At 40.9% G+C, this 142,437-nt stretch overlaps 14 protein-coding genes and 1 long non-coding RNA gene across 20 annotated transcripts in view; 8 read left to right on the top strand and 7 right to left on the bottom strand.

Moving 5' to 3' along the window:
* The window catches only part of LOC122322848, a 142,404-nt gene extending 136,316 nt beyond the window's left edge, over positions 1-6,088 (top strand). Inside the window, exon 3 of the long non-coding RNA XR_006246886.1 lies at positions 5,957-6,088. This is a non-coding gene — a long non-coding RNA (uncharacterized LOC122322848). The remainder of the gene's footprint in view (positions 1-5,956) is intronic.
* Positions 6,089-6,611: 523 nt separating this feature from the next.
* Positions 6,612-11,319, bottom strand: LOC6569396 (nucleolar protein 58). Its single transcript, XM_001995617.2, has 2 exons — positions 10,395-11,319; positions 6,612-7,216 (listed from the first exon to the last, which is right to left on the bottom strand). The coding sequence occupies exon 1, from the start codon at positions 11,196-11,198 to the stop codon at positions 10,410-10,412; it is 789 nt and encodes a 262-aa protein (XP_001995653.1). The 5' UTR covers positions 11,199-11,319; the 3' UTR covers positions 6,612-7,216; positions 10,395-10,409.
* Positions 11,320-40,097: 28,778 nt separating this feature from the next.
* Positions 40,098-46,537, top strand: LOC6569395. Its single transcript, XM_001995616.2, has 2 exons — positions 40,098-42,062; positions 44,277-46,537. The coding sequence occupies exons 1-2, from the start codon at positions 40,484-40,486 to the stop codon at positions 45,584-45,586; spliced, it is 2,889 nt and encodes a 962-aa protein (XP_001995652.1). The 5' UTR covers positions 40,098-40,483; the 3' UTR covers positions 45,587-46,537.
* A 10,071-nt stretch (positions 46,538-56,608) lies between these two features.
* On the bottom strand, positions 56,609-61,734 carry LOC6569394 (N-alpha-acetyltransferase 16, NatA auxiliary subunit). Of its 2 annotated transcripts, XM_032741359.2 has the most exons (7): positions 61,601-61,734; positions 61,127-61,266; positions 59,786-60,274; positions 58,916-59,703; positions 58,405-58,832; positions 57,660-58,315; positions 56,752-57,597 (listed from the first exon to the last, which is right to left on the bottom strand). In XM_032741359.2, the coding sequence occupies exons 2-7, from the start codon at positions 61,181-61,183 to the stop codon at positions 57,334-57,336; spliced, it is 2,682 nt and encodes an 893-aa protein (XP_032597250.1). In that variant the 5' UTR covers positions 61,184-61,266; positions 61,601-61,734; the 3' UTR covers positions 56,752-57,333. The 2 variants fall into 2 exon arrangements, with proteins under 2 accessions (XP_001995651.1, XP_032597250.1); XM_001995615.2 differs by lacking the exon at positions 61,601-61,734 and having other exon boundaries at positions 56,609-57,597; positions 61,127-61,454.
* Positions 61,735-61,869: 135 nt separating this feature from the next.
* LOC6569393 (28S ribosomal protein S14, mitochondrial) lies at positions 61,870-62,550 on the top strand. The gene is made up of 2 exons (XM_001995614.2): positions 61,870-62,081; positions 62,149-62,550. The coding sequence occupies exons 1-2, from the start codon at positions 62,019-62,021 to the stop codon at positions 62,470-62,472; spliced, it is 387 nt and encodes a 128-aa protein (XP_001995650.1). The 5' UTR covers positions 61,870-62,018; the 3' UTR covers positions 62,473-62,550.
* Positions 62,551-62,613: 63 nt separating this feature from the next.
* On the top strand, positions 62,614-67,314 carry LOC6569383 (probable ATP-dependent RNA helicase DHX34). Its single transcript, XM_001995613.2, has 7 exons — positions 62,614-63,232; positions 63,472-64,011; positions 64,085-64,455; positions 64,973-65,170; positions 65,230-66,158; positions 66,279-66,511; positions 66,629-67,314. Exons 1-7 carry the CDS (start codon positions 62,650-62,652, stop codon positions 67,219-67,221), a joined length of 3,447 nt encoding a protein of 1,148 aa, XP_001995649.1. The 5' UTR covers positions 62,614-62,649; the 3' UTR covers positions 67,222-67,314.
* A 1,450-nt stretch (positions 67,315-68,764) lies between these two features.
* On the bottom strand, positions 68,765-77,327 carry LOC6569382 (5'-3' exoribonuclease 1). The gene is made up of 13 exons (XM_032741427.1): positions 77,091-77,327; positions 75,574-76,659; positions 74,292-74,600; positions 73,767-74,231; positions 73,436-73,707; positions 73,052-73,371; positions 71,965-72,861; positions 71,446-71,900; positions 71,014-71,340; positions 70,166-70,828; positions 69,396-69,536; positions 69,251-69,328; positions 68,765-69,174 (listed from the first exon to the last, which is right to left on the bottom strand). The coding sequence occupies exons 1-13, from the start codon at positions 77,163-77,165 to the stop codon at positions 69,103-69,105; spliced, it is 5,160 nt and encodes a 1,719-aa protein (XP_032597318.1). The 5' UTR covers positions 77,166-77,327; the 3' UTR covers positions 68,765-69,102.
* Positions 77,328-77,640: 313 nt separating this feature from the next.
* On the top strand, positions 77,641-78,997 carry LOC6569381 (NADH dehydrogenase [ubiquinone] iron-sulfur protein 4, mitochondrial). The gene is made up of 3 exons (XM_001995611.2): positions 77,641-77,826; positions 77,902-78,198; positions 78,673-78,997. The coding sequence occupies exons 1-3, from the start codon at positions 77,777-77,779 to the stop codon at positions 78,851-78,853; spliced, it is 528 nt and encodes a 175-aa protein (XP_001995647.1). The 5' UTR covers positions 77,641-77,776; the 3' UTR covers positions 78,854-78,997.
* On the bottom strand, positions 78,928-80,023 carry LOC6569380. Its single transcript, XM_032741358.1, has 2 exons — positions 79,904-80,023; positions 78,928-79,850 (listed from the first exon to the last, which is right to left on the bottom strand). Exons 1-2 carry the CDS (start codon positions 80,006-80,008, stop codon positions 79,149-79,151), a joined length of 807 nt encoding a protein of 268 aa, XP_032597249.1. The 5' UTR covers positions 80,009-80,023; the 3' UTR covers positions 78,928-79,148.
* Positions 80,024-80,066: 43 nt separating this feature from the next.
* LOC6569379 (protein kish) lies at positions 80,067-80,701 on the bottom strand. The gene is made up of 3 exons (XM_001995609.2): positions 80,619-80,701; positions 80,428-80,537; positions 80,067-80,364 (listed from the first exon to the last, which is right to left on the bottom strand). The coding sequence occupies exons 1-3, from the start codon at positions 80,619-80,621 to the stop codon at positions 80,259-80,261; spliced, it is 219 nt and encodes a 72-aa protein (XP_001995645.1). The 5' UTR covers positions 80,622-80,701; the 3' UTR covers positions 80,067-80,258.
* A 3,445-nt stretch (positions 80,702-84,146) lies between these two features.
* Positions 84,147-107,259, top strand: LOC6569497. Its single transcript, XM_043215973.1, is given in 9 exon segments — positions 84,147-84,537; positions 84,953-85,382; positions 99,016-99,305; positions 99,372-99,448; positions 100,703-100,932; positions 101,564-104,416; positions 104,447-105,256; positions 105,374-106,774; positions 106,866-107,259. Coding segments are annotated over 7 exon segments (5,886 nt in total). The 5' UTR covers positions 84,147-84,537; positions 84,953-85,382; positions 99,016-99,120; the 3' UTR covers positions 107,196-107,259.
* On the top strand, positions 87,616-98,203 carry LOC6569378 (6-phosphofructo-2-kinase/fructose-2,6-bisphosphatase 1). Its single transcript, XM_032741356.1, has 2 exons — positions 87,616-88,036; positions 94,528-98,203. Exons 1-2 carry the CDS (start codon positions 87,946-87,948, stop codon positions 96,894-96,896), a joined length of 2,460 nt encoding a protein of 819 aa, XP_032597247.1. The 5' UTR covers positions 87,616-87,945; the 3' UTR covers positions 96,897-98,203.
* A 1,733-nt stretch (positions 107,260-108,992) lies between the features above and the next one.
* On the bottom strand, positions 108,993-112,720 carry LOC6569496 (probable isocitrate dehydrogenase [NAD] subunit alpha, mitochondrial). Its single transcript, XM_001995604.3, has 5 exons — positions 112,547-112,720; positions 111,363-111,530; positions 110,660-111,054; positions 110,441-110,576; positions 108,993-110,348 (listed from the first exon to the last, which is right to left on the bottom strand). Exons 1-5 carry the CDS (start codon positions 112,571-112,573, stop codon positions 110,010-110,012), a joined length of 1,065 nt encoding a protein of 354 aa, XP_001995640.1. The 5' UTR covers positions 112,574-112,720; the 3' UTR covers positions 108,993-110,009.
* A 406-nt stretch (positions 112,721-113,126) lies between these two features.
* LOC6569495 (REST corepressor) lies at positions 113,127-122,959 on the top strand. 5 transcript variants are annotated; one of them, XM_032741345.2, is made up of 9 exons: positions 113,127-113,611; positions 114,082-114,433; positions 114,514-114,573; positions 114,652-114,786; positions 114,846-115,060; positions 115,145-115,318; positions 121,293-121,535; positions 121,594-122,517; positions 122,596-122,959. In XM_032741345.2, the coding sequence occupies exons 2-9, from the start codon at positions 114,145-114,147 to the stop codon at positions 122,665-122,667; spliced, it is 2,112 nt and encodes a 703-aa protein (XP_032597236.1). In that variant the 5' UTR covers positions 113,127-113,611; positions 114,082-114,144; the 3' UTR covers positions 122,668-122,959. The 5 variants fall into 5 exon arrangements, with proteins under 5 accessions (XP_032597236.1, XP_032597239.1, XP_032597237.1 ...); XM_032741346.2 differs by having other exon boundaries at positions 113,128-113,611; positions 114,526-114,573; XM_032741348.2 differs by lacking the exons at positions 121,293-121,535; positions 121,594-122,517; positions 122,596-122,959 and adding an exon at positions 116,637-116,843.
* Positions 122,960-127,951: 4,992 nt separating this feature from the next.
* LOC6569494 (homeobox protein unc-42) lies at positions 127,952-141,742 on the bottom strand. The gene is made up of 6 exons (XM_032741383.1): positions 141,322-141,742; positions 137,853-138,031; positions 136,246-136,353; positions 129,817-129,993; positions 129,628-129,733; positions 127,952-128,149 (listed from the first exon to the last, which is right to left on the bottom strand). The coding sequence occupies exons 1-6, from the start codon at positions 141,713-141,715 to the stop codon at positions 128,043-128,045; spliced, it is 1,071 nt and encodes a 356-aa protein (XP_032597274.1). The 5' UTR covers positions 141,716-141,742; the 3' UTR covers positions 127,952-128,042.
* Positions 141,743-142,437: the final 695 nt, after the last annotated feature.

Here is a 142,437-nt window from a genome sequence, read left to right as displayed (position 1 = left end):
CATTGCGGGTGCCACTCGAGTCGGCAGGAGGGAGGGGTTTGGCTTAACCCCTTGACCCCTTGAGCACAGGGCAGGCTCTGTGACGATAGCCGTTTGTGGCGTGTCTGGCCGCTTGTTAATATGCAACATTGTTTAACTCATTGCAATATGCCACACAAACTGAGAGGCAGAACTCCCAGCTGAAACCTAACCGTACCCTAAACGCATGTGTGTCGACAATATTTGGCTAATTTCATATGCAAGCCAATCTGCCTAACTCCTGACCCTTATCCCCATCGCCATCACCACTTGACTGCCTATTCAAATGATGTCAATCCCCTTTTGGGCTTTCATGTTGCCAACAGCTGCCACACTGGACACTGAAAACAACTCCAGACATACCCCGCCTCCCTCTTTTAACAGGCCCCAATTCTAGAGAGGCATGCATTGCCGAGGCTATTGCACAAATTATGAACTGGCAATTGGCTGGCTTCAGTCCCAAAATTGTTGTGGATAGTTAACTATCCAGCTACGCCCCTCTTCTGCTGCTCCCCTTAAGACCCAAACACCCATGGAAATTTATGAACTAGATTGGGTTGTGAGCCTTCATCTAGCCATTAAACTAACGTGTTTATAAAGTAGCATTTAGCCTGACAACGATTCGAATTTTCTAGTAGATGATTATAAACAATGTATAATAAATTGAGATATAAAGGAAATAAATGTATATGATATATGATATAAATATATATATATATATGGTATGGCTTACATTGATTCACATAGATAAAGATAGAAGAGATATTCTGAAAGCATATCGTAAAAAAAGAGAAACTTACGAAGCTTACCAATAGGGATAGTTGTATATAGCAAGCAGTTTTTATTACTCATAACAATAGATTTCAGATTGTATTTAAGTTAAAACTATCACTATTTGAATATGTAGATTTATTATTACAAATATTTTGTGGCAGAGATTACTTACAAGTTGTACTTATTAAGTTAATCTGCACATTTTATAATACATTATTTTGGAAGTTTTATATATGAATGAATAATATAAACATTTTATTTTATTCGTCTAATTTTGTGCATTCATTTCTAGCTCGTTGTTCCCTGTCCAACTTCAACTGTTCGGTAATGGAATTTAATGCGAGTCCTTATCGTGTTGTTGTGCTGTCAACTTGCTTAAAAGTATTGTCAACATTTTAAATTGTATACATAAAAGGTTCCAGATGCTTTCGTCAAGTTCTCTATCTTGTTCAAAACCCTGAACCCATTCAAAATGGGTCAAAGAGGTATACTGGTCCTATGGAAATGTAATTAACAGGTTGTAAAGAGCATCTCCCACTAAGTATATATATATATATATGTATATATAGATCTCGCAGATCATATTTATTTCATCCTATCGATAACTGTCTCAATATCGCAATTATCGATACATATCGTGTTTCGATAGCCGCAAAAACCACAATTTCAAAGGCTGATCAATTGCCAAATTCCATAAAGATCGTCTGAGAAACTCATATTGCGCATTTGAGTTAGACTAGAATACTTTGAACAACTGGATACAGGGTATATCGTGGTCGAGCTCACTCGGCCGCATGATTCTTACTTGCTTAGACTTTTTTTTGCTGGCAAGTTAACAAATGATATTTTGCATGCAAGTCACCAGCGCTTTCTCCTTCTTGCTGTCTTCTTCTGTCTCTCTCTCTCGCTCTCTCTCTCTCTCGCTCTCTCTGTATCTTTTTCTTGAACTGACACTTAAACTGTGCAACTGATAACCAAAAGCTAGCCATGTTGTCGCTTCACGTTGCACTATACTACTGAGACTCTCAGTGCTGCCTCCGCCCAACCCCAGCCTTTTCCCATCAAACTGATGACCATGAAGTAACAGTGAGTGTGAGAGAGACAGCGGGAGAGGGAGAGAGAAAGAGAGAAGGCGAGAGACAGAGTGAAATGCGCTGTTGGTCATAAATCAAGCGCAGCTGCGCTGCCCACGCTGTCCTTCAGAAGTCCTTCCTCCATTTGTCCACACACATGTATATAAAAATGGCGTTAGGCGTAACTTGAACTTGCAACATTTTGTTGCAATATGCATACGTACGTGTGTCTGTTTTTTTAAGACAGCTGCAAAGCTCCAACTTAAAACAGTTGAAAATGAAGCTGACCACACAGCAAATTGCCAGTGCCACACAAACTGTACAGTTTTGAGGCCAGTTCTGCTGCTGATGGCAGGCACAAAGCTAACAGGACACTGACAAATGAATGGCAGAATATAAAAGGGGGTATGCTCGACTAACAGTTCCCCCAATAGATGAATGATTACTCTCAGCTATTATCTATAATCGTTTATCATAAATGCAAATGCAATTGAATTCTGTTTGAGAATTATTTTATTATTTATGTTGTACACTGACAGAAAGAAGGCATTGACAAATTGAATGTCACTCCTAAAATATTCACATATTCAGAAAGTTATTCGCCCAACCTGTGGAATTTAATTTCCTCGCAAACATTCATTCTCAAAAAGTCTGCAACTTTTCAACTTTGTTTTTGTGGCTTATCAAGACTTTGAATTGTTTTATGCCACAAGAGCGACATACCACCAATGTAGCCAACGAGTGCATTAAATAGAATTGCAATGCTCGCACATACACAAACACACACAGCCAACACACACATGCCCAGGCAAACACATTTTATTATGCAAATTTTCATGTAGGTGATATTTGCCTGGCAGTCGTCGCCAAAGAAGCTGCTTCCTTATGTCACACACTAACATCACCCACACCCAACCACGCCCCCATTCTCTCTATATATCTCTTTTATGTTTTGTGTCCCTGCTCTCTCCAAAAATTGCAAGTTGGAATTTATTTTAATTTTTAGCCCAAGCGCGCGAAGCTTTTATTTACATTGCTTTAATTTGTATTTGTTTTGCACATTAAAATTACAGCTGCTTCAAGTGCAGACGGACTACGGAACGGATAGAGGGTGTATGTGTGTATGTGTGTGTGTGTGTGTGTGTGTGTGTGTGTGTGCGTGTCAGAAGTTGGGGTGCTTTCTGCAAATGCATTTCGTCCCTATGCAAATGCTTGCAACGCCCAACGTTGACGCTCACAATGAAAATGGTGGCAAAATGTGAAGGGATGGAGTGGTGCAGGTGTGCAGGGGTTGCTGCCGGAAGAGAATACGTAAGTGTGTGTGTGTGTGTGTGTGTGTGTGCGAGGCAACAAGGTAAGCTTTTGCTTGCCAACAAAACTCACAGCCAAAAAGATGCAGTCAGAGACAAATAGCACACAAAAGGAATAAAAATGGAATCGAGCAGAATGTGGAGAGTTGATTTGGGGAAAGAGATTTTTTGTGTGTGTTTTTTGTTTTAGGGGGGAGTGGAGCTAAGTGACAAGGTTGTGCTAAGTGTTTGGTGGGAATAGCTTCTGGTTGCTACTCGCTACTCGCTGCTCGCTACTCGACTGCCGACTAACAAGTACTTGCAACAGTGAAATTTGCATAAGCAATTACGAGAGAAGCACAGAGAGCGAAAGGGGTGTAAGATGAGCGGGAGGGGGAGGGGGAGGGGAAGTGGGAAGTGGGAGGAGTAGGAAATAAGGTAAGGTAAGACAGAGTCAACAATGTCGCCAGAGTTGAGTCTAGTCTGCTGTGCTCCGGGCTGGTCTGGTTTAGTCTGGTCTGGTCGGGTCCGATTTGGTCTGTTGACGATTGCAGCTGCCAAATGGGGTTGAGGTTGAGGTCGGTTTTAGAGGCAGTCGCTGGATAAGTGCGTTGCACGAATTTGCAATGCATCAACAACAGCAACAACAATAACAATAACAACAACAACAACAACAACAACAACAACAATAACAATAACAACAACAGCAATTTCGAGTGCAACAGCATCGTGAAGAGCCGCTCAACGACTCTGTTGCACCTGAGCTCAAAACGATATGCATGCAACACAGCAACAAAGAAGAAGAAGAACAAGAAGAAAAAGGAGAAGAGGTTGCTCAAGTTGCACATGTCAAGCTCAGATAAGTTATGTGCATGCTAAGAATGCAATTCCAGGCAAATATGTATTTGTATTCACCTTCATACCTTCAACAAATACAGCAACTGGCTGACTGAGATGACTGATCTTAAATCAAAACTTAAAGCTTGGCTAATCAATTATTGAGCTGTGTCCACAAACCGAACTTAAGATCAAAGAAAAACTTATTTCATAATGCTGTTAAGCTGAAAATAATTATGCAAATCGTTTCAAATAAAATATGCTTTTGGCCACTTCATAAAGGCAGCTTTGCATTATGACACAAAATATATATAAAAAAATAGAACTTAAAGAGCACATTTTACAGATTACATTTCCAATGAAATCAGCGTAAATTGAGTCCATACAAAAGAAGTAATAAGTTGAACAATAGCAGTGTAATTACAAATAATAATGGAAGAAATACATCAGCAGGTCTAAATATGCACATAGGTTATTAGAATGAAACAGCAATAGAAGGAAATTATATATATATATATATATATATATATAATGGCCTAGCATTACGTAATGTTGAAAGTAGCAGAAGAAGAGAGTGACAGAGAGAGACAGAGAGAGGGAGAGGGAGCGATGTTAATTTCGAGCGTTGTACATGCGATTTGCCGCACAATCGTTAAGTTGATATCTTGATTGTCAAATCTTAACTGCCATCCGTTTCGATTTCTAATGGTTCTCATTTAATTGTGCTTGTTGTTGTTGTTGCTGTTGTTGCTGTGGCTGTAAATGCTGGTCTGTCGCTCATTTAAGAGTCAACAGCAAGATAAAAACCGCAAAAGCCAGCTAAATAAATGCTGGCTAGCAACTTGGACAGTGGTGTGTGGTGTGTGTTGTGTGTGGGGAGTTCAGCAGTTTAGGACATTGCCAGCTCGAACGCTGACCATAGTCAAAAACTCTGGTTACTGTTGTTATTGCTGTTGTTGTTGTCCAATGGGGTGGTTAGGTTCGTTGTTGCCCGGGCAGCTGCTGACGTTGCATATTTATAGCATGGCAAAACTCAATTTTTGTTGAGCAAAAGAAATGCAGCAGCAGCTGTCAAAGAGGGTGGACTCAAATGTCCTGCATTCCCCGTGTAGCCCTGTAGCCCTGTATCCCCTATGACTTTGCCTATGGCTTTGCCTATGCTTTCCCTCTAACAGAGGCAGCTGCAATATGTTAACCATTGCATTGCATTTGCACACATGCATACACACGCATACACATGCACATGCAGACGCTGCGGTGAGTGCAGGCACTCATCAACTCACACACTGTCTCTCTCTCTCTCTCTCTCACTCACTCACTACTCGAGGCGAATTTGCCGTCGCAACGCACTCAGTGAACGTTTAATTGGCTGCGGCCGACAATCAACACGAATCGTTGACGCGTTCGCTTCGTTTCTTCTCACTGTGTTTGTGTGCGCGCGTGTGTGTGTGCTGCTGGCGTCGTTTCGCTTAACAGAGTTCTTTAGCAGTGCATTCACTCTCCGCTCGCTCAGTCGCTCATTCGCTCATTGAGTCGATTAGGCGCCTAATGAGCGAGCACTAACAGTTGCACTTAAGTGCTATCAACAAGTTTGAAGCGGCTCAGCGCTCAAAACTCAACAAGTTTGCAAATTAATTTTTATTTCGCCGCAAAGCGCCTAAAAGTGCTGATTATTTTTTATTATTATTTTTTTAATATTTCTTTTGCTTGAATTGCTTTACTCTGTTAATGTAATGTAATCGAATAATGCAGCATTATAGCAGTATAATTAAAATATATAAATTGTAAACTGCATTTAAAGCAGAAACTCTGATTTTATATAAATTCGTAGCTGTTTCGCTGAAATTGCATTCATGTTGCCAATCATCAGCCAATCATCAGCCATCAATGAGCGAATTTAATTAATTTTTTCTCATATTCCATTTTTTTAAATATATATTTTCTTTTTTTTCACACGCTTTCCAGATCGCCATCAGCAAAACCGCCAACGCCAACGTCATCGCCATTGTTGCTACTATCAGCAGCCAACGGTAAAAGTTCAAAGTGAATAACAACAACTACAAGAACAACAACAGCAACTTTTGCAGTAGAAGCAGCAACAACAAATTAAAATAAACTTTAAACCTGCCGCCATTGAAGCAGCAGCAACAGCAGAAGCAGCAGCAGCAGCTACCCATTACAACCCCCACCCCAGAAGCAGCTTTTTGGGGCGGGCGTTGTTTTGTAATTCTCATTCACTTGGCCACAATCGACGGCAACTGAACGTCGGCGTCAACGTCAGCGTCAGCGTCAACGTCAGCGCCTGCGTTAGCATCAACGTCATTGCTGAATTCGCTGCATCAGCAACAAAACCAGCTGGTAAGTTTTTGCGCCCCCCCTGCAAAAAACTTTAACAATACATTACTTGCAAACAATTTATATATATATATATATATATATATATATATATTTCTATCTATATATTATATGTATATATATATATGTACATATTTATTTATTTATTTATTTTTGGCAGCACTTTCCTTTTAATTGCGCCCCCCCCGAAAAACTTTGACTGTCAGTTCGCGAAACAGAAAAAAATAACAACTTGTAAATGTTGCTTTGTTCGTTTGGCGCACTTTGCGCGTAAATACCCTTTCCAAAGTGTTGATTAGTTGGTTGGCTCAGCTTGTTGCCTGCCCATATAGTAAATCGTTGCTTCTGATTGATATTGATTGACTAGGTCTTTATTAATATGACTTCCAATTGCATATTCTTTTTTTATTTTCAATAAAGTGTATTTTAAACAATTACTTCGAGCAGATTTGGTTAGTTGTGTTATTTGTGTGTGTGTGTGTGTGTGTGTCTTTTTTCTGTTTTAAGTTGCGAGTTCGTTTTTAGCGTGTTTTTTTTTTGTTTTTTGTTTTGTTCGATTTATTTTGTTCGTTTGTTATGCACTCTGTAAAGTTCTCCAATCAAATTGGAAATATCAGCCAATTGTCCATCACATCCTTTCACCCACACACACCTCCCCGCACAGTGTCCATTGTTTGTTGTTGCTTTGCTGTGTTTCCGCTGTTGGCCAAAAGATTTGCCCAATTTATTTTAATGCTCGTGTTTCTGCTCGTAAGTTTAAGTTTAAATTAATTCATGCCCCCAAGTATTTTTCATAGTTTTGTGCTGCACCCTCCACCCTTCAGCTTCCGGTTCCTGTATTTAATGTTAAAGTCTATGCGTCTGTAAAGTCTGAAAGAGAGAGAAAGAGAGAGTGAGAGGGCGAAATTAAATTAAAATGAAATAAATATATGCATTAATATGTCACACACACCACGACTGCAACTTAGTAACGAGGAAAAACGGAGGCGACAACGGAACTGTGCACAGACACCAGGACTCCGACAAGCCAGATATCTTTTCGGTGGCTATAATCATAATATTCACTAGTCTACTGAGAGGACATGGTAGACTAAGAAGTCAACCAACCTAACTAAGTTCTGTGAAAGCGAGAAAGAATCTTTAAGGCACATCCTAGTAGAGTGTGTCGCCTTCACTAAATGAAGATACAGCATCCTTGGGATGCATGCTATGAGCGAGGAGGAGCTGGGTTTGATGGTTGATGAGCTATAGGCTCAGTAGGAGGCACAACAGATCTAGTAAGTCACAGTGCAGGCATCCCAATTATAATAATAATAACAATAATAATAATAATAATAATAATAATAATAATAATAGTAATAATAATAACAAATGCATTAATATTGGCAACCATTTATTGAACACTTATTGTGTCAATGATGATTGACTGATTGAGTGGATATCAGCAACTAGAAGATGCTTGATTACCGTCTCTCAAAGTGTCAGCTCGAGCTTTTCTTAAATTCTGAACGAGATTCAAGTCTTTCTGTGCTTCATTAGAGCTCAGAGTATTCCCTTTTCCCATTTCCCTTTTCCCATTTCCCTTTTCCCATTTCCCATTTCGCTTTTCCCTTAGCACCTCGTTGCTGTTGTTGTTTATTGTTATTATTGTTATCGTATCGATTGCTTTGATCTTTTGCCAACGCGCGCTTGTCTCTGCTGCCATTCATATCACAGTTGGCATCGCACGTCGCAGCTGAATGAATGTCCGGTTCCGGTTTTGGTTTTGCTTATGCTTTTGGTTTGGGTTTGGGTTTTATTTTGCCCAATGACCTTGAGCCTGTTGCCTGTTGCCGCATACCCAATCCATGTTCCATGGGTTGCCAGTTGAAATTATTCGCACAGCAACAGACAACCAAATGTTTTATGGCTCCCCCCACACCCGACTGCACGAATGCACCCCACCCGCTACTCTGCCACCACTCTGCTTGGGGGGTTAAAGTTTGTCAAGGTCAAGCCCAAATTACGCTCATTTTCAGATTCATTTAAACACCAAAAATCGTTATCGATGTTGTTGTTATTGTTGTTGTGATTGTTGCTGCTCGGGTGCGTGGCATGCATTTAAAATATGTTCATTTCAAAATGTTTGCCCCTTTACACACTCACACACACACACACACACACACACACACACACACAGACACAAGTCGACCTTTTTCTAGGGCTTGTCAGCTTTGGGTTCGTTTTGGGCCAGCGAAACATTTTTGGCATTTTATTAGTAAATTTATTTTGCAGTCACTCACCAGCAGCAAGCCCTACCAATTGCACACCCACCACCCCGCACTCCTATTCTTTGGAACTACCCCTAGCCATAGGTCACCCCTTATTGTAGGCTTGCTTGTATAGCTTGCGAAAAACTATTTCCGGCATTAAATTGTCTCTCAGATCCCACGACATTAACCAATACAAGTAACCCTTCCCCCAACCCCACTCCACTCCACTCCACTCCACTTACAAGACAAGACTTTACACGCGCTGTTGTCCGCCTTTTTGGAACCATTTAAATACTCTTTGCATTTTCACACACACACATGATATACATACATATATATATATTATATATATATATATGCCAGGGCAGCTGCCTGTGTGTGTATGTGTGAGCGTGTGTGTGTGTGCTTATATCAATTGAATGCTCAGATTTCTGTAGCTGATTTTGTTTCAACTTCAAATTGAAATTTCAACAGTTTTTCGTGCGAAAGTTGCTCGTTGTGCTCTTTTCATCAGTTCGATTACCAAACGCACAAATACAAATACACATACCTACACCTACACACACACACACAGGCACACACACACACACAAAGTGCCAGCTTATTTGTTGTTGTGTGCTTTGTATACTCTATAAAAATAAAGGGATGGATTTATTGCCATGGAAGAGTTAATTCCATTGCATGTTGAGTTGTTGTTCTTGTTGCTGTTGTTTTTGCTCCTGTTGCACAACTCTCTTAGCACAGCAATAGTGTTATGTAATCTTATAAATACCCTACAATTTTATTCTGCTTGTACTTCGCTAAGTTACATGTATACAGATAAATTGATGTGATAATCAGCCGACTAAATGTTTCTGCATATGAATAGAACTTGTTGGCTGGTAAGGAAAACATTGTTTTACAGGGTATGTGGCTAGTCGGTTAGCCGCACAACAGATGGCGCTTTGTTATTTGTTTATTGCCGTTACTCGATTTTCGACCTTTTGGATATTTTCTTATCGCACAACCAAAATCGGAAACGAACCCTTTTGATAAAGTTCATGAAAAATGCGTCAAGCTATAGAAAAAGCATAATTTATTCTCGCTCCTCTCTCTCTCTCGCCCTGTCTCTCACTCTCTCTCTCGCTTGCTATATGTGTGTGTGTTTGTCTATATTGTGTATTGGTTAAATCGTGAAATTGTAATTGACTATTTTTATGGCCAGCTTGTCAGATAATTGCCTCTGGTTTTAGGTGCGTTTGCTTGAATTGCTTTCTCTGCTGCTCTTCTCTCTGCTGCTCTTCTCTCTGCTGCTCTTCTCTCTGCTGCTCTCCTGTTTTGTTCTTAATTTGCTTGCCACGCACGTGCCGAGCACATTGCTCATGGGATTTCCTAAAGAATAATGGTCTGCTGCTGCTGCTGCTGCTACTGCTACAAACTTTGCTTTTTCAGTTCAATTCAAATGCTTTGCTTTTTCTTAATTTATGAACCAACTAATTAATAATAATAATAATACTTTAGCTCAATGCTTATAAGAAATTAATCATAAATGTTGCACAGCAAAGTTTTTGGCTTAAGAACTCATGTTTGTGCAAAATATCGCATGATGTCATCATCTTTTCCGATAAATAATTGACTAGCAGTCTAGCAGCTTATAGAAATACTATCGATTACACTCGATTAGTTTGTCAATACAGCTCGAAAATGGCAAATATATTATGAATTACATATTCAATTATCGGAGACTAATCTAAACCTAAAACTCATCCAGATATCTTCTGTCTTTCTCTGCTGCTATTGTGAACTTTAAAACTTACCTAGTTTAGTTGCTATTAATCGTCCTGCAGCTTAAAATCCACATTGATGTTCATGCTGATGGATTTGTTTAAGGTGAACAAATGCGAGAGGCATTTGGCGATGGCTTCACCAGTTGCTGCTGCTAATTTTTCATCATCATCTTCACACTCTGCTTCCTCTCCTTCTTTCTGTCCATTAGCTGTCTCTCGCTTGCTACTCTTCTGCATTAGCTCTGCTTGTTCCTCCTTTTTGCTGTGCTTGGATTTCTTTTTCTTCTTCTTATCCGTTTTCTTCTCCTTCTCTTCCTCCTTCTCATTCTCTTTCTCCTTCTCCTTCTCTTCCTCCTTCTCATTCTCTTCCTCCATCTCCGGCTTGGATTTGGATTTCGTTTTCTTCTTCTTATCCGTTTTCTTCTCCTTCTCTTCCTCCTTCTCATTCTCCTTCTCCTTTTCTTCCTCCTTCTTCTCCATCACCATCTCCGGCTTGGATTTGGATTTCTTTTTCTTCTTTTTATCCATTTTATTCTCCTTCTCTTCCTCCTTCTCCTTCTCTTCCTCCTTCTCCTTCTCTTTTTCCTTCTCCATCTCCTCCATCTTCATCTCCGGCTTGGATTTGGAGTTGCGTTTAAATTTTTTCTCTTTGGATGCACAAATGATGGGCTCATCTTCGTTTAGTTGCAGTTGCTCATTGTTATCCAATTGCATTTGCAGATGCAAGCGCTGATCACGTTTATTTGCGCGCTCGCCAGCAACTTGGGCCAATTCTATGCCAGCCACTGACCAAATTGCCTCAGCTGCCTTTCGCTTCAAATTGGATTTTTCCATTTTGTTGTCGAACAGCGTATCTCTCGAGGTTGTGTCGTTGAGGCTAAACGTTCTAAACGGGACGGAACTGATTTCACGAACTGATACAAGTTAGCAGCGGAGAGAAAAAACACTGACAACTGACTACTTACAGTTGTCAACTGACAACTAACAGCTGACAACTCACAAGTGGCAGCTGACTAGTTGCAAATCGATTATCGGCTCTCGATTCCCAATTATCGATTATTGCTTTAACTGACTCGTGTGCAAACACTTCGCAAAAAAGGCGCCAAACTCTTATTTTAAAAATGTTTTCTTTGTTTTGGCATTAGCAAGTTGCGTGCTTAAGATCATTCCACATAATTCTTATAGCTAGATATTATTTTAAAAATATATTTCAATTGCTTAGATTAATTAAAGTTAAAAAAAACAGGATTGAAACAACAATTTCAGCGCATAAATTTAATTTAAAAAAAAAATGTGCGCTTCTTTTTATGATTTAGAGATCAAAAATGATTTCTACAACATTTTTCTGACTGTGCAGCTCTTTGCTGGCTGAATAATGACACCCTATGCCTCTCCCTCTCTCTCCCTCTCACTCTCTCTCTCTCTCTCAGTCTCTGTCTCGAAAAACATTTGTTTAATACTCGCCCAGTTGTTGTCATTGTTTGCATTAAACAGAATCGGCTAAAATCAAGCAAGCTATGAAAAATTATGCTTTAATCGTTTGTAACTTGTCAACGTGTCATCAACTTAAAAATGTACACATTGACTGGGGATGAGGATAAGCATTCATCAATTTAGATTCAATACGGGAGCTGCACGGTCCCAAATGGCATTTAATAATGTTTAAATATAAACTGACTTCGTATGCTGCTGGCGGACCTGTTGAAATAGGAATACAAATAAAAAACAACAAAATAGTTTCCCGGAGGAGCGATTTACTTTTTGAAAGTGACCCTGAAGTGAAAACCAATGGATTGGCGCAACTCAGTTAAGTAGCGAGTGGAATCAGCTCAAATTGAAATATGTGAATGCCTTAATGCGCATGGAGAGCATAAAATAAAATATAAAACATAAAAAAAAAAACAAAAAGGAAAACCCCATTTTCGAATCAGACAAATGGGCGAAATTTGGCGTATCCCTCAAAGAACTAAGTTGGAAATTAATATACCGACTACTTTTGCTCGAGGCGGTTTATCAAGTTCTGCAACAATTAAAACTTTCTGCTGCTCTGAGAACTGAGAACTGAGAACTGCAGCAGGGGGCCAGTGGAGGTCGTTTTTGTTTAACACTCAAGTTGAGCTTCAGTTTCGACAAAGGGGCATTCAACTGACGCGCAGCTCTCGAAGCAACTTACCTCAAAACAGCTCAACAGCAAAAAATTAACAAAAAAAAAAAAAAAAAACAAGAAGAAAAAGAAGAAAAGAGGCTATGCATACGCAAATATGTCTAGGGGGTATTTTATTATCGTATCTGAATACATCTGAGTACGTACTTATCACACTCACACATTCACGCACACACGCACACACGCACAATGGAAGCAGCAACACACACTGTCTGCAAGTTGTTTATTGAATTCTTGTTGATAAAAAATGCCGACGGCATTTGATTCTATTACTCTACCCTGTAACCATAAGATCGGCTAAGGCAGCTTATTTTTGTGCCAAATATATACAAATATATCTGGCAATCATTTTGATCCCAGCAAAAAATGTATTTATATTCCTTTAAATACGTTTGCATAAAAAGTTAGAAAAGGGCAGCAAACAGATTTAATTATTTTCAATATATATCATATTTATGCATGTACACAGACCTGATATTCAATGCATCAAAATTGATATCCATCTTGTATATAAATCGTTTAGCTATATGTCTTTCCCAGTTTGCTCAGAAACAGGTACAGGGAACATTCTTGATTTTCCTTTCGATTTGACATCGTTGCGGCTACAGAGTAACTGCTAGTCGATCACTCACGCATCGCCTCGCCACTCCTCTATTCATGTCTGTTTCATTGCTGGTTTAAGATGAAACATAGACACAGTCGCAACAGATACAGGCAAAGGTACAAAAGCCAATCCGGGAATCGGGTAGTGGGTAGTTCTGGGGTTCTGGGATTCTGGGGTTCTGGGATCTGTTTTTAAGCATAATACAATTATGGCCATGAGTGCGCTCAAATCCAGCTGAAACTCAAAATATAGCTGCAGCTGCAGCTGCTGAGCTGCTGAGCTGAGCCGGCAAACAAGTGTTAAAGCTGCTGTTTAAAACACCAACAATCCGCAAGACTTTTCATTTTTCACTTAAAATTATTAAATTCCAGCATGGCAAGGCACAGCAGTGGTTGGGGCAGGGCGGGGTGGCAGACTGACAAAGGCGGTGGCGTTTTTTTTTTTTTTGATGATGAGTGAAATGTGCGTAAAAACAAATATTATTTAAGAGCTGCGAAAAAGTGAAAATGAAATTTGACAGGAACCGACGCGAGGCACACGCTTCCTTGGGGGCCCTCGAACGTAATCGCGTCCCCAAACTTGACATGTGCCGGGCGGAGGCAGCACCAAAGTGGAGTACGAGTGGTGTGGAGTGGAGTGAAGTCACTCCACAGCACCAAGCAAAAGCACAGGCGTCGGAATCCAACTGGGAATCAGTGGCTGTCACCAGGTGGCATCATTTGTATTGCCCTTTGCCTTGCCCCGCGGCAACAGCCACCCCAGCAACTTGATGAGTTTTTCAAGGTGCCAGGGGAGCATGGAGCGTGGAGCAATGGAATTGGGCACACACCAAATGTATGAATATATCCAGCTAAAGTATTTAAGAATAAACACACACACACACACACGCGCACACACGCGCACACACACACACACACTAAAATGGTCAGCTTAATGCTCCAAATAATATTGATAATTTGACCAAGATGAATATGCTGATGGCAAATGGAAAACACATTTTTAATTTGAATTTGAAAACATTCCCAATTATAAATCACTCTATATTTATTCATAATCGTAAAGGAAATATTTTGAGAACAGGAATATCAAAAGAGATCAATATAAAAGTGTAATTTTGAAGTTGAGGAACGGAATAAAAATTCAACTATTTTGCTACAATTTTAACTTAAATCTATTATAATATAGTCTGAATACGCATTGAGTGTCGCTTTCTCTAGGGTATACGAGGCAAACATAACGAAAAATGGAAGTTGAGAGAGAAACAAACAACTTAATTTGCCCTACTTCAGCAATGGAGGACACTCCCCACGTGGAGTCAGTTCCAAGGCTAGGGTATAAAACAACACTTAGCATTTTTTCATTACGCTGCCTTCTTTTTGTGTGTATGTGTGTGTGGGGTGGGGAGGGGAGGGGTGTTACCCCTGGGGGGAAATGTTTGTTGAGTATGTGAGGTCCGTTGAGTGGCTGAGCTTGGAAATGTCACAAGTGATTCAAGGCGCGAGAACCAGAGGATTGAGCATTGTGGATTGTGGATTGTGGATTGAGAGACGGGACCCGATTAGTTGTGTGGCAGTTGTTGGCCGTTCATTGCCTCTCATGGGAAAACAACAACAACAACAACAACAATAATAATAATAAGTCGCCTCCCCTCCAAGGAATTAAAAAAAAGCACAAAAAACACAAAAACAAATAAACAAAGAAAATGACAATTTGGCGAATTGGAATGCTTTGGTTTTGTTTGCAGGACAATGTGAAAGTGGGTCAAATGGGGTGATGGGTGGGGCGGGCAGTTGTGTTAATCGTATAGTGACCATATCTGCAAATGTCGCCAATGCCATCTGACAACTGTCAACGGGGGCAGCAGCGAGGAGTGAGCAGCTTAGAGCTACAAGCTTAAAGCCCCCGGCCTAATGCTCTAACCTGGCTTTGCGTGTGCCCCTCTTTGCGATTCTCAAGCTCCCAGCCTCGAAAGCAACTTATAAACAAAATTTATCACTGTCACTTTTTCTTCCGCTCTTTTTGTTTTTCTGTTGTTTTTTTTTGTTTTTCTGTTGTTTTTTTTTTGTGCAAAATAAATAAGCAAACGACAGGCGACAAAAGCGACAGCTGTTTTCAAGTGGATTAGAGAGCAGCAGGCAGCGGAGAGGATGGAAAAGTGGGAGGTGGGGTTAATTGGCAGGTGCAGGTTTAGGTGTTAGCAGGTAGATTTTGAGCTCTTAACTAATTAGCGAGCATTTGCTTTTCATTTATCAGTGAGCATTAGGTCTTAGAATCCTCTCTGTCCTCCTCCTGTCCTGCGGTCATTTAACAAAATGCGACCAGCACTCTAAAATAATTCCTCGCTCACGTTGACAAAACAAAACCAATAAAAAAAATCGAACAAAAAATGTGGAATGTCAGTTGTGTGTTTATTAAATACTCCCTTGGATACCCTGTGTATAAATAAACATATATTGAACGAAACAAGCCCAAAAATATACAACAAATACAAAAGAAACAAAATCGATGAACAGCTGATGTCAAATACTTTGGCTGACAGCGAATCATCGATGAATGAATGTTGGCAATATATATATATCTATATATATATGTACATGTGGATATGGGGTATATACCAAACGAACCTGTACCTTGTGGCACGCAAAAATATTGCATTCCTGCCACGGGGGGTAACATGAACAACAACAGCAACAACAAGAACACTATTCAGATTCAATACTGTCAGTTGGACAACAGCACTGGCAAGCAGCGTCTAACACAATCAAACTGCATTGAATCAAAATACACACACAGAACTACACACATGCCTGGGGTGTCTGGGGAGCTTTGGCAGTGAGTGTATTTATTGGATATGGCCAACAATCGATAAACGGATCGAAATGCAGTCAGCAATAGTCATTGAATAGTTGATGTACTCCAAAATCAGCAAGTCATTTCAATATAGAAACAATTTTTCGAAAAGAGCGAGAGAGAGAGAGAGAGAGAGAGAGAGAGAGAGAGAGAGAGATTGTTAACTTATGATATATGATCCGATCTATAGAGTTTGAGCGATATGAAAAGAAGTAAGAGTGCTTTAGCTGTTGATCTTGTCTAAGAATATTATTTACGTTATGGGAACGGAGATGCTGCCTTCTGCCTGTGTTGCATAAGTTAGCACAAACCGATTATTTTATTCGATCTTACCCATTTTTAATGGCTTCAGGATTGAAGAGATGCAGGAAGAGTAACTGTGGTAGAGCAAGATATATAAAGAACAAGTACATCTAAATGAATTATTTTGAATTGAATGCATACAACAATATGCTCAATTCGATAAAGAATCAGATGATTAACATACAAATCTTACAAATATAACTTCTTAAATATGCCTTCCTTTCTACTTCAAGCTATTCAACATTTACTCCAGCTAACTGTCGTGTTGCTACTTGTGTGTGTCGTAGATAAACATATGCAGCTATATATATATATATATATATAGACATATAGACATGTATGTATGTATATGTATATGGATATATTCATAACATGGCGTAATTGACAGGGCGCGTCCAATCATCAAACTTTGACCTGTGCACACAGCCATTTTAGAGTTGTTGCTGTTCACAACCAGCACGGTCATCATTACCACTAGAAAGAAACTCCCGAGCATAACTTATACACACACACGCAGGTGTATATAACTTTGTGGGTGTGTGTGTGTTTGCCATTAGCTTCGATATCAGTTTTCTATATTTGTTTCGCATTGTATCGTTTGGCATTTGCACACATTTATAGTATTGTTACTACTATGCACCGCAGACAAGCAAGCAAACACCCTTTTCAACCCGCAACCCACAACCCACAACTCTAACACCCCTATAAATTTCCTATAACTCTAGAAACTCCCCTTTTATACCCCTATTCCGCAGTGCGTTTGTTGTTGTTGTTGTCTGTCTGTCTATTTCTGTCTCTGTTTCTGTAGCTTCTCGCGTATTTATGTCTGCATTTCAAGAAAAATAAACCAAAGAAAAATAAACCGAGAATCCATTGACATTCAACTGAAAGATATCCTGTATAAAATGAGTCGCTTGATCATAATTATTATTTTCCCAAATGTATAACATCAAAATCAACTGCTGTATTTATTTACGAGTATAGCATAGAAAAGTAAAAGTAAATAAAAATAGAATTAAATGAAAATAATCATATTGATGTGATGCTGTTGCCGCCTAATAAGCAAACACACACATATGATTTACAGAGACAGAGAATAAATATACGCTTCATAGCCACTTTAAAATGTTTGCAGAGTATTCAAAATCGAAAGGGGAAGAAAACTAAAAATAATAGAAAAGCGAATAACGAGAAATCGCTGATATTGCGCAAATAAATGGGCACGATATGGTGGATGGTAACATCTACCTGACAATAAGTATTAACCCCAAGTTCGACAACACGCCAGGATTGAGGGTGCTGAGTGGGAGAGGGGTAGAGGGCTGCCAAGTTCTGTCAGCTTTATTCAACTACAGGCAACGAAAAGCAATTGCAAAGCTGCATTGCATTTTGCGTGTAATATTCGATATTCAATGGATTTTCAGCTTTAGATTTCTATTGTTCCTTGTTGTTTGTCCTTTTGCTGCTGTTGTCGTTGTTATTGTTGCTCGTTATTGGTTTATCTGTTATGCGTGTCGCCGTTGTTGTCCTCCACATTTTTATGCATTGCTGCGCTGCTCTTTTGCACTTGCATTTCACATTCATTCACATTCACATTCACATTCAGCTCCAGCTTCAGCTTCGGGACTCGCAATCGAACTCGAACTCGAACTCGGATCCGTATTTGTATTGGGAATCTCATTTGTTTTGCACAATGAATGCGAACCGGTCTTTGTCTGTGTTTGTTCTTTATTTGTTTAGGAACTTTTCGATAATTTGTCACCATGAATTATAACGAGAGTTTTGCATTCCCCTCCAATCCACCCACCCACCATCTAACATCCACCAGACCTCTCCCATAATGCTTTGGCGACTTCAATTTTGCAATTGTTTTATCTTTGAAGTTGCGAATGCAAACAATCAAATGATACATGTGAGTTTGTATAAAATATCGATATTATAAATTTGCTTAAACCTAGTTTCTATTCGTATATTTCCACTAATTTTTCAGCTTTTGTTAGTTGAAGTTCGATAGTCGCTGGTTCTTTCAAAATGTCTTACATATGATACCCATAATAAAATCATTGATTTACTTATCGATGACAAATGGATATATATATTTATTATCGTTATATAGTGCAACCTGCCTGCCGAGTTTCAAGCAATTAGGTTAGCATCATATGTCCAAATATATGGAACTTAACAATCGCTTACGGTTAACGATTATATATATATATATATATATGTATATTGTACATTGTGAAAGCGGCCACATTTTTGTCGATTTCTATCGGAATCGTTGGCATAATTTATGACTACTGCCTAAACACATTAGGCGTATGCCGAGCATATCGACAAATTGCCCAAGCCAATGGAACACTTGAACTTCTCGATGCATTATCTGAGGCATAGCCTAATCGCCATGCTCCCCCTCCCCGTTCCCCGTTCCCCGTTCAGGGAGTACAAAATATATACATCCATAGATACACACACACACACACACACACACACACACGCACACACCCGAAAACTTTGCACATCCTCCATCTCCAGTGAGACATACGCGCAGTCAAATAATGTGCAGAGCGTTAAATCGAAAATAAACTTTACAGCAACAAATAACAATGTACAAATATATACACATATAACATATATATATATATATATGTATAGCAAAAAAAATAAATAAAAAAACGTGAATAATTTTTCAAATCACTTCGAGTGCAAATATACTTGCTGTACAAAAAAAAACGAAAAGAAGAATTGGAAACCAAAGCGGAACTGATAATAAAAAATAAGCATAAAAAACGAAAGTTAAATGCAAAAAAAAAAGAGCAAAAGTTTTCAAATACAAATGGAATTCCCCGAACAGTAGGCTGTGCTGTGCTGTGCTGTGCTGTGATGGTCTGGGTGGGGTGGGGTGGGGTGTGGTGTGGTGTGGTGTGCTGTGCGTGGTTGTGCGGGTTGTGTGTGCTTGTAGTGGGTGTAATATAAATCTAAATGAGCTTAGTCTGTGTAACGTGGCATTGCCAAAAAGCGACCAGAAAAATACAAAAAAAAAAAAAAAGAACCAACACCAGCAAAGATTTATTGTTTGATTCGGCATGTGGCAAGTGGCAAGTGGCAATGGTCGTGCCACAGGCAGAAAACGCGCAAATTCCTGTCGATTTTATGAATTTTATTTCGGTTTTGAAAACCATAAAACATTCAAAATACCCAAAGCGAAAGCCGTGTTACAAATTTGCGTGTGATTTCGCTGAGGATTGAATTCGCTTTTTTTTTGCCTACCCTGCCAAATGCAATTGCCTCGGGTATAATGGGCAATGAGTATGTGCCAGTAGGCAGAAGTCAAGTGTCTCCAGCCTAAATATATAGCTGATATCCCCATTATGTTTGTGGACTGCCATAATTTCTACAAATATTCTCGTCAGAGGTGTAGGGTATGTGCTAGTCGCGCTCTCTTCAGCTTCACTTGGCTGCTTTTTTCATTGTTTATGATTATAAGGCCAACATAAATTTACCCACGAGAATCCGCTTAATACATCTCTCCCCCCTCCCCCCACCCCCACCCCCTCCACAATTGCTCACATTTTTATTGCGTTTGTTTTTTTCTTTCTGTGTACAATTGTTAAAAATGCGAGTAAATTGGAAAGGGTACAAAAGACGGACTGGAGTCGTGCACAATGAAATGATTCTCTCGATATACTTGCCTATCTCACAAGTCTCTCTCTCTCTCTCTCTCTTTCACTCTTTATTTGCAGATTAACATGTTGTTCATGCCAAATGGGTAAGTTGACCACATTCAACAAACAACACTCGACTAGCCGCCCTCTCCAACTCTCACTTACTCTGTCTCTCTCTCTCTCTCTCTGTCAATTGGGTGGGGGCGGGGCAGGCGTTAAACCTTTGGTCAGCCATTGTTGTTTGGTTAATGTGCCGCATTGTTGTTGTCGTTGTTGTCGTAATTGTATCCATTGAATGGCTCAAAGATGCTCGTTAATCGTGCATTTAGCATTATGCTTAACCCATTGTATTGTTGGGCTATTGTTGATGTTGCCACAGCGTGCGAGTGAGATAGCAATACAATGATTTATACTCCAAAGTACCCTCAAGACTGACCTCAACTGAGCGCAACTGTAACTGAAAGTACTTGCCACAACTTGGCAATGTTTAACAATTGAAATTGATTGCCCTGCAAACTGAGAACTCAAAGGTTTTCAAGTTTACAGCGCGGAGACTTACTTACTGTCATATTTGACTGATAACTGCTAACAATAGATGTGGTTGCACGTGGAATCATTGCTCAAGTGTTGGATTTGTGATTGTGCTTGTGCTTGTGCTTGTGCTGTGCTTGCCACAATGCCACAACTGTGTGTTGAAGTGATTCTGGCGCATAGTTCTGTAAGTAAGTTGAAGCTAATTAAGCTATTTACAAATAATTATAGTACAACTTGAAAAATACTTCAATACTTTTCCAAGTTCCAAGTTCCAAGTTCACTTCTAAAGGATTTTAAAACAGAACTTTGAACTTTTGCAGCTGCATCAAAATGTGCAATTTCGTAACTTGAATTCGGACACTCAAACTAAGTTTATCGTTGCCACTATAAAAGTCTCTCGAATGTTTTCATTGCGTAACATTTTAATGCTTTTAGTTGCAAGCGCGAAGTACGAGAAGTAATTAAAATATCAATTTCTACGTTGGCCCAGTACCAACCAACAACAACAACAACAACAACAAAACATACACGAACTATTTACATTCATTTCTTTATTCATGCCACGCACAATGTGTAAAATCTAAAGTCTATTTGTAATTTGGCTTCGAGTTGCGGCATCTCGAGTGAAATTCCATGAAAACATTCTCCAAAAAAACAACCAAAATGTTTTGGAACGCCAAAATATGTAGAAAATCTCAAAAATAAGAAAAGAAAAAAAAAACAACAGCCAATCTATTTTTTTTTTTTTTTTTTTTTGCTTAAAGCAGCAACAACAAGAAAACAAACTCTAAAATAAAAATAGTAGAATCATTAAATTTATGATAAAGACTGAATACGCTAGGATGATATACATATGTATATTGAGTTAATGGAAGTTTTAAGAACTTAGTCTTAACATAATATACACAAAAATGAATATGCATAGATTATAAAGGTATTTAATATACTCTGCTAAGCAAAAAATAGCAATGGGGAAGAATAGGCTTAGGATACTCTCTCATTCTAGACTAAGAAGTCACCTGTTGTGAAAGCGAGGAAGAATCCTCAAGGCACATTCTAGCAAAAAAAGATGCAGCATCCCAAAGGCATAGAAACCCTCAACAAAGATTCTCGCATTCGTGCAGCAGCTGAGGTTGATGGAGGCGTTGATAGGAGGCAAAATATATCTAGTAGGTTGCAGTGCCAGTATCTCAATCATAATAATAATAATAATAGTAATAATAATAATAATAATACAATGCTCAAGTTCAAATAAAATGCCAATCGTTATACCCTGTTCCTGGCCAAGGGTATTCGCAATTGAAAAACATGTTCCAAATCACAGAGCGTTGGCTAACTAACCACAGTGCAGTGGCATATTCACATATTTTTCAACTTCTGGTTACTGGCATGGCTAATGAGCTGCGCCTGCTACTGCCACTTGCAAAAATACCCGCCTCCCCCACAACAACTACCCCTTATGAGACTGCTGCTGCTGCTCCTGCTGCTGGGTTGCTGCTGGGTTGCTGCTCCAGTTTGGCTGGATGCGGCTCTCTTGGTGCCACTTTGCATGCAAATTGCACTCGATTTGCATACTGTTCGCATGCACTGTGTGTCTTGCATATATATAGCATACATACACATATTTATATATATATGCACACATATATATACATACATACATACATACATACATTGGTATGCATGTATTTATTTGAGTGGCTCACATTATGTGCAGCCATGAGCTGTATTGTGCCATTGGCCACTGAAGTCACTTTATTAAGTGCTCCACAGAGAGACTCTCGAGTGCGAGAGCTGAACAGACATCAGAGTGCAAAAACTACAACACAACAGCAGCATCCTCAAATCGTATAAATTTTGCCCGCCTATCCAATCCAAGTCACCTCGCTGCAAACGAATCAAATCATATCAAATCAAATCAAGTCTACTGTGAATGAATGCCACAAACCAACAAACAAACACAAAAATCAGTCATTCATTTCACTATTATTGATATTTCATATATCAACCATAAGAAATGCAACGTTTTCCTTGACTCCTTCTGACTTCCCCAACTATTCAAATATTTTATATAACTTCTACAGTCAGCAACCCTCTGACATAAGACGTCTTTGTACTTCGTATTCATTTCTTCTTTTTGTGTTGGGTCTGCTTGATTTAATTTTAATATATAATATATATATTAAAATATAGTCTTCTTATATGAAGCCTAAAATATGCATTTTGTATGTCAATAGCAAACTAGACTACACTTTTTCGTTAAGTGCATTTCTAATATTCAAAATGCAGTTGATTGCAGTTGTTTGCACTTGAAATCATATTCCAACAGTTCCGTCCGTTTACTGAACAAATACGGAAATTGTTTAGTTGAACCCGGCGAAATTTGAAGAAAGTTTTAAATTGTATCAAACTCGACTCGTTTGCCATTTGCAAACATTAATGCTTCCAAGTCAAATAACAGACTTTAAATAGCTTTAAAACCAAAATGATTAAAAAAGTAGAAAAAGTGTCTTTGATGTTGGCTTCAAACCTATTTGCAAAAAATTAAAATAAGATATGAGACGACTTGTGCTAAAAGCTTTCGATTCAATTCATCTATTGCCATATAATCGTATCGTGCACATTTTAGCTCCTTGCGTATATTAATAGGTGTCTTGAAAGGGATCACTTGTGATAGTTACAGAACATTGGGTCTCAGTTCGGCTATTGTCACTGGCACTTTAGTCGATTAATAAAAATGTGTTGCCTACTTTTCAGCTGATTGAATTGACTTTTGGCCCGTTAACAATTTGATGGTCTGCACCACTCAGCCCCCTCCTCGCTGCCAGCCGAAAAGAGAACTGCCAACTCATTACAGGCTTGGCTGTGGCAGGTGCGTGGCCTCGCCTCGTGCGTGAATCTCATGCATATTAAACAAGATTCGTGTAAACAAAGCCTAAGCATTTGTTGCGCCCACATACGGCAAAACTGCCACGCCCCCACACATACACACACATATACTCACACGCCCACTTAAATTGTGTGTTGACTATAACGCAAAGATACGCAACCGAACAGGATACCACACTTGTAGGCAGACAAAGACACAGACACACAGATGCACACACATAGATACAGTTATACATATATATATATATATGTATATGTGTATATGTGTACATGTATCGCGATTTGATGTCTCGCTCGTTACAACTTGGCAAACTGTTGGTTCCACATGCTGCATGCCACTTACATTAGACTCAGCGACAACAACTAACAACAACCAAGCAACAGATGCCATTCAAACACACAACTTGATTAAGCGGATATTAAATATTCAGAATGCGCTTATCGAATATTTAGACTATATCCCAAACGCCGATTAATCAAATATTGTATAGAGACCTCAACTATATATAATATATAGCTATTTGTTGGTTATTGATTGCTGTTGATTGCTATGAAATATTTAGTATAAATAGGTGTATCTATGAAGTCTCACTAATCTGTTGCATTATCTTTCTTTAGTCGAAGAATTAATTAAATAAAACTTCATTTGCTTAAGATATATGATATATATATTGACGGAATCAAACTGAGCTGGCTGTTAAATGCTGAGACAATTTATGCCTATCAATATTATATATAAACATCAAACCTATTACATTTCTAATGGGCATGGGATATAACCAGGAATTGGAAGCGTCACAACTGTTGTGGCTTTTCACATTACAACATTCAACATTCAACATTCAATGCTCAATGTTCAATGTTCACTGGTCAGTCTTCACTGCTCGGTGGTCACTGGCTAATGGTCATTTTGTCATTGGCCTATGCATCGTGGGTTCGTGGGTCATGGGTCATGGTGGGCGGTGGGCGGTGGGCGGTCATCGCCATTGGTCATCGAGCATCGAGCATCGGTCAATGGTCATTTGGTCATTGGAGAAGAGAGGAATCCACCAACTAATTGCATCGCTTGTCACCGTCAATCTGCGGCCCCGCACACTTGACGCAACTTATGAGCGGCGCTGTGCAGCCAGTTGCTGCACCACTTGACGCATTGAATTTATGCGTTGCCACTTGCCACTTGCCACTTGCCAAGGATATTTACGAGGCGTACCCTGCTCGATGTATTTTACAGCTGAGTGCTTTGTTTTGTCACATGCCGGAGGTGACAGCAACTACGACAAAACTGAAGACTGAAAACAGAAAACAGAAAACTGACAACTGAATACTGAAAACGGTTGACTCTTATCAATGACAGTTGCATGCAATTCCAGAAAATATGAATTTATTGATTGTCAGTCGAGCCAGAAATGTTTGAATCAGTATCTATGGAATGCAATTCTGTTTGTGTATAAAATATCTATGAGGTTGTACCTCTTAATTGAAATATTTCCACAGTGCTACAAGCTTCATCTTATCATTGTATTTATTAATATTATTTTATTTCTACAATAAACACAAGTTGAAGAGTCTCCGATTTGTTGCGTGACACGAGTCTTAGTCATGCAGCCCCATCCTCAGATCTGTTTGTTTTTCCCGCTGTCTGCTGCCCAGTTAGAAGAAACGTGTCTATTCCATTATAATCTATGACTGTCTAAAAAAGCGACGCCTACATGCCGCTCAACACTCCAACACTCGAACACGGAGATGAGGCCACAGGCTAACCAAACTCATATATTTCCCGGACAGTTAGATCTCTGCTCTTCTGTCAATGGAGTTGGGCACATTAAGAATACGATGACAAACAACAAACAAGAGAGTGGGTAAAGGGGGAGGAGTTGGTTGGCGAGGGGAAGAGGGGAAGTAAATGCAGTCACATTGTTTGGTGCTTTGACTTTGGCCGTAGCCAGGCTTTAGACAATGTTGTTTGGCAAATGAACTCTTCGCGACTGCTGCCGCCTGCTCCTCTCCACAAATGTTTTCTAACTAGCCTGGCTGCTGTATTGAATACAAAAGGAGAGTGGAGTGGGGAGTGGGGAGAGAGGGGCAGATGGAGGCTACATTTTAGAATAGCTGCTTTAGCAACAGAAGTTTTTGTAGTGCCTGCCACATTTGTTATACTCATGCGCTGAGGCAACTTTTTCTGTGTCTCGTTTTGTTTTCCATTTGTTTGGTTTAGTTGAATTCTTCTTTTGCTTTTTATGCTTGGTTTTCTTTCTACTTTTTTCCTTTTTTGGCGCCAGCATTTACTTTGCTTTGAAATTTATTTGTGGCATGATGAGGAGTCGCCGCCCATCCCTCTCTGTCTATCGCTGACTGGCACTCATTTGTTAAGTTTGCTGGCACTCGGAAGAGTGCCTGCGCTTCTTCTTCTCTTTCTAGTTGTTGTTGTTGGTGTTGTTGTTGTGTTTGCTGTTGCTGTTGCTGCTCATGTTTCTACAATATACCAGATGTTAATGCATATGCACATAAATTTCCAGCGAACTCGTTGGGCTAACACAACCCAATGCAGGAGGCAGCATTGTCAAGTTCTTTCAACTTGTTCCCAAAGTGCAATTCCATGTATATTACACAGCAAGAGAGGGCGAAGGAGAGAGCGAAAGAGAGAGCGAAAGAGAGAGCGACAGACAATGAGAGAAAGAGAGAGTCACACCTGAGATTTTCTATGAATTACACTGCCAAAATGCCTACCTTTAGCCTTCGCTCTCTCTCTCCCTCTCCCTCTCCGTCTCCCTCTCTCCTTCTTTTTGTTTGGTTGTCATGGAAATTCTTAGAGTTTTGACCTTAAATTTGCAAACTTCTTCCAATTTACTACAGTTAATTCGTTATCGTTTTAAGCATAATTTGTATAACATATTATCATTATTATATTTTTTTTTCTTTTATTATAAATAGAATTTTTCAATCGATAAATGCTGAAAAGTTCAATTTTAATTAACTGAACTAACTAAGTTATTTCCGACAATACAATTAGGGATGGCAAGCTGTGTAAAACCATCCTTGACATCAGCTGGATCTAAAAATATGCAGCTGTAGTTAAATGTCATCGATGCTTCTTCTTACTTGTCACTTGTTGCTGTTGTTGTCTGCACCACATTCGCCGAGGGCTATCAAAATAAACATGAAACACGCAGAGTTTGTTGTTATCCTGGCAACTGTTTTTTAATCGAAAAAAATCCAATCAAATAAATTTTAAAAAATTTGAACACCGCCACCGCTTCCCTTCCCCTTTTGTCTTCCTCGTCCAGCAGTGACAGCAACAACTAAAGTTATCCGTGTGCAAATGTAAACCAAAAAAAAAAAAAAACAAAAACAAAGTAACGCAATCAAACTTTTTTTGTGGCTCAAAACATGTTTTGAAAACTACAACAAAAGTTGATAGCTGAAAAAATAAAAGAAAAAAAACCATATCGGGGAGCAACAGGATGCTTCTATCTAATAGATATGCCTGAAGTTTATGGCTGCTGTCCTGGTGGCTGCTTCTGGCTGTTGCTCCAGGCTGCTGATCCTGATTGCTTCACCTGGCTGGTACACATCGCTGCTGCCTCTGATTGCTGCTCCCGGCTACTACACCTGTATGGTACTGGCTTTTGCTGCTGGCTAGTTGTAAGTGTAATGGCTTAAAAAATACACTAATTTCAATTTTATAGGTAGACTTATGCCAACTTCTTTACAGTTGCTACTTACGCAGCAGCAAAGAATACTCTGATGCTTTAGCTGGAATCCGTTTCCAGTAGATATCTCATTACCCAACTAACTAAATCCAACTCTTGCTTGCACATGTTGCACAGAACTTGCAAATTGCTAGACCTTTTTTTTAATTGGAGATCTAATTGCGTATCCAACTATCCAATGGCTCGACACTCTTGAGTTGAAATCCTTTTAGTTTTTTTTTGATGGGAGCAACAAGCCGCAGACCAAAGGTGAGCAGCAATTTGGGCAGTTTGTCGCCGAAGTCGTCTGGTGGCTTGTTGGCTTGGTCAATGCAATTACCGGTACCCAAGACCCGTGACTCGTGACTCGTAACCCGTGACCCGTGACTCCCACAGTCTGTGGTTATACCGTCTACCGTCTGCGGCTACAACTTTTTGTCTGCTCGCCCAATAACTTATTTAAGCCATTCAACGAAATTATTTTGATGAAACGTTTAACTTACTTGGCCAAACCATCAGCAGCCAGTATTCGACTCGTTCCACATCCCGCTTCGTTTTCCGCAAGGCATATAAATTACTTGAACGGTTTCTTCTTTAGCGTCTCGACAACGACTCAATTGCCGGCCCTTGACTTGGCCAACGGCTCCTCTCCAGAGTTGGGTGGTGGTGCAATGGCGAGCTTCATATTTACGCTCTGCTGCTCTGTTGCTCGGCTGCTCGGCACCTCTGCTGGTCTTTGCTTCACATTTGGCGCTGTGGCACGCAGTCCACGCAATTCCACACAGTCCTCTACAACTCCATATAGTTCTTAGTCTAGGCATCCTTTTTTTCTTTGCCCTCCTTAAGCCCTCGTCTCTCAACCCTTTTTGCCTAGCACAAATCTCGAGACAATAATTTGTATGGCATAAAATTTAAGCTCTACTTTTTATAGTATTTCCGTGCTATGCCTTTGCCTCTGCCTGTGCCTCTCCCCTTGCGTTTGCCGTCCTACACCGTGCTGGAACTTCGGCTCCTGCCATGTAAAACAAAAGTAAATTGCCATTTTTCTAAGCACTTCTGTTTTACAGCTGCTCGGGGCGGGGCAGCGGCACACAAGCCTATATAACCAGCAAATACACATACTTATATATACATATATACATACATATATATATACATATATATAAATATATATGTATTAAGTCAGCTTGCAGGCGGGCACAGACAACAGTCATTTGTCGCGTCTCGGCGGCGCTACTTTGATGTGGACTCATCCACCAAAGCTGCACAGAAAGCAACGCACACACTCACATACACTCACACATACACACTCACACACACAGACACTCACACACAATATCGAAAGATACACCTAGCTTGAATTGCATGAATGAGACTAGCCAACACCCTCTCTCAATTAACTCTGACTCAGCTCAAGCCCAAAATAAAGCTTCCTTTTCTTTTTTATTTCCATAAATTATAATTTTCATCAATCATGTTTCACGCTGAGCAAACTTTTGATAGTCAAGTTATAGATTGTTAAGCTTATGTCAAAACTTAAACAGTTTTTCAAAAGCTCTTGGCTTATCCTCAATATTAATGCAGCAGCAACACAAGAAAAAGTTGTAGCAACTCATGTCTGGAATATTCCCATACAAACTTTAGAGGGTATAGGGTATAGAGTATATTGCATTTGATTATACGATTCTGGTGCGGGTATTAATAGAGCTCTGGCGGTTGCATTAATTGTGGCCGCAACGACAATGGCCAAAACTGTGTGGCAAAGCAACAATAAAGGCGGCAACTCTGGCAGCAACAGCAACAGCAACAGCAGGCACAGTTGTTGTGTGTGTGCGTATTTGAAGCTGTTGCTGTAATTGGTAGCTGGTTGGTGGTAACTTTACCCGACTTACTCTGGCTTAGACACAAACACAAAGACATTTGAGAGCCACGCCCACCGCCCATTGGCAGCTATGACGTTAAATGCCTGTCTTAATTTCACGCAAAAGTCTTTCTAGCGCCGCAGACAAGCACAATTTCAATTGAATTGTTTATTGGCGCCAAGTTGCAAGCGATGAAAAACAAAAAACACAAAACGGGAAAAATGAGAAAACTAAAATCCAACAAGAACAAACAAATAATACAAAAGACAGTGTCAGACGAAGCGAAAACAAAGCGATTTGCTAAAAGCGAAACAAAGCTATACACACATATAGATGTATACATATATATATATATATATAAAGCTATAGCTATCTTCGGATAAATAGCTATTGTACAGCTATAGAATACTTTCAAACACCGTCATGGATGAATGAATGAACGACTGAATGAATGAATGAATGAATGAATGACACGCGACTGCAATTGAAATTGAGACACTCGAATGTTTCCTCATTACGATCGCAATTTATTCGAAAGCTTACTGTAAACATAGGTATGAGTATATAATTGGGTGCTTGAACGTTTAAGTATGGCGCCTTATTGCGCAATTGACAATATCTAATGCTCTCTCTTAAAACAAAAAAGACCATTTAAGAATACAGAGAGAGAAGGGCAGATTAGACGCTAAATATAGAGCAACAAGAAAGAAAGAAAGAGAGAGAGAGAAGGAGAGGGAGAGAGATAGTAAGCTGAGACTATTTTTATGCTAAATGCACGTTTTTTTTTGTTAACTTCTCGCTTCAACTCTTGAAACCCACCATAAAGTGTAATTTTCATATAAAATGGAATTAACAGCAGTCTTCTCGCTGCAGCGTTGCACAAAATCGTAATAGCAAATCTGTTGCAATCTGATATTAATATCAATTAACTTGGCAAACGAAAGCAGGCAAGCCTGAAAACCAGCCGCCTTCTTTTTATACCCTCAACCCATTAAAAATGGCTAAAAAAAGGTATAATGATTTTGTGCAAATGTATGTAAGAGGCAGAAGTAGAAGGAGGCATCTCCGAATCCATAAAATGTATATATTCTTGATCAGGATCAAAAGTCGAGTCGTCCGTTTGCATAAACAAGCGGATCTCTGAGACTATACGAGCTAGAGCCCCGGCGCAGTTAAAGTTTGCTTTATTTGATCGATAACTGCCTCCGTTTCTGGAATATCGATACGTTTCGATTTCCGATAGCAATAAATGCCACAATTTTAAAGGCAGAATCTTCTAACCAATACATAATATGCATATGTATATTATTGATCAACTGCCCAAATCAAGATCATCAAGATCGCATAAGAAAGACCCAAGTTTTAGTCGAAAATATATATGTCAATATGTTTGTATGTGTTTAGTCTACAGAGCACCGTTAACTACGATTGCATCTACGTATGTATGTATCTATATATGTACATATTCACATGCTTGTCGGCACAGCGCACTTTGAGAGGGAAATTTGGCAATAAAACTAGAATATATTTAACAGCTGGGAACAGGGTAAATCGTAGTCGAGCTTACTCAACGACAACACTCTGTCTTGTTTTTTGCCATCCCTCACGAATGAATTTTTGGGGCACTCTTTTTTTGTGCTTGGCGCACGAATGCTAACGAAATGCGGAAATTACAAGATACAAAGATAAAACGTGGCACACTAATTTATATCTATGGCAAGTGGCGCCACAGCTTTCGGCTTACGGCTTACGGCTTACGAACTGTGGCTTATGGCGTACACCTTATGGCTTGAGCTGAATGCAGATGCCTGCATATTGCATTAGTTGTCGTCCTCCCTCCTTCCCCCCCTGCACGAGGTGTAGCAACAACTCGGCTCGAACAGACTGCCCAATTTGTTGCACGTCAGAATGCAACCAGAAAATAAATAAATTCGAAATGTAGACAGCAATTTGTTAAAATTTGTACCATCGAAAAAGAAAGACGGAGACTGAGATAACGATAAAGAGAGAGAGAGGCAGAGGCAGAAAGGAAGAGAGGAAGAGAGTCCTAATTTACAGAGATAAGCAAATGCCTATTTAAGAACCAGTTGCAATTCGAGTTAATTATAGTTTATATTTTCTAATTGTTAGAATAATCTAAATATATCAATGTGCTCGCACGAGACCAAATTCACAAGAGAGAGAGCGAGAGAGAGAGAGAGAGAGGGACAGAGCGAGAGTGATATTGTATATCATTGCGAATTTCAACACCATCCCAGCCAACCCGGTTATTCCCCGGTTCCCAGAACACGCGACCCATTTGCTTAACAAGCAAACAAATACGATTAACATGTCCCGAGACAAATTATGGAAAATGACAGTGGAATTTATTAATTTTATTTCGCGTGCTCTCCCATAATGTTAAGCACTTAGCGAACGTGCAGTCGTTTCGCTGCTGATGGTGGTCAGTATTGGGATGGGAGAGAGGGGGTGATTGGGGGGTGACAAGGGGAGTAGGGGCTGCATTTTTGGGCACACACATGCATAAATATCATAAAAATTGGCCACTCGCACATACAACGCACAGAACACAAATGATTAATAAATAAATTCATAGGGCATGTGCGGCATACATATGTGCCATGTGGCATGTGGCATGAAATTATGCTGTCCATTTCCAATATGATATGATTGATGAACCTTTTGTGGACGACCAAAGGACCGGACAACGGGACGATTGGACGATGGGACGATTGAATATATGCGTCGAACGTGAGCAGCTTCAACGCAAACCGATCAACTTCAATGGGAGGCTTCAGTGGTACGGCATGGTAGGGGATGGGATTTGGGGTGTCGGGTGTGGGGTGTGGGGTGTGGCAGTGCTCCATCACTTTCAGCAGCACTTTTTATTATTATGCATATTAAGCGCGTGTCATGACATGTTACCTCACTCCACCCGACTTATTTCCTCCTCCTCCTCCTCCTCCTCCTCCTCCTGCTCCTGCTCCTCAGCTCTTTCTATAGGCACTGCGGCGCACATGACGTATACGCAATATGAAGTATACGCCATAAAGGCCACCCCGGATTCCGGATGCGAAAAAAAAAAATATAACAAATTAAACTGTAGTACACAAAACAGTTCAGAGTGCATCCGACTAGCAGATACTCATTAAAATTATTGCTAGAATCAACACTTTTGCCTGCAACAAACAAACAACCAACCAAACTCCGCTTTAGCCACGATCCATGGTTACAGGGTATACAAAATTGGTCAGCGCGTTTGGGCCAAGTGCGCCAAAAGGCAACGCAATAGCGTGTAACAGCCAACAAGCAAGGGGAGAGCAGTCAGTGGTCAGTGGTCAGTAAATGCAACATCATAAATATGAGGCAAAGCGCAAAAATGATGGCCAAATGCTTGTTGACAGGTTAAGCACACAGCAGACGAGAGAAGGACAGAGATGGCTGAACGAAAAAAAAGTTGGCAGCTGGAGTAGGCAGCCTGCCTGGCAGGTGCGGCAGGCTGGAGTTGCACGTTGAGGTTAATGATAATAACTTCATGTGTGGCAGTTTGTGTACTCGACTCTGTCCGCCTTCAGTCTGCCAATCTTACTATCTCACACATCCACTCTGGTGCCGTCGTAGGTCCCTTCCTACCAATCAATCAATGCGAGGCACCCGCAGAAAGATCTCAGCTCGTATTCCCACCTGACCAAAAGCGAGTATTTCACCTACTTAAACTGATTGCTTTCACAAATAAGTAGACTACTCGAAAAACAGTTACTTTTATTTGGATATATTATCGGATTTTGTGCATACACTGAATTTCCTACCAAGTTAACAACTGTTATTCAACTTATGTACATAATTAAAACAACTGTGTTATGGCTTGCTTACAATTTATATAGCGATCATCTGTGCAGATAACTAAATATATCTAAAGGTATTTTGAGTTGATCCTGTGAATTTGTAAGGAAATGAAAATGCTGTGGCTCTCTTTGGTGTGACTGCATTGCTGTTATGCAACTGTTAATCATAACAGGCTCTGTTAACATTACTCATTCATATTAACATCCTCTCGCTCTTTCTCAATGTTAATGGACTCTTGGATAGCTAGATTTCAATAGTAGCTAAATTATGTTGATGCTTAGTTGATGGGCCAGTTTGGTATTCAATTTCGTATTTTCGCTAACTTGGCTGAAAGCAATCTTCGGATAAAATTGCCGGAAAAGAAAACAATAATCATCAATGCAGCCCGCCATCATTTTACAATGGTTTTCTCACCTTTTGTGGCATTTACTCCGGGGACGTGTCCTTAGCGTCGACTAGCATCATAAAGAGCAGCAATCAATGTGGAGGGCAGCGTCTGATATAAAACACGTGACGTGTTCACCCTCTTGACCAACAGTTGAACTGACAGAACAGAACAGGACAGGACTGGACAGGACACAATTCCAATCAATTCGAACCACGTAGTTGAGTTAAAACATAAAGCAAACTCACAGCTCGCAGTTCACAGAGTTGTCTAGACAAGCGCCAAATTAAATTCAAAGTTTTCACGGCACCTGCCTGCCCTGTCTTCCCCCGCCCATGCATCCCTCTCTCTACCTCCTCAACAGCAGCATCATCTTCATCTTCATCGTCATCTTCATCTTGTCGCTGATCCTTGCCACCCTGCGGCGGCCACTTCAATCACTGGACACACTGCATGAGGGCGCGAACTTAACTCAAATGAAATTTACGCAAAAATAAGTTCGAAGCCCCCCCCCCCTTCCCCCTTCCCCTTCCCCATGCCTAGCACACACTTAGCAATCTCCCCACCCCTCCTTAATGTGTCCAACCCCTAGCAAGAAGTGCTTAAGTGCGTTTCGGTTGGGGGCGATTCCTCGAAGCGACGAACCTTGGCGAAAGTGAAAGTTTTGTCTGCTCCGTTGCAGTGAATTGCCCCTGCCTTTCTTGTGGATACCCCTTGAAAAGGGGATTGGCATACAGGAGCATGCACAATTATTGCTTGAATATGTTAACACAATTTAATGTGTTCTACTTTATCCCCTACTTTCCAATAGCTATCATCTTGTTACAGGTATAGTAAAGATATAGTCTTTGATTTTGTTTTGTTGACATCTCAGTTCATTTTACTTAGAGGGTATCTTAAGGTAAGCATTGTCCCTATCTTTTTCCTCTTGTACTTTTTCGATTACTTTTCGCCAGAGTTGCCAGCGCCCCACATGCAATGGCACACGCAAATTGAAAAGGGCGTGTCCAGCGCCCACTTTAGTTGCTCGCCATTCGTTTTCTCTCCTTGCAGGACAATTCAAGACTCGAGGCTGAGCTTGTGTTGGCAACCCTGCCAGTGGCAGTACTTGAAATTGAATATTTGATTTGGAATAGTCGGTATGCCAAGCGCGCCACATAAACAATTGGTCGGACGGGAACAGCAGCCAGAAGTTGCTGCCAAGTTGCAATCAGTTGCAAGCAAGTCATCAAAATACAGCCAACGGTCATTCTGTGGTGCATGCAGCAATGGGGTGGTGAACGAACAAAGAACGGGGTGACAAAGATTGCAGCGACATGGCCGATCTGATGCGCCAATGATTGCAATATGCATATAAGATAAAGATGAAGATGAAATTTGAGGTGGAAGTGGAAGTGGAAGTGAAGGTACAATAGGTAAAAAAGGTGCAAACATGGGACAGGGCCACTAGATGCAGATTCCGTTTCAAAACTCTTTCTCTCTCTCTCTCTCTCTCTCTCTCTCTCTCTCTGCTACTGACTGATTGGTCGAAGTTGGTCAAAGTTTTGTTGTTGTTATAGTTCTTGTTGTAGGTTTCTAATTTCCGGCATGGATATTCGAGCGAGTTAGATTTTGTGCAGATTCTTGGCCCGGCTTGAACTTACCTATTTATTTTTCTTTGCTGCTTCCGCTGCTTACTATGGCCAGCCAGAAATCTATTCAGGCAGATAGCTTTCTAAGAACTACAGCACATCGTTTATCTCAAGCTGATTTCTGCTACAATTCAAAATTGATTTAAAAACACGCCTTGATTTGAATTTATGCAGTTCTTAGGTTAAAAACTTCAACTTAACTTTTGAAGTTTGATACTCTGCAACGGATCTGCCAGATTTTTCTATAGCAATGAATATTCGTCTTCGATATTGCAAGAATTGAATTGAATTAAATTGCTTATGTCGCCTTGCGATAACTGATCCTTGGCTGTCCAATTACAAGTGGTGTAAAAGTTGAAACCCTTTCGTAGATTGTCTCAGCTCATTAGCTTATAGATATCAAATGGCCGCAACTTGAGCTGCCACTCGCCGCGCTCTTTCTCGCTCCTTGCATTGACCATTGGCCATCTGATTTAGCCAAGCGAAACAGAGGGGAAGAGTGAGAGAGGGAGAGGGAGGGCATATGTAATGTAATATGAAACAATTTGCAAATAGGCTTTTAGCTTACAGTTATGAGTTTTTCTCTTTTGTTCTTCTTCATCTGCTTGCCCTCTTTCCTTCCTCTTTCTCTGTCTCCAGTTACGCTTGGGGTTACGAGTTTTGCAGTTTTCGGGTGCTTTATAAAAAGCAATAACCATATTCTACGCATTGTTAAATATTTATGCTGGGCAGCCATAAAAAAAGTATTAAAAACAAGTCGAAAACAAAAAACAAAAATAAAAGAAACACGGAAAAAACTGTGAAAAGAAATTCGCTTCATTTGGCAACAAATTGTTGCGACGGCTTCGGTCAATGGGAAAAATTTAATGTTGTTGTTGTTTGCCTTCATTTTTTGACGGTTCAACAACTTTTGACACACACACCCATAGAGAAAGAGGGCGGGAGGGAGGAAGAGAAAGGCGAGAGGAAGCGGAGAAAAACGACACTTAAAAAGCAATTGCCAATTGGCATAGGACAAAAACATTAAAAAAAAAAAAAAAAAAAAAAAAAAAAAACCAACAACAAATACAAAATGCAAATAATAAAAACAAACAAAATATACCAAACAGAAAGCCAAAAACAAAAAAAAAAGACGACAAAAAAAGAAAACTGAAACCAAAACCAATGCAATTAAATTTGTTCAAATCGATTTAAGCTGGCAATAGACAGCAGTAACAGCAGCAACAGACCTATGCAAAGCAACAGTAAAAGTGGCGGTGGTGGTGGTGTAGTGGAGGAAGGGGGTGGGGAGAGGGGTCTACAGAATAGGCGTTTGGGCGTGACACTCTATATAGCAATTACAACCGCAAATGGCAATAAAATGACAGAGTAAAATGTAACAATCGTTACACTGAATTGCTTGAAATGGAGAAACACAGAGACGAAGAAATCAAGTGGGCGAGCTGGGAGCAGGGAGGGGGTGGCTGTCGGGGGCGTGTCGAACCGTGGCACATGGCAAAAGTGTGTGAGAGATTTGGAGAGACTGGTCGCTAGAGGGCGCCACAAACAATACACAAATTGGGACATTAGCAACTGGCAACCCCAAAAATCGTTATCGCAAATTGTCGCCACAATTAGGAGTGGTGGATTTTGGGGTTGGCGTTTTGGTGCGATACGAGTGCAAATACCCAGGTCGAATGGCGATATAAACTGTGCACAGGATAAGACACATATAGAGGGTGTGAGAGAGAGAGAGACAGACAGAGAGAGACAGAGAGAGAAGGACACAGCAAAGCCCCTTTAATGTGTTGCCACTGCTGCCAGACAATTTTTATGCCATTTAATAAACATATTAACCGACAAGAAACACTTGAATTAAGTAAATATTTAAGCAAAGAAAGCGCGAGGGAGAGAGAGAGAGAAAGAGAGAGAGAGGAGGAGAATGTGAAAGGGAAGCGGAAAACTGAGTGCTTTGAGAACGCTTTTCAGAGATATAATTTGGTCGTCGCTTTTGCTATAATGTGGATAGAGTGCAACACGAAAGAAACGTGGGCAATGGGGAAGGGTGCAAGGGCCAAGGGAACTGCAAACAATGCAACACCCATAACCAAATGAAAAAATGCGAAAAGAAAAGAGCGGGGCAACAACAACGACAACAACGACAACAACAAATAAATGTGATGAGAGACGGCAAAAAAAACCATTGAGGAAATATTTAACAAAGCGCAAAATTGCAGCATTTCTCTTTTATTTGCATATTTAATTTGTTTTGAGGTTCTTCCTTTCTCTACTCCAGCTGTCCATCTGTCCATCTGTCGGTTTCGCAGTCCGTAACCGAAAGCAAACAAAAAAAATACCAGCAATAAAACAATGCAAATCGGAAATATTTTCACTGTGAAATTATCCAACTTTATGTTAAAAAAATATATATATTCTCATAAATATGCGGCAGTTTTGTGAAAACCTTAAGATGAACAGAGCTGATCAAAATGTATATATTACTGTAGCAGTAGTACTGGTTTCCAAGTTGTTATCACAATATATACATGTGAATATGCCATATCTGCGAATAATTTATCAAGGAGTATGCATATATGGTAATAATACGCAATATGCAAATGCTTGCGCGTCTGGCATGAATAGAGCTGACCAGTGGAATGCAGATAGAGAGAAGGAGGGAACTGAATGAAAGACAGAGAGAGAGAGAGAGAGAGAGAGAGAGAGAGAGAGAGAGAGAGAGAGAGAGCAAATTGGTTGTGCAAATGGTGGAAAAAAATATTATTAAAATGTTCGCACGCTGCATTTACTGTAGTTGCTATACACTGATATCGAAGCTATTAAGAGTATATCCGTGCTGTCTGTCAAAAAAGGAGGCTAGGAAATCGAACAAATCGATAAATGCAAATTGAGAACGCCACATATCTCCCACAATTTGAAAGCTACATTCATCAAATTTGGCTAGTAGAGTGTTGGTGATGTCCTTCAAAGATCAGCATTGGCATCGCCTACCGGAAATGGCCATATCTTGCGCAGGTTTTGAGTTAGACCACTTAAATATTGATGAATTTAATAGGATTCGATAAATTTGATTGCCATCGCCAAAAGCGAAATTTCCGAAAGTGTAAATCAATAAAAACGCACATTTGCCACAACTTAATGTCGTCCACAATTTGTCAGCTAGAGTCACCCTGTTCTGTTGCAACTGTAATTAGCTTGTATTACTCATTGGTATCAGAGTATTTGGCAGTAGTTTACGCCCGACTGCAACGTTCTCATTTGTTTTCTGTTATTGTTTTTTGCTGGTTGCTGGTTGCTGTTTCCGTTGCGGCTTTTCATGCATTTTCCAACACTTATTTGCAATTTTTCGTGTTTTGCTGCTACTGTAATTTTTTAATTAATTATTCATACATAATTTGCCCAGCTATTTGTGCACTTTAATTTTTAAATACTTTGTTTCTTTTGTCTCATGTCAAAGGGGTGGCACCCATTCTGAAATCTTTGTGGCAACAATAGCAGCGCGTTTAATTAAGGCCAACAAAAAAAAAGAAGAAAAAAGAAGCATATATATATATGTATATATATATATATTTATTTTTTTCTGTAGTGCTCAGTGTTGAGTGTTGAAGTGGGTCGACGGGTCACAGATTGTTTGCTGTCTTGTTTTGTTGTGTGTCTCTTGTCTTGTTCACACTTTAGCGCCAGAGAGAAAAAAGCGTCATAGAACACAAAAGGTGGCCGCCCACTCAATTTGAAGGTTGAAGTACGCCCAGCAGGTGGGCGTGGCCAAGACAGTTAGGCTCCGCAAAGTGTCACATTTTAACGGCATTTTCATTAATCAAGTCGCTAACACGCCCCCTCTCCCTGCCCCACCTGAGCAGAGCTGAACTAACAACTTGAGTTCACAGCCCAAACTGAGCGTAATCCAAACAGAAGCGAACTTTCATCCTTTTGTCTCTCACATTTTGCTATGGGGTCCTGCGGTCCTTTGTTTCATCCTCTTCCTCTTCTTCGTCTTCGTCTTCGTCTTCTTGTTCTTGTTCTTCTTTATCTGGTTGCTTGTAGTTGTCGCTTTGCGGTTTTGCACCATTTGCCTTTGCCTTGAACCGCATGATGTGCGCTGTGTCTGTGGCTCGAATGTTGCCAGATCATTCACTGCTCGGCATGTGACATTAATTGAATAACGTAATGAATAACGTAATGAAGCACGTAAACTGTCTTAATGACAATCGTCACAATTAATCAAGTGAAAAGGTGCCAAGTACTCCACTTGCTTCTCCATTTCCATTTCCATTTCAATTATGTTCGTGTGATGTAATCAAAAATTCACAGCTTAATTAACACACAATGATACGGGAACGCCACTTACAACAAGTGCACTATTTATGCACACTACGTAAGCAATGGCAGAACGCGTTGCGTTACGCAACGTAACATAGAACGTTATGTAAATCACAAACGCAAAAAAAAAACAGCGTTTGCAACTTTAGCACTAACATATCAAATTAGAAACTTTACGAAGAAATACAACTTTCACATACGTATGCAAATTTAGATAGATTAAAGCGATGTTTTGCCAACAGACTTTGTCACTTTAGTCACAAGTTTTTAATCATTCTTTGGCGCTCGCTCTCGTCACTGGAGAGAAATGATTTCAATATGGCTGCCATTTTAATTGCATGCTTTTCACGTTCACTTTTCAGCTACTTAACATGGAACATGCGTATCACTATTAATTAATTGGGTTACGCAGCATCGCAATTTGGGGGATATGCTGTATATAAAATGCTTGTTGAACTATGCACATTTTCTGTGTAACACAAGCTCTAATTGCTGCTACAGCTCCATTTTGCGAATAGCCCGAAAAACGATGGCAACGTAAGCGCTAACACACATTTTACGTAATGCGGCGACCTCATTACGTTGTAATGCACATTAATTGAGCGCTAAGCGCTTTGTCCATCTCTCTCTCTCTCTCTCTCTCTCTCTCGCTCTATCGTCACTGTATGTGAATGATATGAAACTTTTGTCTTTGCCGGGATAAATCCTTTTTTCGATTCTTTTTTTTTGTTTATGGCGTTTATTGAATTGTTTAACTGTTCACCTTTCAGGCAGTCCCCGCTGCGAGCTTTATGTATGTATATATAAATATAATTATATTTATTTATATATATATATAGGTATATAAATGTGTATGTTTTTTTTGTATTTTAATATTAGCATTTCACTCTGACGCAGACCTTTACTAATTCCCATTATTTCTGTTACTTTTGTTGCGCATTTCTTTTCAGGTGGAAACTGCACTGCTAATTGAAAATTTAAATTCACCGCACAACAACAAAAAACAACAGCAATAAGGAGAAGCAAAAGAAAAAGTCGAAAGAGAAGCCACATTGAATATAAGAACAAGAGCTGTCCAAAAAAGAACGAAAGGCAGGCAGGGAAGAAAGAAGAAGAAAAAGGAACGCATACATTAATCAGAATCGTGTCTGTCGCAAGCAGCAACCACAAAAACAACAACAACCACAATCAGTGCACAAAGGAAAGCTAAAACGGAACACGAATCAAATTAACAGCGTGTCGAAAGGATTAACAGCAGCAGCTAGCTGGCTGAAGAACAGCTCTTGTGGCTGTGACAGCCAGAGCTAAACAACAGAGACAGAGAGAGAGAGAGAGAGAGAGGCAAAAGCACAAGTAGTGAGTTGAGTGAGTTTAACAGTTGTCATGGACTCAACAGAGGAGCTTAACAGACCGAGGCAGAGAGCGAGGCGATCAATGCTGTTGCCGCTGATGTTAACAGGGCTAATGTTAATGCTGCTGATGCAGGAAACGGTGGCTCATCGGGATTGGATGCAGAACTGCAGCAATTGTCATTGCCATTGGAATTCAGGGAAGAAGAGTGCCGACTGTAAGGGCAAGAAGTTGTCTAAAATACCGCAGGACATGAGCAATGAGATGCAAGTGGTGGATTTCTCACAGAATCAAATACCGGAGCTGCGACGTGAGGAGTTTCTGGTGGCGGGCCTACAGAATCTGCACAAGATTTATTTGCGCAACTGCACCATCCAGGAGGTCAATCGGGATGCGTTCAAGGGCCTACCCATACTGATCGAGCTGGACATGTCCAGCAATCGCATCCGCCAGCTGCACCCCAGCACCTTCGAGGGCCTCGAGAAGCTACGCAATGTGATCATCAACAACAATGAAATCGAGGTGCTCGAGAGTCGTCTGTTCGTCGATCTGCCCTTTCTATCACGCGTCGAGTTCAACAACAATCGATTAAAGCAGGTGCAACTGAATGTCTTTGCCGGACCACTCAGCGCCATCTCTCTGGAGCAGAATCAACTGACCCATCTGCACAAGGAGACGTTCGCCAATCTGCCCAAGCTGAATTATCTATCGCTGCAGGGCAACGCCTGGAACTGTAGCTGCGAACTGCAGGAATTCCGTGACTTTGCCATTGCCAAGCGACTCTACACTCCGCCGACTGACTGCCAGGAGCCACGCCAGCTGCGTGGCAAGCTGTGGAGCGAAGTGCCTTCAGAGAACTTTGCGTGTCAGCCACGCATCCTCGGCTCTGTGCGCTCCTTTGTCGAGGCAAATCATGACAACATTACGCTACCCTGCCGCATTGTCGGCACCCCACGGCCCAATGTCACTTGGATCTACAATAAGCGACAGCTAAATCCGGGACCCAATGATCTCCACATACGCATCCTCAACTCCGTGGAACAGGTGAGCGGGCATCAGCAGACGGCTCAGGTGATGACTTCCGAGCTGCGCATCTATGGAGTGCGTAACTCCGACAAGGGCGTCTACATTTGTGTCGCCGACAATCGCGGCGGCAAAGCAGAAGCCGAATTCCAGCTCCTGGTCAGTGGCGTCTATATGGGTGGAGCATCTGGCTCGGATGGTCTCGGTGGCTTGGGCATCAGTGGCGCCATTGGCGCCTCCACAAGTGATCCGCAATCGAGCATATTTCTTGTCATTTGCGTTATTGTGACGACATTTCTCGTACTGCTCATTTTTCTGGTGCTGACGCTCTTCTGGTACTGCCGTCGCGTCAAGACCTACCAGAAGGACAACACCATGATGAGTGGTGATGGCCTGATCTCGTGCAAGCTCGATAAGACGCACAACAGCTCCATGCTGGAGGGATCCGTCATTATGGAGATGCAAAAGAGCCTCCTCAACGAAGTGAACCCGGTCGAGAAGCCCCCACGTCGCACCGACATCGAGAGCGTCGACGGTGGCGACGATGGACACGAGATCAAGAAAACCCTACTGGATGAAACTGCCTACGGTAAGTGAGAGCAACTTGCAGTCGAGTGCAAGCAATAAGTGATTAAGGTTCACCAAAATAGGGGCATCCCTAATAAATATCAGCTTTTCAATTCAATGCGGTTCATTAGCACAAGTTCCTCTAAACTATGCTCGTATTGCAAATAAAATACCTCTGTGCAGTTCTTGGAAACAACTCTGAATTAGATCTGAATTAGATTGCACATAAAAAATACAAAAAACTGCATTAATTGTTTCAACACCGATTAGAATACCCTTTATTAGAAGAGCGCAGAAACCCCATTTTAAGATTGAGAATTATGTGAGTTTTTTAGTTGAAGCTTAGTTATAGAGTTGAGTATTCCTGTCGTAATGCAATAAAACACTCAATAAGTTGATGAACAGGTGCCCAGAATATCTATATCTATATCGATATCGATATCAATGGCACATTCTCGCCCAGCAGGCAACATCATAGTCATTTGTCTTACTCGAAGTCAACTTACTCCACGTATTTTTGTTTTGTTTTTCCAAAATGAATTTATTCCAAAAACAAAAAGGAGAGAAAGATAGAGATGAAGACTGGAAGAGAGACATGTTTATTGAACGTGTGCAACATTTTAATTTCCTTCGCTCATCTGCATTTGTTTATCCATTCACAATGGATGGCAATGGCAACGTGTTGTCTATTTGCTCAACTCAGTGTGTGTGTGTGCAAATTGCACATTTGATCTATTTGTCGAATATTTCCAGTTGAGTGCAGAGCAGTAGTTCGACAATTTAACTCGCATTTTTCGCAGCGTTAATACAAACACAAAACACACACGCGCCCATATATAGATATATATATATATATAGATAGATATATATATATATACATATATGAATGTATACACACACGGATACAGATACATTTGTATCTATTACTTCCGCCGCATTTGGCAACATTGGCCGCCAGCGCGCTGGTAAACACAACACAGAAACAGACACACACACACACACACACACACATCGAGGAAAACCAGAAACAGCCATCGAGAGATGTTTGCTTTAAATTTCCAATTGGCAATTGAATTGCAATGACAATTGGAAAGCCAATTGAATGCAATTGATGCACTGTCCATTCACTTGCCCGTTGCTGTTGTTGTTGCTATTGTTGTTGCTGTTGCTGTTGCTGTTGCTTATTGAGCGCTTTGGCCGAAAACAATCAGAGTGACATGTGCCAAAATGCAGACAGCAACAGTGCCAACAACCAGCAACCAGTAACAACAGCAACAGCAAAGTTAACTCAACAATCGACATTGATTTATCAATTGCTTAGCGAAAGAACAACATCAACATCAACAACGATTCGATTCGATTCGATTAGGCCAACAAACAGCTTAAAGTAAGGCAAAAGAATACATTGAAAAGTAGTAGTAAAATGGGAAAGAATTATTAATCAAAATTGAACTGCATACAAAAATACATACAACAATTTCCAGCTGAATATAAAAATTGAGAAATTTTTATTTCCAGAATTGAATCATATTTAGATGCCCCAAAAACAATATAGGCAACACACAGCAAGCACTAAAAGGTATAAATCGCATGACAAATCCCTCGAGTTTTTGGTTAGTTATGCTAGTTTATAGCGCTTGGTATTAGCAACAAGATTATAATGAATCCTTTAGAAAGGGGACAGCTTAACAATACATTCAAGGATTATTGAAAGCATTAACTATACAATTAACAAGTCATTATTTCTTTATAATTTTTGGCATGCGTTTTTACCAACAAAAAAAAAAACGATCAGATTTCTTTTAAAATAAGCAAAAGTAGGGAACAATTTAAGAGCGCATTAAAAATACATTTTGAATGTAAAATCTAGAGAAGAGTTGTTCAACTGATGCAGTTAGTAGAGAAAGTTAATGGATTCGACTTGAAATCTAAAACGCTTCGGTGAACAATATATAATTAAAACTGAATATCTTTAGACTAGACCATGTAGTAGAACTAATAATTACATACTCAATAGTTGTTTAAAACAAGAAAGAAAGAATAACACTGCCGTAAATAAAAATGTTCGAGTTTTGGGACAGTTTTAATAAATTCAAATATAAAATACGATTTTTAACGGGCTTTTCAAATGTTTATTTTGGTTGACTTTCGCAAAGCTGTAGGACAATTTAGAAGTGCTCGAAACTCTGCATAAACTAATGTTTTATTCACTCTCTTTCGGGGTTAACCTCTATAGCCAACCACTCGCGGGACGATGAGACGCACTCGGTGGCGCTATCGGATACAACAACAACGCCCCGTTCACGTCACACCTATGTGGATGATACGTATGGAAATAGTTTGCCGCCCGATCTGTTGGCATTCCCGGCCCGTGTGCCGCCCACCTCACCCTCGATGCAGTCCTCCCAGTCGAACATACCCGACCAGGTTATCTACGGCATTCGCTCGCCCCCGCCCCTCACCAGTCCCGTCTACGCGCACATGACGCCTCATGGCATCTATGGCACCACAACGATTGCGGCAGCCACACACAATGGCTTCATGACCCTCCAGCATCCCAAGTCGCGCAACTTGGCGTTGATTGCGACAGCGAACAGTCGGCATCAGCAGCAGCAGCAGCAACAGCAGCAGATGGCCGCTGCACTGCAGCATCAGCATCAGCAATCCTCGTCGGCATCCCCCTTTCTGCCCGCACCCGTTGTCTACTCGCCGGCCACCACAGCGGTGGTGATGAAACAGGGATACATGACCATTCCACGTAAGCCGCGTGTACCCAGCTGGGCTCCAAGCACATCGGGCGCAGCGGCGGCGGCAGCAGCGGCTGCAACCGGATCCCATCATGGCACACAGCTTAGCGAATTTCAATCGCCCACATCTCCCAATCCAAGCGAAACGGGCACAGCCACAACTGCTGAACTGCAGGCGGAACCGGTCTACGATAATTTGGGATTACGAACCACAGCTGGCGGCAATTCGACACTAAATCTGCATAAGGCAACGGGCGGACAGAGCAGCACACAGGGTGCCCAACAGCAGCAGCAGCAACAATACACAATGCGAGATCGTCCGCTGCCTGCCACGCCCAGTCTCACCTCGGTGGCATCGGCTGCCAATGCGAGCAAAATCTACGAGCCGATACACGAGCTCATCCAGCAACAGCAGGCAATGCAGGCACAACAACAGCAGCAACAGCAGCAACAGCAGCAGCAGCAGCAACAACAGCAACTGCAACATTTGTACAATTCGGATACGGAGCCACTTTATGGGGCATCATCACGACATCATGGCATCACGATATTGCCTGGTTCGAGTATTAGTGGCATCGGTGTTGGTCTTGGCTCGCCCTCATCTGGGTCGTTGGGTGGTGCGAGTGGTGCGGCTGCGTCGCCAACGCATAATAGCGGCGATTCGCCAAAGATAGCAAAGATACCACCAAGGCCGCCGCCGAAGCCCAAGAAGAAAATGTCGGTAACAGCGACGCGCAGCGGACAGGGTAGCACAAGTCAGCTGTTCGATGATGAGGGCGAGGATGGCACCGAGGTTTAGTGTAGCAATTGCAAGCAGCGAACGTGATTGCAATTACAATTAATTCCAATTGCCTTTTTAGCAACAGCAAATGATGATGATGAGGAGGAGGATGATGATGATGATGAGCAAGCAACAGCAGCGACAACAACAGCAACAGTAACAGCATAAATTAATTAAGACACCGAGCAATAACAGTAACTGCAAACAGCAAACAGCAGATAGCTAACAGAACGCGACTATGTTAAGACATAGCATAAAAGAGACAGTGTATGATCGCTGTTAAGTTGCTGCTTGTTGCTCTTAATGTTGAGAGCGTATGTTAAATTGAACACCAGCAGCAGCACCAGCAGCAGGAGCATTAGTTAACAGACGCTGTTTGTGAACAGTCGCTGCTGCTACTGTTGCTGCTGCTGCTGCTGCTGTTGGGCACGACTCGCCCTGTAAGCGCAACTCATTTCTGTTTCTCGTCCGCGCAGTTTGCGTGACTTGTGTGCCAAACCGACTGATGTAGAATTTAGTAATTAAAACCGATGAAAATACGAAGCAAGAAACCAACAGCAAAATCAAACAAGACGAACATGAAATACGCCTACATCAAATATACAGCATAGGGTGGGCGATCAGCAAAAAAAAACAAAAAAAAACGTAGAAAAAGGACAGTACGCTGCACAGTGTGGCAAGCAGCTAAACTTTTTTTTTAGCAGCTAGCAAGAAAAGTAAAAACCCAAAATGAGTACATATTAGCACAAGAGTATGTAAAAATCCCATTTTAATCATAAATAAACCATATACTACTCCAATTTTTTTTTTTTTGCATAGAGTTAGTTAGTTTGGTACAAAAATGCATAAATTACATATATGTATATGTATACATACAAAACTATATATAAAACAAAACAAAAAACACATACACACACACATTTAAAGCTAAGCAAACTATATATAAAGATTATCTATATATTTAAACAAAAAAAAGAACAAGCCAACATAAAAAGGAAAGTTTTAAATTCAAAACATGTTTACTCAAAAGACGCAACAAAACATTTAAGCAACAAACAACAAGAAAAAGAAAAAACGAAAAGAAAGATATCGAAGTCGAGGTAAATTCACTTTACATAATTGCATATTGTTAGAAAATTTTATAAAATTGTAAATTATTAATACATACACATACGAAAATATACATATAGCGTAAATATATTATATGGCAAGTAATTACTTAGGCATAGATCATAGAAGAAAAATCCCACATTATATATATATTTGCATAAATGTGTATATACAAATATATGTATGTATATAATATAAATATATATATATATTTTTTTTTTAGATTTTTTTTTTTAATATATGAAATGAAATCTGAGCATGATTAATACTAAACACAAGCACTAGTATAATATGCCTAGAGCCTAAGTGTATTAGTCTTAAATAGTGATTAACTATTTTGCATTCGCAACTAAAAACAAGCAAAAAGGAAATTAACAAACACGAAAACAAAAACAAAACAAAACAATAACGATGTAATTGATATATATATATATATATATATATAAATACATATATGTATATGTATAACCATATGTATATGTGTTGAGCAAGAGAATATTAATTGCTAGCTATTAAAAAAGAAACAAAAAGAATATACACATAAATACTAAATAAATTTACATTAAACTATAACAATTACAGTTACAACTAATTACCAATTTAAATGTTTAAACAAGATCATAAGGCGCAAATTCAACTGCAACTATGTATGACTAGGCACTAGCTGTACATGTTATACAACTTACACAACACTACACAACGCTACTCAACACTACACAACACTACACTACACACTGACTACTAATGCTGTACAACTGCAACAGCTACAACGGATAAGGTATATTTCTAAACAAAACACAATTCAATATATGAGCAAAACAATGTTTAAGAAAATTACTTGATAAATTAAATGTCTACAAAACAAAAAAAAAAAAAACAAAAAACAAAAAAAAGCAAAAACTATATGAAAATAATAGTAATATATGCATAGCTAAAGTAGTTTCAGGTACAGTTGCAAAAACTCAATTCCCAAATGTTAGCAGCACGAGACACCCTGTGCTGTTGTTTTCCCCCACAACAGCTTCCTCCTCTGCTAACCCGACAGCATTCTAAAAGAGCTTAACAGACACACATATACACACACACAAACACACATTCACATTATAATTTTGTCATGAATATATATATATATATATTCTTGATCAGCACCACTAGCTACCAACCGTCATGTCCGTCTGTCTTCATTTTTGTAGATCCTTATTTTGAATAAGCAGAAATTCCTCAGTCTTTTTGCTGGAGGCAGTTAATTGGAGCAGACCCAATATCATTTAGCTGCCATCTGAACAATCAGTAGAAAGATGGGACGAGATAGGCAGAGACATATATGCGACCCTTTCAGATACAATAACAACTACAAAAATGTCAAATATTCAGTTCCCAGCCAGTCGTGAAACTCTGTTAAGTTATTTAATCTTCGGCATGCCAAAGATAACCGATCTTTATTTTATCTTCAGTTTATATATATAACTTAAGTTGCTGCAAGTGACATAATGCGACGCTCCGAGACACATGGGTAAAGCTCAGTAAAGAATTTCGGTATATATTATTTGACGTATGTTAATATTATTTGTATTAAATATACTTTATATATATATATATATAATTATTTTTGTGTATAAACCAAGGCACTAAGTAGTTTAACTGGACCAAGTTAAGCCCATGCGACTAGTGCATTTATTGTGTTTACCGCCACATACTTGCCCCCTGAATCCGTGCCCCTTCTTCCATTCTCCCCACCCAACAGCTGCGGCAAAATTTCTCCTAACAAAAAAAAAAAGCAAAACAAAAAGGAAATTTGATTCGCATCAGCATCAAAAAAGTATTAAATATTTTATAAACATTTTTATGCATTTTTTTTTCAATTAATTATTTAAATTTAAATGTAATAAATTTTTTTACACACCCATTTCTTGTGAATTTCGTTTGCAATTTTTTACAAGCGCGCCACAGAATCGAAAGGAAAGATCTCGACAAATGCAAAATAAAAAATACAAAAAAAATATATATATTCTTTTGCAAGCATTAGAATGGTGAATAAATCAGTTGCTAAACTCTTAAAAATTAGCAAACAAATCAAAATGAAAACTAACAAGAACAACAAACAAAAACAACAACAACAAGTAAAAACATAGTACATCAATTAATTTTAACACAATTTTAACTAACTGTAATCTGTAATTTGTAATCAATTACGATCGATAAAAAAGAAGAAAACAAAAAAAAAACAAAAAAGGGTTCTTATACATAAGTTTCATATTATTTTGCATTGTTTTCCTAACACATAACATATTAAAATAAAATATAAATATAAATAAAAAGACGAATTAAAAAAAAAAGAAGAAAAAAAAAGCATTTTTTATTTCATAATTGAGGATCTATTTTTGCATTTCTTTTACGTAGAGTCGTAGTGCCACTTATTTCGATCCAGAGATGCGACGACAAATTGAAGTAAATATAAACATGCATGTGACTGACTGCTATACGAGTATAATCGGTATTCATTAAATTCTGTATTTCAATGAAGCCTCAAACTCAAACTCAAACTCAAACTGAATTTGAGTCCCTGAGGCCTGTCGCAACAGCTTAGTGTAAGTCGCTTTCAATGACCGCAAGGATTATTTAACTTTGACGGACCCAACTCGCTGTTCGGTGGCGGTCCGGGGGCAGTCCGGGGTGAGTTCTAAGCGATTGCTTTGATACTTGGTTTACCTCGATAATCAGTCAAGCGTGAAATCGGAATTAAACGCTCGGCCGACTCATATCAGCGCTTTATATTTGCCAATAAATTTTAATAAATACGCAACAAGCTTTAAAATATGACCAAAATTGTAGCGGAGCTGAGGGCCGCCCCCCCTTAACCGAATCGAGCGAGAATTTACCAAAATGCGGTTAAAACGAGCTGGCAGTGAGAATGACAAAGAAGTAGCTGGTTGGGGCAAGGGAGAAGCCAGCATTAAGCATTAAGCATTAAGCATCAGCATCAGCATCAGCAGCAGCAACCGCAGCAATACAAATGCGCATAAATTCATTTTGAAATCCATATTTTGCATGACACAAATTTTACGACTGCCACGCCCCGAGTACATACATGTACACTGATTTATATGTGTATATCTATGTGTGTGTGTGTGCGTGTGCGTATTTGTCTGTCTGTGTATAAAGAGCATGATAATCAAACTTTACTGCTTATAATTTGGCGATGCAGCAGCAAAAGTGCCGCTGGGCGTCGACCATTTTATGAATGGCAGCTGTGCTACGCTCTACACCCAGTGCACCCTGTGGCATTTGCGGCAAAAGTGTGTCAGTTTGTGCTTGTCTAAAAATTGTTGGCCAAATATTGCACAGATTTGGCAACTGTGTTTTGCATGTTAAGCGCCAGAGCGGTTAAAGAGCGGACCGCAAGCAAAACGGTAATTATTACATCAGCCAAGTATTTTCAAAGTTGAGAACACGTGGAGCAATACCAGCAATACCAGCAGCAGCAGCAGCCGCAATACCAACAAGGACAGCAATATGCAAAAGGACACTCCATCTCACTCTTGCTGCTTGCCGCTCGCTGGCTCTTCCAATTCAAACTTGGTGTTGCCTACTTTTGAGGGCTATTCGCAAATTACTGAAGTTGCTGCTTGCTGCTTGCTGCTTTTTGCAGCAACAGCAGCAGAAGTTTGGCCGAAAACCTAAAACCGTTGCTGCTGCTGCCAACTTATTGAAAACGCTTTACAAACTTACGCCAACTATGAAATTGTTTGTTCAAAGCCCATGCACAGGGTATTATAAGTCGTTACTCTCCCAACCCCATCTCCCAACATCATCTCTGTCGGATTAGAGCCCCTTTTTTGATTCAACTTGCTTCAAGTTGCACTTAGATGATCGGTTGATTTGTTTTAAAGCTCTCAACAAAGATCAAATTTCAACATAATGCCAGTAATAGCACAAAAGCAATTAAATATTGTCGATTTTGCAAATATTAGTTTCAACTCGGTCAAACCCTTACTTTTGCGAAATTATTTTGCAAAGTGAAAAACTCTAATTGCCCATAAAAAGAGTTCCATCCTGTCTTTTCTAACAGGTTGTAAGTGGCACAATGTGCATAAAAATGGTGAAAACATAGTGAATAGCATAACTTTTTAGCAACTAAAAGGAAATCCTTCAAACTATTGAACTAGCGTTAAATGCAAAGATAAAGATGCCTTTTTTACTTGAAGTCCTTTAAGCAAGTGATAAGTGCACTCAAATTGAGATTTGCTATACTCTGCGAGATAGGTGGGGAAGGAGAAAGGAGGAAGATGGAAGGAAGGCATTGCTGGGTCAATTTGTGCCACCCATTTTAATCTACAATAATCTCAACACTTGCAAAACTACTCGGATCAAGTTACGAAACTTTTAATAGCTGGCCCCGACACGTTTAATCAAGTTTGCGAGCTTAATGCCAAATAGCTACCGAGTGTATGCGTGTGGTCCTCCATCCAACAATTCCAACAATTCCAGCAATTCCAGCAACTTACCGCCGCCATCCGATCAGCAGCAACCACTCGCTGTCGATGTGCCTCATTACATGCAACTTAAGGGGCAAAATGTAAAACTTATATTGAAATCAACTTTTCGCAAAGCTTTTCCATAATGTTACCGCTACACGTAGGACGCTTGTGCTACTGTGCGTGAGAGTGTGTGTGTGTGTGTAGAGGTTGCGCGCCTAAAAGTATGCTGTTTCTTATTTGGACAACATGTTGCCCCAAAAACTTTGATTTTTCACCTTAAAGACACAAACTTTAAGCATGACACACACACACACACACACAAATAAAGGGGGGGAAAAGCGAGAAAAAGTGCAAACTCAAAAATAACAAGAAGAAGCAGATGATGGGCAACAAAAGCGAACTAAATGAGAGCTCAAGCAGCAGCAGCAGCAGCAGCAGCAAAGTTGCAGGGAGTGGAAAGAGGGGTTTTTGACGGTAATGTGGCGCGTCGCAACTTTATCTACAAATTGGACAGTTTGACAGCTCAAAGACTTTTTCATAAACTAGCGTAACTTTTCGTGTTGCGCTCCCAAAATGAAAACGAACAACAACAGTAACAAAAAAGCAGCAGCAGCAGCAGCAGCAGTAGCTGTAAGAGTTGCGAAAGTATTTTTTAGTGCACATTTCATAGATTTACAACTTTATAGAGAAACAACAAATCGATTTCTCTGCGAACGCTTCTTGACTTTTCTCTCTCTCGCTCTCGCTCTCGCTCTCTCTCTCTCTCTCTCTCTCGCTCTTGTCTCAAGAGCCCGCGGCAAATTGCAACACATTAGCGTTGAAAGGTTGGGGTTTTGGGTTTTGGAGATTATTCACATATATTCGTTTATTGATACCTTGGACTGTCTTTGCAGATGGAATGTAATTGAATGCCTAATTATGCCAATCTTTACTCTGATTTATAAACTTAGAGAAAGAATGCAAGAGAGCTCATTCAGAATGTTGTTGTTATGTTTCCGTACACAACAATACAGTAAACATTATTAATTTAACTTACTATACTATTCGCAATAATAACAACAATTAGGGTATTGTTAACTTCAAATTTAAGTATCTCTTTCAGATGAAGAGTATCTTTTGCCAATTTCTTGAGATTTATTGACTTTCTGTGAAATCTCACAATTCGCAATACACTATCATTCCAATGTACTTTTTGGAAACATATAACGTGGATAGCTCAAATTATCTAATCGAATTGTAAGAAACTCCGATTGTACATTTAAGGAAAGTTAGAACTTTGTTGGAATGCGAACTGTTATTGTCCATGAAAATTCTTATTTATTTCGAAAACAGTTTGGAAATCATCATGCTCTTAAGATGAAGTGTTCAATTTAAAATATTAATTTTCATATACCGGAATTCTTAGCAGGACAGAAGCCAACGCGCTCGTCATGCAGGGAAGCACTGCATTAGCCCAATCAGGTTCGGCTTTAAGCCCTTTCAGTGCCTTAACATAATTTAGTCAAATTGGCGAATGGCGAAGTCAATTAAACAAATATGAAATTTTCCGTACAGGCAGCGAAAAGCGGGTTTGCTGACTGTCAGAGATATGGAGAAGAGGTGCTCGTAGATGAGGATTGTAGATGGGAGTTGGGTGGAGTTCACTGAATGGGCTTCTTCAAGTTCGGTTGGTCGGTCAGACAGACAGACGGTCACTCATTGCACTTTATGCGTTAAAAATAAATTCTCAAGTGCTTTTGTGTGCCAGCAAACGCCGAGGGCTACGGCGACTGCGACTGCGACGTCAGCAGCAAAGGCGGCTCCTTTTGGGTATGCAACACTTTTTTGTATTCAGCAACTTCTGTTCTGTTCTGCTTACGCGTGTGTGAGTGCGAGTTTGAGTGTGTTTTGTGTGTTGAGTGCCACTTGCCAACGTATTTATGTGTGTGCAGCTCTTTGGCTTTTGACACACACACACCACACACACACACACATATGTGCAGACACGCCACTTGAATTGTTGTTTAAAAATGATTAAAAGCTCAACAAAAAAAAAATAATAATAACGGCAAACTCTAAATAACAAATGACATGGGCAAGTCTATATTGTAAATGATAGAAACGATACATACCCTGCACATCCAGCCAGATGAGACACACAAAAGTGTCTGTAGCTGCAAGATTTAAGGTTATATTTCAAATGCAAAAGTATCTGTTAGATGCAAATGCATTAATTCGATTTAAAAGAAAATTTTAATTTTCAGTCAACTTTTAGTTTCGCACAGCTTACCAGAAAACACATGTCTAACTCAGGCACATCCTTGCTTATTTTTCAAGCACATTTCACTGGTAGAACGAACGGAAACGAGTTGACAGACGAAAGTTCCTGTTTTCTCGGAAACTACTGGCATGATTTTGCTGTCCTTTGTCCACTTGCAATGCCATGTTTACAACCAAGCTTTTGAAATACAACTCGACAATTTTATGCCTTATTTATTATGTGTGTGTGTGTGTGTGTGTGAGTGCTTTTCTTTAAGTTTATTTCAGCTGTTTATATTTAATGTTTATGTTTATGTTTTAATCGGCATGATAAGGACTCTTGCCTATACAGAGGACATACGAATGGTCTTATAAATTAGCATAATTTGAGCTTTTTTTTTAAATATTTCTCATTTTTTCGGTGTATAAATAACGCTTTAAGATTCTTAAGAATAGGCAGAGTCACAGCTTAAAAACGAATTCCATAAATTGTCGATCAAATAAATGTTGCATACTTATTGGGGCGCATAGAATAACTTTTTTAATGATAGCCTATGGAATCAATACTTGTTAATAGTATAATTTAATTATGTTCGTAAAGTATTCATGTGGTAAGCTAAACATTACAACAGAAGACAACGCCAAACAGTCGTCCACAAAAGTCGTCCTTTTTGGAGCGTGGAGTCGGCTGGCAAAACCAAGTTTGTAAAGATAGATTCAATAGGTAAATATTTTAGATGGATGATTCAAAATAAAAGATTAAACTGTAATTGGCTTACTATTATCCATGTAAATGAAATAAGCAAAAAATCGCAAAAACCTTTAAGCTGTTTTATTGTTATCGACACATACATTGGTGTTCCACAGATACTTTTATCAAACATACACTTTTTGATTTTAGTCCTTCTTTAGCATTAACACCTTTACTTTTATGCAGATCCTTTTGGGCTAGTCCCAGTTACCCGCTGCAACTGTCAACAATTTTCGTGCGCTCAAAGTATATGAAACCGGTACGGAAGTGGAGCTGGCGTAGCTGAGCAGAATGAAGCCACCCCTGAATCCATCCCCGACTCCATTGCCAACGCCGCGTCACCGTCACCGCAGGCTCAGCGGTGCAAAATGAGTGCCACTTGCCGCTTGTCGTGCGGCCAACCGACTATATAATTTACAAGCCATGCAGGACAGCATTCAGCACAGTGCCTCCAAATATTATTTGCAGCAACTTTGCTTGCTTTTAATTACTTACTTGTGTATTGTTTGGTTGCTCGTAATATCTCTATCATATTCTTGAGGAAGTCAAGAAACGTCCCAAAGATATCAAATTCTTTATAATATTTTTTTTGTTTTGCTCATTTTAAAAGAAACAAAAAGATGAGCACTGTTTGGCTATACTTATGAATATAAAAGAGGATTGTATGTCGACACACAAATAAGTTTCGTTCCACTGTGCACTGGCAGCTTTTGTCGTCGTTTTTTGGCACGTGTGCGAATCATTTAGTGTTTCATATGCTTAAAATGCTTTTGTGCATTACTGCACCTGTTCTTTATACCATCCAGTTGCACCCGCCCCTCCTTTGGCCTGCCCCAAAATAACACTCATCCTGGCCAGCACCCTTGCAAAGGGAATTGCAGGCATTTTTATTGTCTTCTCAGTTCTTATATTTAAATATTTATGCGTGCAAAAAAAAGAACAAAATTGTTTATATATATATATATATATGTATATATATTTAGAAAGAAAAAACACATTATGCGATTTGTTGCCCTTTACTGTGAAATATATGAAGGCATTCGTTTATGATCCCAAAATGTGCATATACCAACAGGTGATTTAATATAGTCCTGGCATAAGCATAAGCATAAAATATTGAGCCATACATTACCAAATCTATATATGCATTATACTTGAACCTGAATTCATATCGATGGCCTAGCGAAGTTTAGAAAATTACCATTATACTATAAAAAAAAAAAATTGGAATGATTTTGCAACATGTACATTTTTATTCAAAATTAAGAATATCATTTTCAAATTTTCCCCCAAAGATAAGAACATTTTGTATATTCTGAATACATATTTTTTGATTTTTATCTTGATCAATGTTTGTAATCATCAACGTAAAAATGTACTCAAGCCATTCTCTGCTGACTATTTCATATTTTATTCGTAGAAAACTCGTTAATGTTTGTACTTATTCACATCATAGAAAATGAAAATACATTGAAATCATTTTTGTAGTTTGGTGCACAAAGTTAAAAGAAAGTTAAAGGGAACTATACTGATCAGTAATTGACAAACGATGCGCTCCAATCCGTAGTCATTAAGTTTGAATTTAAGGGCCACTGTCTAGCTGTGCCTAGTTCACCCTTGACCTACAGCTTGTAACTTAAAATAATATAAAAAACAAGCACTCTTGGAATACTGTGCTATCAACTAAGAACGTATTTTTTAATCGAAAATTGCAGTCAATAAGGTTTAAAAAGAAAGATATATACGAGGAAACGCAATTAGATTTGTTGAAACTATTTTGCTAAGCTTTGCTCTCTCTATTTATGTATGTATATCTATCTATGTGCGAGTGAATATAACAGGCTACAAAATGGTATAAAATTCAGAACTACAAAAATAATGAAAGCAAAAAAACTGACATTCGATCTATATACAAATTCGATATTAGAATGTGTGCTAAACTGTGTGAATATAAAACTGTGAAATGAATTATATTCTATGTTTACTCTGCTAATAGGAATATTTCGCTCTGATCAATCTAGCTGCATCTGTAAATGTGGCCGCAATAATAATGTCTCGACAGCTGTCGCCAATCTGAATATCTTCTCGCCATGTCGTTGCTTGGGAAGTCCTAGGCCAATTGTAAACTGTTTGACTGGACTCTGGACTCGAACAAAATGTAAACAGCTAAGATTGATATTGCTTACGCAACTGCAGTCGTATTGCTTAAATCGTTACAAATGTTCCACTTAGTTCATAGATGAATCGCTAAAGTAAGCAATGTTAGATGATAATTGTCAAGATTGCCTTCAAATTAAAGGCTGAATGCTGCCATATTAAAGTAAATATTGAATACTTCATAGTCATGGACCGAGTCCATCAGATGTATGTATTAACTATGGAATACAATTGTATTGGATTTGGGCGCCTAATCTCTTCTTCTTTTGATTTCCACATATAAGTTACTGTTACAATAGTTGTGTTCATTTTTTGAATATAATTATAAATCGTTATATATATGTATATACATTTCGCTTGTTAGTGTAAAAAAAAAGCAAAAAAAAAAAAGAAAACTGAAAATTTTATAGTTTATAAAATGTAAAAAGTTCTATAACAAGTTTGTTTCGTTTTTTTTTTATTATTATTTTTTTTAAGCTTTTATGTTTCCTTCCTGTTTCTGTTTGTTCTGCTAACTATACATAAAAGTATGTATGCGTGTGTGTGTGTGTGTGTGTGTGTATACATGTATGCTGATTGTGTGGTTTTGTTGTCTCTGTCACAATGCCGTCTCGCTTGCACAAACCAATTCTGCGCTATTTTCTATTTGACAATCGTAAGATTGTTCAGTGTGTGTGTGTATATATATGCCTGTATGTCTGTACGTGTGTGTGTGTGTGTGTATAATGATAATGATGATTGATGGTTTAAACCGAATTACGCTCCTCTGGAGACACCTCCAAAAGGAATCATAAGGATGATTCAACCAACTCTCTTCTTTGTCATTGTTTTCTTCTGATTGTTGTTGTTGTTGTTGTTAATAGTGTTTCTTTTTATTTATGTTTGTTGTTGTTGTTGGTGTTGTTCTTTAAAGAGATAAGCTTATTGCTGTTCTTCTGGTTGCTGTTGGTGTTGTAAGGATTGTTGCAGTTGTTGTTACAGTTGTTGTTGTGGTTGTTGTTGGTGTGGCAGTCTTGTTTGCTTGGTCGCTTCTAAGACGCTGCCATAACCGACACTGGCGCCGACGGCGCTGACGTCTCATGCGAATCGAGATGATTGAGCTGCTGTTGCTCCTCCTCGGCACGCAGCTTGGCTGCTTCCTTCTCCTGCAGCTGTGCCTCCAACTCCTCGATATTGCGAAAGATGCGAGCGTATTGGAAGCGTTGCTGACACTTCAGCTTATATTCCTCCGCCTCCTTCTCGCAGTCACCAAAAACATCGCCGTCGCGCAACGCCGTGTAGATCTTGATTGCCTCCTACACAATATAAAATCTAAAGATTAGGAAGAGAGCAAGAGTTTAATTGATTTGATGCGCACCTCTAATCGCAGCTTGCTCAGATTAAAGCCGGTGATGAGCTTGATGGCTGCGTCCTTTTTGCTGGGATCCAGCTCGTAAAGGCCACGTGCGCCTTCGTATAAATGCAATATGGAAGAAGCATGATGCTTGGCAATGAATTCATCGTTCAGCTGCTGTGGCGTTTTGGTGCCTATCAGTTCTTTGGTGGCCTTATCCAGCACCTTTTGCACGTGCACGTTGAACGGCTGCTGCTTTTGGGCACTGGCCAGCGCCTTCATGAAGCGTATAATACAGCTGTGTAGCACCGGATGCGCCGGATTCAAGGCCCGCGCACGCTGTATCGATTGCAGCATTAGCAATAACTTATTCTTCCGATTGTAAACCTCGAAGGCCAGTAAATGCGTCGCACTGTTCTCTTTGGCTAATTGCTGTAGCGGCTTTAGAAACTCAATGGCCTTCTCCAGCGGCTCATCGGTCCGCTCCAGTTTCTCCGGTATTAGCTCATCCAGTTGTGGGGCATCGGGATCGGATTCCTGATTGGCCTGCTGCTTCGATTTCTGATGCTGTTCACGCTTCACCTGCGCCTGTGCTGCCTGTGCGCTCTCCAACTCGGCTTTCTTCTTGGCCTTGCGCTGTTTACTGCGCAGCTTCTTCAGCTCCGATGGCGGCAGGTTCTCTGTATACAATATACATCTCAGTCAGTGTGTTCTTCTGTTTGTGTGTGTATATGTGTGTGTGTGTTTGTTTTCTCGCCGTTTTACTCACCGATATCAATTTCCTCAATCGTTGTCTCTGATTTGAGGGGCTTGTCGTACAAGTGTATGTAGAGCTCGATGGCGCACTTGGCCGCCTTGAAGTAGAACGGATGACGACGCAGCACATCCTCAAGACGCAATAGACCCACATACGCGCGCAGCGTCATCTTGCGCATGCAATACGTGTGAAAATCGAACTGATCCTCAATGATCTCAGCAAAATGACGATCCACCTCGTGGCACTTCTTTAGCGCATCGCCCCATCGGCCCGTTCGCTGAAAGGCCATAGCGCATTCCGTTTGGAACCACATGCATTGCATCTCATTCAGATTGTCCATGGGTGAGACGCCCTCGCGCGTAAACTTGGCGCATACCTCCTCCGCTTCAATCACCATATCCGCACGCAGCATATACTTGGCGCACTTCGAGTTGATATAGCTGCAAAAGATATATCACATTATTGTATTAGATGACCATCTATCTAAGTATGCATGTCGTATGTCGTATGTCGTATGCCGTACCGATCCGCAGTGTCCATGCTCTGTGCCTCCTCGAGGCAAACGTACGCCTCGACCGGATCACCGGCATGCTTGAAAATGCGACCCTTCGTGATGAGGAGCTCAATCAGCGTTGGCGTATGATCGATGGCCGCATTAATATACTCCAAGGCACGGTCTGTGTCACGCATATAATCATAGTGCTGCGCCAGAAATAGCGCCGTCCAGACCAACGCCGAGGCCGGTTCGACGGGCACACCGGCATCGGCGTCTTCGCGCGAAAAGTGGCCGGAGCGCGTCAGATTCTCAAAGTATTGCAGCGTCAAGGACTCAATAACGACCGCCTTGTCCGCCTCCTGATGCAGTGTACGCACATTAACAAACAGCGGCGGTACACCCTTGCGTAGGCCACGGCGCAAATACTCATCGGCAACCACACGAAACTCGTCGCCGTTGGCAATATTCAGGGGCAGGCGACGTGGGCAGAGGGCTTGAGGATATTCCGCCTGGAACTCACGATACACGGAGACAATATCGCTGGAACTGCTGACACGACGCGCAACCATATATTGCTCATAGTAGAGCACATTCTCCGGATTGCGACGGATGAGTGACTCAAAAATTGGCACTCCCATCTCGTGCAGATTCAGCTTAATATACAAATCGCCAAGAGTTTCGCGCACAGCCAGTTTGTCGACAATTAGCGGCTCGTACTTGAGCAGATGAACGAGAGCCTGCTGCAGATGCGACGATTCGATGAGTATCTGGTTCTGGTACAGCAACAGCTCCGAATGGCGATAGTCATGGGGCTCCTGTTTGACAAATTTTAATCGAGACAAAGATAGTGGTGTTAAGCGGAGCAGTCAAATTGAATGTGTTACCGAGTTTACTTACAATTGACGTCTGCGACTGGCTAAACGTCTCGAGAATGTTGTTGGCCATCTCGTGGTCGCCCAGCAGATGATAGCTCATGGCGAAGCCAATCCAAGAGGCATGCTGCGAGGGTCGGAGCGCGAACAGATGATGGCGTGTCTCCTTGTAGCCCTCAAGGTCGCGCATCTGTATTTGCAACAGCGACAGATCCTTCAATATCTGCAGATTATCCTTCTCCCATTTCAACGCATTACGATAGCACTTAATCGCTTCATCATACTTTTTGTCGCTGCGCTGCAGCAGGCCATACACATGCCAGCAGACATGGGAGCGCAAATCGTTGCGCAGACCCAGGCGCACATACTTGTAGGCCTCGTCACGACGACCCAATCCGTTCAGCGTTAGCCCCTTCATGGCCAGAGTCTCGCCGTGTTCCGTAAACTTGGGATTTGAGAGTATCTGCTTGGCCAGCTTGAGGCCGTTTTTGTACTGCTTCATTTCGTAGCATTTCTGTGCGGGTGCGGAATGCCAACTAATTATTAAATCTACATTTATATGTCTTTTTATATATTTAATAATTTCTTTAAATGTGATTCGATTGATTTTTGAGTGACGCGAGTTGTGGTCTTCTTGAAAGTGAATGGGTTCAGTGCATTTGAAGTGATGTTAAAGTTAATCCAATATATAATATATATATATATATATATGCATATATATACATATATATTTATTTATGTATTTGACGGACATTGCAATATTTGTGTACCTTTGGAACTACTGCTCTCAATTTGATAAGCGACAATTGTTGTGTGGAAATAGATCAAATGTCGATCAATTGTGTGATCGAGCGCACTAACAATTGCCAATCAGCGCAAAAAGCCCGCCCGACCAACCAACCTACAAAGCAACCAACTAACCAACCAACCAACCAACTAACCCCTCTTGTCGCCCGGCTCGCTCGCTCGATTCAATCGAAGTTTGAGGTTATGCGACGGGCTTAACAACAAAAACAGACGATTGTTTTTGCATCGGCGAAACCTTTTTGGGGTAAGGAGTAGCAACCTTTACCAGCACATTACTAATTCCAATTGGAATCGTAACCAGTGACTTCCATTGTCGTTGTTTTTCTGTAATGCCAAAAATAGGCGCAACGAAAAAGCACATGATAACCTGTGTGTGCGTTGGTGTGTGTGTGTGTGTGTGTGTAGTTTGTAAGTGTGTAAGTGTACTTGTATGTGTGTGAGTGTATGTGTGTATGCATGACAGTAGATGGAAATGTAGCCGGCGATTAGGGGATTACAGAATGCAGATGGTTAATACACATATATATATATATATATATATATGTATTTGTGGGCTTACCAGTAATTTACGGAAGAGCGCAGCCTCCTTGGGCGGCAGTGGTTCGCTGGAAGGCATCTTCGAAGTTTGCTGCTGCTGCTGCGACTGCTGCTTCTTCTTCAGCTGCTACTTTTGCACCGGATTGAAAATTCTTCTGTTCGCTAAGAGGGGGAGCTATTATTCTTATTATAAATGTAATTACTTAAGCGTGCGATTATAATTTTTGGCCCAGGCACACCGCACAAAAAAAAAAACACACACACGGCGTTACAAATATATATATTTTCTATGGGTAAAATATACCGCGAGCACGAGCAAAATTTCGTCTTGACGGTGAGACAGCAACATTAACGCAATATACTCATGCAGCATGTGTTCGCGCACCGATTTGAATGGCAATTGGGAGCGATTCGATTTATATCATTTGCACAGAACGCAGTTAGTCAGTTAGACCCAACGGTAGCGCACATTTGCTAGATTCAATGCAATACTTACTTTTTAATTAACTTAATAGTCAATTTGATTTTATAAATTTTTCGTGTCGGTCCGCACACAGGCACTGGGATCACAGCTGAGTGCCACTGTCCAAGTGGCAAGAAGCAGCTGTAACAGCGGGCAAGCACTTGTTATGTAAATCGTTTGAATTATTACTTAAAACAAATGTAATGCGTTAATGTGGGACTGTCAGTCTATATATTTAATGCATAAACGCTATCACACACGTTCTTTTGCTTAGTATATTTCCAGACTCGACGAAAAGTTCATATATGTGCTCACCAATGCTGACATCAGCTGTCAAAGCAGAAATGGCGTATCGATAATGCTCTTCTCAAATATCGAACCATCGCCACCAAAATATCGATATCAAAGCTAGTTGTGACCTTTTTGAAGCAATTCCCGAGTAAATACTAACATGAATTCTTTGGCCAGACTTGGGAGCTATGTTTGCCAAAGTGTGCAAATCGCCGGCTGTGGCGTAAGTTCCTCTAATATAACAATTTCTACACTTATATTATAAATATATATATATTTGATATTTGCAGTTGCAGCAAGTGCGCACAAAATACGCCGACTGGCGAATGATTCGCGATGTGAAACGGCGCAAGTGCGTCAGCGAGCATGCCAAGGAACGTTTGCGGGTAAACTCGCTACGCAAGAACGACATATTGCCTCTTGAGCTGCGTGAGGTGGCCGACGCAGAGATTGCCGCCTTCCCAAGGGATTCATCATTGGTTCGTGTGCGAGAACGTTGCGCGCTTACGTCACGTCCGCGCGGAGTGGTCCACAAATATCGTCTCAGTCGAATCGTGTGGCGTCACTTGGCGGACTACAACAAGCTGTCGGGTGTGCAGCGTGCAATGTGGTAGAATTAAGCTGTTTTGTTTCCCTTCGTTTCATTTAGCATTGTCACAAGCTATACAAATAAATACATAAATCTAATTGAATAGCGCTGGCACAGCTGTTTTCATCGCCTATCGTCTTTCGATAGCGATAAACGGTTAGCATACCACTCGGCCGGCAACTCGGTTTGTTTACTGTTCAAAATGAGCAGCAGATCAAGCAAAGTGGGCAATAAGCGCCGCAACGCAGCAGGACAGTCGCTCAATTTGGTTGAGTTTAGTTTTCTGGATCACAAGGCGACGCTGCGCGGTCTGCTGCTAACGAAAGGCCGCCACCAGCTGAGCCTCGTCGAGAACGAGTCGGACTTTTGGAAGTTTGTCAACAAATATGAATCCATGCTGCGTAGCATTGGGCAGCCGGTGCTGCCACCGCTGCTCACCAATTTTGAGCACACACAGCCGCAGCCATATCACAAGGGCAAGCACCTCTCACTGCAGCTGGACGAGGAGGCGCTACGGCGTGACAACAGCAGCAGTAGCAGCGATGAGCTGCAGTCACAATTCCTGCAGTTGGTGCTCATCTACCTGGACTTTAAGCAAAAAGAAAAATTCAATCGCATCAAGAAATTGCGTCAGGCCCAACGTGCGCTGCCCATTGCACGGTTCAAGGAAGATTTGCGCAGCTCGCTGGACGTGTCGCGTGTCCTCATTGTTGCAGGCGACACGGGCTGCGGCAAGTCCACACAGGTGCCACAGTTTCTGTACGAGTTCGGCTATCGCAGCATAGGCAAGTCAAATTCAACTCTACACAGAGCAAAGCTAGTCAATTATAAATATAGCTTATTCAAATGAGATAGAGCCATATCAATCATGTATATTCCTCTGTTTGATCTGTCTCTTGTCTATACGAACTAATCCGTCAGTTTAAAATCCAGCTGCACCCGTTGGTTTGTCCTGGCCAAAATCTGAACTCTTTGGTTGTTAGACGTATCTGATAACTGATTTGCAATCCTCTCTTTTTGATAGCCTGCACCCAACCGCGTCGTCTAGCGTGCGTGACGCTATCAAAGCGTGTGGCGCACGAGCTACTGGATGACTATGGCAGCAAGGTGGGCTTCCAAATCCGCTTCGAGCGCAACAAGACGCAGAATACACACATTTTGTTCATAACGGAAGGATTGCTGTTGAGGCAGTTGGCAGTGGCCGCCAATCTGGAACAGTACGATGTCCTCATTTTGGACGAGATCCATGAGCGCAATCTCTTTGGTGATTTCTTGCTGGGCGTGACCAAGTGTCTGCTGCGCGCAAAGCCGCAGCTTAAGCTTATACTTATGTCGGCTACCATCAATGTGGAGCTGTTCCATAACTTCTTCAAGGAGGAGGGCGCACGCCTGCTGCAGGTGCCCGGCAGACTGTTTCCTATCAAGATGCGCTACATGCCGCCCCCGGCGCTGGAGCTAAAGGCAGGTCAAGCCACAGCAACGGGCAGCAAGCGTTCTCAAGGTGCGCGTTTCGATCCGGCGCCATTTGTTCAAGTGCTCTCTCTCATCGACCAACAGTATCCGAGTACGTGACCCAAATCAATAACAATATCCCATTTAAATAACGTGTACTCAATCTCAATCTCTCCATCTGTCAGGCACGGAGCGTGGCGATGTGCTCATCTTTGTCAGCGGCGTCAATGAGATCGACAGTGTTTGCGAGGCCATTAAAGAATATGCCAAGGAACAAAGCTGCTGGTTGGTGCTGCCGCTCCACAGCGGACTCGCCCTCGCCGAGCAGGACAAGGTCTTTGACTATCCGCCAGATGGCATGCGCAAGTGCATCGTCTCCACGAACATTGCCGAAACGTCGCTGACCGTGGACGGTGTGCGCTTTGTCATTGACTCCGGCAAGGTGAAGGAGATGAGCTACGATGCCAGCTGCAAGGGACAGCGGCTCAAGGAGTTCTGGGTATCCAAATCATCGGCGGAGCAGCGCAAAGGTCGTGCCGGACGTACAGGACCAGGCGTAAGTCTCTCATTTGTAATTTGTAATTTTAGACTTGACTTGGAACGCTTTATCATTAAAACATAGATATTTTTATAATAGAAGTGAACACTGATCTTTTAGACAAAAAAAAAAATAGTTAAAATATAGTTCAAAACTTATGCAAATTTAAGATAAGTAAACATTAAAAATTAGCATAGCTACAAACTTTATTAACAAAAAAAATGAAGTCCCTTAATTCAATAATTTTTATATTTATTTTATAATTATTTTTTATCATAATAGTAGTGGAAAAATAAAATAGTGCGGTTAAATAATATTTCTAAAAACTTGAAATATTGTCTGGTTATATTTTAGTTGTTCCATTTAATTTAGAAGAAATATTTGATATTTTGAATAACATTTTCGAAAGTCTGTTTTTTGCATATGCAAGCGTTGAATTTATAATAAGTTGGGCGAACATTAGATATGATCATCACCTGAGGAACAGAAACCTTTCAAACTGTTTAACCAGAGAATTTTCGCATGTTCGCCACAGGTTTGCTTCCGATTGTTCACACAGCAACAGTTCGATGGCTTCGAGGCGTATCCCACGCCGGAGATCAATCGCGTGCCGCTGGACACAATGCTTCTGCAAATGGTATCCATGGGACTGCCGGATGTGCGCGCCTTTCCCTTTGTCGAGTCGCCCGAAGCGGAGCGCATCGAGCTAACGATACTGGGACTCAAGCAGCATGTAAGTGGCAAGGAACCTGAATCACTGAATTGAACTAATAAATGCAATCCATGATGCAGTGCGCACTCAGCGTGGATGAGAAGATCACGCCGCTGGGCAGCTCGCTGGCCAATCTGCCCGTAGAGCTGCCCATTGGCAAGATGCTGCTGATGGGTTGTGTCTTCCCCGAAGTGGAGCAGCTGCTTACACTGGCCGCCATGCTGAGCGTACAGAATCCATTGACGACACGTGCCCACATGGATCAGCGATGCGAACGCGAACGTCAGCCTCTGGAATCGGATCAGGGTGATCTGTTCACGCTGCTGCGTGCCTATCGCAACTGGCTGCAGCTGAAGATGGGCCTTGAGAATACGCGCAAGTGGTGCCATCGGCTGGGCATTGAGGAGCAGCGCTTCTATGAGGTATGCAAGCTGCGTCACCAATTCCAGCGCATACTCGAAACGTGCCGCATGGCGCCGCCAACTGCCGCCAGCTGCTTGACCAGTGCAGAGCGAGCCCAACGCCATGGCGAACTACGTCAACTGAGGGGGCTGAAGCGTCGCCAACGCTTCGAACAGCCGCGTCAGCGCAAGCTGCTCAAACAGCAGCATCACGACCAGCTGGATGAGGATGATGGCCAGGGCGACGGTGATCCCAGCGAGGATATACGCGATGTTGACTTTCGGCTGCGCCACGATGCACGCCAATTGGCGCTATTGGAACGCTCGGCGCATGTGGAGCGTCATCGGGATGTTATGCTGCTAAAGTTGCTGCTCGTCAGCGGCTTCTATCCACAGCTGGCCATCGCGGATGAGTTCAACCACTGCAAGGGCGGCGGCCAGCAATTCTTTCACACTCAACTCAAGCCGTTTCTTTCGCTCCATCCCAATTCGCACTTCGCCAAGTGCTATGAGCTGCTCAAGCTCGCCGACAGCGATCTGCATTTGAAGCCATCTTACTACACGCCCAAGCAACCGCTCAGCGATCGCCATCAGCTGCTCTGCTATCAGTGAGTAGTCGCCAACTAGGCAAATATATTGACAACCAAAAAAGTAGTAGAAGAATACATCTCCGATATGGTCCGTTGTCGGACAATTTTATTCCTTATATTCACCTTTATTGCTTGCAGATCCCTACTGGAGACGGCCAAGCCGTATCTGATGAACTGCATCCGGTTGCCGGCAGCACAAACCCTGCTACTGTTTGGCTATGCCATCGATACCAACCTGGGCGTTTCGCGCATCGTCTGCGATGGCTGGCTAGGCCTCGATTTTCCACAGCCAGGCAGTGGGCTCCAGTTGCTTAGTCGCGCCATTGAGCTCCGACAACGCTGGAGCAGCCGACTCTATGCAAAACTAAATGGTGCGTAAGGATACCCAATTGGAATTACCCATTGCTTGTTACAATGAGTGCTTGCAATCAATAATCTATCATTTCCAACTCTTTTAAATATACCTGCAAACTGCTCTTCATCAACAGAGCTAAACAACAGCAAGGAGTCGGCAACAGCGGGTTCGGCTCCATCGATTGCTTTGAGTGATGGCAGCGACACACTCTGGCATGATCTGCTGGATTTTATGGGTCTCGAAGTGGCCTATAGCATAAGACGACTGCTGCCTGCCGATCTGAAGGTATTGTATACCCGTTGTCCGCCGCCGGAGCGCTTAGAGGCGCTGCCAACGAATCCGTTTGCCGCCGATTATCCGCTAAGTGCGAACAGCGAGAAGGGCGGTCTGAATGTCTCTGAGCACGTCGTCTACGGCTGCCTGGCCGAATTGCCCTGGACACTGGCCATGGAGGCAGCATTGCTGGATCAACCGTGGCACTGTGCCCAGTGTGACTTTCAGCTGGAGCAGTTCGTTGTGCCCGATCAGCTGGAGCATCGCCTCCAATGTCCAGGACGACGCAGCAAGGAAAAACGTCGTCTGACCACGCCCGAACCGGAAAGCATGGAAAAGGCGAGCACTTCACGTGATGGCGCCAACTATCACTGCGCCAGCTGTGGCCGGCATCTGAAACTGTCCCACATCGATATATTGCGCCATCGTCGCACCTGTGTAAAGTCTGCTTGATTTTTAGCTGTGCACATCTTCTCTGTGAATCGATACGAATAAATTATATTCAATAAAAAAAAAAACTCATTTCAGCGAATACACACAAATAATTAGCCAAGACTCGAACCAAACACTGGACATATGCAAGTGTTGTAGCTGGACACACTTTATCCCTCTCTCGCTCTATGTCTGTCTCATGTTGGAGTGGACAAACTTCAGAAGAATATTTAATTATATAAATTCAAATAGTTGTTCATATTCATTTTTCTATTTCATTTATTTTTCTTCCATAAATTTCGAATTCGTGTTCAGATTCAACACCTAATTAAAATAGGAAAAATGATGAACCCTGCCACAAAACAATTTATTACTGATATTTTATACATAATGCATAATACATAAAAAACAACACGTCAAAAGCTGGTTAAAACATTTATTCTCTAAAACCACAAAAAAAACGTACACACAAAAAACGAGCAATATTTTTTTCGAGTTGCCGCCCGATAATTATATTGAGTTGTTTTCCCGTGGCAATGATTAATTCCTTCCCTCTCTTTCTTCGTTTAGTGATTGTTTAGGAACCAATAACTTATTATAGATATATTCTATTAGAGTAGAGTTTCCGCCCGATAATTATATTATGTCGACTATATCGCTGATCTCAGTTCTCAAATAAATATGTTCTGCTGTGGGATGATTATTTCTCTTTCTGTCTCTTTAGTTGTCATTCATTGATTTGTTGGCTCTTCTTAAAACATATTCTTTTATAGACACATATAAATCATTTAAACAGACGTTTATTATTTCTATATATTATTCTTATTAAAATTTCTTATTCAAAATTTCAATTTTCTAATAATTATGTTTTCCTGTATGAATGATTACTTTTCTCTGTCGCTATCTCTATCTCCCTCTCTCTTTACATGTACATATATATATATATATATTTCTTTAGTTAATTAATATTATATTTAGTTGGCATTCTTAAAACAAAAAGTTGTCATTCATTATTTTGTTGCCTTTATAAATATTTTCTTATAATACATGTATACATATATATATATTTATATATATATTCTTGTATAGACACGCATAAATTACTAAAACACACATATATATAATTATACATTAGTTTTCTTTAAGAACCAATCACTTCACTTTCTTTTTCTCTCTTTTTGTGTCTCTTGACTTAAAACTTTAAAACTTTTGTTCTTCAAATATTTTCTAATTGTATTAAAACAAAGTGTATTAAAAAAAGCCTGCTCGAATTTAAAAAAAGTTTGAAATTACTTACGGTTAAAACTAGTTGATTATATTATTTGCTGCAAGAAAGATCACATCTTTGCTCGATCTTTTACAAATTGGACACATTCACGTTGATATAAGTAGATTAACAAAATATCAGAATACTTGAGATCAGATCATGATATCTCTTTATTTATAGTTAGTTTACATTTAAAACCTTGCTTTCAAAGGATGGACTTGATTAAGTAAATAGGCCTCAGGTCAAAATATATAAAGTAAAACGAAAATAATAAGAAATTTATAAATAAAAGTCTTGTTTTTCTTTAAGAAAGATCACGTTTGTTGTCTGTCCGTCTTTCTTTCCGTATCGTTGAATTTTTATTAGTTAGTTTTCATTTCTCGAAACTAACTTTACTTTTATAGTTTGGTTTTGCTTCACAGGTCCGACTACAAAACGAAAATGTGTTTCTATATTCACACTAGTATATATGTATATATGTATATATATATATACAATTAGTGCTCCATATAATACTAATGTCTAATATTACATGCTATAAGCTGCCTCATCTTTAGGAAAAAATCTTTAGCAACGTTGGTGAGCAGTGAAGGAAGCAAAACGTTGATTGATTCTTTTTGTCGTCTTTTTGTTCTTTAGTGCAAGATGTAATCCAAATCAAATCTGGCTCCAATGCGTGGCACACGCTGTGTTCTAGTTAGTTGTGGCTATGCGAGATAGAAATAGAGAGATGTTGATCAATAAATTATATTATTCAAATTGAAATTGATATCTTCAACTCACGGTTCTTTCAGTCATCCCCTCCGATTGGGCAGCGCTGGTGGCGCTGGCGGCGCTCGTGGTGGGCTCTGTATTTGTGGGCTAGAAAGCAATTGGCGTTTTTATATACTTGTGCAATTAATAATGGAAGCTAATGCAAAGCAATTACCGTTATTTTAAGAGTTCTCATTAGCTCAGTGCTGGCCTCATCGCCAGCGCTCTGAGCCGCTGCTGCCGCTGAGCCACTTGGCTGTGCGGTGTCCTCAAGAACAGCGTTGTCGCTGAAAAAAACATCCTGTTTGGGATTGTTCTAGGAAAAAGAGAAACAAAATATAATAATAATAATAATAAATAAGTGTTATTAGAGTCTAGTTGGTGCTAATTATAAAACATCGCCATGATCGCATTTCAGTTCACTCAACAAATTATAAAAATCAAATCGCTGTTCAAATTTTTTGACAATCAAATGAACTTCTTCAACTCAGAGATGACTTCAATTATGATAACTGCATCAACTCATTCCTTACATTGAATATGAAACAACTCTCAGCTTACATCGATCAATCAGCAGGAAGCTTTTATTTAATTTTAATATTTGTAATTCGTCATTCTCAGTTGTTGCCAAGAAACTATTCAATGCAAGAATCTGATGTGAGTGGCTCCATAAGACAGCGTTCGATTACTCGGGACTAACTTAATATTATTATAATTGGGATACCTGCACTGCGACCTACTCGATCTATTGTGCCCCCTGCCTCCATCAACCGCCAGCTGCTGCATGAATGCAAGAGTCTTTGTTGGATTGAGGGTTTCTATGTCTAGTTTGGTTAGGTGGCTTCTTAGTCTACAGTGTCCTGTCAGTATCGCAAGCCGATTCTTGCCCATTTTTAATATAAATGATTACTATATTAATTTACAACTTAATTAAATGAAGCTCACCTTTTGGACATCAGTGGGAAAACAGACACGCCTCGAGATCTTTGGACGATAAGCCTGTATGGGCACAAAGTCCTGAATGCTTGTAGTGTGTGTCCGAAGATGGGGCGGCATCTCGTTGTAACTCTCTAATGTGACCAGGCGACCGACGTTTCCCATGCTGCTGTTGCTATTGCTGGTGCTGCTGTTGTTGTTATTGTTATTGTTGTTGATACTGACGCTGCCGCTGCCGCTGCTGTTGTTGTTGCTGCGGACGTCAGCATTGTTGATCAATTTATTATAGGCAGCGGCATTTGGCTCAGTTGTGTTGCTCTGTTGACTGTTGCTGATGCTGGTGAAATATCCTAAAAACATCGGCGAATTGTCGGAGCCAATGAATCCAGATGACAATGGCTCGGTCTGGATTTGAAACATGCTCGAGGAAGCTGGCATCTCTGGCCGCATCTGTGGCTGCAACTGTGCCTGCATCGCTGAATGTATCGGTGGTTGCATCGGTGGTTGTATCCGTGGATGCATCTGTGGGTGCATCTGTGGGTGCATCTGTGCATGCGCCTGTGTATCCTCCCTATCCATGGGAAGCCTGGACATGTGCTGGTTGGCCATAAGGTCCGACTGCAGCTTAGCTTGCGCCTCGCGCTGCCAATACAGCGGCGGCTGCGGCAATTTCTTTGCAAATGAATAATGGAATTAAGAAATATTTTCTAGTTGTGATTAATCTGCTTAAATTTGCGATAATTATGACATGCAACCCAACCCAATGCAGGAGACTTGATGAACTCCTTTGATGCGGATCAGCCACATACATAAAAATACTTTAGATGCAATATAAAAATAAAAAACTTAAAACTCACCGGCATCTGACTAGGCAGCTGCGATGCAAGCGGCTGTGATGCAAGCAATGGCTGCTGTTGCTGTTGCTGCTGCTGCGGCTTCGGTTGTTGCTCTTGCTGTTGTGTTGCAAACATTGAGTCCCTTGACTTCGGTGCGACTTGCTCGACTGTGTTCAAGCCCAGCAGCGACCGAAGAGCCATTGTTTGATTATCGGATGTGTTGGTGTCGTTGGTGGCGACACCTTTCGATGAGCCGCTTTGATTGCTCGTCTTCTGAAACGACGATGACATAATTGGCAGTGGCTGCTGTTGTTGATACTGATGCTGCTGCTGTTGCTGCTGTTGTCGTGGCTGCTGTCGTTGCTTCTGCGGTTGTTTTTGTTTTTGTTGTTGTTGTTGTTGTTGTTGTTGTTGTTGTTGTTGTTGTTGCTGCTGCTGCCGGCGTTGTTGTTGCCGTTGCCGTGGCAGCTGTTGTTGTTGTTGCTGCTGCTGTTGTTGCAATGAGGGCACCGTTGACAGCAGACGCCACGACGACTGCGGCGCCGCCTTCGAGGCATACTTGGCCTCCGCAGAGGCTGCAGCAGCAGCCGCAGCCGACGTGGACGCAATTGGATGGTCGTCGGATGGGGCAGCGGCCGCCGCTGTGGCTGTTGCATTAGCAGCCGGTACGCCGGGCACAAAGAATTCCTCGGCAACCTCGGTTTTCATTGTGATGGGATTGTTCTTGCTGCCAGCGGCAGTCATGTAGCGCGGCTTATTCTGCTGCTGATCACGCCAATCCTGACGCACTGCATCCATTTTGCCCCGCACCTGATGCGACGACTGCTGCCGATGCTGATTTTGATGTCGCTGCTGCTGTTGTTGTTGTTGTAGATGTGCGGCAGCTTGCCCCTTTATCTCCATGCTCTCTGTAAAAGAACGATTTCGATTTAGTTTTTAGTAATTTTAGGGCTTAACAGATTAAGCATTTACCATTGATATTGATGACAATGATGGCGGTCTCTGGTATCTTGTAGACGTGACCTTCGGCAATGCCATGTATGCCCTGGCTACAGTTGGGTATCACCTTGTCGAACAGTATGTCGCAGAAGGTATCGACGGTATTGAGGCACTCGAATCGCACCGGATTGAGATCACTGACCGGATAGACACCGATCACAGTGCCCGTCGCCCCAATGGGCACCATATAAATGGTGCGCACAACTGCGACACGATCGAAGAGACGCACCTCGTGCGGCGAACGGTAGCGTTCGGGCAGCGTCACATTCGGCTTGACGAGCAGATGGGGCTTCACCTGCAGCTTGATGTCCCTGATGGGCTTGTGGCGCATATCATCGACGGCGGCGATTAGCAGCTCAATGGTATCCTTGCAGACGGTCCGGGAACCACACGCGATGCGATCAACTTGCATATGCGGTTGCTGGCGCACCCAATTGGCCACATCCTCGATGCGATGCTGGCCAACGGCATCCGGATAGATGTCTTCCTCGTAACCGAACTCGGCCCAATCGTTGCTTCTGGTCAAATAATCGATAACCTCCGGATATAGATCGCAATAGGTGCGCATTATATCGACAGCGGCGCTCGAAAAGTTCCACTGATTGTTCATCTGGCGACAGAAGCCGGCTCGCTCCTCATTCAGCCGCGGATACTTCAGCTGCAGTCCAATATTGTGCCGTGATGCATTCTCCACTCGTTCGCGTCGCGGCCCGAGCACCACCCAAACGGTGCCGGTCAGCCGACTGAGACACTTGCTGCTGATATTCAAATCGCGGCACACCTTGAAGTGGAATGTGTAGTCCCTGTCACAACGCGCCTGCTGCGCAATGGCCGCCGACATATCTGGCTCTGGACACACACGTAAATCAACTGTGGACAAGGACATTATGTAAATAGTTATTGGTCAGTAGTAGTTGCAGGCACTTTTCTAAATACAAAAATGTTTCCAATTTATTAATCTAAACTGAGCCTCTTCGTAACTAAAACTCTTCTCTCTCTCTCTCTATCTATTTTGGCAAGATACTCAAAACTCAAGGCGCATCTGATCACAGAAACTTACCCTGAATGCGTCCACAGGCGTACACAAGATCTGGATCGAGTACGGTGCCCTCGCTGCCGGCATAGGGATTACCAATAAGGAAGATGGTGCTGCCGATTGGGAATAACTCGGCCATTTTTTTAAACTGCTTGCGCATCCTGTCCTTGACCTGAATGTTGGCAACGATGCCCTGCGCCGGATATGGTGTTACCGATGAGCTCCACGTTTCTTTCGTATAGATTTCGCCACGATTGCCAAAGTCGACAGAGCTGCCGACATAGGTGCGTACCTTGAGGAGCACATCGTAATTGCTAAACTTGATGCCCATGCGATTAGAGAAGCTGCAATGTGAATAGATGATGAATAAGTATACGTATATATGTATGGACGCGAGGGAGACTCAACTGGTCATGTAGCGATTTGAATTCGGAATCAAAGTGTTGCGCATCGTTGGAACTGACGCCGTTCTTGTCGACAATCTGTTCGCGTGTGCAAACGCTGTCCACCTTGGCCTTGATCAGATGCGGCCATCCAATGTAGACCACCTGATCCAGATATTGAGCAGCCACAGTCTGGATAATAGGCTCCTCAAACACTCGCTTCTTCGGCACCAGAATCAAGGTCTGATTACGGCTCCGCTGATCAAAGACCTTGACGTGACCGACGCGCATCTCGAACTGCAGCAAATACATAAATTCAATTAAATGGAAATTGGCATTTGAAGCTTTGCGCTTACATCGAACTCTAGATGCTTCATTGTGGGAAATCCTGGAAAGAAGACATGACGTGCCGCATTCGGCAGCTCCGCGCAAGCAGTGTACGGTATATGGAGGGCAATATCTTCGATCCTGCGGCTGGTCTCCGTGCAGAAGACATTCTGCAGATTTTTCAACGGTGGCACACCAGTCATGGCGCCCTGCGATTTCGAGCTGTAGTCGTATTGATACATCGGTCCATGCCTGTTGCGTAAACGCTCCTCGGTGGTCAGCTGCGAATCGCATTCGGACATGGCGTCCAGCAGGCGACGCTGATCGATGAACGGTATCAGGACAACTGCCTCCCATTCATGCATCTTGCCATTGAGATCAGTTTCAAACTCCTTCGGATAGAAATCGGCCAGGGTACTGCTCGGATTCAGCATCAGATCGTGATAGGCCACCGGCAACAGGGCCGAACTGGCCGGTGGCAGCACAGCCAACAGCTGCAAGCAAATAATTCAATAATCTGCGTATTGGATTTGCATTGGATTATGATTATTTACCTGTTCGAAGGGCATAAATGGTTTGCCCATTTGAAAGTTGATTTTAACAGACGGAATATCGGTTATATCACTGATAAAGGGGGCATAATGATATGGATAATACCAATCCCACGACTGCACGCCACGATAATAATAATCGAGTACCCATTGCAGGGCCGTCACATAATGATGTCCCAGCTCCGCAATCAGACCGTCGTGCATCTCGTTCTTGAACTTGTTCCGATAATAGTTGCGCTTGAAATTCTGGAATTCGCCATTTAACGCTGCCCCCTCATCGCTCAGATCCTCGTCGCTGTCGTCCTCATACAGCTGTATAAAGATAACGAAAAATGTCAAATACAACAATTTATTCAACTTTGAAAATGCATTTCATGTTCCCTGATTGGGGGCCAAAAATCAATGGAAATCTAAAAAAAAAAAAAAAAACAAGCGCGAAAACTAACAGTTAATTTAGCTCTTTTCTCGAACATTTCGAAATGATTTCAAAAATATTTGAATCAATTTAGATGATAAACTAACTAAAATCCAACAAAAAAAAAATTAAAGCTTCAAAATGTAACTCTACCAATAGAAGAATAAAAGAAAAACAAGGGAGAATGATGTAGTCGACTTCGACATACCCTTTAAAAAGTGAGCAAGTCTGCAAGTGCGCCTTTTCCTAAGTGGCAGGCGCAGGGACTGCAGAGTAAAGAAAAAAAATCGAACCATCGCATATTTTATTCACAAACCCGAACCGACCCGAACTGGCTGGCGACAAACACGTGCATAGACACACACACACACACACACATACATACATACATGCTCTGCAGAATACACACGTACATACATGCTCTGCAGAATACACACGTACATACATACTCTGTAGAATACACATATCCATACATACAAACGTACAGACAATCGTAGTTAACGGTGCTCTGTAGAATACATACATACATACATATTGACGCTCGCTTCGATGCTTGCATGCCATCTCTTTCTCATACATACGCTCGCATATTGATGCATACTGTAAATGCTTGCGGCTGCTGAGAGATGAGATATAAGATCAATATGGGAATATACTTTGGACCATAACTTGGAAGTTTGTTATCCGATCTTGATGCAATTTGAGCAGTTGATCAATAATATGCATATGCATATTATAGATTAATTAGAAGCCACTGACTTTATGGCATCATTTCTTAAACTTTCATGGAATGGATCAGAACCAAATTTCACTATACGTAATAAGTAATAATATATAACATATGAAAATATATATTATATGAATTATTACCTTCATGCTGTTATCGATGAGTGCTGTGAGATCTTTGTCCCGATTGCGCAAATCCTCCACATCCACATCGAATGCCTCATTTTTGGAATTGGCATAATGGAGCTTGTCGCTCTGCTCGTCGAAAATCTGCATTTCGACTTCGCTGAGGGCGTTCATGAAGATCGCCAAACGCTGCAGATTCAATCTGCCCTGCTCGTTGATGTTGCCGCCCAGCTGGGGATAGACACGGATGTACGTCTTGTAGAGCAGCGACAACGCATTGGTGTGGATGTGCAGCAGGGGCAGGCTCGGTATGAAATCGTTGCCGACAAGGAAACCCATTAGCACCCAATCGTCAATCAGTTGGGCCACATCCAGTTTACGTTCCGATTTCGACAGCTCAGCGAACTCCAATTCGAGATATTCGCGCAACAGGCCCAGATGCAACAGAAAGAAGCGCGTCTCCTCGACGGCGGTTCGCTTCACATTCTTGCCAAACTTCACCTCCTCGCGCAGCACAACAAAGTGCAGCTCGTGGGTGCACAGGCCGAGGATGATTAGATCGGCATCGAGCCCATAGAGGCAATGGCGCATATTGGGATCAAAGTCGGGTTGTGCCTTCAGATAGCGGATGTAGTCCATGATCTTGTGCTCGCCCTCGCCGGGTGTCTCCACGCCGCTTAAAATGACGCAGCACTTCTGCCACAGCGTATCCGTTGAGACTTTGGTGCGCAGAAAGCAGCGCAAACCCTTCTGCAATCGACTCATGAACCCGGTGCCGGGCGTAATGCAATTGCTGTCAAATCTCTCGTGCATCCGCTTCTCGCCACGCTGCAGCGCTTTCGCATCAATCTGTTCGGCCTCGCGGGCCGTTCTGAAGCGGCGACTCCGCTGCTGATTCATTTTGGCACGTGGCGCAACGCCATCAACGGACACAAAGAACAGCTTCTGCGGCTTGATCAGATAGAACAGAGTATCGATGTAGTTGTAAATGTCCTGAAAGATTTGTGTCTCCTCCAAATGAAAGTGTATGTTGCCGTCATCCGGATGCGAACAGTTGTGCACAATCCCATTCACGTCCAGAAACAGATTATCGAACTCGGGTATCTATCGACAAAACCAGAAATATATATATATATAAATATATATACGTATATATGTATATCAAGAAGGTATTCGAACACAAGCAAAAATTCATATTTTCTCATTTATTTTGCAAAAAAAAAAAGGTATTTTATTGACTTCTTATTCTTATTATTCTGTTCAAATATGTCCGAGCAAGATCATTATTTTATTAATATTTTTTTGTAATGCATGATTCTTGTTACGATTTTGTTAAATAGTTTAAAGAAGTTCAGTTATTAGTAGAAAATAAGAAGACAAAGTAAATGTCAATAATAAAATAAGTTTTTTTTGCCAATGAAATGAGAATGCATTTTTTCCTGTGTGTGTGTGTGTATGTGTGATTGTGGAATTTAAAGGAGCCTTAATCCACGCCCACCACACACTGCCCACAGGAATAGACACCCTGTACTTACGCTGTGCTCACGCGCCAATTCGCTAAGACACGGATAGCGTTCGCTGATATGACGGAAAAACTTTGGTACTCCCATGTTGCGTTGAGGTCCTGGAGAAAACTTGCTTGTTGGTTATGCTTGGTTATTTGCAGGGTTGTCCTTGCTTCACGTCTATTTCCCTGCAACAACGATAACCGACAGTCGATAAACAAAACGCACTGTTGCCACCGAAGCTCTTTTCGCACAAATAATTTCGACTTGTTTGTATGCAGCGTGACTGCACTCCGTGTGTGCATAAATGCTCATATTTTGCCAACCTGCCTGCCAAAAAAAGAAGAAAAATACCAATAAAAAATACTAACTGAGCTACAGATCAAAATGTCAGCTGTTTGCTCTGATACTCGTAGCACTCAGCTAATTTCGACTTGTTTGCTTGCAGTGTGACCGCATTCGGTGTGTGCATAAATGCCAATTTACCAGCCTACCTACAAAAAAAAACCAAATATACGAACAAAAAAAACTAACCTAGCTGCACATCAAAATGTCAGCTGTTTGTTCTGCCACTCGTAGCATTCAGCTAACTGTCAGCGGAGCATAAGCAGCTGTTCACAAAATAAAAAAACACTACGAACGCTTCAAAAAATTTTACGTAATTTTTGATTGTGATTTGCTGTTTACTGGCCGCGATTGTTTATAAACGAGCGAAAATGTCGCTAATACGCCAAGTAATGTGCCGCGCTGCCCCCACCATGCAGTTGTAAGTACACACACACATTTCAATTGCCCGCACACAGGACTTCTAGCTAAACTTGCCATTCATTCCGCATTCAAGCACTGCACGCTGGGCATCTACCCAGGATGTTGGGCCAATTGATCCGAACACGGCGCTGGCCCGTCCCGAGGAGCTCGAGCAGCGCAACAAGCTGAGCGGCAAGATAACGGTGCCCGTTACCGTCGATCTGGCCCCCATTACGGGTGTGCCCGTGGAGCACCTGAAGGAGCGACGCGTCCGCATCCACATACCACCAAAGAATGCGATGCAGAGCGGCACCAACAACATCCACAACTGGCAAATCGAATTCGATAATCGCGATCGCTGGGAGAATCCACTCATGGGCTGGGCCTCCAGGTGAGTACTCCAGCTGCCAATAGAGGGGCCAATTCAACAGTTGGACATGAGATAGGAACAATATTATTATTATTATTATAATTGGTGTACACTGGCTGCACTGCAACCTATTAGATCAAGTATGCCCCCTTTAGAGCCTATAGCTCCTCCATTAACCCCAGCTGCTGCATAAATGTGAGAATCTTTGTTGGAGCTCATAACTATATCTAGGGATGCAAGATTGCTATTAAGGCGGCATGCTCTGCTAAGATGTGCCTTTCACAAAAGCCTGCATACTTTGCTACTATAAATATCTAGTTTAGTTAAATGAGTTCTTAGTCTAGAATGTCCTGTCAGTAGACCGGTGAGCATGCTAAGCCTATTCTTCCCCATGGTGATTAATTGCTTAAATCGTTTAGTCCTGGTGTCTCTGCCCCGCTACGTTGTCGCCTCAATTGTTGTTCAAATAGAATAAGCGACTCTCTCTGATTGCAGCGGTGATCCTCTGTCGAATCTGAATGTGCAATTTGGGTCCAAGGACGAGGCGATTACCTACTGCGAGAGGAACGGTTGGAAATGGTACGTCGACGGCGAGCTGAAGACCAGGAAGGAGCGCGTCAAAAACTATGGCGTCAACTTCTCGTGGAACAAACGCACGCGCGTCTCCACCAAGTAAACAGAATGCAACTGCAACTGCAACTGCAACAACTACATTAACCAAGTTGCTGGCAGCAGCAAAATAGCAAAAAATTACGTGTTATAAATACTTTAATTTCTACTTTTTTTTCGCTACAATTAAAACTTATAATATGTGAATTTATCCAACGTTTCTTCTTCTTACGTACAGTCGAGCGTGCCTACAGTGAACTCATTCGTAGCCATTTCTTTGCTCATTATTTATTGACACTCTACTTTAGTGGGTAAAAACGGGTCGCTTTAAGAGATTATTACTATAAAATGTTTCTCTTGTATTAATGGCGATGGAATCGCCTGTTGTTATTGCTATGGAGCGGAGATCGGGAGCGGGATCGGGAACGTGCCCGTTTTGAGTGTTGTCGTTGGCTTCTAAGCCGGCTGCCACTGCGACTGTGCCTGCGCTCCTTGTATCTCCTCCTACTGCTGCTGTGCCTGCTGCAATGATCTCTGTGTGGGGAATCTCTTCTACGCTCGCGACTTCGAGTTGGAGTGCGTCGCCAGTGGTCCAACTCGGACTTGCCAGACTGGTGCCTTTTCCGTTCTCTAGCTGCGACTGGGAGCAGTTGCTGCCGCTGCTGCGCCTGCAGCGCCTGCATTTGTAGCTCCACAAGCTGATGCATCTCCTCGTGGAGAGTCGGTTTACTTTTGCGATGACGTCGCTGTTTCTTGTGCGCTTTTTTGGTGTCGGCAACGAGTTGCGCAAAATTTGCCATCTCCTCGAAGCTCTGGCGCTGACGTAGCGTCCGCTGGACCACATGCTCATAGATAAGCAGTTTCTGTGGCTCAGTGAAATTCACCTGCAGATCCTCAAATGTCCCGTTGACTAACTGCGTCGGCCTCGCAGCTGGTCCGAGCAGTTGCTGCAACAATTCAAGATTGAGCTGCACACTATGCTGTGGGTCTTCCAAGCAACTGCTTGGCAGTTGCTCCACATCCACATCCGCACCAACTTGGACTTCATGTCCGACAACCGCTGGCTGCAAGAGGAAATTGACGAAATGAGGAAGCCTTTCGCATAATGCACACTTGCCTGGCGCACGCCCTGCTCCGTCCAATGCAGGCGCTGCAGCAGCTGTTGCAGCCGCTCCCTGCAACTGGCCACATAGAGACGCAGTGCTTGCTGCGTGGCCGACATTATTACAAATTGCAGTTGCAATTGCAAATCTGTGTAATAAATTTTTGTTTTGCCGGCATTTAAATTTTTCAGTTTTATTTTCTTTCTTATCAACGGTCACACTGGCTGACCAGCAAAGGGAAAAGCGCAGCGCAATGGGAATAAAATGCAAAAATCATTTTGAGTTTTGTAGAAAACACAATTATCGTTTAGCTCTTCGACTTAAAACTACTTAATGTTATGTTATGCAATTCCGTAATTATTCAAAATTTTAGCTCCAGAACAGCACTGTGCAAGCCATTATCAAGCAGGCGGCGCCAACCCAAGGCGATTTTCGTTCGCCAATGCGCGCCATCTTCCAAAAGGTGCCCAACAAACTGTAAATGTGTAATTGATATGTGACATATATTTGCTATATAGTAGATGTAACTGCCTATTACCCAGTTTTGTTGCGATCAATGATGCTGGGGAAAAGGGAACGCAAATAGGCGCAGGTGCATATCAGCAACAGAATGACGGACAAAAGACTTTGAAAGTTGAAGAGCGCACTCTGGAACAATAACAAATTTCGAATGTTAATTAATTGTGTAATTATCTTTCTGTTTTCACTACTGATAATTGAGATTCTTACCATTTTATTGTGTTTCTTGCGTGTTGGCAGAAAATACAACTATCTGCAGGAATAACAACAAATTCAACAATGACGTGCCGTGTTGAGTGTGGCCGAGCTTTAATGTGCGACAACACAGCTAATGCGTGACACAGCACTCAGCTTTAACTTCTTGCCACGCAAAACTCAATGGAATATCGATATGAAATTAATCGCATATGAGGTGTGCTCTATCGATACTTTTAGTCATTCCATCATCACCGTATCTAATACTCTGCGGAATTTCTTTTGCTCTATTACTACTTTTTGTAGTAATTGTAATTTGATCGTTGAATAGGAAACTTTATTCAATTGAAACAGCAGGCACTTCAGTTTAACTCCAGTTAACGGCTCGGTTCAATTTCGGTTTCCGCCAATTGCAAGTGTCCGCCAATTGCATCCAATAAGAAAGAAAAACTTTTTACTTTCCCAACTGCCTGTGTGTGCGTGTGTGTTTCTGTGTGTATATATATATATATATATATATTGGTGTGCGCTGCACAGAGCGCAGCGCAGCGTTCTGTTGAACTTTAAATACAAACACATACATAGTCGAGAGAAACAAAATTGTGTGGTTTGCGCAAGTGTTACACATAGATAAATAGATGAACAAAAAAATAACGAAGTTCAACTGCTGTGGAACGAATGTTACTCATTGTGCATTGTGCCTCGGATTGCAATTCCCAGTGGCAGTTGCAAGTTTCGCTTGCAACCTTATTATTTTCATGCGTTCGCCCGTTTTTCGTATGCCAAAAATCGCTAAAATCTCACATACATACATACATTTTGTTTTCTTCTAAATGTGTGTGTACACGTGTGTGTGCGTGAGTGTGTATCAGTGAGAATTCTAACCGCCGAAGCCCTTGTTTGTTTGTGTTATGTGCCGTGTGTGTGTGTGTAGTGAGCACAAGCTTTAGGAGTCTGCGAGCGAGCGACCGACAATAACAACAACGAAACACAACTACAACTACAAACATACAGTCGCAGCTCACTCAGACATTTGGCATGTTGGGCCTCTTGCGGATTTGGGTTGCACTTGCTGTATAGTGGCGGTAAGTGCGCAAAAATATTCTACTCATACGCAATACTACGACTATAAACGAAAGGGAACAGTTATAAGTTTTGATTTAAGTATGGTCACACTTAAGCATTTCCAAGCAATTCAAAAATATATGTAAAGAGGGCGCCTTCGGCCCACAAAACATCTTAAAATTGTCATCGCCACTGGCCCTGTGTGCATTGTCTGTTGTTTCTAACGGCACAATGACTGTCATATTTTTTTGGTATTTAAAAAAAAAAAAAGCTGCGCAACACTTGGCGGCACTTGCTGTTACTGGTGCTTCTTCTTCTGCTACGGCTGCTTCGTAGTTTTCGTCGTCCCAGTCTCTTCATCGTCGTCGTCGTGTTGAGTCGATATCTTGTCGGCAGCAGAGGCACTCATTGAAAAGTGTTGGCCAAGCAACATTAGCAGTAGCAGTGGCAAAGTGGCGTTAAATGCTATTAGTAATATTCAAAGAACAATCGAATATACATTAAATAGGAGCCACACAGACTAACATATATTTTAAAAGTGCGCAACAGAATAAAATTTTGGTATAAAAAAAAAAACGAAAGGCAAAATTTTTTTTGTCTCCTGCCGCGTATGTGTGTGACAGAGCGAGAGAGGCAGTTTTTGACAGTCGGACAAGAGCAACAGCTTCTCTTAAAACAGCATTCGGCTGTGCACAAAACGAAATAAATACAACAAGGTAAGAGTTGCATTTTAAATTCGTTTATTTTATTGTTTGTTATAACAGAAACACACACACACACTATATAAATTTTCCATGCATGTATTTTTGTGCACTACACACACACATACACACACACACAATGGGTGCAAAACTCGATTTTTGTCTCTCTATTTTGGTTTTTAGTGTTGCTTTTTTAGCATTCATTATCGTTGCTCTTTTGTGCGTTTTTGCTTGGGTATCAGTTGCCTGTTTTGCCTGCCTTCCTCCAGCATTTGCTTTTAGTACGTATATTCGCCTCGGCTCATAAATAACACATATTTCATTATATTTTTATAACATCGTTTTGTTATTTCACTCAAATTTATTTTGCACAAATTTTTGACATTTCCTTTCGTGCTGTCCGCTGTTCCGGCCGTCGTCTTTGTAATCTCTTTCTCTGTCGCTCTCTCATGTCCGTTGGAGTCCACACAGCTGCATAACGTTTACATTAAGAGCTTTTCCAGAGTTGCATTTAACGAGTATACTTTTGCGTTCGGGCGACATGTTAAATTTAACATGGCAGAGAGCTGTTGTATTTTGAAGAGTTTAGCGCGCTGCTTAAACCAGTTCTGTTTATAATTATTTTGTCAACCGCAAATATATGCCAAACGTAATAGAAATTTATAAACCGGTAGCAGGAGGTAATAGCTAGATTCTGGTTTTATTAAAATCGAAAATTTCATATGAAAATTAACATTAACATACAAAGTTTTTGGCATGCTGCGATTTGAGCGAAAAATGCGAAAACGTGCGCGCGCATGTTACAGCAAGTTCTGCTTCCGGCTGCATAATTTTCAAGGCCAACGCAGAAAATATTTGTCGAAGAGGTCAGGTGGGTTAGGTGCTGGTAGGAAAACATAGATTCCAGGTTTACCTATTGTATTTTTTTTTTTGACTTGCACACCATTTCATTTGTATATATTTGTTATTTAATAAGTTTTCATTATCGATTTGCGTAATATGGCAAACAAATAGAGTCAAATATTGAATAATACGCGGAACAGTAGTTCAACAACTGCAAAAATGTCTTGAATTTCATTTCACAATTGCATTCAACAGTTCGCTCTCTCACTCTCCGAGCAACGAATACATACTATACTCTACTGCAAGTAAAGTATATACGTACATAAATATATACATACACACTACGTGAGCGAGAAATTGCTGTTGTAATTGGCGCGCTGTCTTGAAATTTGCTAATTAAATTAAGAAATACAAATATTTATTTAATTTTTTAGTATATATATATATATTTATTTGTAAATTGCACTTGCAGTTTTGGTTATTGTTTTTTGTCATGGGACCACGTTGTGAAAATTGTCGCTCTCTTATAACGGTAACAAAGCAGCGCTGCTATTACTGTTCATAATCCACGCATTAACGATGCTTTAACATCGCAGTCAGCGACTCAGTGCTGCCTCGACAATCCTTTCTTCCGATAAATCTAGCTTGTTTTTTTCTTTCAGTTAGCTAGGTTTTATTGATTTACTAAAAACAGTGATCGTTGTTTGAAATGCATTAAATCACCAAGATGCTCGTCATTATGAAAAAAAAAGATGAGAAATATCGCATGGTATGTTTCATATTAAATGTAGCTCATTCCCATGAACAAGTTAGCATTTTATAGCTAACCCGTGGGTCGCTGTCACTGTCGCATTGTTGCTGCTGACAGCGACGTCGCTGATGGCGTTTTGTCGCTCGCTGTTTTTTGGTTTTGCTCATTCGTATTTTGACAAGCGACGTGTGTGGAACGCAATGCGCGGCTTTTGTCTGATCAAATTTCGTTTACCTTTTGTGTGTACGCGGCGAGTCCAATCAGACTGAATCACACACACACGAACAAGTACCGTTGCCTACAAATGTGTGGCGTATGTCCGTTTATTTTTTTCTTTTTGTGTGTGTAAAATAAATTTTTGTATTGAGTTGCTTGCAAATTAATAACGACTGAAAAAAGGAACTCGGAAGCAGCAGCATTAAAGGTCAAAACCACCTCTGCCGCGGCAATCGCGTGCTGCATTCTCTGTCAACAGCAGCAGATGTGGCTCAGTGCTGTGATACAACAACAAAAATGTCCTCGTGTTTTGGCAACACTGCCAGGCAAGCAGCGATGCCGGCTTCCACATTGCTACGTATGTATTATTAAGCACCCTGAACTTAACACACTAAACGCACATCCACACACAGAGACACACACACACAACAACATGAACTTGCACTTGCACTTCAGTATTTTATTGTTGTCAAAAATGATGATGAGAGCAGTAGCATTAGCAGCAGCAGAACATATTCTATTTACGCTCTGCTTCAATTTTGGCAGACATGTGCATGTCGCGATAAGAGAAGCAATACACACATTTTGTCGTAATGGTCACACTTAGGCATGTCCAAGCAATTCAAAAATATATATAAAGGCGCCGCCGGCCCACAAAATGTGCATGTGCATGTTAATTGTCATTGCCACTGGCCCTGTGTACATTGTCTGTTGTTTCTAACGGCACAATGACTGTCATATTTATTAATTTTTTTGGTATTTAAAAAAAAAAGCTGCACAACACTTGGCGGGACTTGCTGTTACTGGTGCTTCTTCTTCTGCTACAGCTGCTTCGTAGTTTTCATCGTCCCAGTCTCTTCATCGTCGTCGTCGTGTTGAGTCGATATCTTGTCAGCAGCAGAGGCACTCATTGAAAAGTGTTGGCCAAGCAACATTAGCAGTAGCAGTGGCAAAGTGGCGTTAAATGCTATTAGTAATATTCAAAGAACAACGAAAGACAAACATATATTTTAAAAGTGTACATCAAAATAAAATTTTGGTATAAAAATAAAAAAACGATAGAAAGGCAAAAAAATTTTTGTCTCCTGCCGCGTGTGTGAGTGACAGAGCGAGAGAGACAGTTTTTGACAGTCGGACAAGAAGAGCAACAGCTTCTCTTAAAACAGCGTTTGGCTGTGCACAAAACGAAATAAAGACAACAAGGTAAGAGTTGCATTTTAAATTCGTTTATTTTACTGTTTTTTATAACAGAAACACACACACACATCATATAAATTTTCCATGCATGTATTTTTTGTGCACTACACACACACACACACACACAATGGGTGCAAAACTCGATTTTTGTCACTCTATTTTGGTTTTTAGTGTTGCTTTTTTAGCATTCATTATCGTTGCTCTGTTGTGCGTTTTTGCTTGGGTATCAGTTGCCTGTTTTGCCTGCCTTCCTCCAGCATTTGCTTTTAGTACGTATATTCGCCTCGGCTCATAAATAACACATATTTCATTATATTTTTATAACATCGTTTTGTTATTTCACTCAAATTTATTTTGCACAAATTTTTTACATTTCCTTTTGTGCTGTCCGCTGTTCCGGCCGTCGTCTTTGTAATCTCTTTCTCTGTCGCTCTCTCATGTCCGTTGGAGTCCACACAGCTGCATAACGTTTACATTAAGAGCTTTTCCAGAGTTGCATTTAACGAGTATACTTTTGCGTTCGGGCGACATGTTAAATTTAACATGGCAGAGAGCTGTTGTATTTTGAAGAGTTTAGCGCGCTGCTTAAACCAGTTCTGTTTATAATTATTTTGTCAACCGCAAATATATGCCAAACGTAATAGAAATTTATAAACCGGTAGCAGGAGGTAATAGCTAGATTCTGGTTTCATTAAAAACGAAAATTTAATTTCACTTGTACTTCACAAAAAAAATTCCCATGCATGCAATGTTATTAATATAAATTTCAGCAAACGATTTCTTGTAACTTTCAAGTAGGTGGAAAATTTTTAGTCAATTCACAACGCCGCTCAAACATACTTTGAACCGCGTCGCACAGCAAATGTATCAAGTTGGATGGAGTCAAATAAAATTGCTAAACTTATTATATTGATCGCAATCAAACAAATTACAAATTCCTTATCAATCCAGCAGCAGCAATTACACATACAACATTTGTAATTCCACACTTACAAATATTTGCTTATCGGTTCTGATTGCTTATTGCCTGCAGTGACGTCAAATGCATTATTTGAACGAGAAATCAGATGAACAAACAAGTCAACTGCTGCGCAGCAGCAATCATGTATTGAAGATTAACATTTACATTAACATTAACCATACCATTAACATACATTTTTGGGCTCCATATTTTTTGACATATTGTGATTTGAAATTTGAGCGAAAAATGCGAAGCGTGCTGCAGCAATTTTTCATTCCAGCTGCACAATTTTCAAGGCCAACGTAGGAATATTTCCGAAGAGGTCATGTGGGTTGGGTTGCTGGTAGGAGAACATAAATGCCAGGTTTACCTATTGTATTTATTTATTTATTTTTTGGCTATTGCGCACAATTTAATTTGTATATATTTGTTCTTTAATAAGTTTTCATTATCGATTTGCGTAATTATGGCAAACAAATAAACCCAATCATTGAATAATATGTTGCACAGTGGGTCAATAACTGCAAAAATGTCTTCAATTTCATTTCATTTCACAATTGCATTCAACAGTTCGCTCTCTCTCACTCTCTCGCCAACAAATACATACTGTACTCTACTGCAAGTAAAGTATATACGTACATAAATATATACATACACACTACGTGAGCGAGAAATTGCTGTTGTAATTGGCGCGCTGTCTTGAAATTTGCAAATTAAATTAAGAAATACAAATATTTAATTTTTTAGTATCTATATATATATTTGTAAATTGCACTTGCAATTTTGGTTATTGTTTTTTGTCATGGGACCACGTTGTGAAAATTGTTATCGCTCTCTTATAACGGTAACGAGGCAGCGCTGCTATTACTGTTCATAATCCACGCATTAACGATGCTTTAACATCGCAGTCAGCGACTCAGTGCTGCCTCGACAACCCTTTCTTCCGCCAAATCTAGCTTGAATTTTTCTTTCAGTTAGCTAGATTTTGTTGATATATTAAAAACAGTGGTCGTTATTGGAAATGCATTAATTCACTATAATATAAAAAAAGAAAAGAATTTGCTTAAGACTCTCGTCATTATGAAGGAAAAAAAGATGAGAAATATCGCATTGTTATGTTTCATATTAAATGTAGCTCATTCCCATGAACATTTTAGCATTTTATAGCTAACCCGTGGGTCGCTGTCACTGTCGCATTGTTGCTGCTGACAGCGACGTCGCTGATGGCGTTTCGTCGCTCGCGTGCCGTTTTCGCTGTTTTTTGCTTTTGCTCATTCTTATTTTGACAAGCGGCGTGTGTGGAACGCAATGCGCACTGCTTTCGTCTGCTTTCAAATTTCGTTATTAATTTCGTTTACCTTTTGTGCGTACGCGACGAGTCCAATCAGACTGAATCACACACACACAAACAACTACCGTTGCCTACAAATGTGTGGCGTATGCCTGTCTATTTTTTTTTAAATCTTTGTGTGCGAGTGTGTTGAGCTGTTGAGTTGCTTGCAAAATAATAACGACTGAAAAAAGGAACTCGGAAGCAGCAGCATTAAAGGTCAAAACCACCTCTGCCGCGGCAATTGCGTGCTGCATTCTCTGTCAACAGCAGCAGATATGGCTCAGTGCTGTGATACAACAACAAAAATGTCCTCGTGTTTTGGCAACACTGCCAGGCAAGCAGCGATGCCGGCGTCCACATTGCTACGTATGTATTATTAAGCACCCTGAACTTAACACACTAAACGCACATCCACTCACAGAGACACACACACACATCAACATGAACTTGCACTTGCACTTCAGTATTTTATTGTTGTCAAAAATGATGATGAGAGCAGTAGCATCAGCAGCAGAACATATTCCATTTACGTTCTTCTTAAATTCTGGCAGAAATCTGCATGTCGCGATAAGAAAAGAATGACATGTCTTAATCGCGTGTTTTTCTTACTTTCGTTAAGTTGTAGAACATTAATTTGATATTTATTTTTAAACACAATTAATTTGTCTGTTGCTTATTGATTTACACGCAACAAACTTTTCCTTTACACACTGCAAAAATGAGTGTGTGTGTGTGTGTGTCAGTGTATGTGTTTTTCAAGATGGTATTGGTCACACTGACGCTGGCTACTGTAGTCGCTGCGCTCTCTTTTCTTATTTTATGCAGTGATTGTGTTGTTCTTGTTACAGTTACGCCTCTAACGCGATTTGTTTACGCTTCGTCATAAGCATTTGCAGCAGCATCATCATGAACGAACATTATTATTGTCGTCATTCGTAATTTTTAATCATCAAAACAAAAACATATAGGGACAGCTTTTTTGTTCTTGTTGAATATATTAGAATATTTTTGCTTGCCTCTTCTACTGAATTTCCGCATTCAGAGATGCTTTTGTTTTTTTTTTTTGCGTTGTTTTTGTTAGTTTTTAACAATTTGATGAGATTTTTGACGAGAAACGTTCTACAATATACATGTATGTATGCATTATATACTTTCTATAATTTGTTGAGTGTGAAATTCTATCTGAACAAACACTGATAAAAATAACACTCGAATATTTTTGGCCTTGAGGCTTTCATTCATTTTATTTTTGTTGGCTTGTATTTCTTTCTTGTTTTTTTTTATTAAATTATGTATATTAGTGTATTTGTTTTAAGTTTAGTTGCATTTGGCAACATTTTGAACAATGAGCAATACATTTCAATGGAATACCTTTTACAGTTTCAACAAGTAGCTGTATTTTTTCGCCTCTGTTTTGTGTGTGAATCATTTCTATGAAATTACTGCCGATGAACGGCAATAACCGACAACTGAGAAACACTCACAAAAGGTCTTTCTCAGTTGTCGGTTATTGCCTCGTCTTCGTCTTGCGCCAATTTTTGGGTGAAAGCTTAACCGTAAAGTACCTATTCTCCCCCTACTCTCCTTGTACAGTTTTGCAGAGTGAAAAAGAAAGAGACAGAGAAAGAGAGCCAATACAGTAATAATGGCTCCCAGGGGGACTTGCGCGGTTACTGCTCGATTACATATCGGGAGGCTGAGGATAATTCCTATTCTAAGTAAAATGCGCTTGGCAACACTTATTATTATTGTGCTTATTTACAGCAGTTTTTGGTTGGTGCTTTGTTTTCACTGTTGAAATTCAGGTTGAAGAATGTTGCCAGACTCTCTCCCTGTCTGACGAATCAGCGACATTGTTTATTGGTTACAAAATACTTGGCACGTTTTGCTTAAAAGCCCTTACAACAGGTACATCATCATCATGTGCAATGAAACTGAAAGTGAAGCAAAGCTATGCCATTATACATTTGTGTGTATGTACCTGTGCATGAGCTTACTTTTAGGTATATGTGTTAGCATAAGTGGATACATGGAAACAATGTCAATGTAAAGGTGCTTTTACGAGGTATATACTAAGTCAAGATCAACATCATAATCATCATGAATTTGTTTTGCTAAAATAACTAAATACAGTGAGCGCTCCCTTTAGCGTTCCGCAGGCGTTGCTAATTTCTCTTTCGCGTATAAACCAAAAATAAAAAATAAAAGTAAAACCATATATAAATTAAATAGTTATAATATGCGAGGGCTCACTGTATCATCCTCATTTTTCATCTCGGGAATTCTCATTTAGCTTATTTAAATCGTTATTAATAATTTGATAATATTAGATTACATGTTGCAAATATTCCACACATGCAAACTAGTCAGATGTGGTATAATATTAATATTATACCTGTCCCAAGTTTCTTTTCACGTGGAGATACAGCATTAAAAAGCAAAAAAACTATTGCATAAATGAATATATCAAAGTTTTCCACATGAGAAATGAGCTCATTATTATTCTAGATGGAATATTTATGGACAAGAAACCAAACTGTTCTGACTAATAAGTTGTTATTACAATGTTTGACAGAGATAACGGAATTGTCAGCATTATAGACGGGCAGAAGCACCTGTTCAAATTGGTAAATATTTTATTAACTATGTTGGTAGCAGCAATGGCAATAACACCAATGCGATTAGACAGCACTATTAGTGGTAATAGGGGGGAAACTCTATAAATATTCATTGATTGCATTGTTATATACAGTTTATTCGGGCTGAATTTTGATTGCGCATAAATTTTTATTTTTTTTGTGTATTATGCGATTCATTAGTGTGTCTTATCAGTAATTTCTTTTTGCGTTCTTGTTGGCTAACTGGCTTGGCCCTCCTCTTTTGTGTTTTTTGTTTGATAAGTCAGAACAGTGTGATTATCACTGGAAATTGTGTCAGATAGTGACCGCGCGTGCCACGCCAAATAGATTGGCCTGGCCTGGTCGTGTTTAATTATGGCCTGAAGACGACAGCAGCAGCTGTGATGAGAAAGGGTTAATGAGCCCGCCCATCACACTGCGGCGTGCTGTTTGAATCAAACAAATACAACATACACTGCTCCAAAAAAGGAAACAACAAAAAGAAATACTTATCAGATAGCGTCAAAATTTAATCGCATTAACATTTTGTTTTTATGAACGAGTGTCGATAAATGCGCGTTAACAAAGACAACATAATGTGGTCACACTGGCCACGCGCTTGGCGAGTGCATGCCACATTGATAACACAACGCCGCTGGCGTGTGAGAGCGAGCGAGAGAGGGGCGAAAAATGAAAAGCAGCTGTTTTGCTACGATTGCTGCTTAAATAAAAGCTGCTGTTGCCAAAATGACTTTAAAGATGTTTCGTATGCTTTTCTTCCTTATTCTTCACACACACACACAGCTTATTTCACAAGTACAGTTGTAGACGAGAAGAGGAAGCTTTTGAACTATGCTTGCTGCTGGTGCTGATATTGCTGATAGCATCCACCTTTCTTTTCTTTTTTTTTTCTTTTTCGCTTTTCGTCGTCTATCACCATGGGTCAAGATCGTTTCTGTGACGCATTTCCGTAATCTACATATATATATATGTCTATATACTTGTATTATATTCATACAGCAAAATTTGCAGTTTTTTTCATATTTGTTTTTCTGTCATTTGTTCAATTGCACTTGGAATCAGTTAAGCGAGTTGTGCTCCTCTCACTCGCTATACATCTATCCACCCAACCCCATCCCACTTTGCATTCAGACAATTGTGAATTTGTCTACATATATATATATATATATATATAATGTATGTAAATATAAAGTGCTGCTGCTGCAAAAGCTCGGTCGACGCTGTCGCCTCAGCCAGCTGCAGTTGCCAATCAAACTCGCTGCAAAAATCGCGCCATTCGATTTTAGCGATGTTTTCAAAACACTATGTATACCCTATGGTAAACGAGGGTATTACAATTTTGTCGTGGCATGTGTGTAACGTATTGATGGATGTATATATATATACTTGATCAGCATCACTAGCCGAGTCGATATAGCCATCGCGGTTTATCCGTTCTTTGTGTCCACTGCTTTTATTTTTGTTTTTAATAAATAGAGCTTTCTCAGTCTTCGATATTTTCCTTTTTGTCAGAGTCTGTCGAGCGGATCGAACTACTGTATTATATAGCTGCCAGAGGAACAATATAACTGCACAAGTGTGAATATTCAGTTAACAACCAGCTGTGAAACAGAAGAATATAAAATTTGCTCAAACTCCTCCGGTCTTCAAGAGTATTCCATCTTCGGTGTGGCTTAGTTAGGTGTTCGTGTTTAATTTATTTTTTTTTAAATTACCTATTTAGTTTGTTTTGTGATTCTGCTTTTTTTTTTATTGTTTTTGTTTTTTGTGACCTCTGCTTGCCGGCAAGTTGACAGTTATAACTGCGCTGTCGCGGTTGCATTCTAGCGTCGCAGCGTCAATTTGCTTCGATCGGTTTATTATTGTTTTTTGCATTTAGTGCACAATTTTTAGTGTCGGCGCATCGATCGTCGTTGTGACAGTTTCACATTATTATTTGTTATATTTTTGGTTTGCTTTTCTTTTCTTTGTTCGCATCTTTCTGTCTGTTGCATATATTGTGAGTATTATTTCTGGAACGCTGTTTTACAACTCTAAACTCGGCCCAGGTAATTGCAACTGCACGCACACACATGCATAAATCTGACATCTGATTAGCCCTTCAGGGCAGTCTGATAAGTGGCTGTCTTCAATTGTTATTTTTTATTACAAAACTCACCTATTGTTGTGTGTTGCTAATGCGCATTTATATTGTTGCACGAATCAATGTGGTTATTATTGGAATGCATAATAACTAGTTTAATTCCAGTTGGATTAATCAGCAAGAACAATTATAAAACACCACACGTTGAACACTTGAGCCATGTTGGTTGTTGTTGTACAGTGATCGCCAATTGGAACAGACAGTGGTGATTCTAATAAGCAAACTAAAACCCATTTCAACAGGTGTTGCCTGAAGAAAAATGAATCAATATCAGCAAATCAATTGAATATGTTATGAGCCTAAAACTGAGACCAATTCAATACTCAAATCGTTTCTAAACGGAGTAATAATAATAAATCACATCGAATTACAAAGCGCATTACTAATTGTAAAGTATTTTGAATGCCAATTAATTTGCTGCTTGAAATACAAAAATATGATCAATTAAAAAAAATCGTGCACAATTTGCGGTTATTTTCCGCCAAACACAGCTGATGTTCTCGATGTGAGTGTGTGTGAGTAGGTGCGTTAGATTAGTGTCTGCTGTATGTTGATGTCTGGCCTCCATGGCCTGTCTGGCAGCACTGACCTTGACAGAGATCGATTGTTGTTGTTGTCTGCCATTTTGAGTTCCGCAAGTGTTGAGTTCAATTGATAAAGACGGAACGTCGTCGTCATTTACTGCTTGAGTATAAATATGTCATTTGGCTTTATCTCTCTACCCTATGCATATACACACACGCACACACATTTACATTGCTGCATGTGGTGTGGAAAGTTATTCAGCAACGATTACGCATAAGCTGATAATTTGTTGTAATTTACAATTGCCGGCCGCTGACTCAAGCTTAATAAATTTAGCATGTGCGCATCGTCAATTGATTTATCATAATTTCGCTTTGCTTGCTATAGTTATTAATAGTGTTTTTTTTTCATATTGATCTTGCGTAACAGCTAACAACGTCGCTAATCAAACTGAAGATCAATTTAATGCCTTCGCCTTCGCATGCGCAAAATATGTTCTCAAATATTCTTTGGCATATGTGCTCTTATGTGTTTCTTCTTCTGTTCTTATTCTCTCTTGTTTCTTATAGTTATTTGTTCAATTGCAATTTTAGCATTAAAAGAGTAGCCAAAAGACAGACAACGAGATGCCAATCGTGTTAACAGTGTCGTTAACAGCAGTCTAGCAGTCAACCAACCACAGATAGCAACAGCAACAACAATATTTCTGCAGCAGGCAGCATCAGAAAAACAAGTGCTTCACAATTTTCTGTTAATCGATTGCTAATTACAACCAGGGCTGAACTATCGATAACAAAGAACAAAACTTAACATAAATAAAACACATGCACACACACTGACATACACACTCATATATAAGCACGCATCCCTCGTGTTTCGATCAACAGCTGTTTTCCCCATATCTATTACGCACACACACATACACATACATACTCACACACGCGCATACATTTTGTTGCTTTCTATCGCCCACGCTCATAGCACGTTTCTTTTTGCTCTTTTTTTCATCACTTCTCGTTCCGTTCTTCTTTGGCTGTTGGTGTTTTCTTCCATTCTTACGCGTTCGTTCAATCGATCGTCCGCTTCGTTTCTCAAGTGCAAAGAAGTCAAACATTTATCGGCTATTTTAGACACATACATACACGTATATTTATATACACATTTGTGTGTGTGTGCGTGTGCGTGTCTGTCTGTGTGTTGCTATCTAGTTTATTCCTATTTTCATATTTTGTGCTCTTCTCGGGTATTGTTAACTTGTTTTCATTTACACTAATTTTAACTACAAGTTGGTGGTTGGTTCTTTGCTAACGCTTTTGCCTCACAATAAATTTTGCCTAATTCACACACACACATATTTATGAATAATATTGTTGAGGTGCTTCATGTGGAACACGAAACAACAACATCAAATTCACCTTCATCTTCAGCCATCACCAATCCATTCACAACAACAACAACAACACAGACAACTAAAACAAATACTCGCCTAATTTCATGTCTCACACCACTACAACGACAACAACAACAACAACAACTGCTAAATGCAACAGCGCCTGCAACAACAACAACAACAATAGCAACAGCAGTAGCAACAACAACTGCAGCAGCAGCAGCAAACCAGCAGCAGCACAACAACAAGAACAACAACGACCATTCAAAACAATTACTTTACATTACAGCTAGCCAAAGCAACAATAACAACAGCAGCAGCAGCAACAACAACAACAACAATTGCTTGTTGATCAGCAGCAACCAGAAGACAGACCAGGACTTTACTACTGAGGGCAACCTAGACTTATTATCAACAACACCAACAACAACAAATCAGCAGCAGCAGCAGCTATTACTAAACAACAACAACAACGATAAGGACAGTTTTAAACAACAAATTAAGTGTGCATCTTCTAATCAAGCTGAGCAGCAATTAATTGATGAGGACAACCCTGGCTTATTATTACCCGCAACACCAACAACTGACCAATCGTTGCCAACACTTGATAAAGAACTAACAACAACAACAAAAACTAACGCATCATCATCGTCATCAGCAACAAATCCCCCGTCCCAGGATCCCTCCAAACCGTACAGCTCGCTGAATCCAACACAAACCAGCACCTCTAATTTCTCCAATTCCAACTCTACCTCGTCCAATTCCAACTCCACCTCGTCCAATTCCGAGCAAGCGAACACAAGCGAAAAGTTCTGCCGCTGCTGTTGTCAGCAAGAGTTGCAAGTGGAACGCGAACAAAGTGAGCGACACGCCGCAATTGTCGCCGCATCCGCGTTGCTAGCCAAGCAACTGGTTCTAACCAGTATCATGGACATGCCCTATAACACCTCGCCGTCGCTACGCGTGCGCACCACCTCGCTGAATCAGCTGAAGAAGACGGCCGATCTGGCAATTGAGAATGAGCTGCATGTGTGTCCATCTGTGATGTCCGAGGAGTTGCGCAAATTATTGCCACCCACATCGGAGACGGTGATGACGAAACCGTTCCCCATACGGGGCGAACGGACAATCGCTGACTGTACAACGCCTCATGTGATTGCGATGGTCGGTTTGCCGGCGCGTGGCAAGACCTTCATATCGAAGAAGCTGGCACGGTATCTGAATTGGATTGGGATTGCGACACGTGTGTTCAATTTGGGCGAGTATCGGCGGCATGCGACCACCGCGTACAAGTCGCACGAGTTCTTTCGCGCCGACAACGAGGAGGCAATGGCCATACGGAATCGCTGCGCCAATCAGGCACTCCACGATTCCTGCGAATGGCTGCTGAGCGGTTTGGGTAGCATTGCGGTATTCGATGCGACCAACTCGACCCACGATCGTCGCCAGCTAATCTATGATATTGTTGTTAAGAAGCATGGCTTTCGTTTGTTCTTTGTCGAATCGATATGCGATGATCCGCAGATTATCGAGCAGAACATACTCGAGGTGAAGGTCAGCTCACCGGACTACGTTAACATGAATACGGAATTGGTTGTTCGCGACTTTCTGCAACGCATCGAACACTACGAGGAACGTTATCAGCCCATTGATGAGGTCGCCGAATCTCATCTGAGCTTCATGAAGGTCTACAATGCCGGCAAAAAGGTTGTCGTCTACAACAATGAGGGTCACGTGGAGTCGCGCATTGTGTACTACCTGATGAACATACACATTACGCCGCGCACCATCTACTTGACCCGACACGGCGAATCCGAGCACAATTTGAGTGGTCTCATCGGTGGCGATTCGAATTTGAGTGCACGTGGTCATCAATATGCACGCGCCCTGTCCTCCTTTATTGGTCAGCAGCAGATTGGTGGACTACGCGTTTGGACGTCGTGGATGAAGCGGGCTATTCAAACGGTGGCGGATGTTAAGGCGCCTCAGGAGCGCTGGAAGGCACTCAACGAAATCGATGCCGGCCATTGCGAGGAGATGACCTATGAGCAGATCAAGGAACGTTATCCCGAGGAGTTTAAGGCGCGTGATGTGAACAAGTTTGCGTATCGCTATCCGCGAGGCGAAAGCTATGAGGATCTGGTGGCACGGCTCGAGCCAGTCATCATGGAACTGGAACGACAGGGCAATGTGCTTGTTGTCTCCCATCAGGCCGTGTTGCGTTGTCTGTTTGCCTACTTTCTCGACAAATCCGCCGATGAGCTGCCCTATTTGTATGTTCCACTGCATACGGTGATCAAGCTGACACCGGTCGCCTACGGTTGCAAGGTGGAGCACATTAAGCTACCCATCGATGCGGTCGATACGCATCGTCCCAAGCCAAAAATACCCGGCGATGTTAGCGAGCCAGGATTGGATGGCCTCAGCGGTGAGCTGGTGGCGCCCGATGGCGTCGGCAAGGTGCTAATTGTGGGTGACGATTTTGCAACGGCAACCAATGGCAACGGCGGTCGTGTCGACACCCAATGACGATATCGTCCCCTACCCAAAACAGCATCCAAATCGAAGACATTATAAAAGGCAATACTCCCCAATCCCCCCCGCCCTATCGTCAGCCAGTCAGCCACCTGCATTGCATGGCAATAGAACAACAATAAACATAATAATAACAATAATAATAATATATACAGACACTCACAGCGCAGGCGTTGTCGAAATCGAAACAATTACTGTTGACGGACAGAATGAAATGAAAAGTGACTGCAAAAAGTAAACGGTAAACGAACGCAGCTGTTGCTGTTAATTTGGCAACAGCAGCTGTACTAGGAATTAGAGTTAAAATTTACAGCGAAAATGATGAAACTGTTACTGTTAACAGTTGGCGTCAATTGGAACTGTAGCATTACCCTAATATGGAATATAACGCGAAATCAAGTGCAATGCCAACACATCATTTAACTTGATTATGAGGAATATATATACACAATACGCTCACCCGGCAAAACAGTTATTTTGCTGATACACATTGATTGTAACATTGTTACAGCAGACATTGTACTCTGTAATGCTAATACACACATACAATTTAACATTTGGCTGTTAACAGCGTTAACAGTCGCAGTGCGCCTTTTGGCCTATGTTTTACAGATGTGAAATGTTTATTTTTAGTTAATTTGTACTTAGTTTTTGTCTATGTTCTTGCTTTTTTGTGAATTTCTCTGTCTTTGAAAATTGTGCTAAATTGTGATTGGATAATACTATATGGAATGACGCTGTTGTTATATCAATGTACTTTTTACTTACAAACATTTAAAAACAAAAAACAAAAAAATACAATTAAAGAAACGATGAACTTAAAACAAGAACTTCAAATAAAACGTAGCGTAAAGTAAGACGAACAATTTTACATGACTACTACTATGTGTAAGTTTTATTAACATTTATTCAGAGATAAATGTACGTAAGCGTTTTTTTTTTTTTACAATCATTGATGTTTTTTCGATAAATATTTGTATGAAATTGCAGCAATTAAAGCTGTGAATTAGATTCTTTGTCTTATATTTAAACTTAAGTACAATTATATACCCAGATTATATACTTGGAAGCCATCACGATAAATGATGAATGATATGCGAGGAACGATAGCTAACTAACTATATAAAGATATATGTATATTTTTTCGAGTGTGTTTTTGTCCTTTCATTTGTCGTCTTTTCGATGTTGTCGTTTATACAAGCTTTAGCCCCACTTCCCCATATTGAACTAATTGAATTTGATGCGCTTACAAAATCGAAAAATCTATCTTTCTATATACACCACTATACAAACATATACAATATATATATATATATATATATATATTGATATACTGAATTATTGTAATTACTCAAATATATAATACATTAATAAATACAAATAAATTACAGCGAGAACAAAGCAAAAAAGTAAACGGAAATTGTGTTTTTTAAAGAAATGTTTGGGATATGGACTATTTATAAATAAAGTTAACATTAAATATTAACTCTAATATACAATAGATTGAGTTTGAAAACGAAATAAATGCACAAATGTATCAATGTCTGTCCGTTGTCTGTTTCTCTAATCCGATTGGGAAAGAGGCCAAATAACAGGCTAAAAGAAGCACAAAGTATATATTTGATGAGCATCAAAAGTCGGGTCATAGAAACTGCAAGAGTTGGAAACTTTAAATATGTTATATAAGCTACCGTAGATTAAGCTTATTGAATTTGATCGATAAATGGCGCAGTAATCGATACAAATCGATTTCCGATTAAACACAATTTATATATAACATAAACCAGGAGTGCTATTTAAGTCAACAGCAGCCAAATAGGCTTCTGATAGGCTTCTTGGCTTGTTGTCATCGAATACTTTTGGAACTCGGATCACGCATATCTATGGACAACAGCAGCGGTATTTGTGTAAATTTAGGGTTGCCATTCGATCTAATTATAAGTGCACAATATTTCCGGCGGGCTACCCAACTGAACTATATGCATAAGTGTTATAAGAGCTTAGACATATTGTACAATTTAGTATAGCTTTAAGTCGTTTAATTCTTTTACAGCTAGTTAACATTTGATCAGCTCTCGCCAATGTTTAAAATATTTCTTGATAATGCTTACAGCCGCCTCTGCGTGCACAACGGGAGGAGGAGGAGGAGGGAAAGGAGGAGGTCAACAACCATCAGCAACTGAGGGCAGCGAGGCAGCTGCTCCCATAGGATCTCAAAATGCGACGCATACGCAACGATGAGGTGATACCGACCCGTTATCGGGGTGGCGATGTTGTATGGGTCAAATTAAATGCATTGGAGCTTTGGTGGCCGGGCAGGGTTGCCACCGCCGAGGATAATTGCTATATTACCACGAAAAGCACACCGTTTGCCGTCGTCGTCTTTTTCAGTGAGGAAACCTTGTAAGTGGCATACTTCTGTGCGTCGTCCCACATTGCTTGTTTAACCTATAACCTTTTTTTATGCAGTGAATTTGTGAGTTCAGCAAAGATGATTTATCCCTTTCACTGTCCTCGCAAATTGGATTTCATCGAGTTGGCCAAAAGTGAGTATTATTATTATTTTTTTTAATTTCCTAGCTTATTCAAAATACGAAAAGGCCTTTTCCCATTCAAATATATTTTCATAATCACATCGTCCGCATTTAGACAAATTCCAACGTAAACCAACCAAACAGAAAATAATTGGAATAACCAACTTTTAGATGCGGCAATAGATGTGGCAATTCTTCTTCCTAGTCCACATTGTCAAAGTCGTTGGACTGCAGCGTATGGTCCCCGTTACTATTATCATTTGCTGCATCGACTGCGGCATCAGCATTGTTTTCTGTATTCTTTCCCGTGTCCAGCTGCTTGAGCTGTGACCAGCCTGGATCACGTTGATTCACGTTGCTGTCGGTGAGCCAGCGATGTCCCAAATAGAGCATTGCACCCGTTGCCAGGCCACCGACGATAATTGTGCCATAGTGGCGATTGATGAGCATCTGCTGCAACGGCTTCACATTCTCCATTAGCGATTGCAGACGCAGCTGCGAGATTGCCCCAGCGGCATTGATCATATTTACAATAAAGCCGGCTTCTCCGGAATCATTCCAGCACAAGGACCGCATGTCCTTACAGAAATCCATTCTTTATTTTCGCTCGTTTTGCTTCTTAATTTTCTTATTTCGCTTTTGGATTAGTACACAAAATAAAGAGTTCACGTAAAAAAATAAGAAGACAAAAAGTGAGAAAAAAGAAATACAATTTTTTTTTTTTTGTTGTTTTGGAGCACGATCTGAACACTACCAGATATAAAATATATATGAGCTCTTGTTGTGTGTTTTTCAAATGTGGCACAACAAAGTCAAATCAAAAATTCGATGCTTACTAGATCTGTGCCGGCTCGAGCGAGATTGGTACTGGTCGCCCAGTAGGCGGAGTAGAGGGATCTAAGCAGCTATGAAATATGAGATCGATGGCAAGATGAGAATTTTGTATGAATATTATTGGGATAACTGCACGGCGACCTACTAGATCTACTATGGCCCCTTGCTGGGCCTCTAGCTCCTCAACCCCATGAATCCTGCACGAATGCGAGAATCTTTGTTGGATTGAGGGCTTCTATGTCTTTGGAGCTCACAACATGCAATTCTAGGATGCTGCTTCTGCTCTGCCAGGATTGAGGATTTTTCTTCGCTTTCGCAAAACCAGTTAGAAATATGTAGGGAATTGTAATCTCAATAACATCATATCTACCAATTTTAATTATTTCTATTTTATCTTATAATTATTGTTATTAATTATTGATTTGATTGCAGAAAAGAAAAACCTGCAAAAACAGAAGCTGGCGCTGTTTTTCGAGGATCTCAAATCGGCCGAAACGCTCAGTGTGAAGATAATGGCATCTGACGAAGCCGCCGCCGCCGCCTCCGAAAGGCCACCTGAAACCTTGATACAGGCCCAACTCTCGAATAGCGTGCACATCAACGATGACAACAACAGCAACAGCGGAGCCAGCAGCGAGAAGAGGACAAATGATAGTGTCAAGGTGACGACTCATTATTGATCATATCTGTCAGTCTATTAATGCACCTGAAAGAAAGAAAATATGTTAGGAATATCACAGATATCCCATCGAAAATGCTGGTGGAAGGAAGCAACTCCGACCACTCAGAATATACTTATGTATATAAAGATGGCTGGCCATGACCGGCTCAGAGAATATATAGAAGTGCCACAGATTTCAGATCCAGTTTAGCTAATTTCGATTTTGCTAACAAATGGAAATTAACACCAACTATTGTCAGTGATGCTTTGATGTATTTAGCAGCTATCTCGACTAGAAGTTCATTCAAATTTGTCTTCTTACGGAATATATACTTAATATTCCAACTATTCGGGTATTCGGGGCGTTGACGACTTCGTCTTGTTGAGGATCTTAACGCTGCAGCGCTTCACGAACTCGACTCTCCTACGACTAATGCTAATGCTGCTGTTAGATCTTTTAATCCCACTATAACTACTCGTTACATATATAAGTATCTAATTTAGGGTATTTAGAGTTGTTCTTTGCAAACCTTTAAAGAGTTCTGATGGCAAACATTTGGAATATTGGGAATTAGACATCTTTGCCTTTCTCAGCTAGCATTATTGAATAATTGTATATATTTAATTGACAGGATTCGCCGATACGCATCATGCCACTCACGCCCACTGTCCCGATTGACGTAAAGGAGCCGCAGCCTCGTGTCGGAGAGATAAAACCGACGACATTTTACTCGTGCCATTCCTGTGAGTTTCGTGCGCTGAGCATTAGTGTGCTGGTACACCATCAGTACACGCATTTCCAGGTGGTTGGCGAGGTGCATCGCAATATGGAGATTAGTGCGTCATATCATGAGCTGCGTCGCGCGTCCCAAGGCAATTTGTCGCGTGCAACCGATGGGAAATCGGCCCGGACATCGGCACGGACATTGACCTCCAAAAGGGACAATAATGAAGCGGTATCTAATGTGTATCGCTCCATTGTGATGGATCCGACGCTGACCGATGAAGCGCATCGCATACTCGATACGGCTGCGAGGAAGTCCTATGTGACCGTTGATCACGCTGTGAATCCCAATAAACCAGAACTTCCGCTGGCCGAAATGGATATGAATGAGACATCCTCGCGTCCCCCCAAAATTCGAAAGCGATGCCATACGACTATACCGGAGCCGCCGGAACTGGATGCTGGAACGCCACTGGCCAAAAGGCCAGTTCTGTCCAAGCGTGGCAATTCTCCATCCAAGGATAAACTGAGAACGATGTCAACGGAAAAAAAGTCGCCGAAACGACCACGTCAAAGAGCAACGCTGCAGACGCTGGAGGCGACGGCGCTGGGACCGCAATTTGAGCTAGAGACAGAGCAGGAATCTGATCTTGAAACAGATGTGGAAACTGGGATGGAGCAGGCGGCAGACAAAGCTGTTCCTGTTGCTGATACTGATACTGATGCTGAAACTGAAACTGGAGCAGCAGGGGCAGTGGCAGTAGCATCTACAGCAGCTGAGTTCTGCAGCTTCAGGCAGAATAGCATGCTGGCCGAGGGGATTGCGGAAGTGCAGGAGGTGCTGGAAAAACAGCGACGTGGCAAGCGCACCGTCAACCGGCAGCTGGAATTTAAGCGTCGCGCCAAAAACGGCAGCTCCTGGCAGGATGGTTGGGCGTCCGATAATACAGTGCCAACGAAGAAGAGCCACCGACGCAGCTTGTTACCTACCATATTAAGCGACAGACGTTGCACCATGTCCAACCTGGTCAGCACACATGAGGCGGCGAACAGCAGAGCTGCTCACGTCCAGTCCAAGCTTGACCATGCCTTAACGCCAAATAAGCCGACGACGCCGAATCAGCTTGGCAGTGGCGCTGCCGCAAAAGAAAAGTCGGCGTTACCCAAATCGGAACTAGAGAGTACAGATGCTTCCCTTACGCTGCAGCAGAGCCTGTTGTCCGAATGGGGTGAGGATGAGCAGGAGGATCAGCTGCTTGTGCACAGCAATGGAGAGCAGCAGCCGCAGCAACAAGTGAAGAAGATTCTGATCGAATCAAAGGCCGACAACAAGAAGCAGCCTGATCAGGAGAAGCAGCTGCAGCAGCAGCAACAGCAAGAGGAGGAGGAGGAGGAGGAGGATGATGGGACTGAGGTTGAGGAGACAGCTAGTGGTGGCAGCTCTGCCGCCATAAGCAGTGATACATCCTCGTCAGCGGCGACGACACTCACAGTTGTCGCATCGACCTCATCCTCAACCTCGTCCTCGATTAAGAAGCGTGTACGCAACATACCAAAGAAGGATCGGCGCGATGTGGTGCTGCAGGAGTTCGTCGATGTGAGCGGCGATGGGAGCGGTGGCGATGCCGCCAGCAATGAACGGAGCGTTGATCTCATTGTCATCGATAGCGATACGAATTCGACGGCAAGTGTTGTCTTTGTCGAAACGGGCGCCGCAATCACAGCAACAGCATCGAATCCAACGCCAGCTGTAACTACTACGACAGACGTTGCCAAGCCAGTGCCAACAGTCGTCTCTGCCACTGCTGGTCGAAATAAGAAGAATTCCTCTTGCTTTGATTTCGCCGAAGAGGAGGAAGAGGAGGTGAAGGCTGCACTACAGCCACCTGCAGTGCCAGCCGATGGACAAAATGGTTGCCCAAGCTACAGGCGGCTACTCAGCAAACCGCCGCAGGCAGCTGTCCCAGCTCACCTCAGCAACGGCACCAACATGGCAAACGAAAGTGAAGGAGAAAGGGAAGGGGGGGAACGTAACCTAATCCCCATTGTGACTGATTTGGGCCTGGATCTAAACGTAAGTCTCGGTGACAGTTTCAAGGTCTTCTGCGAAGAGTTTGTCGCAGAGCTAGAAATGGCAACGACAGCAATTGTGCCGCCAGATGTGACGCCGCCAGATGTGGTCGAGTTGCAAGCGGAACAGAAGAAGCTCAGTTTGCCCATTAAGGAGCGACAGAAGCGCATCTTCAAGTCGCGCAATATATCACAGCAGCAGACGGCCGTCCAGCCTGACGATGTGGTTCAGGAGGCGGAACACCTCGAACCTGAACCTGAACCTGAACCTGAGCCCGAACCTGAACCGGAATCAGAGCCGGAGCCGGAGCATTTGCAGCGAAAGCAGCCGGAGCAGCTAGAAGCAGCAACAGTTGCTGCAATTGCTGTTGCTGCCATAGCAGAAGATGCACCTATGCCAGCCGCAGCAATTCCAACAACAGCAGCAGCCACAAAAGTGCCAGACTCGCCACAGACTCAACTCATGCAGAGGACGACATCCAACAGCAGCAGCAACAACAACAATAACAACAACAACAACAAAAATAAAAATAAGACTGAACGGCGTCGCCGGAATCAACTTAAAATGGAAAATACAAAAACCAAGTCGATAACCAAAATCAAAACTAAGTCAAAAATAAAACCGCTACCGCAACCAATAAGAACATCGTCGTCCTTCTCATCCGATGGCGAGGAGGAGGAGGAGGAGGAGGAGGAGGAGGAGGAGGAGGAGGAGGCGGAGGCGGAGGCGGAGGCAACGGCGACGGCTGTGGAGAAGGAGCTGAAGGTGAATGACACAACGTTGCTGTTGGAGACGGCGAACGATCGCAGCAACATGTCGCCTGCGCTGAGCAGCAACCACAGCAACATTAGCAAGACTTATCGCAGCAACAAGCATAACATTAGCAACAACAATAGCAGCAGCAACAACAACAACAACAATAATAACAACAACAATAACAACAACAACATCAGCAGCATTGCTAACGACAATGAGAACAGCAGCAACAAGAGCAGCAGCTATCGCAGCAACAGCAACTCATTTGTTTCGAATATTGCCGTTGTTGCCGCTGAAGAGGAACGGGAACTGCAGCGATCCGCTCAAGCATTGGCCGACAATTCAAATGCGAGTGGCGTCACCATATTGGAGAACATATTGCTGCCCACACTCTACAAGCCATCGCCTGTGCCAGCCCCATTTAGTTGCAATGAAAATAGCGATAGTTGCGCCTCGACTGCCAGCAATGCAAGTGACAACAGCAACATAAACATCAACAACAACAACAACAACGACGACAACGACAACAGATGTAGTAGTAGTAGTACTACTACTAGTAGTGCTACTACTAGTAGTAGTACGAGTACTAGTAGTAGCAGCAGTGATGGAGTAGGAGAAGGATTAGAAGGAGATGGAGGTAGTGTTAGCAGTGATAATAGCAATAGTCAGTTAGTGTTGCAACAGCCACAAGCTGCTGCTGCTGCGACTACACAGGCAAAGCCAGTGCTGCCACAAGGAGAGGAGAATGAAGAGCAGGAACAAGGGGACGAACTGGTCGAGACGCTGGAGGAGGAGGAAGAGCAGAACAATGACGAGCATGAGGAGGAGGAGGAGGATGATGATAATGATGATGATGATGATGACGATGAGGATGAGTATGACGATGAGGATGACGATGATGAGGAGGAGGAAGAAAAAGCGGACGAGCAAGAGGAGGAGGATGAGGAAGACCAGTTAAATCAGCTGGCCTGTCCAAGCTCCCCCGATAATGAAATGGACAGGGGACAGCAAGAACAGCAGCTAAAAGAAACTAACGAAAATAATTTGATGTCATCGTGTGGCAAGCGCGAGTTGTCACAGCGCAGCTGGACTCGTCCCATCGATCCCTACTCACGCGAGGCAAACCTAACGAAGCATGAACTGGAGGCGTTGCGCAGATACGAAGAGGGTCTCGCTACCGGAAGCAATGCGGAGAAATTGCGGCTGGCACGGGAGCGTTTTACGCGCATATGCAACATGAACCAACCTCCCGCACAGTCGTCGGAGTCGAGGGAGCAAGAGGAGAAGGAAGAGCAGGAGCAGCAGAGGGAGCAGCAGAAGGAACAAGAAATGGAGACCGCTCTGCTCCTCGAAATTCAAATGGAACAGATGCTGGAGCATGAGCGGGAAACGGAACGTGCTGCTAGCGAGCAGCCGTCTAACTTAATGCTGCCAGCTGAGCATCGCGCCAGCAACTCCAACAGATCCTGTGAAGCGTTGACCACGCACCAGCTCTGCTCGCTGGGCAACAATAACAATTTTACACCGATCTACAATGATACACTGTATCTGGATAGCGAGAATCATTTGGTGCCCGTGCCGCTGAGAGCGATGCTATTGCCCGATCAGCAGGAGGAACACGAGCAGGAGGAGGAGCACGAGCACGAGCAGGAGCTCGATCAGGAGATGGAAGCGACTGGGAGCATGCCGCCGTTGAGCCAGCAAGTGACTGATAATGTTATTGTCGGTGATTTCAATGGGAATCTCGATGACATTGACATGGTTGAGGATGGCGTTGTGGTTGCTAGTGACGATGATGATGATGACGATGATGATGATGATGGTGAAGCGGCCGATGGCTTAGCGCCAAACGATATGTATCAGTTGCAGCTGGAAGTGCTGCAGCTGAACGTCAATGGGCAGCAACTGCAGTTGACCACCGATAACCTGATGAACATTATGCAACAGCGGGACGACGTTGTCTTCGAGAACGACGACGGCGGCCGGATAATACTGCAGGCCAGCGATATCATCCAAGCGGCCAAAGTCTATCTACAGGAGCGCGACCTGCAGCTGGTCAATGTGAATGATGCGATGAGCGTCGATTATGTTGCCGATGATGATGATGATGCCGTTGGCGGCGTTGCTGATGATAATGGTGACGTTCCTGGTGATGATGCCGTTGCTGTCGTTGCTGCGCCCGCCAATGATCTCCTGGCTGCTGCTTTGGCCGGCACTGATGTCATCGATGTGCCCCACCATCATCGTCAGCATCATCTGCAGCAGCAGCAGCAGCATCATCATCATCACCACCATCATCACCAGCATCATCTGCAGCAGCAGCAGCATCATCATCATCATCTGCAGCAGCAGCAGCAGCAGCAGCATTCATCATCATCATCATCATCACCACCACCATCATCATCAGCAGCAGCAGCACCAGCAGCTGACATCACCGATGGCAACATGCACAAGCGAAACGAATTCGCAGCTGGATCAGTCGCCCATCATGTCGACGCTGGAGCATCCCACTGGTGGGCTGCACATGTGACGCATCATTGCGCCGCTGCACGATGGCAATCTGGAGCATAGCCTTGCTGTCATTGGTGTCACCAGTGGCAGTGGCAGTCGTGTGCCCACATCCATGGAGCTGCCCATAACAATTACCAATCCGGCTATTGCCTCCCGTCCATCCGTTGTCAATGATGTCATCAAATTTGTACAGTATCAGTAGCTGCTGCGTGAACTGGACCTGGAGGAGGAGGCGGCGGCGTCGTCAGCGTCAGCGGAGGACTTGCAGGACGAGGAGGAGTACTAGCAGCAGTATCAAAAGTCGCAGAAACAAGACTAAAAACAAAAAATACCAAGTTGAATTTTCTTTTTTTTTTTTACATTCTTTTCCATTTGTTATATTATAAAAATATTTTGAATATATAAGGTGTAGAAATATCTGTATCTATCTGTAGTCTGTAGTAAATAAATATGTGATTTTCACGAGCGGGGGCAACCCTGGTTGCCCTCACGCTCTCATCTCACAAAGTATCTCCTGTTTTTTGTAGTTTATAAGAATGTGCGTTATGTGCACCAAATGTTGCAAGTTTCTTTTTTATTTTTTGATTTTTTGTATTTTTATTTTTTATTTTTGTATTGCTTTTTTCTACATTGTACATCTAATAGATATAAGTTTATAATATATAAGTAGACTTAAGGGGGGGACATGCTACGAAAAGCGAATACAAAGAGATGAACAAAGAACATTTTGTAGATTTAAGCGTTAAACTTAGCAAACGGATAAAAACTCGATATTATCGAGAACACACATCTATATATACTATGAAAAATAAGTATGTAAAAACATGTAAATTACACAAATGTATTTATGTGTATGAGAGAGAGAGACGACGACGATTGACAAGCTAACAAAAGAAAAATATTTTTATTTAAATGAAAATGGAAACTAAACACATGTTCTTCAGTATCAAATCAGTTTTGTAAATGTCACCTTAAGTATATATTAAATCTTTTTTTTTAATAAACGTAATGAATAAAATAATCAAAACAAAAAAAATAAATTAATTAGGTTGCCGCATAATAAGCGACATTTTAAACAAAATGAAATCCAAGCAGTGTTTTTCTCTATAGAGTTATTTATGTAGACTACATTTCGCTATTTCTGTCTTTTCAGTTCTCATAGAAAATCGATACCTTGAACAGCTGAAGTAAAAACGTTTTTCTCTAAATAGAAAAGGGCTCACAGCTCGTGCAATATCCTTGAGATTCCCAGCAACTGGCCAAAGTACACTCCAATCGTTCTTGCAGGTTCCGGATAAATACGGATTTTCTAATTGCAGTGAATGACCCCACGATCCATGAATGGAATCATATAGTGTGGTCTCTAGTGATTCGAAAGCATCATGTTATCCACGATTCAAACAATGACACGACTGAGTTCGAGCTGTTTTTAAAAAAGGAATTGGTGGTTGAGAATACTTAAAATAGAAATGTGTTCAACACATCGTTAAAGACCAACATCGTCAGTAAGCAGCAGCAGATCCTTGAGATCGAGGCGATGTTGGATGACGTGAATGAGAAACCTCGAATATACTCCTACTGATTGGTAATGAGTATCGCATCGATAATGCGATGGACAATAAGAACGACCTGCAGTTACCAGTTACACCAATCTCTCGCAGGTCGTGCAGCAGCTGATGATATCTTTAACCGAGGCCACACGCATCTCCCTCACCATTGGCAAAATGGAAGTTATGCTGGATAATCAGGTGCTCCAGTAGCAGTTTGCTGTTCTTCTCTGAGAACAGCTCCAACATTTATACCCAATAGTAGAGATAAAGATATTAGAGTGGAGTGGATCTCAATTGAACTCAGTGATATATATATATATATATAAATAATAAATGTTTCATCAGTTTTCTTATTGAATACTGTGATCAATGCTATTTGCTATTCTCTTTATCCAGCTCGTATCTCAAATTCTCAAATTCTCTCGTATATTTATTGAAAGTTTGCCGACTCGAGTTAACTTTACATTTCTTTTATTGAGTTTTCCATAAATTGCATGACATTTGCTTGTTGCAATTACGGTACGCTTAATTATCAATAACAATTGCATATAATTTATTTCAAAATGTTTTTGTTTTTCGTACGCTGTATAGTTTCAATGATAATAATTATTATTATATTATTATTGTAACCGGCATTATTTTCTTTGCACTCAACTTTCGGCTTGCCTTCGAATCTAATAATTGTTGTGTGTGTGTGTGTGCTTTTGTAAATTGTATGTATGTGTGTGTGTGTTTGTGTGTGTGTGTTTGGATGAGTTTACATATTTTGTGTTGCTCTTGTTTATTTTTACAGTGGATTTTACTACACATCTTTAACAGAACACAAGACGCACAAGGATAATGAAATTAAAAAAAAAATAAATGTCTAAGCACAATTAATAAATAATAATTAAATACAATTACTTTTGTTGGCATATATGTGTATATATATATACATACATATGTACGTTGTAAATGTATAATAATAATCAAACAATAATAATTATATATGGTTTATTTGTTAATTGAATATTTTTGGATGGCGACAAATAAATACTTGACTTTACGCTCATAGCCAAGTCAATTTCTTGAGCTAACAAAATTTGTAACATGCGAAATTTTGGGACCTCAGCTAATTCAATTCAATTAATTGATTTAATAATAATTGACGTATTCGAACATAAAAATACTTTGGGTACCTAACTCTCTTTTTTTGTTTTTGAAAAATAATTTGCTAAATAAAACAAAAAATATTAGAAACTGTCGGCTTAGTTTTGTGAGTGTTGTTTTCTTGTTGTTGTTGTTGTGTGGTTGTTGTTTACTTTGTTGCAGTTGTTGTGTTTGTTGTTGTTGTTTGCTTTTGCTATTTGGTTTGAGGAGCGAGTGTTTTGATGTTGCTTTTAAATACAGCCAAACTGAATTTCTTGTAGTTGTTGCTTTTTAACACTCTGAACAAGTTCGTAATATGCTTGGCAACAGTAGGCAGTTTAAAGCTTGGCGCAGATCTCATTTGTAAACTCTGAGCACTTGGCACGTCCACCGAGATCGCCAGTTAGATATTTGCCCTCCTTGATGGTCTCAAAGGCGGCGCGCTCAATCTTATCGGCATGCGAATTGAGCTCCATGTGGCGCAGCATCATTACAGCGGACAGCAGCAGCGCCGTGGGATTGGCCAGATCCTTGCCAGCAATATCTGGCGCTGTACCATGCACAGACTCAAACAGAGCACCGTTCAGACCCATATTGCCCGATGGCGTCAGGCCAAGGCCACCAACCAGACCGGCACACATATCAGACAAAATATCACCATACAGATTGGGCATAACCTAAAATAGATTAGAGATGATGTGGCATGTAATTATACATTCAGTAGTAGTAGTAGTAGTAGTTGTAGTAATCGCCGTGATCCAACACTTACCAGGACATCATATTTGGCTGGGTTCTGCACCATGTTGAGGCACACCGTGTCCAAGTAACGCTCCTCGAACTGAATTTCGGGGAACTTTTGCGCCATGTCGCGCACACAACGCAGAAACAGGCCGTCAGACATGCGCCTGCCAGAAATAGAATAGAGGATAGGATTGTTTGAATCGAATCAAGTGGAAGTGGAAGTCGAGTTCGCTGCTCGAGTGCTTACATAATGTTCGCCTTGTGCACCACAGTCACCTTCTTGCGATTGTTGTTCTTGGCATATTGGAAGGCGTACTCGGCCACACGCTTGGAGGCCTCCTCGGTGATTAGCTTGATGCTCTGCACGACACCATCGATGATCTCGTGCTCGATGCCAGAGTATTCGCCCTCGGTGTTCTCGCGAATAGTGACAACATCGACATTATCGTACAATGTCTTGTAGCCCTCCAGACTGCGGCAGGGACGCACATTGGCATACAGATTGAACTCCTTGCGCAGAGCCAAGTTCAACGAACGATGGCCCTTGCCCACGGGCGTCATCAGGGGACCCTTCAAGCCGATCTTGTTGGTGTTGACCGAATCGATGGCAGCCTGGGGAATGCCGAATCTGCCATCGGGTCCCTGTGTGCCAATTGATTGAAATTTCCATTTTATTATTTATGTACATATTTGCATAGCGTTGCCACCTAACTATTATTTCAAATCCCAAATATCAATTTCGATTTAATGGACTATTATATTATTATATAATTAACTAATTGTGCACCTGATTTGTGCATTTCCACCTGCATAACTTTCTTACCGATTAACTTAGTTTCGATAACAAGTTACTTCGATATTGATTGTTGCCTGGCTGGCAACTCTCGAAAATTGAGTAGTTGTGCATTTAAATTTAAAACATATGATTTATGTGGGGGGAAATTACTTACACGGACTGGCGTCACATCGACAGCTTCCCACTCGATGGGCACACTGGCGGCAGTGAAAATCTTTTGCACAGCAGCAGAGATCTCTGGGCCAATGCCATCGCCAGGTATCAGCGTTACCTTCTTGCCACTGGACGCATAGCCACGGCTAGCCGCTGGCGTTGTGTTGACCTGCAATAAGAAAAGTCAAATGCAAGAAACCAGTTAACTGTCAATTAAATCAAAAGTTGACAGCACACAACACACACACACAACAACAACAGCGACAACTACACTACACTGTCACGAGACTTATGCATATTTAACGGTTATCAACATGCCAGATGTCTAATTGGTTACATAAGCGACATCATCTCGCATGCAGAACGAAGGAGGCGGCAGCGACGGGGGCTACATAGCTGCAACCGATTGTCCCGTGCGCGTTTTCCCGTTGTTGAGGTTAGAGCGCGCATCTGGCAAGCCAAGGCAGACAAGTGTTGCCAGCACTTTTTTATGCAACTCGTGCAAAAAAAATAAATCAGTAGATAGAAGAGAAGTAATTTATGAGGGTAATAAGATAACTGAACTAATACAAAGTTAGCAAAAACATTGCGATAGGCACACAAGGAGAGCCCCTTTCCCTTCGCCGACCATCGCAGTGGCGCCCCCTTCCGCGCGTACTTGTGTGTTATGTAAAAGGAACTTTTGATTCCAAATTTTTTTTGCGATACGTTTTTATAGATGCGCTGTTGCTCCTCTGGGAGAGCAGTTGTTGGCTTTGAATTTGAAGATGAGGCAGCACGAACCTTGGCTTTAAGTGTTGTTCTGGCCAAGGCCGTTGACTCTGGGACCGCATCACGCGCAGCCCCAAAACCCAATTGCTTGAGCTGGAAATTTTTGTTTTTGTTATTTTTTTTTGCGTAATGTGTTGGCAGCACGTTGGTTGGGTTTGTCGGTAGTAGTAGTGGTTGATTGTTGAAGGGGTGTTGCAGGAATTTTTTTCAATTAAAAAACAAAATCACAGTGTTAGTTTATCATTTTTCTTTCTTATTATTATTAGTTTTGTCCCCCATAAGGCCGCACGTAATCAATGGGATGGGGGAGACGTTGCGGCAGGATGGGGGCGAACAAGCGCAGCACAATGTTTGCTTGTCATAACTCGCAAGCCGTAGTTAATATTATTATGATATTATCCTTTGTATTCTTACAATTTTCTGTATAAATCTAGCAGCCATTGCGTTGAGTTTGATATTTGCACTTGGTTATTTCACGTATAGAAAAAATTCGACACTCGCACGTCTGAGACTTTACTTTGCGCCCGCCGTATCGCCACCTAGCGGAAAACTGGTGAATGTCGAGCAGAGCAAGCCGATACGCACGTTATTGTAATCGAGCAAGCCTAAAAGCGTTGCCACATTGCTTAATATTCACATGCACAGCAATATAAGTGTTTTTCTCTATGATAGCTTAATTTATTGGCTAGTTGCATGAATAGAAAATCCAAAAAATGTTTAAGTACACACAGTTAATGAATATGTATTTAAAATGCGTTTTTGATTCAGCTGGTGTGGCAAGGATTGAACTCAGATTGTACATAAAACATATTGTGGCTTCTCAGATTCGATTTCAAAATTGTTATATTGCAATGGCATCACCAATCTGAAAAGTTATCGACGCACCGCCTCTAGAATACTGATAATTTCCTTTTCAACCTTGCGTGTTACAGCCACAGTTTAAATTAATTTCGGCTCTTGCATAGATTTTGTTCAATATACGATACAAAGTTGTTGTTAATTATTAAACAGTGTTTAAATAAAACGCTCCAATATTTGTGGGCACTGTACGGATAACGCAGTTGTATGTAGCACTTAAGCCACACCAACAATTTACCGACCAACGAAAGACAAAGCTACGCTACGGTCGTACTGGCAAAGTGTGCTGTGAACGGCCAATGCAGAATTGTCATACTCGGAGTTTTTTTTTCGCGTTCAGTTTAGGTTTTAGTTACCTGCGCGCAACAACCCCGTCGCCGTTAGACGTGATTGCGTCCTGCGTTTTCAAATCCAAAACTCAACTAATAAATATCGCTGCCAACAAATGAATGCACTGGCAGTCACCTGGAAGTGCTGCGACTTGTAAATTGGCATTTAATTGTGTAAATACATAAGCGAAAGCAGCATCGTACCCCGTGTATTTCTTTTGTGAGGCGCGCGTCTTCTTTTTTTTTTTTTTTTGCTGGCTGTGTAGTGAAACAACCACGGGCAACATTTAAGGTAAGCTAGATGTGATTTAAATGTGTTTTTTTTACGTGTTTCAAATGTGCACTTTGCTATATGCATCTCAGCTGCTTTGGCCAACAATCACGCACACACTCTCCCGCCAGCTCACACGCACACAGGCGTGTACACACGCGCGAATACACGAACACACACACAGATGCACACAGATATGTATATACAGGCTAGGCACACTCACACACACACAAATACGCACAAACACAAATGTATAACTGTTTGACAGCACACACTACGACTACGGTCGTTAGCGACAAAGTGCTCGCATACATTGCTCAAATGCGCTGCGAATGCTGCCGATTTTCTATTTAATATCCAAATTTTTCATTTCGAAATAAGTGTGTGTAAATGGAATTGACGACAATTCGAGCATATTTCATTGTTTGCTGTGTGAGATCTTGTACAAGAAATTCGAATCTAAATAGAATTGTTAACTTTGCGTTTTGTAGTTGCTCCTTGGCTTGGCCGCTTAATTCCTTGACACGCCAACGGTAGCAAGAAACAACAGCACGATGGAGAAGCAAAATAAACGCTCGCAGCTCATACGCGACAAAATGGTGTTGGCCGAGCGCAACACCAGCGACATTGTGCGCAATGGTCGACGCTCACGTGGACCCAGCCCCAATACGCACACAAGCGGCGCTGGCAGCGGTGGCACTGGAAATGCTCACAATGCTGCTAGCGGCATAGGAGGCGGCGGTGCCGGTGGTGGCAGCAATTCCACAAACGCCACATCAAATGAAAAGGCGACAGCAACCGTACCGGTTGGCGGCACACCGGAGAGCTCCGACGATGATAACTGTAAGAATCTAACGATTAAAATACATAATTCTTATGTTATGGCAATATCACTTACAATTTTATATATTTATCACCTATTGATCTCAACGCAGCAACAAAACGAAATGGCAAATCCAAAGCTAAGCAGTCGGAATACGAAGGTAAGTCCAAAACATCCATCATTCATCAAATATGCATAGTGTACCAGCTTTTGCTTCTTTCTGTTTTGCTTTGACCAGAGAAAATACGCGTTGGACGCGATTATCAGGCGGTGTGTCCGCCACTGGTGGCTGAACCGGATCGCCGGCCGGAGCACATCAACGAACGCGCACTGTTGGTCTGGTCGCCCACCAAGGAGATACCCGACATGAAATGTAGGTGCAAGCTGGGAGATTATTGGTCATTGAATACTAATTGCAAGTTTCAACTCTAGTGGAGGAATACATTTCGGTGGCCAAGGAGAAGTATGGCTATAATGGCGAACAGGCGTTAGGCATGCTCTTCTGGCACAAGCACGATCTGGAGCGTGCTGTCATGGATTTAGCAAATTTTACGCCATTTCCCGATGAGTGGACTATCGAGGATAAAGTGCTCTTCGAGCAGGCATTTCAGTTTCATGGCAAAAGTTTCCATCGCATACGCCAGATGGTAAGCTATAATTTCGACTGATGATGATTAATCAAGTTGGCCGTGTGTCTCTAATCTTACAAATTGTACCTGTTCCATTTATAGCTGCCAGACAAATCAATAGCCAGTTTGGTTAAATATTATTATTCGTGGAAGAAAACGCGTCATCGCAGCAGCGCCATGGACCGCCAGGAGAAAATGATAAAGGCTGCAGTTAAAGAGGGCTCCGAGAATGGCAGCGAAGTGGGCAGCAATGAGGAATCTGATAATGATGACAAGGTAATTATCAGTTAAAACTTAGAGCTCAACAAACAAACGACAAAGCAAGACTCCACTCCCCACCCCCCCTCCACCCTCTTCAAGCCTCTATTCACAAATATTTGTGCATATGCACACATATACACCGACATACACATACACCAACACCCATCCCCATCACACATAAATCATCATCATCATAATCGGCTCTATCTCATTCATGCATAAGTAATTAATTCCTTGAGATCTTCAATCACACTCACCCAGCCCGCAGCCACACTCACCCAGTCCACAGCCACACTCATACACACGCACACACTCATACACTCACGCACACACTCACGCACACACTCGCACACACGCACACACTCACACACACGCACACTCACACGCACGCACGCACCCATACAATCAAATAGAAAAATAATATAAAATGGTAGCAAAAAAGAAAGGATGGCCCTCCTTTTAGTTAGTTCTAGTTAGTCTAGGTCTGTTTTGACACACATCGACACACACACACACACACACACATATATATATATATATATATACAGTTCATTCCAACTAATTATGGGTCGGGCATATATGCATATCTGGCATATCGGTGCGACTTAACGAAAGAATCGTTGCTCTCTTAATAATATATCTGAAATGTAGGCAGTATTTTAGTATTTTATTTATTATACCTGCACACACAGCAGGTTATGGAAAACAGGGTAGTCTTCTTTGATATAGTGTTAAATATTTTGAGAGGAGTATTGTCATTATGATAATTCAAGATAAACATACCTAAAATTCATCATTACAATACATATTAGATACTATATTTGACTTACCAAATTAGCTTAAGAAGCATTCTGGCTAATTGGTGATTCGATTTGAAACTGATTGCATTTTGCAATTGCTTTTGATCCCAAATTATAATTGGAATTATGTACATATATCGTTTTCCGTTCAAGATCTTTTTTATTATCAATATACCTTTATCGAACAATGCCACATTCAATTGCAACGCTGTTGCTGCTTATCACGAGCTTCTATTTTTAGGAGAGCCGAACGAAACGAAAGCACAGATTTTATAGATAACGCTTTCTGTTTGGATACAAATGATTGTTCAATGATGTTGTTCAAGTATGTCTCACGGTGTCTTCTAGCCTACTTACTCACTCACTCACTTACTTTTATTTTTTAAGTTACCCAATTTCGGGAATCTCTTGGCATATGCAACATCATTTGTTGTGTAGTGCAGTGTCGTGGAATGTGTAGCTTAGTCGCGGGGATCAAGCCCATATGATCGTTATATATGTAGATGTATAAATCTGATTCGTTATTCTTTCAGATAATCGCCGTGCCTGCATACATCTCATAAGAACTTAAAGCATATAAGCACCCTACACGACACACATACCACAAAACACCACACAACACCAAACCACACCACACCAAACATTTCATACGAGAATCTGTAGCCAAAACCAAATCATTGACCAGCATCTTTAAGATTTGCCCACACATCAAGAAAAAACTATGTATTTAATATTTGCTAGTATTTCTTTTTTTGGGACATTCACTTTTTTGTTGTCTGTGCTTAGAAAATAATATATTTTTTTTTTAAATATTGACTTTATGTTCTGACTATAAAGAAAGAAATGCGAGCAAAAATAGCAATCAATCAGCGGGACTTTAGACGTAAGGCAGGCAAATAGACTTTTTATTTATACAGATTATAAATACATATATATAAAGATTTATATATAAATATATATATATGTAAAATACAAATTACATAGCAGTATATATAAATATATTTTTTTTTTACTAAATAGTAATTTATATAGAAATCAAATACTAATTTAATGCTTTTATGTATTAAAGTTAAACTAAACTAAACTAAACGATACGAAACAAAGCACAAAAAGCATATCCAAAATTATACATATATGAATTAATAGTTATGCTACATTTATATAGAAGTATATAACTCAAACAGAAAACAATTGATAATATGTTGATAATAATGATAAATATTATTCATGATAATGCTGATGATAATCACACACATAATGCTAATAAATTTCATATATTGTTTGCAAGAAGATTAAACAAAAAAGAACCAACATTTAATTATACGTGTTTCTTATTCATAAGCCATACGGATAAAAGAGCCAAAGATGAAGAACAACAAATGTTCTCAAAAATATATTCTTCAATTTGTTCATTTGGTCTTTTGGATCGATTTGGATTATGTTAATTGTCAGATAAGAGCAGGTCGGCTGTAATCAATTGCGTTCAGCCTGATACAATTACTTTAATTTGAAGCACTACAATTCAAATATGTACACTATTCACCTAATAACACACACACACACATACACGTACACACATACACACACACACTCACACACATACACTACTCCTCACATGCTACCCGTAATTTCCAAGGCACATAGTTAACTGCATTAACTTTTAACTAATTATTGATAAAATATATAATATACACTCACACCATATGTGGCATTCATGTTGCGTATTTTGGATATATTTAGACTTATTATTATTATTGTTTTTGGTTTGTTCCCCGATTTCGTTTAGTTTGCAATTTAACATATTTTTTTATTATCATTTTTCCTCCCCCCAAATATAAAGGACCTTCTTATTAGTTTTCTATGTTGAGTTTGTTCTTGATTCGTTACTCGCTACAATCACTCGTTGCTCATTGGCAAATAAACGAATACGATGCCATTGGCCTTTTCGCTGACTCGTTGCGTCCTCATCGTTGAGCGAGTAGTACTCGTTACTTTTTCAAGCTAAACTCAGGCTAACTTTCCTAGACTTATTGCATCTTTTAAGATACAGTGCGAGAGAGAAAGACAGAGAGAGAGAGAGAGAGCAACACACAGAGAGAGAGAGAGAGAGAAAGTGAGAGAAAGATAGCAATTTGCCACTTGAATCTGGTATATGTATGTATATGTGTACAAATGTTTATGCATGCATCTATGTACACAGGTATATGTATGTATATATATATATATATATATATATGTATATATGTGTGTGTATATATTTATGAATGTGTTTATATGTACGATGTTGTGAGTTAATTTCAGTGTAGAACAGTTGGATCATTAGTCAAAAAACAAGCGAAAATATGTCCTTTTTGAACGTACAAAACACACACACACAGATATATATATATATATATATATATATTTATATATAAGTATAACTATATATATATATATTTATTTATATACATTCACACACATACATTTCACAAATACACATACCAATGCATACACTTATGCGCTTCGCAGTCGAAAAAGCAGCAAAGCGAGTTTGATAAACGAAATAAAAAAAAAAAACAAAATGAAATGAAAAAATGATAAGATAAGCAACGTCAACCACAAGATGAAGAAGAAGCACATTTAGGGAGATGCATTTTGTTTGATCTTCGTTTGTGGTTCGACGGGTGCGGTCGGGTGGGGGGTGGGGTGGGGTGCATGTTAGTGTGCGGGGACTTCAACAGCAGAAACAACTACTACTACAACAGCAACAGCAACAACAACAACAGCAACTACAATTACAACTACAACTACAACTACAACAACAACTACCTCTTAAGTGTTACCAAGTGAACTAAAGCAAAAACCAACAACTGTTTTTTTTTTCTCTTCTCTTTGCATTTAATGTCACACACACACACACGCACACACACACACATATATACACATGTGTGTGCCTGTATATTATGTGGCAACCAATCAAAACCAAATAAAAATCACACCTAAATCGACACTTTGATGTCGTCAAATATCTGTCTGAAACGGACGTATAAACTACCGAATTCGATTCGATAACAAAAAAAAATTAAAAATATATATATATATATATACATATATATGTGTGTGTGTGTATATAATGTGTATATATGTATTCGCTTGCTGCTGCTGCTATTTACGACTGCGTTGGCATATTTAACCAACTCATCCAACGCGATCCCCAACAAAAAAAAAACCACAACAACAATAATGACGACAACAATTATTTCGGTTGGACAGAGGGCGAACAACAACAATTCCACGATAAACAACAACAACAACAACAATAACAATACCAACAACAATAACAATACCAACAACAACAACACCAATAATAATAATAATAGCAGCAGTCCCAATTCTGGAACGCCTGGCAGCAATGGAAGTGGCACAAACAGCAGCAGTGCAGCAACAACAACAGAAACAAACAGCAGCAACAATAACGGCGGCGTTGGCAGCAGCAGCAGCAATAATAGCAACACCAACAGCAACAGTAACAGCAACAGCAACGATCTGGATACGGAGCTGTGCATTTATACGAATTCGATGGGCGACGATATGCTTGGATTTACTCTGCCCGGCTTTCATCTGCAATACGATAATGATGATATTGAGAATGATAATATCGGTGGCAACGATAATGGCAATGGTAATACCAACAACAACAACCACAACCACAACAACAGCAGCAGCAATAACAACAATGGCAACAACAATCGACGCGTTGTTGTGGGCGGTTTCTGCAAGAATTGCAATGTTGTCTGCTACATTTTGTTCGATTCGCCATTGGGGCGCATGTGTAAAAGTTGTCACACGCATTGGAGGTAGATATTCCTGTATTCCAATCTATGTTAAATATATACAACACAAAAAAAAAAAAATATAATAAAAAAAAAAAACAATAACTACAAAATGAGCTAAATATGTTGTTAAAATCTCAAAGCTAATGCTAAGTTTTTCTCTCTCTCTCTCTCTCTCTCTCCCATTTTTTCTCTACCTGAACCCGTACAAAAAACCGAAAAAAAAAACAACAAAAAATTAAACAAAAATGTTGCATTACCTGTTGACCAACAATATGTCCAATTACAAATCAAATACACACACACACACACACACACACACATGCATATATACATACATACACACATACATGCACAACATTCTCATTGACTTGCATTCATTTCTGTTGCTTGTGTGAACCGTTCTCGTTTCGTCCCCGTCCCCGTCTCCGTCTCCCACCTGCAACGCTTTCATTCGCTGCTCTGACACAGACGTACGGGCAATCGGCGTCCCATCTCCGGCCCGGACAGCATTGCACTAACAAAACGTTCCACACACACCAGCGCCGCTGCTGCCGCGGCAGCTGATCGCTCCAAGCGCAAACCGCCACGCGGCATGTATATCAACCACGATGATCTCACCGCCTTGGCCGGCTGCAAAAATCCATTAGAATATTTAGCCGAAGGCGATCGTAGAGTTGCCTCCCTTATGGCCGAAGTAAGAAATTCCTCTGTAAGCCTTAACCCCATACCCATCATCTTTTTGTTTGTTTGTACTTGCTGCCTCCTCGCTTGGTACTAATCACGATTCCAAATGAGAGATTCCCAAATTTCACATGCTAAAATCTCAAGCCCCAAGCTTAGTTCCAAGTCGTCCAACTATTGGTTCTCAGTATATTATGTGCTTTGGTCTTTTATGTGTTGTTTTCTCTCAGCTTAGTTGTGTTTCAGCATCTTTATTAGGCTCTACTCCTTAATGTGTACACCTGGAAATGGTGCAGCTGTAGCCGATTCGGGAGACATTTTAACAGATCTAAAATAAAACGAGTTAATAGCGAAATAGTTGTTTTATATTTGAAATGATTTCCTGATCAGTTGCAACTTTTGAGCAATTGTTTTTCTCAAGCACCGATTAGATGAAATCGAAAATTCGATAGATGATTTCAAATTGAAATTGGAAAAAGTGAAATTGTCAACCAGGCTTGGATTGCATGTGTTGTTTATTTTTTAATTGGTAGTAGATGTTGTCCGTAATCCCGCACCAAAACATACACACACTCGCACACACACACACATATGCATACACACACATATATACGCATAAAATATCACACACACACACACACTCACACACCAGCGAGACAATCGACTCACTGACCCGACTCGACCCAATTGCAGATACAGAAGAATAGGCAAACGATGGAACAGCTGGACAAGGACTGCAGCGAGATTAATCCGGATGACGGAGCAGGAGGAGGTGGCGGCAGCGGCGGCGGCGGAGCTGCCACTGCTGCTGCGACCATCAACACGGTTGCCAACACTGAAGCAGCCGCTGCTCAACCCCGCATTTCGGCCCGTTGGACACCAGATGAGATTCAAGTGGCGCGGCTCGCGCTGCGCGACTATGGCAAAAACTTTCCGGTGCGTGGTGCATTAAATCTGATGCTGTTAACATTCTAATGCTATATTTTCGTTTCAGATGATAGCCAAAGTGGTGGGCACGAAGACGGAGGCGCATGTGCGCACTTTTTATGTAAACAAATGCCGACGCTACAATCTCGATCAGATTGTTAAGGAGCACGAAGCGAATGCGTCCACCAAGGCGGAAGAGTCGAACGTCGAGGAGAGCAGCGATGCTCAAGCTGCAGTTGCTGGACCTGCAACTGCAACTGCAGCCGTAACTGCTACTGCTGCTGCTGCTACCACTGCGGTGGCTGGTGCCAGTGCCAATGTGACTGCAGTGGACGGCGCTGCAGTTGTGGCCAGCAAATCGACAGCCAACAACGATGCTAGCGAACCCAGCAGCCAAGAGTTGTCCAAAAAGGAGGAGGCAGCAACAGCAACAGGAACAGCAACAGCAACAGCAGCTGCATCATCATCATCAACAACATCATCAACAACATCATCAACATCATCATCATCGAATGCCAGCAACACAAAGAAGAAGCCAGAACTGATGAATGCCGCAGCAACAACCATTGCGCCGAAGACAAGCGAGAGTGCAACTGGTGCAACAGCAACTGCACCAATTGCTGCTGCTGCTGCTGGGAATGCCAATGGCTCTGCAGCAGCATCTGCTAACAAGTCAATAGCGGCGATTACCAACGCGCCAACCATTACCATTGTGGATGAGTCAGATACGGCGACCAGTTCCAGCAGCGATCTGGCGAACAGCAACAGCAACAGCAACAGTAACAGTAACAGCAACAGCAACAGCAACAATACTCCGCAAACAGCTGCCAATGCCAATTTGGGCACATCGGGCATTAGCAGCACGACGAGCAGCAGCGCACCAGCCAAATCATCATCGACGAATAGCAATCACAACGATGCTGACAGCGAGGAGTCGTCCGCTTCGCTGAAATCAACTGCCGTCGCGGTTAAGCGTGACAATTCCCAATTGGTAGGTTAAACACACACAAAACAATCAATCGCTGTCAATTTATCGCTGACGATTGTCTTTCAATATTTATTTAACCAGAACGACACTATCGAAATGCCGCCAACCAAAAAATTGATGCTACCTGTCAGCGCCGAGTTCCTTGCCAAGTGAAAGGTGCACTGTGCGCTCGCAACGAGGAATACTGAGCTGGTCTGGTCACAGGCGGATATATCGCACAACGATATATCTACATCTATATACAACTATCGTTATATCGGCTAGCCGTTAAGCCCAAAGGTTGTGGTGTGTGTGTGTCTACATTTTAATAGATTAGTCTTTTTTTTTTTTTAGCTACCCAAGAACTCTATTCTTAATTTGTATTTTAAGGACTTTAAGGAGACTTATCTGCTGACACACACACACACACACACACACACACACAAACAAACATTTATAGATTTGGTTAATTAGTGGAATGTTTATTTTTATTGTTTCGATTCTTTTTTCTATTTATCCAATTGAACAGGGACCGTTCTAATTATGTTTTTTTTTTATTATAAATATCACGAATGATTCTTTTTTTAAATTGATGTATTTACTCACATATAGAATGATTATTTATATGTATGGAAAAGAGCTTATTTTAGAAAATTAAGTTCATCAAAATACAATTAATTTTAATTTTATTTTTTGTTTTTAAGATGTTTTTGGTCTCTAGAAAAAATAATAATATTGGCCTGAGTTGTTTTCGTAAAAATCAAGATATAATCATTATTACTTATGCACAAAAGTCCAGAAATGAAAAATCAATAATTATAAATAATCATTACTTGCGGTTCCTGCTGAGTTTCAAATATGCATTCTACAATTTGTTTAACATTTCACGTCTTCACACGTTGATTTGGGGTGCATTTAACAATGATGAATACTAGTTGGTAAACCGTTTTTTCTTCTTTCTTTAAGACATCACAATCGCACGATATATGATATAGACTTGAGAGCAGTCTGATCCTTTATCGACTAGGTTCTTTTTTTATCCTCATTTTTTGATTCCATGTATATATACACACATATATATATATATATATATATATATATATATATATATGTTTGCAAATGAAGACATTGCTCTTAACTGTAGATGGAAACTAGCAATTTCAGGCGTTTCTAGTTTAGAGGAATGTCTCCTAATTTTACACACGCAGACGGGACAAGAAAGATAGACACACATCGATAGACAGACATAGATAGACAGACATAGATAGACAGACGTAGATAGACAGACAGACAGATACACAAATGGTTTTGCTGGATGACTGCTAAGAAGCAGCAGATCCATTTTCAACACAACAGGACAAGAGAAACGAGAACAGACATGCAACTGCAGTAGAGAAAAAGTTACTACTACAAATTATGTATTTAATAAATATAATATTAATATTAATATTAAAAACGTGAATATTGTATGATTATAAAGTGTTAAACCTAAAACTCACACATCCAACATTTTTTTTCTTGCTGTAATTTAGCATAAATATATATATATATATATATATATATATAAATGTATGTATGTTCGTTTGGGTAACGCTTGTGTACAACAACAACAACAACAACTCTCACATAAACACACACAACACACACATACAGACAAAACAATAACAACACACACTCCACAGAGCATGACGGGTGTTTATTATGGTACAATTTTCTTATATGCATATATATGATACATTAATTTTATTTTTAGAACTTTTAGAACATTATTCTTTTTCGTGTTTGCCTTTGTTTTAAATAAAAGTATATACATATACACACACACACTTACACACACACACTTACACACACACACTTACACACACACACATGCTAACAAAGTGTATACAACAAGCGAAAAGCCCGTCGAAAAACATAAATAAAAACATATTATAATTAATAGATGTATGCGCATTTTCATTACAAATTACAATAAACAATAAAAGCGAGTTGAGAACAAATGTAACGAGGCACATCCGTTCGATAGACAATTCCAATTAAAGTCCAAATCGATTATTGATTCTTCTCTACTCTTTCTAGGCGCCATAATAAGTCTGAGCAAACATCGAATCAGACGAGTGGTTTAACGAGATCTCAGCCCAAATGGGCTGATAGTCAATAATATTGCCTTATTCGACTAGGCTTTTAATTTTGTTGTTGCTGTTGCTTGAGAGAGCTTTCATCGATTCCCTCCCGAGCTTCTAGTTGCTTTGTAATTCTGTAAAAATGTATAAAAATAGATAAATTCAAAATTACGGAAATAAATGCAAGACGATAAATTGGATGGGATGTCTGCTGTGATTTAAATATTGGCAATAGCTGAAGTTTCATTTCTTACCTTGACCGTGGTCAGTTGCTTTAACCTTAACCCAATCACAGTCACCGCTGCCACATCGTGCGAGCTGCAAGGAGCTGATGCCCCTAAATATGCCCACCGGTCATCCTCAACGTCAACGATCTATTAAATTACAATGCTTTCGCTGCATCGATCTGCATGTCGGTGTTTATTCTATTCCAATAAAGGCACCTTTGTACAGGAGCTGGACAACTGGCATACAACTGGGTCCCATACGCCATGCAGTCGCAACGAGGTGCATCAGATTGTGGAGCAACTGGGCTGGCAGTTCGCAGATAACAGTTGTCATTTGACGAGCACTAATCAATTGTAATCACTTCTTGGATGCAGCGATGCGATTTATCTGCGGCCCTCAAATACCCAACTGGATCATTCGTCTGGCCTACTTTGTGTGCTGCGTGCCATTCCTCGAGCGTTGCCTGTCGCCCGACTGGCTCACACCCAACTGGATGGATAGACTCCAAAACAAACAAACAAACAAACAGGCAGACAGGCAGACAGACAGACAGACAGACAGACATACATTGTGGGCGGGGCGTCACTCGCGCTGAGAGAGGGCGGAGACAGGCACAGTCTCAGAGACAGAGACAGAGACAGAGAGCAGCACAGAGCCACAAATTGATTTTCCTTTTTTTTCTTTGTTTGTTTGCTTTTTGGGGGTTGGGCATACCAGGCAAATCCTGCCGTTGTTGTTTTTCCTTCTTTTTTGTTTTTTGCATGTTGTTTTAACGAGTATATCGATTGCCAACGATTGAACGCGCACGTGTGCATTTACAGATCTAGTTAAGGAAATACCCGATGAGATGGGACAAATACAGACATAAATACAACTACAACGCTTATATACATCTTGGCATATTGGCAATTTAAATGGAATATATCATTGAATAATAGCTTTAGTCTTTGGTTTCTACAACTGTTTGTATATTTATGTGTTGTTATATGGCAAAAAACCAACTCGAGTTGAACTAATTTCAGTTTGAAGATATTATAGATATGTATATAGATATATAGATTATAGATATAGAAAATTAAAGTCTATAACATGAACAAATGTTACATACCATAATAATATATACATATCCTTAATCATATTATGAACTTTTCCTCATGTGTATATATAAAATATTAATATTGTTTTATTAATAACGCAATATGTAAGTACTTCAAATTGTTATTCATTTTCCAGTTGATCAATTTTGGAGTAATTCATAACTGTTGAAAGCGTAGATTTGATAGAAAATGTGAGACTTTTATTTAAGTTACTCACCTCAGTAGCCCTTCATATATATTGATGACTTTATGCGAGCTATCGTATGGCATACAATCGAAGTAGATATTAAAGTATACAAAAGAATTTCCTGCTTAGTTACGTACACATCAAATACAATGGGATCTCTTTCGGGAGCCAATGGAGAATTTGCTGAGGTCTGCACTACTCAGATTTCACAACCATATTGCTGCTGCTGGTGCCGTTGATCGTTGATCGTGTTGTGCTTATGTGGTCAGATTGTATAAGCAATTGCAAAAATGTAATAATAATTTGCAATAGAAGTTAAGCCTGCGATCTGGGTTTCAAATCTTGGCCAGAAAATGAACCTATACAACTATTAATCTGATAAGCACTTCAGCCTGATTAAGATCAAATTTATTAAAATAAAGAAATAAATGAATAAAAAATTAAGATATTACCTGCAATGATAAAAATTTGTTGTGTTTTTTATTAGTTTTATTTATTTTTCATTTTGCTGTTTTTTGGCATAATTTGTGAAACATGTTTTTTGTTTTTCGTATTTAAATATATATAGTTTATGTAATTTTTTCATATTTTTTGTTGTTATATTTTATGTTTTGTATTTGTTGCGGTCATTTTGGTTTTAATGCTTTCATTGATTTAAATTTAGTTTTCATTTGTAGTGTTCGTTTTTATTTATAATTAATTATTAAATTTAACTCTCGCTTATGCATTGCTTAGCTAAAAAAAATCCACTTATAATTAGTTACACAAGTTTAAATAGTTTCGAATGATGTTTTCGGATAGCCATTGTAATTGCTATTGTTGGATTGTTGGATTGATTGGATTGATTGGTTGATGGGCACTCTTGTTCCCGCTACCTTTGTCGATGTGATCTCGCCAGTTTTGACAACGACGAATACTCGTCTAATAAAGTAACGAGTAGCGAGTAGCTTAAACTAGTTGCATTTGGATAATATTTATGAAGCTGCAGCGAGCGACTATTGCCGAGTAACGAGTGGCGTGTTAAAATTGAAGAACAACTGAAATTACCTTACTTATGGAGACTGTAGCTGAATGAATTAGTGGTGAATGCTTGGTGTGTGTAGAGCTCTAGATCTATTCGTTATTAACAATCTCTGACTTATACTAGGCGTTGTCCCATAAACGTTTTTTTTTCGTGTTTTTTTGTTTTGTTTTTTGTTTTTTCTTTTTGTAATATTGTGTAGTATACATAGGGTATGTGTGCTCGTGCATATCATACAATACTTTGCCTTTGGTTTGTGTTTTTATAATGTCACGCTAAAATCTCAATACACAATTCGCTTAGTTGCTATGACTAGTTGACTATTACAATACGCTTAAGTACGACTTTTTGCATTAGTTTCAAGGTTTTAGTTTTGGCAAAAAAAAAAAAAAAATTATTACACAGAAAAATATCAACAAGTCTTAAAAGTACATGTTTTTATTAATATATATATATATATATATATATATATATATGTGTATATATATAAGTGACACACACGTAAATTAAAGTACTTGACATTCAATAGCTTAAGTATTTTCACACACATACATACAGGCACACACACACACACACACACACACACACACACACACACACACATCCATACAGGCAATTGATACTTGACATACATGAGGAATAGTTCTAAATACATACAGATACAGATTTATAGCTATGCCTAACTAAGTATACGTGTATATATATATGTGTAATATATGCATGTATATATACATATATATATATATGTATATATATAAGTATATAGTACTATGTGTAGTATATACTTTATGTGTAGCTGCTGCCCATTTGACGCACTCGCTCCTAAAAGATCGCACTCCAAAGTTGCCAGATTGAATTGTGATCTTTTAAAAGAAGTCGTCAAAGGTTTTTGATTATGTTTGGTATTGCAGCATCGGTGCCGATAAGTTCGGATGATGCGAGCTATTCATGCGCAATGCGGATAGGCTTTTATTATACCATTCATCCTCCGGTGACATGCCTGGAAAAATATATGGTATTCCAGAAAGAGAGAGAGATAGAGAGGGGGAGAGAGACACAGAGAGGGAGAGAGAGATTAGCTCAAGTGTAGATTGAATAAACATTTTTTTTTTTTGGTATTCTTATGCATATGTATATTTTGGAAATTATTAAAGATTTCCGTGCTGCGGAAATTCACTACATAAACAAAAATCTGTATGTAGCACACACAGGATGTGCTTATATTACTGGACATGAGAGACATGGGAGACATGGGAGCCACAGGACTTGAGAAAGTTGTCTTGACTTGGTTTTCGTCTTGCTTGGCCGGAAATTCATTTGCTGAATTTTCATTCGTCGTCGCCTTTTGCACAACAATTTCCCATTCTCCAACTGTCTCCATATTTTTCTATCGCCTCATAATATCCGGTTAAGCTGGCCCTGTGCTAAGCCATCCCTTTGTTGCCATTGTTATTAGTATTTAATATGCATATATAATAATAATATTATACAATTGCGTGTAGTTGCCATACGCAATCATTGTTTATCTCTCGAGTTTTGTTTATGGCTTCAGTTGATAAATTTGATGACAGTGGCAGTAGTCGAGACGGCGACATTCAGCTTAATGAATGCAGCCGACAATCATAACAATCAATCGGAACTTTACACCTCATTTCCCAGTCTGATATATATGTATATATATATATATATATATATATATATATATATATATATGTATGTAACTTGATCAACAACAAAATCCCTATAGAGTAAGGGCGAGCTCAAATTTACATTGACTTAAATTGGCTTTGATTCAAATTTATGAAGTATATATACACTTCGCATATAATCAGATACAATCCAATAAAATAACCTTTCACAGTCCTTCTACCTTCTGCCTATCGATTCATCGCGGCTCTGATTTAGTTGGCAACGGTTATCTTTCACTGCTAGCCCCTGAGTCCAGTTCCAGTTTCATTGAGTTACCAAGGAATCTATAACGACTCGGCTACTGATGCTGATCAAGAATATATAAACCTTATGGGTCGAACACATCTCCTCCCTCTGCAAGGGTATAGAATACAAGATTATTCAATAACTGAAAAATAGTGAGGGGAAAAACCTGAGAGCACCATAAGAAATCAATTAAAAGAACGATTTGTCAATGCTCTCCAAAGAGAAACTTTTTGAGCAGGGTAAGAGAGTTGAGTGCTTCAAGTCACCCACAAAAAGAGAATGAAATCAGACGCCAACAGCTCAAAAGCCCCCGTGTGGCATAGAAGCATGAGTGAAAGCTCCAACAGCCCCGATCGTGGCAGCAGTTAAAAGGCACAGAATGCAAGCTTTTTAAATCAGTTTGTGGCAAGTGGCGGGCCACATTCAACACGTCCTCGCAATTGCTTTGCGAGATCAGAGCAATTTTTGATGCTCGATCGCGATTGGTTGAACGCTTGAAATAGTCAGCGATAGATATTATTATTATTATTATTGTGAACTTACCCATCGAGTCTTGACGCACGCCCACGGAGCCCATATTCGTGCTGTGCGCCATTGAGAATGGCTGCGTCATGCCAGGATATGAGGAGGCGCCCATTTGGAAGAGATCCTGCAGTGCAAAAAGAAAGCAAGTTGTTCCCCATTATAAATGTGTGTGTTTGTGTGTGTGTGTTGAATGTGTGCTCAATTTACCTGTGGATAGCGATTCATGGTGTTGTGGTGTGGATAGGGCTGATAGCCACGGGACACGCTGTAGCCTTGAATGTTCCGCATCATGCCGTTGCACGACGGGATCACAGATGGTGCCAATGCCTTTTGCAGCTGCTTCTCCTGCTTGCGGTATTTGGCTCGTCGATTCTGAAACCAAACCTGCAACAACAACAAACAAGTTTGGTAAGAGGTAAGAAAAGTGAATGTACATCAATTAAAGCGTTGCCGGACCTTTAAGTTGTTTAAATTAGCCAAACGTTCCTCACCAAAAAAAAAGAAAAAAAGAAAAAAACCTCACACAAAAAATAAAATGAAAGAAAGAAAAAGAAATGTCACTTTGAAAAACTCTCGTGAGGGTAAAAAACAGTTTTCAGCTGAGAGGAGAAAATGGAAAGCGGATGATGAAAAAAGGCAATGGCAAATGGTAAGAACTCCCCTCCCCCCTCATGCCGTGCATCATACTGCTTGCCCCATACTGGGGGCGTTCTTGTCTGTCGACGTCGTCGTCGTCGTCGTCTTATGAGTGAAAAAATCTACAAAATTGAAATTGAAAATAAGTTGACGACGCTGTTTGTAAGCGAAACATCGACGGCAGAATGTGTGTGTGTGTGAGTGTGTGTGTGTGTGTGTGTGTGTGTGCGCTGCTTAGACATTATTAAAGATGGTCCTCACGATTGCGACTTGGATGCCGGAGTACGGGCTGCTGGCTGCTGGCTGACGGCTGCTTGCTGCTTGCTGTGGGTCCTGCGTCTTGATGGCAAAAAGAAATTGCCAAGATGAAAGCCCGCGCCAAGCATAGACAACATGCAGCGGGGCCGGGGTGGGCGGGTTGGCTAGAGGCTTGCCTCGGCTGGGTTGGGTTGGGTTGGGTTGGGTTCGGGGTTGTGTAAAAATTTCCGACATTTTGAAAGCTGCTCAGCTTGCTTTGAGTTACTTACAAGGCAGCGAGCGCCCTGTAATGGCGGCCCAGACAAGTCCACAGGGGGTGAGGACGGGTGAGGATGGGCCAGGGGGTAGTTTGTGTGTGGGTGAATCGGTAGGTGTGGGGTGGAGTGGAGTGTTGCGAGTGGTGGTTTGGTTTGCTTTTACTGGGGCCAAAGGCAGTCAGACATCTTCCTCCTCCTCCACGTCGTCGTCGTTTCTTGGACGTCTTTGGCATTTTTCTTGTATTTATTTTATCATTATTATTATCTTTGTCCATGGCTATGTGTGTGCAACTCTCTGTGTGTGTGTTGGTTTTAATGAAAAATACAAGCTTGCTAGCAGTCAGGCAGTCAGGCAGTCAGACTGGCAGTCGGGCTGGCAGTCGGGCTCTTTGGCCCCTGCCCCTCTCTGTTTTGGGGGTTGTTTTCTGAGCCCACTTGATGGCTCGTTCGGTTTCATTTGGTTGGCTGCCAGCATAAAAATGCCAGCCCAGAGTACAGCACGTTTATGTGTGTGTGAGTGTGTGTGTGTGTGTGTGTGTGTGTGTTAAAAATGCTCTTAACCATCAGCTATGAGATGTTTGTTGGAGGGTTGAAATTGTCGAAACGTTGTCCCCGGTCTGAGTGTATATCTCTCAGTTTGTCTATCCAGCCAGTCCATATAATGCTGTATGTATGTGTGTGTGCGAGTGTGTTTGTGTGTGTGTGTGTGTTGGGGGCGGAGTAACTCAATTAAGGATCCATTTGATGGCGCACACACACACCTCCAAATAGATGCACATACAAAAAATAAAATTTAAAAACAAATTTTAAAAACAAGCTCTTTGAGATGCCCTATAATATATATATACTCGTATATATATTATATTATTCAGATCTGATGTACTTTATTTGTTAAACTATTTCTTTTTTTTCTCTTTCGATTTTGTTAAGATTTGTTTTATTGAAACATTTTTGAAACTAACTTTCCAACTCATACTGAGAATACTAATTCATAGAGAGTATTCGAGTTTACTTCGCAATTTCTTTTAAGAATAAATACTTTACATCTATCTGTCTGAAATGTTGCATACTTTGTTTAATTAATTTTAGAATATTTTATTTTAATTTTGCGCTTCTCGCGCTGCTGCGGCTAAAGTGGTCAATCTAAATAAGCAGGCAGCCTAACTAATTATATCAATTATTACTGCAAATAACCATGCATTAAAAATATACACAACACAACACAACACACACACACACACCCGCACACACACACACACACACACATATACATATATACACTTAGAGTTGTTGCTGCCGCGACGGAAATATGAAAATTAAACGTATTCAAATTTAATTTACGTTCAACATTTAATCAAATTTTGACCCGCATAACGTTCAGTGCAATGTTTTGTACTTTGGTTTTTTCAATTCAGCCCCGTTTAGGGTTTTTAGCCTAATTGTTTTTGTTGTTGTTGTTGTTGTTGTACTTCTTTAGTGTTGTCGTTGTTGTTCTTGTTGTTATTGTTGCATTCGAGTTAGCTCAACATTTGGCTAAATGTTTGCGGTGCGTTGACCTACAAAGAAGCAGCGAAACTAAACTAATCTAATCCAATTGCTATTGTGTTTCACACACACGTCCCATAAATGGCTACTTTAACCATTTCCCTGCCAAATGTTCGTTTATCTCATATTTGGAGTTTTACCTTTTTACTCGCCATATATACAATCTGGTTGTCTTTAATTCTTTTGGGAATATCGAGACTTGTTATTAATTATTTCAACACCACTTATATCATATTTCTTATACATAACTTCCCATATATATGTGTCTATATAGTAACTTCCAGCTTTATCCATATAGTAACTTTCAACTATTATTTTGGTTTATTTAATTATATTTACTCTAATTTTATCCGTTCTCTTTTTCTTTCTCTTTTTGTTACATTAAATAAATTTTCTTATGGATTCCCTAAGGCGTTGGAAATTTTAAAAAACTATAAATATTTAAGATAAAAGATGATTGCAAATACTTTGACAAATACTCCTGGAATGCAAGTAGAGCTAATATTATTATTTTTCTGATTCTGTTTCTATTTTCACTATCTCTTCTTCTGTCTCTGTGTTCCATATCCCATGATTTCGTCTTAAGATCATGAATTCTGTTTAAATAATAATAGAAACTAAACTAAATCAACCTTTTTGGCCTCTCTTTCTGCGATTGATTTTGTAACTCTTTAATCATTGCGCTTTCAACCGACTGCAATTGTAATTGAATCGAAAATATACAAAAGTTAATAGCCATTTGTGCATTTTTATTGTTTATTTGCTTGGGCCACATCGAAAGATTCAATATGCATGGAGTGGGCCACAGAACTTGCCTCTCATTTCTGTCTCTCATTTCACTGAAAAAATGTATCTTTTGCCTCGCACTATTTATGTGCAGCGAATCGAGAGAACAGTTTCGCTTTTGCGCAATCAAATTACAATACAATATGCGAGTGGAAAGAATCGCACTTTATTTCACATTCACACACTCGATTTGTAAATCGAAGAACAAAAGCATTCGATTTCGATAATAACAATTATTCGAGACGACCATTTTGACAGTGTTTATTCTGCCAAGGACCCGTTTTTGTTTGGCTGATTTTTCAAATAGTAAATAGTAAATTGAATGTCTTCTTTGATCTAAATAAAGCACATAAGATCTGAGCTGTCAGGGAGTTGAACTTCCTCTGTCAACACTCTCTCGATGTTCTAATGGGCTTCCCCTAGGTTAATTAGACATATATACATATGTATATATTATTAATTCAGGAAGCTATACTCGTATTAGTTATAATGAGCTAGTGAAGTTCAACAAATAGTAAGTAAATCGATTTGACAAGTAATTGTGGGATAATCTATGGATGAGATGAGTTAGAACTATCCACAGCTAAAACATTCGTCAGAATCAAGAAAGAACGGTTATCTTGGGGACACCAAAGATTACATACCCTTGCAATCAGTTGGTTTAATTTAAATATAGTAATCTGTTCCAAACGGGTCCGACATAAGTGCTGCCAATGTATGCCAAGTGTCATTAAGACAGACTGATGGATTTGGCTATAACAAGAATATATGATCTTTGTACGGCTCGATACTGGATCTTCTGCAGTGTGTTATAAATTGTACGACCAAATTATCGTACACTATTTAAGGATATAATGATGGTTCGGACTTTGAATTCAATGTTTATACAATTTCATTTGCCTTACTCGTTTGTAGCACTTGTTTTACTCTAAACTGAAGTCTCTGGATTCTTTTTCTGAATATATTTTAGCTGTTGGGGAAATCGGATGCATTCGATGAGTGCAAATTGGAATTGTACACTGATTAAGTTCTAGTTAGTTATACCTTAATAATATGACTGAAAGTAATTGGTGGAAAAGATTTCTTAATTAAGGCATCAAGCATTCGCTATTCACATTCACCATTCACCATTCACAATTCGCTATTCGCTCTTCGGGTATTCGAATGTCATACGAGTAGTTTGGGAATAAATGTGACAAATTTGGTACTTTTGGCAAAATCTCTGCTTGATGAATTTTCCAAGCAGATGTGGCTAGCAACGCCCACCTTAACTCCCCTCACCAACCACCACCACCTCGTTCATCCTGTCCAAAACGAGACGCGCCTCGAAGCAAGCATTAAATTTGCAATAAAATATATACACGACAAATTTCGTCAACACCAGCAGCAACAACAACAACAACAACCAGAATTATGATGTAGACATGACATGTTGTTGTTGTTGTTGCAGTGGCTGGCTGTTGTTGTTGTTGTTGCTGTTGTAGTTGTTAAGTGAGTGGCAGAGTCAAGTTGTAAGCAAACGCCAAGCGCACTCGTCAAATTACCAACAGAACTCAAACCTGTCTCTCTGTGTGTGTGTGTGTGTGTGTGAGTGTGTGTGTGTGCCTTGTTATTAGAGGGTTGCGGTCGCTGTATGCGCCGGGGAGAGAGGGGTTGAGGAGTTAGAGGCTCGTGCAGTGCTGCTGAGGGTGTATGTGTAAATATTTGAACATTTGTAGAAAAATATGGTTTATGCTGTGCTAATAGCCCGGCATTTGCCTGTCATTTGATCGCCAACAAATATCCTGATTGCGAGTGCAGTTTTTAGATGCTCAATCCGATTGTAAGTCTACATATATATATATCAATCAGTTGCTTATTCAGCTCACATTATTATCGGATCAAGCGGCTGGCATATAAATATGTCATATTGCTGGTAGCTGGTAGCTGGTAGCTGGCAGACAAATGTTATTTCGCTTTCAATAATAACTCATCTCATCTCGAGTACAATTGAAAACGGAGAGCAGACAAAAGAGTTTGTATTTTTGTTTATCGAACAGAATAATATTTAGCTAATCATTAAATTGAACTAGTTTACTTTCAGCATGATGAAAAGCAAAATGTTTAGTTGGTTCAGCTGAGCAAGCATTCATTATTATTGCTAATATGCCAATGTCAGCATTGGCTTAATTTGATTTGTTTAAATGTGCTTTGAAAGCTCAAAGTAGCTACAGTTTAGAAAAGTTTAGAAAAGTAATAAGATTTCAGATATTGTGTTGAAAAATAATTCAGTGTTTATTTTGTGCCAAGTGAAAATGATGTTGGAAATACAACATCGTCTTACAACACTAAAGTTGAAGGTTGTATGTTAAGCACTGATTATGTATATATATATATATATATAGCGAAAATCTTTCAAGTAAAATTTGTGATTTTTAGTCGGCTCCTTGTGCCGTGTAACTCTACACTTCAAATGGCAAATATGATGAAAGGCGCTTTCAAACATCATCTTCGACCGCTCGTTGGAGTAAGGCCAAAGCGGGGACCGGGTGGTGGTTGGAAATATTCACCCCTGACCGCAGGGACATCAGCACCCCCTGCTGCACTCACATGTTTCGCAGTCATGATAAAAACTATAAATTAATTATTACCGCGGCGCACTTGAAAGCGCAACAGAGTCGCAGCGCAGACGTGCAGGGGGAATGGATGTGGGGGTGGGGGTGGGTGAGGGTGAGGTGGTAGAGGTGGTAGAGGTGGAGATGGAGATGGAGGTGGGCCTTAGGGTATTTGTGTGCATTGGCTGGCTTTGATGCCATGTCGCCCGGAGAGAGCACTTTAGAGCGACACCCAAATGCGAAGCATTCAATTGGAATAATCGCACACTAATCGTCTAACCGAGATGATCAGCGGATAGGGCGTGCCGCCACAGGCAGTAAGGGGGCTGTGTGTGTGAGTAGACTTGGTGACCATATGAAGGCAAAGGCCCTAAATCGTATCAGTGCTCGCAGTTGTGGATTGTGAATGCGTCTGCACGAAGCCGGTGCAGTAACAACTGTTCAAAAAAAAAGAAGCCTTAATTTAAACATTCACCGCACCGCACCCCACCACTTGCACTTGTTAGTCCTTGCCCACGATCTGTGTGTGGATCCCTGGTTAGAGTAGCTGTTATACTCACTTGAATCCTCGCCTCGTTCAGCTTCGTCGTGCGCGCCAACTCCTCGCGACAGTAAATATCCGGATAATGCGATTTGGCGAATGCAGCTTCTAGTTCCGCTAATTGTTCCTGAAATTAAGCGGATTTTAATTAGGCTTTGTTGTTATATGACCTGCACTCAAACACACACACACACACACTCACACACACACACTGACTAACTTACTCAGACTTCTCTTCTTTTTTTTTGGGTACAGCTCTCAGCTTGGGGATAGGGAATGGGGAGAAGTGGAAGGGGAAGGGGGAGGGGTAGGAGATTGGTGTGATGAAGGGTTTTCTTTGGCATTGGCACAACATTTTCTATTCCCATTGCTCACTTTCAGAGAACGAATGCAAATTGTGTTGCCTACTTTGGGGCTTGGCAAAACTTCAAGAGTTGCCAACATCAAATTTCCATTAGAAAGACACACGAATGCTGTGTTGGAAAATGACCCGACACCCTCGGTTGCTTAAATAGATTCACATAATGCGTGCCAGGCAAAGACAGAATAATATTCTTACACCTATATTAGTTTTAGAAGCTGCAAATGCAGTTTTAGACGACGACAACACCAAGCAAAGTCAAAATTTTGTTGAGCTTAAAGCTGATTAATCATTTCCTTATATATATATATATATATATATATATAAGCTTTAAATAAATATTTTATTTATATTTGGATACACTTCTGGCCTTTCCAAGCTTTACAATAATTAACTGTCGTCAATTTAATCGATAAACGAATTCTTCGTTTCAATTCCTTAATGTGAGACTGTCTCAGCACAATTGAATTAATATTGTGTGATATAATACAGATAATTCTTAAATAATAAAAAGAACTTGATGTTTTTTGATAGATGCTGCGAATGCGAAAATTGATTGAGATGAAAAGTTTTGATCAAAAATAGGTTTTGGATTGGAAATCAGTTCAGTTTAGACAATAAAGTCATGATTTGATGAAATGAAATAATGAAATAAATAAACAAATACTATTTAGCCTTAAACTTGTATTTTCCATTTGTGGAAAATTACTTAAGTTACTTAAGTTTGCCCTGATTATTGGAATTAACTTGAAACTTAAGCACTTATGCAATTTATGCAGCTGAATGAACTGATGGAATTTATTTTGTATTCATGATTTAATATCATAATTGAAACGCTTGTACTTTATGTGTGTGTGTGTGTGTGTGTGTGTGTGTGTGTGTGTGTGTGTGCGTGGGTGTGTGTACAGTAGTGTACACTTAACCAGCCACTTGTTGTCATGGTTGTTGTTGGCGTCATTGGCTTGCCGTTTACTTGGGAAATGCCAAAGTTTTAATCGCAAGCGTAACCTTCACGAAATCTAATTAAAATTTCTCACTACGTGCTGCAGCAGTTGCGACACAGACAGACTAAGCCAAGCGGCAGAGAGAGAGAGACAGGCGGAGAGAGAAAGAGAGGGAGAGAGAGAGAGAGGAAGATTGAGGTAAGAGAGTGAGAGAGAGAGAGAGAGAGAGAGGGAAAGAGAGAGGGCTCTAGTAGGGATAGGTGTCATACGGGCTGGCTGACTGGCTGGCTGGCTGGCTTGCCGGCTGTGTGGGCAACTGACCTGTGTGAATGTGGTTCGATGTCTTCGTCGGGCTGGCGTTGGGCAGGATGCTGTGGTTGGGGTGTGGCCGGCGTGCTGACTCAGCGAGGATAGTCCACTTCCGGGCGATGTGATGCCGGCGGAAACCGTTGACAACCCGCTGTTGGGTTCCGGCTTCAACTTCTTGAATGCTCCTTCAGCTGCAAGAAAAATAATCATATTCATAATTACTTATATATGTATACACAATTCATATATTTCTTAAACTAAACATATTAATTTTCAGCTTAGTTTTAGCTTATTTCCAAAATGAGCAACATTTTTATACCATTTTACAAATGTTGCAAATGTTTTCTACAAATCACAGAAATTCAATTTAAGCTTGAGTATTTCCATCATGCAAATCTTAATCTTCAATATTTTCGAAACAGCTTTGTATAATCGAATTATTGCATTTTTAAATCAAAGTTGAATTCATTTTCTTTCCCAATTTATACAGTTTTTTTTTTGCCAACTTCTAAGGATAAGTTGAGACATATTTCTTGTAAATATACTCATCAAAAAGTATTCTATGTTTTCTAGATTCATAGCTCAAATACAATTGTCAAAATAAGAAGCACATTTAGACTGATTTAACTCCTAACCAGATCCTCTAAGATCCACGAAAGATGTCTTCAAATTGAAAGGAGAATTTTCCGTTGAAATGTGGAAAACTTGCTTCTTTAAACTATATCAATTAGTTTGGCTTTTATAATTGATTTTGGAAAATATTTTCATTTGTTTGTTTTAAGGAGCACTTTTAAACGTGGCCTTAAAGTAGGTGACTAGATGCAGCATATATTTAGCGGGTATGTTGCAGGCTCGCTTGTTGCGTTGACTTACAAATGTTGCATAATTATGCCCCAAAAAGCGTACAACAACAACAACAACAATGGTTAACCGCACTGCGGCCACAAGACGTTGACGCTGGCGTCGCTGTTGCTGTCGCCGTCGCTTTTGTGGCAACGTCTCGTGTCCAGACTTTTGGGTCACGTCGTCGTCGTCGTCATCGTCATCGTCATCGTCACATGAATATGCAATATGGGATAATTTATGCAAATTCTCTGCCACATTAATCGAGCTGGCATTTTGTGCCGGGTCGTGAGTCCTGGATCCTGAGTCCTGGGTGCTGGGTGCTGGGCACTGGGTACTGGGCCCTGGGATGCCACCTGCCAACTGGCGGCGCGTCGCGTGCCAAAAGGCGGCAAATTACGGGGCAAAGGTCAAAGCGCAGCTCGCAAAAGTGGCCACAAAAGTAGGGACAACGCTTTCAACGTGGCAGGTGAGCGGGGGCGGACTCGCGCACAGCATGAGTTTCAACAGGATGCCATGGCCTCTTCTACACCGCCTGGCACTTGCCACCTGACACCTGACACCTGACACCGACGTCAAATTGTGACTCTGGTTCTGTTTCTGCTGCTGCTGCTGCTGCTGCTTGGCGCTTAATTGGCGCGCTTAGCTCGTTAACAAAATTTAAACTATTTATTCATTTTTGGGGCCGTTCACACTAATTGAATAACATACAAAGCTTTCTCTCTCCCCTCTCTCTTCCCTCTCTCTCTCTCTCGTTACGATCCCCGTCCGCCCTCTTTGAAAAAGGTGCCCTTTATTTATGTAAAGTAATTCTCATTCCTCTTCGCTTCAACTATTCCCTTATCTGTCTCTCTCTCTCTCTCTCTGTTTCTCTCTCTCTCTCTCTCTCTCTCTCTCTCCTGCACTCTCTTGACCTTGTTACTTGGCCTGGCCAGCAAGGTCAAATAGCTGAACACATTATTTGTGGCTGCGGCTTTTTAATAAATCTGCTCATCTGATAAAATTGTCCTTTTAAGGAACTGAGAAATGGGAATTTATAGCTGATAACTGATAAATATGCACGCATTATGTTTTCTAAATGTTTATCTGAGTGATGCACTAGGTTTGGCGGTTAGACTAAGATGAACTTTTATTCAATGTATTCTTAAGTTGGGGTATCGAGCGCAGTATCGATATTTTCTGTTATTAACATTAGTAATCGGAATGTTGTATTGATCTTTTACATATTTTCAACACTTTCTGACTATGTTAATTCAATTGCGAATAATATGTGATTTATTTCATCTTCAGTGATGATTGTGGTTGCCATTGAATGTGACCTTTAAGCCAATTCTATAATTTCTGGGCCATTTATATTGGCTAATCTACAAAGATTTTACACAAGTTTGATCAATTTGACACAGCTCTATTTTATACTGAAGGTGTTAGTTTTCTATTGAAAGAGAAACAAATGATGGCTCATTGCTGATCAAGGATACCTATCTTAACCATCTGACTTACATTCTAGTCACCCAACAGATCACAGCAAAATCAAACTATCTTTTTGGATAGTATATTTATATATATATATATATATATATTGTCAGTTCTTTTGATGCCCATTCAGCTGTACTTGGGTAAGTGAATGGTTGAATGGATGGACAGTTTGGCTGCTGCTTAACAGCTGATTTCCTGTAATTTGAATGCCTTTAGTAGTCGTTGAGTAGATTCTCTCGACAGTCACAACAATTGTGTTAAGCCGATTGAAATGTCCGCAAATGGCAAAGGACACGAAACCGGGGTCAGACGAAAGGTGCTGCAAGGCAGGAGGCAGGAGGCAGGAGGCGATAATCCTTGGCTTTGGCGCGTGCCCAAATGGCGGTAACAATGAACCAAAGTCGAAATGGTAAAAGAAAGAGAGGCAAGCGAAAGGCGTCAAAGGGTTCGCACTCGACAATGGTTGGATGGGTTAAGAGCTGTATTCCGATCCCTAAACATCCACAAAAGACTAATACGCAGCTAATGTTCCACTCTCTGATTGTCTGTGTGTCTGTGTGTGTGTGTATGTGTGTGTGTGTGTGTGTGTGTGTGTGACTGTGCATTAGTGAGTGCATTGGTCAATAATCACTGTTGCCATCTCACAGATTTTTCGTTCCTTTTTTAAGAGACGCGTCTTTCGACTCGATAAATAATATATTACAATAATTGCCTAAGACTTGAAACGCTCTGCTTCCACAACTGATTTTACTTAATATATATATATATATATATATATATGTATATTAATAATTAATTAATATTGTTGCTCAAATCGCCTGCTTTATTTTCTGAAACCACCAATTACGCAGATTGTTTAAATGTTGGCATTCTTTGATATATCAATTATTGATTTCTATAAAAACAACAAATCTGAAGCACAATTTTAAATGGATTGCCATTGTGAATATATCAACAATGTTTTAGGAAATTGTAATTTTTGATTAAAGCATTTTATAATGAAAACTTTTGAAATAATCTCAAATATTGCGCTACAATCTCAAATCAAGGTCGACAGACAACAAAAAAACAAACAATAAACTTGAGTAAGGATTGTTTATTGTGTTGGTTTTTGGATGTTGATGTTGATGTTGTCTGGGCAAGCTGGGCTAGTTGGGCTTACCCGAAATGGTGTGATCGGAGAGACGCGAGGGGGGTGTGTGGGCCGGAGTGTGATGGTGCGAGGATGAGTCCATTCCCGGCGTGGGCAGGCCGGAATAGAGGGCGCTGAAATCCTCGGGTGTGCTGCTGCACTTGCGCTGATGGTTGAGCGACGAAGATGATGACTTGTCCAGCGTGGTGATCGGCGAGCGAGTGTCCTGGACGGACGAGGCCAAGCTGAGCAGACGATTCTCGTGGGAGCCGCTGATGCCCATTAGGCGATTATCCTGGAACGACATGAACTTGGTGTCCTGGGCGACGCCGCCGTGCTGCATGCTGTTCGCATGATCCTCGAGCAGCCCGGCCTGCTGCAGCCCCAACAGCCCACCAACCAGATTCGGACGCAGCTCGTCCATGCTCAGTTTGCCCGCCTGCCCGCAAGCGCCGGCCGCTGAGAAGTTCAGCTGCCGGCTGAAGATGGCCGGAAAGATGTTGAACTGCTGCGAATCCGCACTCGACTGCGGACTGAGCCCCAAGCTGTGCGATGCCACGTGGGGCAGCGATGCGCTTGTTGCCACCGAAACGGACGATGCCGACGCAGAGGCGGCTGCGGCAGCAGCGGCGGCAGCGGCGGCGGCTGTTGCCGCTGATGCAGCAACCGTTGTGGCGCCTGAAACCGTATGACCCTCTGACCCCGGACCGTTGCCTATTATCAGAGTGGGCGTAACGACGCCTACAATGTTGCTGTTGCTGTTGTTGTTGCTGTTGAGCAGTTGCTGCTGCTGCTGCTGCTGTTGTTGTTGCGGCAACTGTTGTTGCTGCAGTGACGCTGCGCCCGCTGGCAACTGTTGCTGTTGTTGCTGTTGCTGCTGCTGCTGTTGTTGCAGCGGCAGCACAGTGTGCAACTGATGTGCGTGTGCAAGGGCGTGTGCGTGACTGTGGGCGTGGCTGTTATTGTTGCTGCCGTTCGCTGGCAACGCTTGCTGCTGCTGCTGCTGTTGCTGCTGCTGTTGTGTGTGCTGCTGTTGCTGTGTGTGCTGCTGCTGCTGCTGTTGCTGCTGCTGTTGCTGCTGTAGGTGCTGCTGTTGACTGTTTGTGTTCCCGCTGTTGTTGTTGTTGTTGCTGTTATTGCTGTTGT

This window comes from Drosophila grimshawi, unplaced genomic scaffold, assembly GCF_018153295.1.
Source record: "Drosophila grimshawi isolate 15287-2541.00 unplaced genomic scaffold, ASM1815329v1 contig_848, whole genome shotgun sequence".
NCBI lineage: Eukaryota > Metazoa > Arthropoda > Insecta > Diptera > Drosophilidae > Drosophila > Drosophila grimshawi.
Note: the sequence above shows the minus strand (reverse complement) of the source record. Positions and strands in the feature narration are given on the sequence as shown.

Excerpts from the sequence above, each read along its gene's own strand:
- LOC6569381 (XM_001995611.2), top strand. The coding sequence starts at position 77,777 with ATGTCGCTAATACGCCAAGTAATGTGCCGCGCTGCCCCCACCATGCAG. Across the intron at positions 77,827-77,901 it reads GCTGCCCCCACCATGCAGTT|CACTGCACGCTGGGCATCTA; the intron begins GTAAGTACACAC and ends TCCGCATTCAAG. Across the intron at positions 78,199-78,672 it reads CTCATGGGCTGGGCCTCCAG|CGGTGATCCTCTGTCGAATC; the intron begins GTGAGTACTCCA and ends CTCTGATTGCAG.
- LOC6569383 (XM_001995613.2), top strand. The coding sequence starts at position 62,650 with ATGAGCAGCAGATCAAGCAAAGTGGGCAATAAGCGCCGCAACGCAGCA. Across the intron at positions 66,159-66,278 it reads CATCAGCTGCTCTGCTATCA|ATCCCTACTGGAGACGGCCA; the intron begins GTGAGTAGTCGC and ends TATTGCTTGCAG. Across the intron at positions 66,512-66,628 it reads ACTCTATGCAAAACTAAATG|AGCTAAACAACAGCAAGGAG; the intron begins GTGCGTAAGGAT and ends CTTCATCAACAG.
- LOC6569379 (XM_001995609.2), bottom strand. Across the intron at positions 80,365-80,427 it reads ATTGATCGCAACAAAACTGG|TTTGTTGGGCACCTTTTGGA; the intron begins GTAATAGGCAGT and ends ACACATTTACAG.
- LOC6569380 (XM_032741358.1), bottom strand. The coding sequence starts at position 80,008 with ATGTCGGCCACGCAGCAAGCACTGCGTCTCTATGTGGCCAGTTGCAGG. Across the intron at positions 79,851-79,903 it reads CGGAGCAGGGCGTGCGCCAG|CCAGCGGTTGTCGGACATGA; the intron begins GCAAGTGTGCAT and ends TTCCTCTTGCAG.
- LOC6569378 (XM_032741356.1), top strand. The coding sequence starts at position 87,946 with ATGGCTCAGTGCTGTGATACAACAACAAAAATGTCCTCGTGTTTTGGC. Across the intron at positions 88,037-94,527 it reads GCCGGCGTCCACATTGCTAC|CGCCTGCAACAACAACAACA; the intron begins GTATGTATTATT and ends TAAATGCAACAG.
- LOC6569495 (XM_032741345.2), top strand. The coding sequence starts at position 114,145 with ATGGAGAAGCAAAATAAACGCTCGCAGCTCATACGCGACAAAATGGTG. Across the intron at positions 114,434-114,513 it reads GAGCTCCGACGATGATAACT|ATCTCAACGCAGCAACAAAA; the intron begins GTAAGAATCTAA and ends TATCACCTATTG. Across the intron at positions 121,536-121,593 it reads ACTATGGCAAAAACTTTCCG|ATGATAGCCAAAGTGGTGGG; the intron begins GTGCGTGGTGCA and ends TTTTCGTTTCAG.
- LOC6569382 (XM_032741427.1), bottom strand. The coding sequence starts at position 77,165 with ATGGGAGTACCAAAGTTTTTCCGTCATATCAGCGAACGCTATCCGTGT. Across the intron at positions 72,862-73,051 it reads CGCCTGTGGACGCATTCAGG|TTGATTTACGTGTGTGTCCA; the intron begins GTAAGTTTCTGT and ends CCTTGTCCACAG. Across the intron at positions 71,341-71,445 it reads AACAGCTGCCACGGCAACGG|CGACAACAGCAGCAACAGCA; the intron begins CAACAACAACGC and ends CGACAGCAGCCA.
- LOC6569496 (XM_001995604.3), bottom strand. The coding sequence starts at position 112,573 with ATGGCTGCTAGATTTATACAGAAAATT. Across the intron at positions 111,055-111,362 it reads TCGATGTGACGCCAGTCCGT|GGACCCGATGGCAGATTCGG; the intron begins GTAAGTAATTTC and ends ATTGGCACACAG. Across the intron at positions 110,349-110,440 it reads CAGCCAAATATGATGTCCTG|GTTATGCCCAATCTGTATGG; the intron begins GTAAGTGTTGGA and ends AATCTATTTTAG.
- LOC6569393 (XM_001995614.2), top strand. The coding sequence starts at position 62,019 with ATGAATTCTTTGGCCAGACTTGGGAGCTATGTTTGCCAAAGTGTGCAA. Across the intron at positions 62,082-62,148 it reads TGCAAATCGCCGGCTGTGGC|TTGCAGCAAGTGCGCACAAA; the intron begins GTAAGTTCCTCT and ends TGATATTTGCAG.
- LOC6569394 (XM_032741359.2), bottom strand. The coding sequence starts at position 61,183 with ATGCCTTCCAGCGAACCACTGCCGCCCAAGGAGGCTGCGCTCTTCCGT. Across the intron at positions 59,704-59,785 it reads GCCAGTCGCAGACGTCAATT|GAGCCCCATGACTATCGCCA; the intron begins GTAAGTAAACTC and ends TTTGTCAAACAG. Across the intron at positions 58,316-58,404 it reads GATTGAGGAAATTGATATCG|AGAACCTGCCGCCATCGGAG; the intron begins GTGAGTAAAACG and ends TATTGTATACAG.
- LOC6569396 (XM_001995617.2), bottom strand. The coding sequence starts at position 11,198 with ATGGAAAAATCCAATTTGAAGCGAAAGGCAGCTGAGGCAATTTGGTCA.
- LOC6569395 (XM_001995616.2), top strand. The coding sequence starts at position 40,484 with ATGGACTCAACAGAGGAGCTTAACAGACCGAGGCAGAGAGCGAGGCGA. Across the intron at positions 42,063-44,276 it reads ACTGGATGAAACTGCCTACG|CCAACCACTCGCGGGACGAT; the intron begins GTAAGTGAGAGC and ends TAACCTCTATAG.
- LOC6569494 (XM_032741383.1), bottom strand. The coding sequence starts at position 141,715 with ATGGACGAGCTGCGTCCGAATCTGGTTGGTGGGCTGTTGGGGCTGCAG. Across the intron at positions 129,734-129,816 it reads CCATGAATCGCTATCCACAG|GATCTCTTCCAAATGGGCGC; the intron begins GTAAATTGAGCA and ends TTTGCACTGCAG. Across the intron at positions 128,150-129,627 it reads CGTGCGTCAAGACTCGATGG|GCATGTCACCGGAGGATGAA; the intron begins GTAAGTTCACAA and ends ATATTTTTCCAG.